General features: G+C 34.8%; 11 protein-coding genes and 1 long non-coding RNA gene across 32 annotated transcripts; 3 read left to right on the top strand and 9 right to left on the bottom strand.

Annotated features, from left to right (window-relative positions):
* Nucleotides 1-6,323: 6,323 nt before the first annotated feature.
* On the bottom strand, nt 6,324-7,172 carry LOC148788173 (uncharacterized). Its single transcript, XR_016065596.1, has 2 exons — nt 6,706-7,172; nt 6,324-6,535 (listed from the first exon to the last, which is right to left on the bottom strand). It is a non-coding gene; the product is annotated as an uncharacterized LOC148788173 (long non-coding RNA).
* A 1,979-nt stretch (nt 7,173-9,151) lies between these two features.
* LOC105162060 (ethylene-responsive transcription factor ERF043) lies at nt 9,152-10,293 on the bottom strand. Its single transcript, XM_011079964.3, has one exon. The coding sequence runs from the start codon at nt 10,163-10,165 to the stop codon at nt 9,359-9,361; it is 807 nt and encodes a 268-aa protein (XP_011078266.1). The 5' UTR covers nt 10,166-10,293; the 3' UTR covers nt 9,152-9,358.
* A 14,724-nt stretch (nt 10,294-25,017) lies between these two features.
* On the bottom strand, nt 25,018-35,132 carry LOC105162061 (uncharacterized). Of its 6 annotated transcripts, none has more exons than XM_011079967.3 (10): nt 34,664-35,132; nt 33,624-33,690; nt 33,221-33,377; nt 32,820-33,084; nt 32,512-32,616; nt 32,263-32,391; nt 30,356-30,405; nt 30,159-30,256; nt 29,740-30,024; nt 25,018-25,810 (listed from the first exon to the last, which is right to left on the bottom strand). In XM_011079967.3, the coding sequence occupies exons 3-10, from the start codon at nt 33,336-33,338 to the stop codon at nt 25,316-25,318; spliced, it is 1,545 nt and encodes a 514-aa protein (XP_011078269.2). In that variant the 5' UTR covers nt 33,339-33,377; nt 33,624-33,690; nt 34,664-35,132; the 3' UTR covers nt 25,018-25,315. The 6 variants fall into 6 exon arrangements, with proteins under 6 accessions (XP_011078269.2, XP_088736787.1, XP_011078267.2 ...); XM_088880661.1 differs by having other exon boundaries at nt 34,730-35,132; XM_011079965.3 differs by lacking the exon at nt 34,664-35,132 and adding an exon at nt 34,312-34,646.
* A 441-nt stretch (nt 35,133-35,573) lies between these two features.
* Nucleotides 35,574-53,668, top strand: LOC105162166 (protein CfxQ homolog). 6 transcript variants are annotated; one of them, XM_088880712.1, is made up of 8 exons: nt 35,581-35,809; nt 39,275-39,723; nt 51,546-51,656; nt 51,762-51,866; nt 52,133-52,243; nt 52,316-52,655; nt 52,740-52,879; nt 52,955-53,668. In XM_088880712.1, the coding sequence occupies exons 2-8, from the start codon at nt 39,598-39,600 to the stop codon at nt 53,501-53,503; spliced, it is 1,482 nt and encodes a 493-aa protein (XP_088736838.1). In that variant the 5' UTR covers nt 35,581-35,809; nt 39,275-39,597; the 3' UTR covers nt 53,504-53,668. The 6 variants fall into 6 exon arrangements, with proteins under 6 accessions (XP_088736837.1, XP_088736838.1, XP_020549398.1 ...); XM_020693739.2 differs by having other exon boundaries at nt 35,584-35,809; nt 51,762-51,860; XM_088880711.1 differs by having other exon boundaries at nt 35,574-35,809; nt 51,762-51,860; nt 52,316-52,879.
* Nucleotides 44,354-49,963, bottom strand: LOC148788172 (uncharacterized). The gene is made up of 3 exons (XM_088880692.1): nt 48,410-49,963; nt 47,786-48,328; nt 44,354-47,726 (listed from the first exon to the last, which is right to left on the bottom strand). Exons 1-3 carry the CDS (start codon nt 49,961-49,963, stop codon nt 45,153-45,155), a joined length of 4,671 nt encoding a protein of 1,556 aa, XP_088736818.1. The 3' UTR covers nt 44,354-45,152.
* Nucleotides 53,669-57,590: 3,922 nt separating the features above from the next.
* LOC105162062 (sugar transport protein 14) lies at nt 57,591-60,151 on the top strand. The gene is made up of 4 exons (XM_011079970.3): nt 57,591-57,932; nt 58,223-58,545; nt 58,641-59,270; nt 59,487-60,151. The coding sequence occupies exons 1-4, from the start codon at nt 57,791-57,793 to the stop codon at nt 59,970-59,972; spliced, it is 1,581 nt and encodes a 526-aa protein (XP_011078272.1). The 5' UTR covers nt 57,591-57,790; the 3' UTR covers nt 59,973-60,151.
* Nucleotides 60,152-61,463: 1,312 nt separating this feature from the next.
* Nucleotides 61,464-65,108, bottom strand: CAF1 (RNA-binding CRS1 / YhbY (CRM) domain-containing protein). Its single transcript, XM_011079971.3, has 5 exons — nt 64,170-65,108; nt 63,691-63,818; nt 62,988-63,213; nt 62,754-62,881; nt 61,464-62,632 (listed from the first exon to the last, which is right to left on the bottom strand). The coding sequence occupies exons 1-5, from the start codon at nt 64,975-64,977 to the stop codon at nt 61,673-61,675; spliced, it is 2,250 nt and encodes a 749-aa protein (XP_011078273.2). The 5' UTR covers nt 64,978-65,108; the 3' UTR covers nt 61,464-61,672.
* Nucleotides 65,109-66,407: 1,299 nt separating this feature from the next.
* Nucleotides 66,408-74,528, bottom strand: LOC105162064 (putative glycosyltransferase At3g07620). The gene is made up of 5 exons (XM_011079972.3): nt 74,404-74,528; nt 72,141-73,041; nt 71,925-72,055; nt 67,955-68,303; nt 66,408-67,534 (listed from the first exon to the last, which is right to left on the bottom strand). Exons 2-5 carry the CDS (start codon nt 72,921-72,923, stop codon nt 66,869-66,871), a joined length of 1,929 nt encoding a protein of 642 aa, XP_011078274.2. The 5' UTR covers nt 72,924-73,041; nt 74,404-74,528; the 3' UTR covers nt 66,408-66,868.
* A 10,051-nt stretch (nt 74,529-84,579) lies between these two features.
* LOC105162065 (protein phosphatase 2C and cyclic nucleotide-binding/kinase domain-containing protein) lies at nt 84,580-98,991 on the top strand. 8 transcript variants are annotated; one of them, XM_011079975.3, is made up of 17 exons: nt 84,675-84,732; nt 87,615-87,930; nt 88,330-89,547; nt 91,245-91,376; nt 91,488-91,718; nt 91,822-91,947; nt 93,711-93,773; nt 93,984-94,066; nt 94,483-94,714; nt 94,792-95,105; nt 95,283-95,370; nt 95,453-95,519; nt 95,755-96,032; nt 96,120-96,185; nt 96,295-96,425; nt 98,131-98,284; nt 98,364-98,991. In XM_011079975.3, the coding sequence occupies exons 3-17, from the start codon at nt 88,510-88,512 to the stop codon at nt 98,607-98,609; spliced, it is 3,249 nt and encodes a 1,082-aa protein (XP_011078277.2). In that variant the 5' UTR covers nt 84,675-84,732; nt 87,615-87,930; nt 88,330-88,509; the 3' UTR covers nt 98,610-98,991. The 8 variants fall into 8 exon arrangements, 7 of the variants coding, with proteins under 7 accessions (XP_011078275.2, XP_011078280.2, XP_011078283.2 ...); XM_011079977.3 differs by having other exon boundaries at nt 84,677-84,732; nt 87,603-87,930; nt 88,430-89,547; XM_011079974.3 differs by having other exon boundaries at nt 84,677-84,732; nt 87,603-87,930.
* Nucleotides 98,992-100,806: 1,815 nt separating this feature from the next.
* Nucleotides 100,807-106,236, bottom strand: NINJA (Putative interactor of JAZ). 3 transcript variants are annotated; one of them, XM_011079984.3, is made up of 3 exons: nt 105,902-106,236; nt 104,085-105,175; nt 100,807-101,488 (listed from the first exon to the last, which is right to left on the bottom strand). In XM_011079984.3, exons 2-3 carry the CDS (start codon nt 105,097-105,099, stop codon nt 100,998-101,000), a joined length of 1,506 nt encoding a protein of 501 aa, XP_011078286.2. In that variant the 5' UTR covers nt 105,100-105,175; nt 105,902-106,236; the 3' UTR covers nt 100,807-100,997. The 3 variants fall into 3 exon arrangements, with proteins under 3 accessions (XP_011078286.2, XP_020549572.2, XP_011078285.2); XM_020693913.2 differs by having other exon boundaries at nt 104,085-105,270; nt 106,011-106,236; XM_011079983.3 differs by having other exon boundaries at nt 106,011-106,235.
* Nucleotides 106,237-109,260: 3,024 nt separating this feature from the next.
* Nucleotides 109,261-111,953, bottom strand: LOC105162068 (kirola-like). Its single transcript, XM_088880798.1, has 2 exons — nt 111,715-111,953; nt 109,261-109,804 (listed from the first exon to the last, which is right to left on the bottom strand). Exons 1-2 carry the CDS (start codon nt 111,902-111,904, stop codon nt 109,539-109,541), a joined length of 456 nt encoding a protein of 151 aa, XP_088736924.1. The 5' UTR covers nt 111,905-111,953; the 3' UTR covers nt 109,261-109,538.
* Nucleotides 111,954-122,933: 10,980 nt separating this feature from the next.
* On the bottom strand, nt 122,934-127,218 carry LOC105162069 (kirola). Of its 2 annotated transcripts, none has more exons than XM_011079986.3 (2): nt 126,964-127,218; nt 122,934-123,421 (listed from the first exon to the last, which is right to left on the bottom strand). In XM_011079986.3, the coding sequence occupies exons 1-2, from the start codon at nt 127,151-127,153 to the stop codon at nt 123,156-123,158; spliced, it is 456 nt and encodes a 151-aa protein (XP_011078288.2). In that variant the 5' UTR covers nt 127,154-127,218; the 3' UTR covers nt 122,934-123,155. The 2 variants fall into 2 exon arrangements, with proteins under 2 accessions (XP_011078288.2, XP_011078289.2); XM_011079987.3 differs by lacking the exon at nt 122,934-123,421 and adding an exon at nt 125,102-125,655.
* Between the last annotated feature and the right edge of the window lie 5,686 nt (nt 127,219-132,904).

Below are 132,904 nucleotides of genomic sequence, written 5' to 3'. Positions count from 1 at the left end.
TCTTTTCTTTCTCTCTTTCTTTTTTGAAATGCAATGTGTGCTAATTTATATATTTTATTTTTATTATAAAATTTTTAAAAATTATTATTATATACATAGAGAGACAACGTCCCACAAGTTTGCATCAATGTAATTTACTGTATGATTTACATATTCATATTTTGGATAATCTACATATTAAATAATTATTTTGTTGAAATGATATGTATAAATAAGTGTATATATATATAATATTATAATGGAATTTCAATTTAAATAGAAGATCTAATTAAACCGCGCATAATAGGAGTTGCTTTCATCACACTATCAAAACTAAGTACAATTTTGTGACAAATTATTGTATATTTTAATTGATAATTTTGAAATAATATTTGAAACTTTCTAAGAATAAATAACTAAATTATTTATCATAATACCCAAAAAATTATCCATAATTAGACATCACCAACCAATGAAATAGTCTTGTTTAGATGTATGTGGTTAGTGTATCAATACGCATTGCCTTCCATCTCTAACACGTTGATTGTCTATTCTATCACATTTTGGTACGAGTTGCAATTAAAAATTAAAAAAAAAAATAAAACAAGTTATTCAATACTCAATGAAATTCCAAAAATCCATTTGAGTTCAATTCATTAAATTTAATAAATTAAATTTAAATAAAAATTATTCAAAAAGTTATATATTTAGTTTCAGTTCGACTCGATCGGTCAATAAAAAATAATTGTAAAACATAATTGAAAATAACAAATTATTCAAATTTAACCCGTATTTGATAATATTCAAGTTAAAATAAAATTGAAGTCTTAAATTTTAACAATAATTCAAATAAATTTAAATAATAATACATACGACTCGAATCGAATCGACATGTTGACGACCCTATATATAGTTGAGACACAAAGTTATATCTCTTCCCACTAATAATAATAGAGATCAAAATGCAAAATCATTGTCACTTTGTTATGGCCTCATGTGTTATTGCTTCTTTGAAATATGAACATTCCTTCCTCGAAAAGTACCTTTGAGGCCGCAAATCTTGAAAAAGGGATTCTCATTATTATGGCCATAAATTCCATCTCAAAAAGGGCTTGTAGGACCTATTTTATATTACTCCATGCATATATAATAAAAATGAATATATATATATATATATACACACATAAATATATCATAATTTAAAAAAGAAAATTCGGTAGAAAATTAAATATAAAGTATACCACAAAAAAAGAGAGTAAAAAGTGTAATATTATTATCTATTGTTCGTATTAAGTGACGATAAATTTTATTTTATTTGTCATAATATTGATTTTTACAACTTTGATAGTGACAATTATGTTGTTACAATTATCACTAGCGAGAATTAGTGAGGAAAATGTTGTACGTAAAATTATTGAAAATAATTAGTGACAAATATAAGGGATATTCTAGTGACGACGAGAATTATTTATTGTCACTATAGATGTGCTACTAGTTGATTTATAATGATAATTTTGTACATGATTTTTTTCGTCAATAATTAATGATCGTATTGAAAAAATATCGATCTATATTTTTAGGAATAACGTCAAGATTGTGAATCGATATTTTATCACTACGAGATATAAATATATATGTATATATATATATATATGTGTGTGTGTTTGTATGTATATACACACATAGTCACACGTAAATATGTATGTATATATGTCTATGTCTATGACAGGACTCTTCATGAAAGGCATCGATCGACCTACCACTTCGTGGTCAGACACCGGCACCTTCAGCCCCACTCGAAATATGCCGACAGTCTTCGTATACGAACTTGTCTTATAAAAAAGATGAATTCTTTTTGGATAAAACAAATAAAGGGGTGTTTGAAATTATTTTTATTTTTTAGTGGATATAAGTTTGTGAAAAAGTTATAAATTAAGTAGTAGTAAAAGTCGAAAGTATTTGAAAATAAAAATTTAAAATGAAAAAAAGTCGATATCAAAGTATTTGAAGAAATAGTTTAATACATATAATTTTACTGATACTGATACGTTGTATTAGTTAGTAGAGAGTTTCTATAATTTTTTTATTAAAGATCTAAACAGTTCAAAAATCAAGAACCGTAAAATAAAAACGTTATTTTCAGCTTATTTTTAGCAAAAAGCGGATAAACGATTAAAACTATATAAATGTACCAACTCCCGCTGTAGTTTCCAAATTCTCAACCCATTTAATTAATATTTGAGAATTTACAAGATGTTGAAAGTACTTGCTATTTTTTTTAAAAAAAAAATACAAAATCCAAAAATAAAATATTAGAGCTTATAAGTTCCGTTAGAAAAAAATAAGGAGTTTCTAATGTTTTCTAAAATTTTAACCTCTTTGATTTTTATAATAATAATTCCTAAATTTTCGTTACTGACATTTTACAAGCTCTCGTCTTATTTAATTAGAACATTTTCAAGAATTGGTTTTTGAAATAAGATGTTTTATTTTATAAGTCATAAGAGTATATATCTTGTAAGATAGTATATTTTTATAAAATGTTTTAAAATAAATTTAGTCAACACACACTGTTAGTGTCAATTTAAGTCATGAGTAGTGCACTTTTTTATTATTTATTTTTGGATATAATTAGTAGTTGAAGATACTTTATATATAATATAATAAATTATATATTTTCCATAAATATTTCATGATCAAATTTGAATTGCAACAGTTAATTAGGTGACACATATTCTCGTCCATAAAAGTTCCCTCTTTTTGTGTCTCCCCAAAAGTAAGGCCACCTTTGTGTTGCCAATTATGACCAATTTCCCCTATTGCGACTTCCTTTCTTTATGCGTGTAAAATTGAAATATAAAATTAAATTATTCGATACTCAATTTAAGATTAGTCCGCAAAAACTCGACTGAGCTTTGTTTTTTAAACTCCACAAATTAAGTTTCAAACTCGACTCAAACCTGTTCAGTTGATTAAAAAATAATAAAAATATATCACGTATTCATAAACTAACATTTGTTTCACTAGAAGAATTATGATTTTTCGCTACGGTTAATTACTATAGCCAGAAGAAGAAAATTGTAGCAAATATAAATCAAACATGGTTACGCAACGGTCATTAACCGTTGTTTGTGTGGGAGGTTTTATTGGTCACAATTCTATTTGTGTGGGAGATTTGATGGCGAGTGTTCAACAGTTGGTTATTCATCAGATTGGTTGCTTATATATGTACTAATTGTTGTTGCACGCAGTTTTTGTGAGCATATAAAAAACTATAATGTAAGATAACGGAAAAAAATTATAAAAAGACACAAAACATAATGAGGCGATGAAAAAGAAAGAGGTATTTGAGAAAAAAGAAATATGGGGTAAAGTAAGAAAGAAAGAAAAATTATAATTGTGGGTTTATTAAAAATATGGAAGCTAGTAAGAAAAAATAAAAAAAGAGAATGTGAGAGAGAAAAAATTTATTATAATAGGGTTTGTTAAAATTATGAAAGTTTTTAAGGCAAAACATACGGAAAAAAATGAGTGAGAAAAATGGAATGGTGGGTTGAGAGGAAAAAAATAATTTTTGAATAATTAAAAAAATATTAAAATTATTATTATGGGCAATTTTTTTTAAAGAAATGAAAGGGTAAAACGGGACAATTAAAAATTGATACGATTAATAGATTTTCTTTTGTAATAGTATAGCTTTGTAACTTCTTGTCCCATATGAAATAATTAATTAAGTTGTGCACTCAAGAGCTTGCACCTATGATGCATGGACACGGATACGGTGACACAAAAAATATAAAAAAATTAGACTACGGCATGCAGTGACAGGGCTATATATAATATATATTTTTATTATATATATTCTTAGTTTTTCATAAAATTAAAATATGCAATATGAAAAATATTAAGATAAATTATAAAATAAGTATGTCTTACATTTGAGTTTTTAATCGAATGTGGCTTAAAAAATATACATAATCAATTTATTTTAGAAAGAACGTAATGAAAAATTTCTAATAATTTAAATTAATTAAATTATCGTGAACATTTCTCAATTATGTAGTAATTTTATCACAATATTTTTAGTTTAAGAAGAGTGAATTAAATTTTTTTTTATTAAGCCTAAATTTTATTTTTCTTAAAGAAACCAAATTTTTTTTAAAATTATAAAAAAAAAAAAATCAAAACGTGTCAGACACGCCACCAAAACGTGTTGGTATGTCCAACGCCGTGTTCCTTTTTTGTTTTTAATTTTTGGACACTCCGATTTTTCATCCGAGCTGTGTCCGTGTCCAACACTGCATTGATCGATTTTTCGAAGTATTCGTGCGTTACAAAATTTCACGTATAGTATATTCTTTGGCACTTTGCATGTGTATCTAAGGAAATTAATATTCACTTAAAATATATATATTTCTACATTATAAAATGACCAGCTTAAAAAGTCATAGTAAAGTAATACTATTCACCACAACAAAACAGAAGCGATACAAAAGATTATATTTTGACTATAATTTTAACTATAGTCAAAATATTTGATATGAATTTTAATTATGGTTAATATTTTGACTTCACTTATAGATATAATGGCTAATAATTATTAACCATTAACGTATGTGTAATATTTTTTCTAGTGATTTTTTATTTGTTATTTTTATAATTATTTAATTCTTTTATAAAAAAATTGCAAGTAATTAATAATATTTTTTAACATTATCTTAAGTGGGTTTCTTAAGCATCTTAATAAAAAAAAGGACATTTTCGTAAGATTACAAACTTTTGGTGCAAAAGTTATGATTTTAAATAGTATATATTTTCAAAAAAGATGTCAGAAATTCTACATATCAAAAAATTCTAGTCCAAATCAGGTTCAATCAAACATAAATCAATTATATGATATATGTAATACACTTATCGTGTATTGATTTCTTCACTTATTGGGTAAAATTTTGAGTTGTTCATGAAGGAGGCTTTCGAAATATTATTCATTAAGTCTTGAGTGGTTTTACCGTATCCTAAATTAAAGTGAATTTGCAGTAACACTGCAGCAACTGTATAGCGAGATAATTTTACTCGAGGTTGCATTTGAAGTGATAGATTTAAAATTATGAATTCGAAACTCATAATAAAAATATGCTTTAAATTTATTTAGATAATATTAAATTCAAAAGATTTCAAATCCTTCAACTCTAGTTATAAATTATATTTTTTTGAATATTGATTTATTTCAAATTATTTATGTATGGATTCATTTGAGAAATCCTTCTCCAAATACTTCTTCCGAGTTCAAATTCATCAACCAAAAGTAGCTTTGTGTTGTGTTCGGATGAATGAATTCGAATTTAATGTAAGAATTTGAAAAAACTATTTCAAATAACTCTATATCGAAGAATTTAAAATATGCCGTTATTCAACAAAATATAATTTTAAACAACGGCTAATAAACGTTTCACAATTGTGGGTGATTAGTATCCGCTATACTTTTTTTCTTTTAACCCTGATAATTAACCATAGTAAGAATTATATTTTTTCTAGTGAAATAAGTACGACCCGAAAGTCATGGTAAATCATCATTATCATTCCACAATCATCCCATCTAATATGAAAACTTAAGTTTTAACCATAATTAATCAATACTTGTCATCTACAACTAGGGGTGGGCATCGAATTGGTTTTTTTGAGTTAGGATAGTTCGAGTCTGGTATCCGAAATTTCAGGTAGCTAAAATAGCTACCCAATCCCAACCCGAAGCTTCAGTAGCCGACAGTCAGATACATTAGATACTCAATTTTATTTTATTTTTACTAAGATACTTTCATATATTTTTTTTAATCATTTAATATATTAAAAAGAAGTAAAAAAATAAAAATTTTAATTTCAATAAATTTTACTAAACAATAAAAATTAAGTTAACCATTATAAACTAAACATATAAGAATAAAATTAAATATTAAACACTAATATTTGGGTTTATTGAATTTTTTTCACTTTCTTTTTGTAATATTTTAGGATTTGCAAAAATATAAATTGCAAAAGAAAGGAAAAAAATAAAATAATATTTCAAAACGATATTTTGTTAAAGAAGAAAGATTTGGACAAAAGGGGAAAGTCTTTTTTCTTTTAAAAAAAAAAATATCAGGTACTCACCTGACCCAGAAGTCGGGTATCGGGTAATTCGATATCTAAATTTTTTTAAAATAAATTCAAAAAATTATTCAAATATGATAGAATCAGGTTGGGATCCGAACTACCTGATCCGAATGCCCACCCCTATCTATAAGTAAAGAATTTATTATAATTTTTAATCATGATTAATATTTTGATCTAGCCTATTAAGACAACAGTCAACAACAATTGTAATCATCATTATTTACCATATATAAGTTAATGCAAGAATACAAAATCAAGTAAAATAAAATTTCAAAAGAGGGCACCGAGAGAGGGCAGGCCACGCGCGAAAGAGCGCGTGGGTATGAGAATGTAGACTCACTGAGACGAATGAATCTCCGTCTCTTAGCTGGACATAAGCTGTTCATTTATGCATCTGCCTCGTAAACTGTTTTCGGCATCATGTACACGGTATCATGTTTCCAAAAACACGATTTATGCAAATATCAGAAAATGAAAAATAGAGATGACGACTTCACGTGAGAATAATTCCAGTGATTCAGTAAGTAAGCGTAATATCAGTTACTAAGAAACGCGAAAGGCAGAGAGTAAAATCACCTGAATCGTATATAATCAGAATTTCAAAAGCAGTTCGATAATTGGTTTCCGCGGCAGAGTTCAGACTTCAGACTGCGCCAACGTATCCGTCTCTTTACTGTCCACGTACGCCAAATCATTGCACCATCCGTCGCTATTGTCCTCCCCGATTTGTCTCTCCAATATCTCTCTCTCTCCGTGGAGGGGATTCTTTCCCCGGGGTTAAATGCAGCAGGTTTCCTCATAAATAGATGTGGTGTAGTTGATAAGGTTGAACGTTGGTATATTAATGATGTTTGTTTAAATTATTATCAAAATGTTCGGTAAACCTCAAACTGTGCACATTTTCACATGGTTAGGACTTAATTTTTTACAATAATAGTCGGTTGTAATTATCATGTTCCAGTCGTTTAATGGGGTTAACCGTATGTTTTAACTTATGTGGTCAGACGAAATATTCTTACCCCAGTTCAGATTTGGTTGAAACAAATTAATCACATGGTAATGTATTCCATGTGATTGATCTCTTTTTTATATACATCAATCACACAATAAATGTATTACGTTTGTCGTATAATTAGTTTAGAACTGACCGAACTTAGTTTAGGTAAAAACTTCATGTGATTCGACCTTATTTTTTCACGATAGTAGGTTAGCTATAGTAACCTTGTCATAGTGTTTGGTGGAGCTAAATGTACGTCTTAACTTATGGGTTGATTTTCTTATATTAGGTTTTACTTTTCATGACAGTATATCGACTGTAGTGACCATGACCTCCACATATGTCAAATGTGCAAATTTTTTCTAAGAGATCTATGAAGATGTCATCCCTATACTTCTTAATTGTCTAGTAAAAATAAAATAAAATAAAATACAAGTTCCATGTAAAAGTACTAATAACTATAAGAAGAATGTGCATGCAGTCCTGAAGTAATAGACATTGAGCTTTTCTTCAAGGGGGCGTTTGGTTGGTAAAATTTGAATTTGAGGGAATGATTTGGAAAAATTATTTTGAATAACTCCATTCGAAAAGAATTTGACATCCATCAATGTTCAACAAAACAATAGTTCAAAACTAAACTTAAAGGATTTGAAATTCTTTAAAATTAAAATTATCTAAACAAACTTAAAGGATTTATAATTATTCTTATTATATTATTTGAAGTGATAAATTATTATTAATTGAAATAACTCGATTACAATAATTTCTATCAAATATCAATACCTAACAAAGACAAGTACAACAATCATACCCTGATCAACAATATTAGATAAATGAAATCTAAACAACACATACTATATGTCACAGGAGGCAACACCTACTATACAGTAGAACATTACATGCCTATAGTGGTGTTCAGACCTATAACCTCTAAAATCATGTGATCTTAGTTTCGTCAAATAAAATAAGTCTCTGGACTCAACGAATTTATTATTAAAGAGTCAAAATTCATATTTTCAAATCTTTCAATAAAAATGCAAACTAATAGTTTACGGAAAAATTCTTGCTCGAACCAGGTTCGACCGCTCTAAATTAATCATAGAGTAAGTGTATCACATTTGCTATGTGATTGATCATTTTTTTTAACTGTACACTAATCACAAGATAAGTATATTGCACTTGTCATATAATTGATTCAGGTTCGATCGAGCCGATCTAGTCTAGAACTTCCCTAATTTAGGAGCTAGCAATTGGCCTTCTTTATATTCAAAGAGTTTTACATTATTTGGTACTTCCAAATTAGGTAGAATGTAATTAGCCCTTTTTGGATTAGATGTGTGGTCAATTAAGTGAAAAAGAAAAATAAAATAACAAAGTAGAGAATGGGCTTTGAGAAAGAACTGAAAATTCCACCCCTTTAATAAGTTTTGCGTAAGAGAATGTGATGAGTGATTGGTATTATTTTTAAAAGAATTAAAAATTAGTAAAAAAAATCGTATTATTTATTTTCAGAAAGCAAAAATCATTATATATTGATAATATGTGATTGTATTTTTCTTTTTTTTGGGTATATAAATAATACATGAGCAGTATGATATATTTGGAGTCATTTTCAATCAATTCTCACAAAAAGATGGAACCAAACAAAGGGTTTCTTTTTTGTGGTTCAGGCGTTGTCCGTATAAATCATTAAATACAACGTTAAAATCAATTTAATAACTTCAATTAATATTCTGGACCAGAAAAAAAAAAAAAATTGCCCAATCAAGCAATGACATGTAAAATTTCATCGTATGTTAACGACATTATAATTTAATCTTAATAGTATAATCGAATATAACCTGCACTAAAATTTTACAAAGTAACATGTAATTCACTTGTTATGTGATTTAACGAGCATGATCAGACCCAATTAATTTACACTAATTGCTGATAATATCTCTTAATTAAACGAATCACCCATACATATATATATATAGATAGATAAAAAACCATAAGAGAAAGACAAAATTAGAAATGCAGAACTTGATATGCAAGGCAAGTATATTTCTCACCAAAAATTTAAGAAAAAGAGAGAGAGACCCTGCAACTAAAATCTAAAGCTTTGATCTTCTCATATTTGGAAAAAAAGAAAAAGAAAAAGCACAGACATCAAATAAGAATAAAAACAAAAATATTTAAAAAAAAAACACAACACACAGTCCAATTAATATAATTAAGGTCAAACTTTTTTCAGCAATGATGTTTCCATAACAGGGCTTCAAAATTGGTAGACATCAAGTCCTCAAGCACTATGCTTTCTTGCTCTTGGAAGGAAAAGCAGCAATCTTCTAAACTGTACAACCCCGGGTGACTGTAGTATTCTTCCCACGAGTAATCCTGCGCCAACGCGAAGTCCCCGTCCCGGCTCGGCTCCAGGGACTCGTAGCTCGTGTCCAGGCTCGGCAGCTCCACTATTTCGCCCAGCTCCTCCGCTGGCTCCGGCGACGCAATGCTCGAGACAAGTGATGATGACGAGGAGGAAGAGGATGACGTCAGGGACGGGGAGTCCCGCCGATGGTCGAGAACGTCGTCCATGAGGGCGGCCTTGGTGGCGGCGGCCTGGACGTCACGCGGGGAGCACGTGACGGGGCGGGGCAAGAGGTGGGATATCTCTGGGAAGTTGAGAATGGCGGAGCTGCCCTTGATGGCAAGCGCGGCGACGTCGTGGGCTCGGGCTGCCATTTCCGGGGTCGCGAAGGTTCCCAGCCAGATCCGGGACTTCTTCCGGGGCTCCCGGATTTCGGAGACCCATTTTCCCCATGCCCGCATTCTGACTCCTCTGTACACCAGATGCTTGCTGCAGCTACTGTTGTTACTATCGGTGACGTTCCTGCTTCGCTTCTTACCATCCACTTTCTCACTCCCCGACCCGGACTCGTTTTCTCTACTTCTCTTGGGCTGGGGTTTCGGGTTTGATCCTATCTGATCAGGCCCGAATGAGAAAGATGAGAAGGAAGGGCCGCTAGACTCGGTTTCCGAGTACGGCGGCTCAGCCATTGATGTTTCCCTGAAGTTTCAGTTTCACACACCTTGATCAATACTATATATCAGATATACGTATATATATATATATATATAAAGAGAGAGAGAGAGAGAGAGAGTAGAAATGATATGAGGAGGGATGGAGCAAAGGTTGAAGTGGTATTTATATGTGTGTTATCTTGGGTTGCGCGTGTGTATATATGCGTACATGGAGTGTGAGAAGAAGAAGAAGAAGAAAGACAAGTGATAAATGCGGCAGCAAACTCTTCGCACCCCACCGTCACCCACCCCTCAATCTCTTTCTTTTTTAATAATAATTTAATTTGATATTTTGGGTTGACATAGACAACAGTGCGAGAGCAGGCCCGTCTCTACCGACCGACCCTCCCTTCTGTGTTTTAACCCACTGCTTATCAATCACTTACCACATTATTCACACATAAAAAGTAGGGATAATTATACTCTTTCCCTCTTATATTTAGCGTAATTTTATAAAAAATAACTTCTAATTTAAAATTTTTATCTAATATCTTTAAAATTAATTTTTGTTTAATAAATAAATCATTTCATTAGTTAAAATTCACTGAATTTATTGAAATTAATAAAAAAAATGGAGAAAAACTTATATTTACTTACGATTGACTTATTATTAATTTATTATAGGTCAAATAAATTTTTTTATAATCAAATTATTCTCATACACATCTTCACATGTTAATGCATATGAGTAGATATATCTTGACCATTGTATGGGTAGTTTAGCTGAAAAAATTTTGTATCGACCTGCAATAAGTTATTTGTAAGTCAGTCGAAGGTCAGTATCAATTGTCATTCAATTTTTTTTATTTATATCAGTAAATTCAGTGAATTTTCACGATGAATGGACCTATTTGTTATACGGAGACAAACCTAAAAAATACTAGTTGGAATATTCCAAACCATCCGGAATTTACATGTAATTATACAAAACTTCAGAAAAAGGGATTGCAATTATCCCTAAAACGTATACATATTCAACCAATTAGTACACATTGCTCGTTACGACTGGCATGTAATAAATCACCTTTACGTTCTTGATATTAGCCTCAGTTCACCAACTAATTCTTGTGTATTTGCCGCCACCGGTTATGTTTCAATTATAGTTGTTTGATACTTAAATCAATAAGATCAGCATGATAATAGACTGATAGTACTAAATGGATAAAAGAATATACTTGATACGTGAAATTATGTATTTATTTAAATATATTATTGAATAACACAATCTAATGTGATTTGTTGATTAAAAAATATCAGGTGATTATGGGGAATTGATGATGTCACTTGTTCGTGTTCGGACTGAATCCACACAAATGAAAGGTGCGTAGATCTTTCGAATGCTGTGTTATTAAATTTAAACAAAGAAGAACTACAATTGGGATGGTTTTTTTATATCTGATCTGATCGGACCGGATGATTCAGACGATGTAATCGAAAACCGTTCAATGAACCGGTCTGGTTCTTAGTACAAAATTGAGAACAAAACCATTGGTGCTAGCCAAGAAAAATCGGTGAACCCTGTTGACCCGGTTCGCATCAAAAACTGGGGAAGAAAAAAAAAATACTCATTTTCTGAAGTAAATTTAATGTTTGGGTTAATTTATAGCCTTATTTTGAATTAAACTAATTATTTTTTTCTAATTATGTATTTTCGAAATTTAGAGTAATTAATTTTAAGTAAATAGTTTTTATTCAAAATATGAATCCTTCACTAGAAAAAAAATTATTATTAGCTATAAATATTAGTAGTTACGGTTAAAAATCAAGGTAAATATCTACTATTAACTACAGTTAAATAAAATCGATGAAAAAAATTAGTTTTTTCACTATGAAAAAATTATTTGTATGGTCGCAAAATTTTCCATGGCTTTAGCCATGACAAGTATTTTACTCACCCTCATAGAAACTACGGCCAACAACCGTTACGTGATTGTGATTTTATTTGCTACGATTATTTATTATTAAGTATGATAATTAACTGTAGTTAAATATTTCTTATAAAATTTGATTTGTTATAAATTATTCTTTTACGATATATAACTTAATAATTAAAATTCGATGACACGAATTATATTGAAAAAGTAAACAAGAGATTAGTAGTGCAGCCTATCGAAACTATTAATTTATATATATTATTTTGAAATGAATGTACTTATTATGTCGAATTGAAATATTTTTTATTTATTTAGAACTCTCATTAATTTTGCTCTACTCTTTTTATTTATACGTATAAATTAATATGATAAATTACAATTGTTTATCTTGAAATTCAGCATAATTACAAATATCTTCTTGTTATTTAAGAAGTTACAAACACCCTTCTGAGTTTAGCGTTTATTTAAACAAGGAGTCTATTTCGTTAGCCTCTATTAGGTTTTCATCCAATTTTAATGATGAATTGATCAAAATATCCTTTTGGGATATGAATTACAACATGATATATTTTTTTATTTTATGACTAATATGCCTTACGGATTATTTACTTTATTACCCAACCTCAATTTACAATTTTTTACAAAAATAATTTAACTAGGATAAAGTAGTAATTTCCACCTCACGATTTAGGAATTACATAATTATTTTTCTTTTTAGGAGGCATTCATAATTTCTCAACCAACAAAAATAATATCCGCATTATGACAAACCTTAAAGAAAGTAGCCATAATTTACATACATATACATACACATGTGTTCGGATTAAGCAACTTTTTATTTGACGTCGGTTCAACTGATCAGACCAATAACTCAATAGTCCAATAACTTGTCCGATTCTTAAAACATCGATTATTGGATATTCAATTAATAAATATCAACATTAATTCCTTCCATATCATAGAAAAGAAAATGGGCCAGCCATATATATTTATATATATATTTTTATAAAAAAAATCCCTTTCTCCAAAAAGAAAATATTATGAGGATGTTTTCGTTTATACACCTCCATACATCATTTTACTCAAACACACGACTTATGGCCCATTCCATTTCATCCTATCCAATCCCATTATGGTAAAGGTGTCGTTGCAATTAATCAACTTGAATTTATTAATATATATCTATATATATATATATATATACATATATGTAAAGAATAAAAAACTACAAAGAATTTATTGATCGAGTAATCAACATCACTAGAAGAAATATAATTTTTTTTACTATAATCAACTGACATGTTCAGAAGTAAAATAACTTTAGTCAATACTGATTAATCATGACTGCATAAAAATTATTATTCGTTGTTTCTGCAAAACGTATCCCAAAATATGATAAATGTTGATCAACTCAGCTTGTTCCACATCTAAGTTTTCGCATCAAGTTTTTTTTTTTTTTTTTCTTGACTATATAAATAATAGTATAAATTAATTGACACGTCTTGAAGTTAGGTCAAGATACACAAACGATCCCTATCTTCGTAAAATTACAAATACACCCTTTGAAGGTATAATTGTAATCACAATCACACACCCTATTTAAATACAAAACTTACACAAACACCCCTAAAAAAATATTAGATTAACACTCCTCAGAGGTTGCAACTCTAATTTTGTAAAATACAGAGTAGATTCCAATATAATATAATTAAATAATATTAATTTGTCATAATTTTTAAATTGTAACCAGACTCGAGAAAATAATCCATCTTACGTTTTATAATGTATGCATCATTTTTCATTTAAATTGTCGAATGAGAACTGCAGATGCTAACATAATAACATTAAATACAACCCGATTGAAGCTATTAATTTATTACAATTAAATTGTACCATTGTCAAAATGGAAAGAATCTTCAAATACAATCAGAGAGAGAGAGAGAGAGAGCATCGAAAGAAGGGCTTCAACTGCGTTATCATCATGTTCCATATGAACTATAAACATGATCAGACTTTAATACAGATGGTCCCATCCACACACACACACACACACATAATAAATAAATAAATATATATATATATATATATATATATATTAAATATTAAAAAAAAAAGAGAGAGAGAGTAGTAAATGCTGACCTTCATCAATGGTCCAATCCCAAGATAATATTTTCTTTGATTTAATCAATGCATGTCAAATAATTAATTTTAATTTAAATTATTGGGTTTGTTTCTAAGAAGCTGCATATTCTCTCCCTGGAGTTCTTAAATAAAATAAAGTAAAATTGTATTAATTAAATTAGCTGCGATGAATCGTAGGAGAGGGACAAAAATAACACATACCAAAAATGGATGGGTTCCCATTTAGGGCTTAGGAAATGATCATCCAACCACTGCTCATCATTAAAACTAGCCTTTCTCATCATTTAAAATAAGTATTTTATTACTTTATCTTAAAAATAATTAAAAAAGAGTATTTATAGTTTATAATTTTTGCTTTTTGAATTATTTAATTAAGCAGTGTTTGATTAAAAATTATAAGCAGCTCCCTAACTATCGATTTCTGCAGCTTGTTGGAGTAATTTTATAAGTATTAAAGTTGGTTTTTGAAATAGTTCGACTTCCGTTTTTCTTTTTTTTTTTAATTTTTAGACATTCCCAATTTGTATTATTGTTTTATGAAATTCTTTAAAATTCTTTTTTTTGGATAATTACACATTCGTTTCTTGAGATTTGTGTAATTGCACATAGACTTCATGTAGTTTAGAAAATTACACATAGCATCCCTGAGATGCATTTTCGTTTAATACATAAGTCCTTTTGTTAATCAAAATTTACTGAATTTTCTTGTATTAACAAAAAATATTGAATGAAAATTGATATTTATCATCAATTGACTTATTGTAGGTTAAACGATTTTTTTCGGACTAAACTACCCTTATAACGTTGACGATATACCTCCTCATACGCCATTAATGCGTGAAGACATATGTCCTAAGTCATAAGATTTATTTGACCTACAATAAATCAATAATAAGTCAATTTGGGGTAAAAATAATTTTTTTTTCCTATATTTTTAACATCAGCAAATTAGATGAATTATGACTAATAAATGAACTTATTTGTTAAACAAAAGAAAAAATCTCAAGAGCTCTAAATTTAATTTTTCAAATCACATAGAATTTACGTGTAATTATGCCCAACTTCATCGAAGAATAATATAATTTTTTTTTTTTAATTACAAAAAGAAAGGGTGTGAATTCAGATCTCCTTTAATTACCACATAAAACAATGTAGTCTCGAGCACTCGGGGTGTGTGCAACCCTTTCAAATGTAGTTGCCAACCTACGCCGATCACGCATTGACCCATACAGGTAACTTTCACACACATATGACTTCTTACATATTTATAATAAATTTAAGAATCTAAGTACTTACACAAGTCATAAAATAACATAACCTTGTACATAGAAGCGAGTGCTCAAAGTGAAACTTTATAAGTGAGGAACAATCTAGATATTATGTAGTTCTTAGGGGTTCCACATAAATAATTATGCTCGTGTGAAATTTCATTTTTGCCCCTTCTTTGAATTTTTTAGTTTTAACGCAACAATTGATCATTTTTAGATCAAGGGACGAGGGTATGAAAGGACAATCGAAGAAAGCAGCACCAAAATTGCAGTGAAGTCCTTCAAGCATGTGGTGGGAATCAATGGTGCAACAGAAAGTATGTACTTACTAATACGTCAATTTAATCAATATCTGACATCTATTTGCTCAAATAGAAGCCTATATAGACCCCTCATTTTGGAAATAAATAGAAGAGTTCGAAGAGAAAAGTTTAAGCTTCGGATTCGATACATAAATTATGTGTTCGATCTCTTTAATTACTTATGTTACGACAGTTTGGTCATATTGAAATTTGTAGAGAAGATCATGTAAAAACAATTAACAAAAACAATAATGAAAATTTCAGTAAAGCCCGTCAAACGTGTGGTCTGAATTAACGATGCAACAGGAAGCCCGCGTGAAATTGCATTTTTGCCCTCCATCAATCTCTTTACTTCTGAAATGACAATGTGGTCATATATGGACAGACGGACAACATCATACGAGGACAATTGAGGAAAGCAGCATAAAAAATGTTGAGATGCACACGAAAAACGTCAATCTCCCAGCATATTAATCCAAACAAAAACTTAAATAAACGCTTTCATTCGCAATTAAACAAATACCATATGCCGAAAAAAAAGAAAGAAAGAACTCGAGCTCAAACTCGAGACTTAACACCTACGAACCCAATACATTTCCACACTAGCTTAGCTAGTACGGCCGATTCGATTCGTTACATCAATCAAATTCTATATAAATATCTGGAATAATAATATATATGTAGGTAGCTAGACAAGCATATTGATTGTGAAGGTGCATTAATGGGGGAGTGTACTAGAGCCATTTCAGTCACAGAGATTGGAGTGAGGGTAGTAGGGTTTGTACCTTAGAAACAGTGGAATTGAAGTCATCAAAGCTCCAGCTAATGCCACCCAACATCCGTATATTTAAGGGTCCCAAATTCGGATTCAACTCGTTTTCGTGTACGGCCGCTTTTGTAAAAAAAAATTTCAACCCGTTTGTCGCCTTCTGTAAATTACAACACTTCACTTGCAGAGATTTTATATGTCGATGGGGGGGGGGGGGGGTTTATATATATATACTCACAGTAATATATATACATATATATTTTGTTAGATGTAGGACAGATTTCGTTTTTATATGTATATCCATATTTGGGGTCAATAACAATTTAGACATTTAATATTATAAATAACAAATTATTTCCTTAAAAAAAAGAGATAATTACACTTTCTTTTTTCGAAGTTTTGTGTAATTACATATAGACCCCCTGTAGTTTGAAAAATTACACTTAATACTCTTGAAGCTTACTTTCATTTAATAAATAAGTGTATTCGTTGGTTAAAATCCACTGAATTGTTGATATTAACAAAAAAAATTAAATAAAAAATATTGATATTTATTCTCGATTGACTGATTACTGACTTATTACAGGTCAAATATTTTTTCGGACTAAACTACTCTTATAAAGATGAAGATATATCTCTTCAAATGGATTAATGCCGGAAGATGCAAGTATGAGAATAGTTTGATCATAAAAGATTTATTTGACATGTAATAAGTCAATCAGGTGTTAATATAGATTTTTTTTTCTAACTTTTTTTTAATTAATATCAGCAATTTTAGTAAATTTTAACTAACGAGGGACTTATTTGACATATGGAAGCAAACTTTAGGGGTGTTAGATGTAATTTTCGAAACCACATGAGCCCTACCTGTAATTACACCAAACCTCAGGAGATGGGAGTGTAATTATCTAAAAAATAGCAATTTACCCCTATGTGCTTATTAAAATGAAGCAATTTACCTTCCTATCTAAGGAGGTAAATTGCTTTATTTTTAAAAAATATAGGAAGGTAAATTGCTGTATATTAGAAAATATAGAAAAATAAATTACTATTATTTTTATAAAAAAATAATTTACTCATTCACAATATTACAATATAGTTGCTTGTACTCCAATTTTGTGGTGAGTTCGTTCATTTCATGATGTTTGGTGAATCTAAGATATACCTACAATTGAATGATACACCAATTATAGTACTATTTTAGAAAAAAATTGTAATTTTGATATTATAAAGTATAGATAGCAGTATTTTTATCTTATATATTGGAATTTATTTTTATAATTAGATCATATGCATGCACTTAAACAAATTTTGCATATTAAAAACAAAAAATAATTGAGATGCCAATTTTACAGCAAATTACCATATGCATGACCCAAATAAATTGAGGACTCAAACCAAAATGTGGCTTTTCTGACCAAACTTTAGTTTTATCATTTCGAAAACAATTACAATTTTAATCTTATAAGTATGAGATAGTGGAATTTTTGGTCCTGATGGAATCCATTTTTTTACTAGAATTCTCAATTTATTTGGGTGACGAATGGTGTTTGCCGGCAAATGGCAGATTCCAGCCAACTTTTGTCTTAATGTATCAACACCAACTGCAAATACATTAGTGCATTTTTGAACTATGAAATTTAGTACAATAAGACAACAAATTAAATTAGCAAGAACATAAACATGATTTCTTCTTCATTCTGCAACATGTTGACCCCTTGCACTAATGCTATTGGGTATTTACACATTGAAATAATGTATTTATGATAGCTTATACTAAAATACTTTATCCTCTAATTAATTATCTTCATATGGTTGTCGTTTCTGTCCATGCATGGACAATTCGGTAATTTGATAGAACTGTCAGAATCGTATAGTTTTCTTTCTATTCTTGTTGATGGCGGAAACTCTATTATATCATTCGACAATTTTTTTCTTCTTTCTCAATCACTTGTTGATCATAAGTCTAGGAAAAATCATCCAGGTGGAATGAAATTCATCCTAAAATAATTTTTACCATTTAATTGTTTGGCCACATATACAAATTGAAGCAATATTGGACAGTGCACTTTATTTCTCTAGTCACTTTATCTTTGATATATAATTGGATTACGATAAAATTTTACTTACATTAAGTAGTGTTCTACTTTTTTTGTATGAACAATCAAGAAAAGTGGGAGTACAAAGCCAAATTTCACTAGAAAATTAAGTGTATATTACGATGACCTCTCTTGAGATTTGATATAATTATGAATACTCTTCATTGTCTGAAATATTATCAAGAACCTCCTGATTTTAACGACCATTTAACAATTAGCCCAATTCGTTAGGTTTCTTCCATTTTTTGTGGTGAATTGATCGAAATGTCTTATGGATTAAGAATTAAATTTTAATTATTTTTTTATGGACTAAGTGGATAATTTTTTTTTTTTATAATTTTTAAAATTATTCCGTCCACCCCATCTGATTTTTTCACAAATTTTAATGAAAAAAAATAGAATTATGCAGTAAGGGCAAAGTTTTATAATTTCATAACTCTATTCAAAGATTATATAATTTCATCAAACATTAGGGGGTATTTGTAATTTTTCAAACAATCACTAGAAAAAAAGACTATTGGCTACAATAATAGTTATGGTCTAAAAATCATGGTAAATACTTTTTATTGACTATGGTAAATAAAATCGATGCAAAAATATAGGTTTCCACAAAAAAAAAAAAAAATTATTTTCCACATAAAAATATCAAGCCATGACGAGAATTTTAACCACCCTCGTAGATACCACGGCCATCATAATCGTGGTTAATGACTATTTGCTATGACTATTTTATTATTAATCATGATAATTAGCAATAGTTCAATTTTGTATCTTTGGTAGTGAAGGAGGGATATTCATATAATGCCAAATCTCCTAAACAAACAAAAGAAATTCGGTGAAACTCTTTCAATGTCAAGTTTTCAATATTCGGTGAAATTCCAAACTAGTTTTTCAAGTATTTGGAATCAAAGTCAGTGAGAGATTGTGACTGTTCTGGTGCGATTTTAACAGAGCATTTGAAAGCAATTGGGATTAGAGGGGTATGTTGCTGAAAAGAATTTTGGACTAAGGTTAGTTATTGTTGTGTGGAATTTATCACTTATTTTTAAGGATTGGTAGTTGTTGTCTTTCGATGTTGTTTGATTGTTAATTAGATAAACTTTTGGTGTACTTTGTTGATTTGTTACTGAAATGAAAGGAAAATTTTCATTTTTGGTTCATAATTAGGTTCTATTTATTTTTTGTCTCAATAATTATGAGAATTTTACTTTAAGGATAATATCTTATATTTTATCTTACTTTTTTAGGTCTCACTGTTAAATAAGTGATGGATGTCCATCGAATGACCATATTCATTATGGAAACAATAGTATTTATTTGATCGAAGTCGGGTGGGGCTGTCTTTTGCTGTTTGTGGTCAAGCTATTATTCCTTTGCCTTCTACTGCGATCAATGCGTGTGTAATGGGCGTGTTTAGGGAAGTGTACGAGAGATACCCCTCTCGAATGGGGGCTTCTCATCTCGGAACTCTACTTTTGGATTCGTGGAAGAGCTGTCCTCTTTACGATCCTTCTTCTTCTGTCCCCGACTTTTCTTCTTAGAGGTTCGATTCTTCTCTTTTTTTCGGGCAGAATTTCTAGAATGAGAACCCAAGCTTGAGATGCATGAACTAAGAACAATGTGGGAGAAAATTGTCTGATATTTCAATCAAATGTATTTTCTTTTACACACTAGAAAAAGAATAATTTTTAGCTATAATTTTAATAGTTATGGACAAAAAATTGTGACAAATAATTTTTATTGGCCACAACTAAATAAAATCAATACAAAAATATAGATTTTTCACCAAGAAAATGTTATTTGTCATGGCTAAGAGCCATGGTAAAAATATTTGCTATAACTTTTAGCCGTAGCAAACATTTTATCCACCCTCGCAAATACCACGGCCAATAATCGTTGCATAACCGTGGTCAATGACTATTTGCTACAGTTATTTTATATTTAACCATGGCAATTAGCCATGGTTAATTATTGTATTTTTTGTAGTGACTTACCCTCTTATTTTACAGGAAATTCTAGTTGGAGGGTCGAATTTAAACTGATTATATAACAAATTTAATATACTTACCGTATGATTAATGTATAATTAAAAAAAAATAACAAATCACATGCGATCTTGTCTTACATGTTCCCATTGAAGTCATTACTCAGACAAAGTTTTTTCAATATAAATTGTGGATGTTAGAAGCTGATGTTAGTATAAACCGCATGGACTACAGACTTTAAATAGGACAAAAGATTTTCTCAATGTTTTAAAGTGAATATATTTATTCTTCACCCAAAAATCCAAAGGAATATATCATGGCACTGGCGAAGCCAGAAATTTGAGTTAGTCCTATCAAAATTTAATAATTATTGCAGATTTCACAAAAAAATTAAATTGCTATAATTCATCATGCCAAGTTACATATAACGATATAAATACTACTAATTCTTATACCTATTACTCCGACAATGAGGGGTGAATTAAAATTTACGAGTCAACACATTCTACCTTTGGGAAGAATTAGTAAACTTTTAAAGTTTCAGTTCTTGATCTGTTAGCCGGAATAGCCGGCCGGGAGCTCTGTTCTCAGTTTGCTGTTCAATGTCCATGAATCGAAGATTTCCAATCTCTCTCTGGACTTTACATCCGTTTCCAGATTAGTTACTTGGTTTTGAGCCTAGACCATCCGAAAAAGCTGCTTGATCCGCAGACGCTGTTAGACGTGGATCTGCTCCTGACTAAAGACTACTATCCAACAGGGAATATCTAAAAATCTTATAAAATAACTTCATTATTAATATCAACAAAATTCTCCCCCTCAAATCATAAGTCCTTCATCCATTCATCACCTATCTTATTACGCAGTTTGGTTTGATGATATTCATTGCTAAATAAGTACAGTATCCTCCAACTTTGAACTTGAATGGACTTTTTACTACTAATTAAACTTGTGAACTTCTTTTAATAATGAATCTCATCTATTATTTCTCAAGTATTATAGACGATCTTTGATAGGGACAATCAACCCGGGCCATTGCATTAATAATATTTTGATCTTTCCATTGTAAGGATTTAGATAATTTTATTTTTATGCCCAATACTCTTATCATCAAATGCAAGATAAAAACAAACTCATAATTTTCTATCTTCTCAATCAAGCCCGATGTCGTTCTTGTTTGTTCCGTAATATTTCCATCATCAGATATATGTTCTAATATATAGATGATGAGAACCCTAATGTGTATCACGTAGTTTGGCAAGAATCGTTTACTGACATTTGCTTTTTTCTGGAAAAATCTCACAATTTTCTAATTTCTCTACATTCTTCTCATGATAATTTTGACACGAAGCACCCACAACATTCACAATCACACTATGAAAGAGTCTCAAGCTAACATAGGAACGTAAATAATAATTCTTAAAATTAGAAAGATAAGTAGTTCAATTGCAAAACAAAATGCCTGAGAAATGGAAGGGCAGGAAGATGAAACGATAATGGTATAAACAGTGTTGTACAGAAGTAGTCACGTGCTGTATATAAATGAATATCCTGCTTAAAAGTTACAGCAGAGTGCAGGCATGACACGAGTAACTCAAACTCAAGGTACTCTTCCTCTTTTGGCTAAGTACAGTACTCTTTGCCACCACAAACTAATCCGACGTACTCTTTCTCAGCTGATGCAATAAATTGGAGCAAGATTCAGAGGCACATTATATATACGATTACTGCAACACACTGTCCATCCAATTGTCTAACGATTTGGGTATTTAATTTCTAGTGAATCTTTTTTTTTTTTTGGATAATTAATTTATAGTGAATCAAGTGCAATAAATTATGTTTACTACTTGACTGTAGAATTGTAAGAAATTGGTTTTGGTACAGTACTTTTCAGCATCTTAGTTTGAGAATAGCTTATGTTTATCTAATTTATTAAATTCAATTAAAAAAAATTATTTGGACAAATATATTTTCAAAATAGTACAGTATAAGTATTGTTGAATTCTTTAAAGAATTTATTAATATACTTTTGATTTGGTAAATATATGAGTATATAAAATTATGTGCAAGTATTCTAATAATTGATGTATGTTTTCTGTATTTTTACTAATTATGTGTTTCCAAAAGTACACTATTCCCCCTTTCGAAAATTCATTGATTATATCTGACCCTCTTTTATTAGGATCTGGACAAAAGAATATCAATGTTAGCAAAACCATTTACATAAGTTTTTAATTTTAACCCTCATTTTACTCTCCAATGTAATAATTTATACTTATAAGGAAAAAAATTGTAATGATGTTAATCTTACTCTATATGTATATTATATATATATATATATATATTATCTTTATTCTTTAATAAGTATGAAAATATAGATGGAACTATTAAATGAGGAGCAAAATTAAAAATTTATGTAGTTTTTTTTGCTTACGTCAATATATACTTTCAGTCCAAACCCTAATGAGGAGGTCAAGTATAAACGGAGAATTTTCTGAGAGAGTTTAAGTGTAATTTTTGGGGAAAGTGTAATTCTCTTTTTCAAAGAGAATCTAAATATAACTAACCTTAAAAATATTATAAAATCATATATTCATAAAATGATATCAAATTATTGTAGCATATGCTGTTTAACATTTTTTATAATTAATATTTAAAGTTATATATTTTTATTGAAAAAGAAAAAAACAAAGTTGAGCAGAGAGCTCGAGCATGAGCTCGGTGTCTGGTTGGTCGGACTCAAGCCCATTTGTAGCAAGCTCGTCAAGCTTGAGCTTGAAATTTTAGTCAAACTCGACTCGTGTGTACCTCTTAATCACGCCCCAAGTTCGAGGCGAACCAACCTTCACTATAAAAAATGGCCTATTAGTGACAGATTTTATGACGAAATTAGAGATGACCAGTCGTTCCTTTTTAAATTTTGGACGACATTACAAACAATTTTGTAACATAATAAAAGCTATATAAAAAGCCGAGTTGAAAATTATTTTTGGATGGAATTAAGACGGAGGATGACATCCATATGAATATTTGGAAGCTAACATGAGTCAGAAACTCCGTTCAGTGAAAGAAAAAATAAACTCTCGATTTCAGATGGATGTACGTATGATGTTGGGATGGTCTGTTTTAGTCCTACTATTACAATTTGGGATGACATTTAAGCCGCCTTTTAGACGAATTGACTTTTATTCTTTTTGGGACGATTTGAGTCCAGAATTCGTCCCGAAGACAATTTTTAAATTTTTCAAACAATTTTGTGATCGAAAATCCATCCGAAAAATTTTGATCCATTGTGAGCACTTGGAACAGATGATGTCGCAAATGTCATCCCTAAATTTTAATATATTTTTATTTGTTTTTTATTTTAAATATTTCTTTTAATATTCTACTAAGTTTAACACTAATTTACGATCAAAATAAATTATATATAATTAATTAAAACTAAGTTGGATACATTGTATTACTTACAATCATAAGAAATAAAAGATCCTGAGATTCCCAATCTAATGACTGGGGCCGATGGTAGTCGGAGGGCTCATGGTCTGTAGCATTCTTAGTTGGCTACTGCATCGAATCCTGTGTTTGGAATCAGAGGCCAAGGGTGGGCGTGCGCATGGCGGGGAACATTAGCGGGATGCCAATCTGTTGAAGATCACGCCAACACAAGTTTGGTTTCATCAAGTTGTGTTGGAACGTAGAGTTTGGTGGTAGGGCGGTAGTGGATGTCGATGGTCTGAGGTATGTGGTGGCCGGCGGCATCTGACAAGTATGCCTTAAACCCCATGCAGGACTCATCCTCGCTTCCTCCCACTAGCCGCCTAGACCCAAACCAACATGCATTGGATTTGTAGCAAATTTTTCTAGTTTGTTTATTTTTTTTGAGAATTTTTCTTTGAAATTTTGGTATTTATATAATCATTTAACATACTCAATTTTAGATTTTTAAATTTTTGATCAATTAATTTTTCTAATTCTCCTAATAATGGCTTGAAATTTAAACCCACAATATCTGGAGATGGTTGAATTGATGATCTAGCTATGGTTTCTTTATTTGTCCCATCAATTGGTGTTTTATTTGAATTGGCTTCTTGTTGCCAATCAACAACTTTACTAATTTTATTATAATTTTATAAAGTGCTCTCCTATAATATTTAAATATAGATTTGTATAATCTAATTTTTTCAATAATTCATGTATTTGAGCCATTAAAGTATCATATTCAATTAATTTTGAAAATGCTTTAAGATTAATTTCTATTTGGTTTAGGTTCATTTTAAAGGGTTGTTAAGGGAGGGCACAAACACTACTGAGTAGCCAATGCACATTAGTCATAAGTAAGTTCTCCCAAGGGAAAGTCTTGATACCGTGCCCACATGGCGCCCAAGATCATAACCAGTAACCTAAGGATAACAGATTTCCATCACCTAATAATAGTTTGGACACAAGTCTTGATACATGGCAACGAAGATCATAACCAGTAACCTAAGGACAAGAGATTTCCATCACCTAACAATAGTTTGGACGACGACGGTCTCATTTTCACTTTGAGATTCAATGACATTGACTTTTAACACAAAAATAATACTACGGTTGCATATTCCCGAGCATGAAGCAACATACTCATACTGCAGTTCCTTTCGCAATTTGCACGACAGCAACATCGTTACCAAAAACCATCCACACTTCTTCATGCCAATTTCGACCTTTTTTCTCCAAGTTCGACGAGCATGGTCAACAAGGCTTCACACATTTCACAGGCATCAGGCTCAGTGGGATCTTTCTTCCAAGAAGAGTATACCATCCAGGAATGGTCGAGTTTCTTGTCAGGCTTGACGACAACGGAACCTGGAACTTCAGCATCGCGACATGTCACAAGGCCATCGCTCTTCTCACCATACCGTAGTTGCAGGTGGAGTGCAGAGAGAGCCATGGCAGCAGAAACAGGAAATATAACAGGCACCTTTCGCGCTGCGAGGACAGCATCTTCCGCTTCCTCACTGAAAAATGGAGGAAGCCAGGGAAGTTCTGCGTGTGCGATGTGCGACATTGTTGCAATGACACCTGGGGCCACACTTGCTTCAGAATGGAAGGAGATGAGTGGAATATTATCAGGAAGTTTGTGGTTGCGGATGAACTCCTTCCGTTTCTCGTAGGTAAGGTCCTCCAGCGCCCTTATATCACCCTTCACAAGAGAATTACTGTTATTCACTCAGTAGATAACTTGATTGCAAGAATATTACAAAGCACTTCTGCCAAATCAGAGTTGAAGCGACAATCCCTTCAAATATATTATTCACAAATCATCTACAGTAATTTTTATTTCCTTAAAAAACAGTATTAAACACATTTTTAATCTACTCTGAATAATTTTCAACCATTATCAAATTATTTGGCATCTACAATAACTTTTTGTCCCCTTTGATAACAATACCAAACATATGATGCATTTTCAACAATTTTTTAAATCTCCAAAAATAAATGATGATACACACTTTAAAATTTCCAAAACCCAAATTCATTTTCTCAAACCTTTCAAAACCTATGTAAAACAACTCCAAACAAAGTGAATATAAAATGTGAGATAGAAAACCATCACTTAAACCAAATGTAAAGCAAATATATATATATATATGTATATGTATATGTATATATATTTACTGAACAAATATCGGGAGCCATCTTTTCAAGAGAACCGAGAAGCAGATCCAGTTGCAAGGTTATTTCTGAGATTTGAAAACTCTCAACAGTTTCTCAGCATCACTAAAGCATTTCTCATGCATCGCAAGGATGCAAACATGTCTATCTTCAAAGGTTAAGGAGAAAATTAAGATCTCAGTGCTCTCCAATTAGAGAGTAGTCCACCAGCGGATGAATAAGGCATAACTAGATCACATCACCCTCCACTTACAGATGGAGCTTTGATACTCCAATCTCACTTATCAGTTTAACGGCAAGAGCCTGCTTTGGTATGCTAATCTTCTCAATCACAACACAAACTGAACATTTATAAATCACACCAAAAATCAACAAAAATACCTCATTCATTGTTACCATTTTATGGAAAAATTCTCCTGGGAACTAAAATAAGAGAAAATCTAGCTTTAAGGAAATAGGAACCTCTAAAAATATAAAGAGTAAAATAACTTTTAAAGATTGAATCCTATAGTTATTATCATTAAATGACATTTGTATAGGAAAAAAACAAGATGATTTACATATTTGCAGAAAGATGACTTCTAAATGTATGACTTAATGCAAAGTGAAAAAAGAAGTGATAATTCACTGCAAATAGTTTGGCTGACTGAATGTGAAAATTTTAAATTATAAAAGAAAACCCAATAAAAAATTCTATGTATTAAAGAAATTATAGAATAATAGAATTTATAAGAAAATCAGTTCTATATAAAATTACATTGATGTCCATGCAATTGTACAATTAAGTCTACAAAAGTTTGAATATTACAATTGCCCCTCTTCAAAGTCCTTTTATTTTATAACTAGAGCCCTACAATGTATTTCTTCTCGTAAAATAATTAAAAATTTTAAATATTTAAAGAACTTTTGACCATGGACAAAGCTAAATTTCCGAATTCAAATTTGAGTTCATAATACCATACTTATATTTAAATATCAATTTATGCCATTATCTTTTCTCTTTCTAAATTTTCACTCACCTACATTATGTTTTTATTGTCAAAAGCAAGAAAGTTCAGTTAACTTCCAAAGTGGATTTTTTAAACAAAACTAATTGATTGTTTCACATAATTATCATAACCACGTAACAAATTCATTAATTTTTCAAAAAACAAGACAAAATGATGTCAAACTTAAAAAGCGATACATACAATTGGATTACTAAAAATTAAAAAAGAGGATTTAAGTAATTCAGAATATACTTATTAATTTATGGGATATGGTTTTAAAACTTTATCACAAGTTAAAAAAATTAAATTTTTAGTATAAATTAGATAAAGGGTAAATTACATTTTGCCATCCGAACTATACGCGTTTTTACACTCTGCCATAGAATTTATTTTTTGTGTCAACTTATCATCACAACTTTGTAAAATTTGCACTTTGCATACATGATCCTTTTTTTTTTTTGTTGATTTTTCTGTCAGAAAAACATCACATATTGTATATATGTGAAAAATATCACATCACATAATCCTTAAATATCACATATGCATTGCATGTGATGTTTTTCGATCAAAAACTTGGTTGAAAAATAGTTATAAATGACAAAGTACAAAATTTAGTAAAGTTAAGATGGTAAATTGACACAAAGAAAAAGTTTAGATGTCAAAGTGTAAAAACGGTCAAAGTTCGAGTGACAAAATGTAAATAAGCCTTAGATAAATTTCAAAAGAAACTGTATGAATAGAGTCAAATTTTAGAGACACTTTTATAAGTGTAGACTAGCAATTAGATTGAAATTTATTATTTTATTAAAATAATGATATTGGATGGTATCATAAAATGTTAAAATTATATGTCGGATGATAATAAATATTAGTGAAGGTATATGTGATTTAAAAATTTTAAGGGGGTGTATTTGCATTTAAATCAAACTTTACAGAAGGGATTAATTTCAATCACTTAACTTAGTCAACCAAAGGTGAAATTGGATTTTCATTCAATTTTTATGTTGATGTTAGCGAACGTCGGTGATACTGTTAAAGGTTGGGTCTATTTGGTAGATAACAAAAAATGATAAAAGTACTAGATCTAATTCCTAAAACTCAAGAGAATTTACGTATAACTAGACCAAATCTTAAGGGAAGGTGTATTAGCCCTAAAAATAAGCACAACATGCAAATAATTCAAACTAATCAAATAATTCGATGCATTCTTTGCACTAAAATCTTTAGCTAATTTAATTTTTATGAGATATAAATCATATACATTAATTAACAAATTCATTACTGCAATGCAATGTTGTATTCAGATGAATGATTATCAAAATGAAGACTCTGATCTATAAGAAAGACCTAAGGAGTTTATATCATAATATTCAGATAACAACTATTTTTCCTCAACAGTACTCGATAAATTAGAAAAGGTGGTATCCAATTGTACAAAGGAAACCATCACTGAACCAACATCATAACTAAATATTACAATTTTATGCAAGAAAAACTAAAAAATGTCCAAATTTGGAAAGTTTTCCATTTCCTCGTCTCCCTTATGGGATTCATATAAATAACAAAATCCCATTTAATTAAATTTGGGAATACGGATTGCAGATTTTAGATATGCCTTTTTAAAATGTGAAATGCATGTTTTAGAAGTAGAACCTGAATTTCGGATGCATCAAACAAGTACGAAGATAGTGTCTATTTTATATTCAAACTTCATATAACATTTTATATTTGCGCCTCTAATATACAAGAAGCTGCAGCAAAAATTACTGAAGCTTACTTTAAGATCGACACACTTATCAAATTTCAGGACTGACCACAATTTTTATAATCTGGTAATTTTCATGCATTCTTCATTTTTCTTTTTCTTTTTGTCGTAGATTGATAAGAATATGGACCAGGAGAACAAGATTTCAGTTTCTGAAATAAAAAATGAATTTATAGAGATGAGTGGATTTGGAGCAGTGTAGATTCCTATAACTTTTCATTTAATAAATTTTTAAGTTATGACATTTTTTCTCCCTCAAATATGTAAAAAGTTACCAGGCCTTCTATAATTGTCAGAATTTCTACTTCCTCAAGGTTAGTTTTTCCAGTTACTAATAATCTCATGAGATCATTTTCAAGGCTTTTAAGAAAAAAATACGATTACTTTAACTTGGGTTTCTTAGGTCAGCAAACATAATTTGGAATGTGATAATTACTTACTGAAAATACATTTGGTAATCTTGTTTCTATATAAAAAATGATCTAACTTCTTCTGCTCTGAGAGTATTTTGAGTTGTTGGTACTGTCACATAGCAAATTCAAGGACTACCATTCAACTACACCATTAATAAGTTAGTGAATCCCCACATATATACGCCTTGCCTATGTAACAGGCAAGGCAAGATCCTACAGTGGTCCCCAGATGACATTGCATAATTTACTCCAACACATCAATGATAATTTGAGCAACACAGAATGTTACCTTGATCAGTTTGCATATCAAAAACTCCATAATTCTCCGGGTTTCCTTGTCAGCGACCTGGCCTTCACGAAGAATATCAGATGCTATAGGTGTGCCACCATAAGGACTCTGCACTAGTGCCAATCCTGCAACTTTATCTCTCAACTCCTGTGAATAAATTGACAAAGCAGCAGCAGCATCAACTCCACCCTTGCTGTGACCTAGCAACATCACACGCTTGCCAGACCCCCAGTATAGCTCCTCTATATATTGCTTTAGTTCCCAAGCATTGTGTTCAACTGATGCCTTCAGAAGGTATCAAAAGAATTACAAGAAATTTATCATTTACTTCGTGAAAAAGTGAGGGTAGAAGCTAATAACATCAACAATTGGGGAGAGTTCAGTTCACAGATTAAGATAAATAAAGAAGTTTAAAGTACCTCACTGTGAATTTTAGCAATATGGCAGGCTAGACCCATCTTTGAGAAAAACCTCTTGGTGCTCACGAAGTACAAGGGGCCATGGTTGCTAAAAAGTCCTAATCAATTGGATTAGGAGGATAATGCATCAGAAGACAACATCTAAAGTCATGACATTTAAGTAAACTGGGAATGCAAGACAATGGAGCTTGTTAAACCTGGAATCAGCAGGTAAACAAATGAATCAGGGAGTTTGTGCAGCCCATTCCTGAAAGAAACACATAGAACTACATGAGTTCTGATTATGGTTATGCATACTTGAGAATGACAATCACAAAAAAATTTCATAAACCAAGTATAGATTGGAAAAACAAAATAGGATTCTATGCACAGAAAGAGACCTAAGTTTTTTAATTGTTTTTCCTAATTATTTCTACAGATTTTGGTAAAAGATACTGATGGTATAAATATATAAATTATTTCTACAAATCTGCTCTGTGCTTCCAAAAGGCACGCGTCGCACAGCCGTGGGCCATGGCTCCAAAGCACCTTTGTGCAATGGGACACCATGTGCCTTTAATAACTATGGACAACCTAAAGCATCTCATTGAGTTTTACAACAAATCATGTCGTTTCCTGTTATCTTTAAAGATTGTCTTTTCCAGACCTCTGTGACTCCATTCTTTCCATCCATTCTTCAAAGAATAAAATCAGAATCTCTGTCTACATTCTACCAGATTTAAAAACAGTTCAAGCTGAATTTTAGAGAGGAGTCCTCCCTAAGTCCATTTCTCCTGTTCATTCTTCTGAAAGGAATCTATGGCTGCAATCTACCATAGACTTGAAAGCTGCTTCACTTCAAATAGGAATGAACCTTATGGCCCATGTTTTTCTATCTAATGTATAAATTTTCAGTAATCATGTAGCATTATAATCCTCGCTTAACTTCTATGTGGAACACTGTACAAGGAAAACCTTCAAAATTGAATAAGAACCATTGACTGGTGAATTGATTAAGGCCTTATTTGGATAGACGGATCTCGATTTAATGAATGAATATGGATAAAGGATTATGAATCTGTATTCAAGAAATGTGAAATCCGTCATAATGCCACAAAAAATAGTTTAAAATAGACATTGATGGATTTGAAATCCTTTCTCATATTGAGTTATCCAAGCAAGATCAGACAATTTGATATTATGTATTTGAAATCCCTAAACTCTAAATTTATCAACCCAAAGACAATGTAAAAGCTTAGTTTCTAGGGAGGAGTCTAAGATTGCCTTTCACATGCACGCGACACTCTTTTGGTAAAACCCAACACATTACTTCTTTCTCATAATTGATGACATTTGAACCCGGAGCTTCTTCAGCTTGTCTTTGAAACCACTAAATGCTTAAACTTCTATTCAGTATATCTAATAAAAAATTTAAGTTAGAATCTTGAATTTGTTTCTAACTAGATATTCTGTTTCTCTTTTTCCTTCTCCCTATCTGTTGAGACCATAATGTTTCTTTCTATATCATGTACTGTTTTTCCTTTTTCTTTCTCCTGGTTTTGTGACCTAGATCTTCTATTTGTGGGACAAAGGTTCATTTCCTGCCATGTTGTACTTATACTCCAAAAAGTTTGGTAATGGTCATAGTTTCTGCGCTAATTTGGTTTTTGGTACAGATGTTCAACATTTTTTCATCAACAATGAATTTCGCATTTCAAAGTATGCGAAGCAGCAATCTGGCACCCAAAACCTTAGAAAATAAACTACTAGTACTGAAAAAATCTATACATGATCAACTCCTCAAGAAAGTTGGTTTATCATGACTACTATACTGATACAGTTTTTACTTTTAAGTGGCAAACCAATTGATAGGGCTCCAATGCCTCTGATCAGAAACACAATGCATCTGGGAGAAAAGCGAATAATTATAGCCAGGGAACTTGGCGGCATTTGAACAATTAACTTTCAGCACTAGCTTTATGAGTAATGTAGAAAAAGGAAAAAGGTTGTTTCGGTAATCAGCCTTTGGTGAAAATTCATTGAGATTTTAAGGGAACAGAATCAAATGTATTTGTGCATCATGATTAAATTGTTTTGAATTGCATAATCAATGGGCATCACTTACCTAATTTCTTGTAGCAGCTCCAGGAATCTAGCTGAACCATCCTCCACAGGGGCCATTCCAGGAGCACATTGTAACCACCCAATGTCATCAGAAGAACCATGCAAAGTTCTCAAAACTCGAGATACAACACTAAAAATTGCAGACGAAGGTTAAGAACACAGAAAAGTCAAATATTACTGAAGCAACTAAAAAATGCTTCTCTGCTTCTGTGAAAAGACAGTTCGAAAATAAAAGTATTATCTTTTCTACCTCTGTGTGCGAGCTTGAATACATCTCATATGATAACAAGAATATCTCCAAGTTGCCAATGCTGATCTCCAAGCAAATTCAAAACATAATATAGGGAGCACCAACCTACAAACCGTAGCGACCAACTGCAGTTCAATCGACTATTAATGATATAAACAAACAGGAAAACATAAAAGAATTACAATATGGGTAGATTCAGTATTAATTTTATCTCAGATATTGGTTCTGATTTCTGAAATTAAAGAATAGTCATAGTATTCATGCAGTGGCTTGAAACTTGAAAGAAAGCATTAGAGCAATAAGCTTACCCTTTAAAAATGAAGCGGACACCCCTACAGTAATTTCTATTTACAATTTCTAGTCGCGAATACAGGAACGACTGATCCTCAACATCTGAAGCTCCTTGTTCGTGAAAGCTAAAGGTTGTATCAGAGTTACAACATCTTGAAGAAGATGCATCCTCCATAGAAGAAAGTTTGTTATCATTGCAGGTTGGAGATGTTAAATGCTGACCACAAGAATTGATCTCTGATTCTTCTAACCATCTACTAACATCCCTTATCACAAGATCTTCTGCAACAACACAGCGTGCAAACAAAAAAGCACAAGGTATGAGCGAGAAATTAGACAAAACTATATGCAGTGTGCTGGAAAGGATATTGAGTGACATGTTACAGCATTTAGGCAGAGAGTGTAAAGAAAAACTCACCAAAAAATTCAATAACTCGACGAGTTATATAGGAAGCTAAGGTTAATAGACGAGAAAAGACATCTTCCATCTCCGAACAGGAAGAACAACAAATTGCAGAAAGATTATTTTCTGTCATGGCACGCAAAAAATGCTGACAAGTAGGCCTATATATATCCTGGATACAAAGTTTGAAATTAGACTGTGCTTAAGTTCATGATAGTAGCATACAAAAAGTGAAACAAGAACCACAAAAGAATACAAAGAGAGAAATGTACTTGAGATTATTGCTCTAACAAAAACTCAATTTGAAGCTTCCAGAATGGAAGGCAAGTAAATATATTGGAGATTAGGCTAAAAAGATATATCTGAAGACCCTATCTTGGAAAGAGGAAGCTGAAGTTTCCTATGATCTGGTACTTACCTATTGATGGGTGACGTATTGCTTCCAACTCCGGTAAACAACAATGTCCCATTTGCTCATTTACAACCTTCAGGCAATGAAATAAACATATAAATATGCCAACAAAAAAAAAAAGAGAGAACTACTAATTGAATGATTGAAGGTGATATATGCCAGTTCTCAGAGGACCATGGCTCAAAAAGTCTTCATTGTAAACAATTAACTGTAGAGCTTACTGAAAGAAGTAAACAATTAACTGTAGAGCTAATGGAAGGACGTAAACAATTAAATTTAAGTTTGTGAGAAGAATTGAACAAGTGCAACACTAAAATAGGCCTGAATCACTCAAGATTCACAGTAGAGCATGACATCTGATTGTAGTCCTAAAATTCAAACAGATTCATGCCAATGAAATCCAGCGGAGCATATGCTTCTAAACCAATAAACACAGGCAGACAACTTAAGCAAAGGAGAAGGGACTCAAGATTTTGGTTACCCACAAACATATGCAGATGAAGTAACATATGGGGACATAGGATCCTTGGATAGAAGGGCGTAGGTTTCTTGATTATATAAAAGAAATCGGATTTACAATTAGCAAGATCCAGCTATCTGATTATTTTCAAGTCCCACATTTCATCAAACAACAAAGATCAAGGCAACAAAAAAGTAATGAGACTAAGATTGACAAAATGGTAGAAATCAGTACCAGAGAAAGCAAGCCAAATCATATCAGAATGATGCAAAGACCACAAACCAATTCGCAGTTACAGTCTGGGAGAGAGTGGTTACTCAAAACTCTTGAGAAATGCAGTCAAATTGGATGGTTTTTGCCCCAAATCAGCAAGGCCCAGAATTGGCTGCCTGTTTACTAAAGCATATATAGAAAGAGAGAGACACACACACCACCACACATAAAAAAGAATAAAGAAAGCGGTAAGGCAATCTGGATGTCTCATTTCCAATAAAGAATGTAACTTTGCCCAAGAAATCCTAAAAATTACACCAAAAACATTCAGAATAAATGTGGGCTAGCACATTATTTACTTCAAAATACCCACCCAATTTAAGAAGTGGTTCAGTGAAAGAGGTAATTGAGAAAAGAAACACTGATCTTTTCCCAATACCTGTTACAATGGCCCACCACTCCTGAATTTAGAATTCAAACACGAAGGCAAATGGGCTCTTCCCAAATTCCGTGCTTTCAAAAAGCCCTCCAAAAGTTGAATCAATTGGCTTGCAAAAAAGCGCCAGAAATAGTGTAAGACAAGCAAAGGTGCGCAGTAACTGTAAAAAAGTGAAAGAGCACAGAATATAAGCCCCGAAAGCAGTGATTGTGTAAGGTAATTTCCAGACAACAGTTGGAAGTAAAGCACACGCGTCTGCACGCTGATGAGTGTTTGGGAAGTCAGCACACCAGCAGCAGAGGGTTGTAGATATGGACCCCAGATACATGGAATCAATTAGATTGCTTTGTTTGGAGGGAAGGCATCGTGGCCTCTTCAGGGTTCTTAGCCTCTTTCAGTCCATATTGATTCCTTGCACATTCATAGAAACGGTAATAACATAATTATATTAATATTTTAATAAATTAATTAATTAATATATCAATTTTATTAATATATTAATATAATAAATAATATTAAAATAAATTATAATAAATTCACATAAAGCGAGATAAATAAGATTGATTTAAATTGATTTTAAAATAAATTTGATGATTTATGTTGCGTTTTAATTTTTTACTGAATTATGATTCAAGAAATCTAAATTCAATAAGTTAAAGAAACAATCTTCTTTTTAAAGATAATATTTTAGTATATTATTTTACATCTCTAATTTTATCAAGTAGAATAATAAAATATAACTTAGAAGATATGTATGACGAATAAGCATAAACAATTATGCCGGACTTTAGGATAGGTGCCCTACTTCTCAAGCGGGCTGTCTATGCTTCAGTAGCAGGAAGAATTCCTTCCTTCAGGTAGTTTAGGAATGGTTCCTCTAATATGTACCAATATATAAGACAATTACGTTAGTTTTAAGAGGATTGTTATCGAGAGTTCCTACGGTAATAGTATAGGTGTTGTAGTCGGTTAAAGAGCTGGCCAGTCTAGCCAAGTAGTCAGCCTTGGTGCTTTCCGCACGTGGAATTTGATGGAGTTGGAAGCCTCTTCAGTTGGCTGTGAGCTTGTTATCTCCTGGAGGTATTCTTTCATTTTATCTTCCTTGACCTCATAGGTGCCTTCTAGTTAGTTTGTCACCAGTTGAAAGTTAGAGTAGGTGATTAGGTTCTTAGTTCTCGCATCTAGGGCTATCTTGATGCCTGCTATGAGAGCCTCGTACTCGATTTCGTTGTTTGAAGCTTTGAAGTCAAACCTTAGGGCATATTCCAGCTCGTCCCTTTCCAGGCTGGTGAAAACAACCTCGGCCCCACTACCAGTATGAGTGGAGTAGCCGTCTACATGTAGCAACCATTTCCTTTCATCTTCCTCAATGAGCTTGGCCTTTTTTATAAATTCAGCTAGTGCTTGGAACTTGATGAATGTTCTTGGTGGGTAGGACATAACATATTAGCTTAGCTCGACGACCCACTTAATCATTCTTCCTGAAGTTTTCAGCTTTATCCAAGGTTGCTCATAGTGGAGCATTAGTACGTACGATAATAGAATGTGATAAGAAATAAAGGTGTAGCTTACGCGCTCTTATTATTAAAGCAAAAGCTATTTTTTCCAATATTTCCCTCCATGGACGCAGATCTTTGCAAAGAACATTGGAGCTACTATTTTTGTTGCTACTCTACTCTGAAAGAAATACTTGTAAAATCAATAAATATATTCATTTAATGAGCAAATACTCCTTAACTCAAGACCGAAAAGAGCTTGTACATATTCTCTAGCATTTTTTGCTCTAGTTCCTTCGAAGTATCCATCTCAGATGAAGTGCATCTTGATAAGCCTTCTTAGTCAGTCTAATTGTGCTTTTTGAATCTCCGGCAAGGACACTGACTTTGGTGTCTTCTGGGATATTATCCCATCCGATCTTCACAAAACCTCAAGCTTAACTCCACTTGTTTTATGAAGTTTTTTTTGTCGAGTTCTAGGGTAGTTGCCACTATTTTTATGGTTGCAACACATTCATCTATCAGCTTCTTGATGTTACAGAAGTCGATAACGTCTAGATTGAATATGGCGCCGTATAGATGCACGGGCTGAAGCATGGTCCTTGCTTAAGGTGCACTTTCAGGCACTCTTCTCGGATTTCTTGTTGGATTTCTCTAAGTCTGGTTCCCACAAACATTGGTGTCACATTAGTGTGAAAATCTATATTTTCCCTCATCGGATGATCCTTTGGAGGATCATTAGAACTTGTACTTAGTGTTGGAATGATTTCATTGGTTTGAACGTTGACTAAGTTCACAATCCCAAGTTGGGAAAGGATTCAACCAATTCTACTCACATTACCTCCATTATTTTATGGATTTGATGGCTTCAATAATCAGATCGTCTCTTGTCTTTGGCTTTAGATTCTCTGTTGCTTTCCTTATGATGTAAAAGAGATACTGATCCAAGGGCATTCCTGATCCGTTCTTCTCTGGATTTGGATTTCTTAGGGCTCTCCCTCTGGTTTTTTTTCAGATCCATTCCACTTCTCTTTGCTAGTAATCTACCATGGACTTCGGTTGTATATATGTTCTTTATCGCGTTTCCTGGTAGCATCTTCTGGATCTAGTGAATTCTCCACCATTCTTCTGTTTCTCCTTAGTAAGAGGTACATGATCCGACTTTGTGGCCTTCTTTAGAATTCCTAGGACGAAATTCTTTTTCTGTTTTTCTGAAATCTGGAAATACTCATGGTTGTTACTCAAACCATCGTTCGATGTTTGGAGGTAATCTTCTTCCTTTTCTAGAATTTTCATAAAGAAATTCCATCTTTAATTTTTCAAAATTTGAAAGTATTCTCTATTGTAACTCGACCTCTCGTTCAGTTCCATTCTCTTAAAAGTCTCCTATGTTAGTGGATAAAATATCTAAAGGTAATATTAACACATATTTTCAATAAACCTAAGCTCTAATACTATTTCAAGCGATGAGACCAAATTTACAAAAGTCCAAACTTTTTGGGGCTGAAATGATATTTTCAAAAGTTAGAGCATGGTATAAAAAGTGTCAAATCAGAAACTAAGGTACTATAATTACAACTTTCGTAAACTATGGTATTAAATCTGTTCATTTTAAGAGGTATGGAACCTGAATCGCAAAATGGCCTATATTATGATACTAATTGTGCATTTATCCCTTTTTAGAGATAAAATAGAATAGTTTGAGATATGTCAAACTTGTATGTTTGGATCTATTTCCGATTGGGTAAAATATTATTTATCTCAAATCATGAATAGTTGCATATATAAATACACATATATATGGAAGCTGTTTATTATCTTTTATTTTTTATTGACTTAGTTATATTATATTATATAGTATTAATATATCATAGATATTAATAATTGAAAGCAAGATTCCACGCCACCTTTATATAAATATAAATATAGAAATTTTTATACGTGTATCTTGGTGTAAATACAGGCAATTTTTCAATGAATTACTTTTAAAATAACAATAATTCGTATGTAGTTATGTACGTGTAGTTATACAATTCTTGTGTTACATAACATACGCATGTGTATAAAATTCTACATGTATATATAGTTTTTATATATACTTTATATAATAATAATATTATTAAAATATATATAAATAATTGAATAATAAACTATTTTACCCTAGTTGCAACACATTTATTTGCTTCTCAAATTTATCAATCTCATAAAATATCATTATGGCTATGATTAAAATTAGGAACACAGCAAAATTAAAATAAATTTCTTATAGAATGTTTAAAACAAAATGTAACAAAAAGAAAACAAAATAGTTTAAAAATTTATGTAGTATAATTGAAGAAAAGTAAACAATAATACACGTTAATTACAATAAAGAATATAAAAAGTATTTTTTACCTGCACTTTCAAATATTTTAAAAGAATTGTACGTACACAAATAAGTTATAAAAAGATAAATGATCAAAATATCAAAACAAGAAAAGAATTTTGTAAACAAACTATCAGAGTACCCAAATATTCCGGATTCATGTAGTAAAAAAATAGCTCAAATTATAGAATATTTAAAACAAAAACATAATAGTTTTAAAGTTTTGTTGAATTTAAATAGAGGTGAACTTGGAAGAAAAGTTTTGTTGACTATTAAATTTTGTAAATAAGGATTCAAAGTTAATTAATTTTTCTATCAAAAGTATGTGAATATATCAAAGTAAATACTTGATAGAAATTATTCTGTTCTGGTAATACATATAAGCAAATACCATACAATTTACATAGAGTTTTTTAATTATTTATTTAGTAAAAAATAATTTTATCATTCATTTAATTCAATACTCAAAATAAAGGGCGTCTAAATGTACTAAATAACTTGAACAACACTGTTAATTTACTTTAACTATTCTCAATTCTTGCCCCCAACTTCCCAACACATCTTACACATTTTAAGTCGAAATCATCACTTGTTTGTTTTTCTTTTCTTTTCTCTTTAATCATCCTTTCAGCACTTAACGTTTTTCCTATCACCATAGTTTTCCTTTCTCTTCGTCACATGCAGCCAAGCCAACACAGCCAAAAGTCAACGTCAGCAGCTTCTAGCAATATGCCCACCAAACTCATGAAACCTTGTAAACAAGTGAAGTCAACGGGTGGAAATTGCCGGCTAGCTGCCCCATGTCGGGCTGTACGTGGAACTTTTCATCACCTTCATAGCCGTTAGATCATGATGTGGTATGATCTGACAGCATGAGTGGTTCTGACTCTGAAAAGAGAACTCGAGAATTTGCCAAAATTTATATCCCCAGAGAAAAAGAGAATAGATTTCTTCCTTTAATTTCTTCGTCGTTTAGCTTTATAGCAACGTCAGAGTGAAAGGAAAAGATGAGAATTCAGGACAAGAACTCAAAACCTGTCACCATTCATGCATGCGCTGAGACTGGAGATCTTATTGGCTTGCAGAGGCTGCTATGCCAGAACCCTTTTCTTCTCAACGAAAGAACCATTCTTGTAAGACCATACTTCTCTCTCTACATCTCTCTCTCTCTCTCTCTCTCTATATATATATATATATATATATATATATATATACGCACACAGAGATATATTTTTATGCTTTGCGTTATTCTTGCAACATTCTGTTCATTTATCTGTGCTGATTATAAAAGAGTTCGGAGGTTGTCAGAGAATTAACATGTCATCCCTCTCGCAAATTCTTTCCCAAAGTCATTGTGGACGCCTTGTCCAATCCCGGATCAACGGCCTGGATTAATGGGCTCTTTTCTTGATCTTTGAATAAAAAATGTGGTAGAACGCTCGAATGGTTAATTCAAGAGCATCCTAACATTGTGACCCGCATATCATCTTCACTTTCTTGCTTCAGTAGTTGGGATTTGATATAGAGACATTTTTTCAAGTTAATATTTCTTTTTCAGGTCTCTTAGATTAAAATCTGTCTTCTACAACAGAAATTTTTATTACCAGAACTTTGTTATGCACATGTTTCGGGGATGGGCTTCAGTATTGATACGCGCGTTGAAGTCTCCAGTACATATAATTCCGCTGCAGAGAAATTATAAATGAAGCATTACAAAGATATTCTTTGATATATAACTGTTTTAAAAACCAGATAAATTCTAATTGATAAGAAAGAATTTCAAAGGCAGAAGGAATTTTTGTGCATGCATTTTGCAGAAGAAGATCAACCATGTAACTGTATTGATCCGGGTCGAATTATTCGATCTCCTGAGACGATCTCACCGATGATCGACTAACTCTTCCGAAACAGGTTTTGGATCCCCTGAGAATAAAACACGAACCGTGAGCTCGTCGGGTATGTCCCCGACAATGACCCTCCGACGCTCAAGTTAGGTTGATCGAGAGAAATATATTCTATCTCAAAGTTCGATCTCAATTAATGTATAGCAGTTACCTCATTTATGGCGTATCGGGGTCTATTTATAATACACAGTTGTACGGCAAGTACTGGGCCACGTGGCCTCATCTTGTTGATTCACATTCTGATCGAATGGTCGTCATTGTCCGGGTCTTCTGTTGGTTCCCGCGACCCGGGTCGGGTCCTCCGCGACCCGCCCGTTACAAAACACGCGGATCCGGTCGCGGAAATGACCGTCATGCCCTTAATGAAGGGTCTTTCAGTCTTTTTGTAGGAGGATTATATGTATACCCATCATTACTCCCCCACTTTTTCAAAGTGCAAGTTCGTTGCCTTTGAGGAAGTCGAATCGTCGCGTCCGTCGATCGCACACACGTGGCAGAATCCCCTCGGTTAATCTCGGGCGCGTTTCCCCAGTGCGGTCCGCTTATAAATACACCATCCGTTTGAACATTCAACCTACCGCACGCATAAACTTCGAGCGACCAGGACTCCTGATTTCACGTTCGCATTCGATCTGCTACTTCCAGAGCCATCCTGCTTAAAGGTACGATGCCTCCTCGCTCTAGCTCGAATTCTAAGTCTCAACCTAGTTCTGAGTCTTCTTCGAACGGCTCCGAGACTGGGTCTGAGTCCTCTAGGTCTGGGTCTGGCTCATCTTCGGGTTCAGGGTCAGGGTCGGTGTCTAGGTCGGTGTCGGGGTCTTCCCATGGGTCGTATTCTGCCTCTCCTAAAAGAAATAAGAAATTCCCTGCTGAAAAACTCCATGACCAACAAGCTGGTCCTTTTGTGCTTGCTAAATTCCAAGACCGACTTGCCAAGAACCCTTGGGAGGCTGTAGTTAGCAAGGTTAGAACTCCCGTCCATAAGATTAGGGAGAAATACCATATACCCTCCGACTTTGAAGTTATCCTCCCTGCTACTTTCGATCGTATGAATCGTCCTCCCGAAGGTTTTTGCGCCTTTTCTATCAAACACCTCGATGCCGGATTACGATTTCCTTTGGCTCCTCCGGTGGCCGCGATTTTGAAGAAGCTAGGGCTATGTCCTATGCAGCTCTCTCCTAATTCTGTCACTCACATCGTTCTTTTTGTGGTGATGATGCAATTTTTAGACTTAGAACCCAGTTTTGACAATTTTTGGAGTTTTTATTCTTTCACCACTTCGAAGCGATCTGGTAGTCGAGGTTTTTTCTATCTCTCGGCCAAGCCTGATTGCGGGTACTTGAGCGCCCTGAAGTCGAACGTAGGGGCTTGGCTAGATCGCTATATTTTTGTTCGACCTCCTAGAGGTGTTTGGCCCTTTAGAAATGAGTGGACCAAGTATAAGCCTGCCCCCAAAATAGGTGGAGGGGGGCTGGAGGGCGATCAGATAAGGAGCTTAACACTCTATAAGTACGATCCCAAGAAGCTTCTCACTGAGAAGGTTTTGCAATTATCTGGGCTCTCTCCCGCCTCCCTTCATATTGACGAGTCCCTAGGTGATTCTCCTTTCGGTTTTATTGCTACCACTGCTGCTATGCCTACGCGTACTCACTTTTTTCCTCTGCAGATAGTATAATCATGAGCTCGCGCACAGCTTTGCGGAGGACCGCGTCTCAGAATAAAGCGAGGAAAGGGGGGGGAGATCGCAGGTCCATCGGATGCACCGAAAAAAGGGAAAGGGGTCGCGGGTTCTTCGGACCCTAACTTGCCTGCCCCCGTTCCTTCTAAAGCCTTGGCGGTTGTGGACCCGGTTGTTCAGACGCCCATCTCGGTCGACAGCGAGGGGACACCTTCAGCCCATGGTCACCTTGGCTACAACTCTTCAGAGCTAGAATTAAATTTGGACGAGGCCAGTGGTGACCAGGGGGTCGACCAGAGAAGCCAAGGTCCTACCGAGGACGAGTCTAAGAAGAGGAAACGATCTTCCCCGAAGAAAGGGCATGGTCCGAAATCCAAGCTGGGACCTAGTGACAAAGGCAAAGGCAAGGAGCCTGCAGAGCCTTCTCACCCCCCTCCTCCCAAATCGCAAGGCTCGCGCGTGTTAAGCAGGATGGCTAAGGAAGCGGCAGACAAGACGGGAGCTGAAGAAGATCGGGATAAGTTTTTGCGAGTGGCGCAGCTCGCTTCGTGCTGGGAAGAGAGCCGGGCGGCTCTTCGCGGTAACGTGCCGCCCCCGGAATGGGATGACATGTCGAGCTCGTCCCTTTATGGCGAAGCCGGAAACGACACTTTTGCCGTATATAATTCCTTCGTTTCCGTTCGCGATCAAGGGGCGTTAGTGCCTAACAGCCCCATTCGACTCGAGGAGTTCGCGGCTCACTCTTTAGTCCAGGTATGCCTTGGCTGATAGGTCAATCTTCCTTTAGTTCGATCTTCTTACCTCCTGTCTTCGACCTTGCAGGTCATGACCTTCGTCAGGAGCCTGAGTCTCAAATGCACCCATTACCGGAGGAGTTTCATTCAATCTGACCAGAAGGTGCAGAACCTCAAGGCTCGATTGGCCGAGCGAGATGAGGAAGAGCGTAAGCAGGAAGATAATCTCCTGGCACTGAGTGATGAGGTTCAAAAGCTGCGAGCCGAGCTCGATGCTTCCAAGAAGGATAAAGAGATCCTCCGTTCTGAGCATGAGGTGGCTCTGTCGGAAGCCAAGAAAGAGGCATTCGAGGCCGGACGTGAAGCTGGACTCGAGGAGGGCCGCAAGCGCGGGGTTGAGGAAGGTCAAGCCGGCCGCATTCTAGTCGAAGAACATCAGCGTATCTTGGCCGGCTCGAGGATGTCTACAGTTCGTGACTTTTTGAAGACCGATACTTTCACGACCGCACTCGAGATCAAGTCTGCGGACTCGTTCGCCAAGGGCTATGAGACCTGCTTGTCTCAGGTCGAAAAGCTTGGCGGATTTAGCGAGTCTTTTGACCGCAGCAAGTTAGACATCTCGCTCGATGGCGACCTCCAACCACTTCCCCCGGACCCTGAATTGCAAGATGATGAGTTTATGGTCCTCAGGGACGAGCTGGAGGCGGAAGCTGACGCCTGATCTATCCCGATCTGTTTTTGTAATAGGATCTGAGCTTACTAGCCAAAGTGTAAATCCTAGAGATTCTTAAGGACCCCATTCGTTGTGAACAGGATGGTGGGGTGGGAATTTTTGATGACCTCTGTATATGACACTTTGTTAAATGAAGATAAACTTTTGACAGCTCGCTTATTCTTCTATATTTGCGCATTGCATCTTTCAGTCGTTCTTCTTGCTGATTCGCATGACACATTTTTCTTGAAACGTATGTCTCAGAAGCATCTTTTCCTGTTTGCTTTTTGCTTGAGTGCATCTTTTTCAGATCGCATATTGGACGCGTCTTTTTCAGTTCGCGTTTTTGGTTGAGTGCGTCTTTTCCAGATCGCATACTGGACGCGTCTTTTTCAGTTCGCGTTTTTGGTTGAATGCGTCTTTTTCAGATCGCATACTGGACGCGTCTTTTTCAGTTCGCGCTTTTGTTGAATGCGTCTTTTTCAGATCGCATATTGGACGCGTCTTTTTCAGTTCGCGTTTTTGGTTGAGTGCGTCTTTTTCAGATCGCATACTGGACGCGTCTTTTTTAGTTCGCGTTTTTGGTTGAGTGCGTCACTTTCAGATCGCATATTGGACGCATCTTTTTCAGTTCGCGTTTTGCTTGGGTGCGTCTTTTCCAGATCGCATATTGGACGCGTCTTTTTCAGTTCGCGTTTTGCTTGGGTGCGTCTTTTTCGGATCGCATATTGGACGCGTCTTTTTCAGTTCGCGTTTTGCTTAGGCGTCTTTTTCAGATCGCATGTTGGACGCGTCTTTTTCAGTTCGCGCTTTGCTTCAAAAGCGAATAATGATAGTAATGTACGCACGAATGTAAGCACCAAACAAAGAAACTTTGATAAATCTCGTTGGGTAAATTACAGGAGTTGTAAATACTCAATAATACAATGTTTAACATAGACACGATTAGTTATCTACTAGACATCATCTTCCTAACTTGTTCGATCAGCCAATTGACGGCCTTTCACAGGCCCCTTGTTCGATCCTTCAGTTGATGGCCTTTCACAGGCTCCTTGTTCGAGTTGACGGCCTTTCACAGGCTCCTTGTTCGGTCCTTCAGTTGATGGCCTTTCACAGGCTCCTTGTTCGAGTTGATGGCCTTTCACAGGCTCCTTGTTCGAGTTGACGGCCTTTCACAGGCTCCTTGTTCGATCCTTCGGGTGGTGGCCTTTCACAGGCTCCTTATTCGAGTTGACGGCCTTTCACAGGCTCCTAGCTTCAGGCGTAGAACTTCTTCAAGTTTTGTATGTTCCAAGGGCGTGCTAGATCGCGACCCTGCATGTCTTGCAATCTGTATGTACCCTTCTTTCTGATCTCGATCACTTTGTAAGGGCCCTCCCAGGGCGGCTCCAGCTTTCCCACATGTTTTGACGCCTCCACCTTCTTCAGCACGAGGTCTCCCACCCGCAGCTGGCGGGGTCGAATTTTACGATCGTGGCTCTTCATCATTAGGCCCTGTTCAAAACCCAAAAATCTCTTAAATCCTTCATTTGCTTCAGAGTAGATTGTGTAAGTCCCTCCTAATCAAGTCAATCCTTTTACGCTCCAGTCTAAGCTCTGCAGCTTTCACATCCCTACACTTCTCTTCCAGCTCTTGTGCCTTCTCTCTGCCAATGAATAGAATTTTCTCCTTGATGATGTTGAAATATCCATCTTCATCCAAAGACGATGACAAGAATGGGTACGCAGAAGCAAACTCCTCTTTGCCAATCTTCCCCACTTGTTTTTGGTTCTTCACTATCTCTTTTTCTGCATCATGCTCTTTCCCAGCCCTTTTTCTCTTCTTTTGGGATCTGCTTCTGTCTCCCCTTTGTGGTGTCTCCTTTTCTTTTTCAGCATGTTTATCCCCAGCTTCGTTTTCATCTTCTCCCCACAGTGTCTTCGACACCTCAAACACAGCGGACTCATGGGCATCTGAGAAATCAAGGCAGCCCCCATTGGCGCGAGCTCTTTCAAAATTGTTTTCAAACTTCCCCTTGAGCCTACGAATCTTCTCAGACACCTGAGTTCTCGTAAACTGATGCGGAAGACTGTCCTTGATGAAGTTGTAAAACTCGGTCCACTTGTTGTTCCTCCCGTCAGCCCAGAAAATGGCGAGGCCTTTAAGCAGAGAAATTTCATCCTCTTCGGAGAATATTTTAGAGAAAGGGGTGTTCTTCTCGCTGGGTTTTGCGGCAGGCGCGATAATGAAATTGGACGCAGATGGGGAAAAGCATTTCGACTCGTCTTTTCGAGGTATGGGTACTTCTTCTTCACGCGGCAGATTCAACTTGGGCTTCTTCGGGAACACCGCTGCTGTGCATTCCTCTTCTTCGCTTTTGGAGTCTGGCTCAGAATCGGTCTCTTCGTCTGCCTCGTTCGCCTGAGGGTTCGCGACTGCCGTGAAGTGTTGTGCGATCTTGAGCTCCTTGCACCATTCCGTGATCTTCCTGCCTTGGAATTGCGTACCGTTATCGGATATCAGTATCCGGGGTATACCAAATCTGCATATGATGTTCCTCCAGATGAAGTTGATAACTTCCTTCTCGGATATTTTGGCCACCGCCTCCGCTTCGACCCACTTGGAGAAATATTCGACCGCTACGATGATGAACTTCTTCTGAGCTTGCGCGGGTGGGAAGGGGCCCACGATATCAATTCCCCACTGGTCGAATGGGCACGCTATCTTGATTGGTTCCATTGGGGTCGCGGGCTGATGTATTAAGGAAGCATACTTCTGACAGCTTTCGCATTTTCTCACTAAGTTCTTTGAGTCTTCGACTAGGGTGGGCCAGAAATATCCCTGTCGCATCACTTTCTGAGCCAGCGACCTCGCCCCGGAATGATTGCCACAGCTTCCTTCATGTATTTCCCGCATCACGTACATGGCCCTCTCTTCGTCCAAGCATTTCAAGAGAGGACCGTCCACCGTCCTCTTGTACAGCTGGCCCCCCAACAGTGTGAATCGAGCAGCCCGAAACTTGAGTCTTTTGGCTGCCACCGAGTCGCTAGGCAAGGTACCCTCCTCGAGGTAGCTTACGATTTCGTTCATCCAAGACCCTGTCGTCGAAACGACCTGGATTTCTGATCTACCTGCGAGGGCTGACTGCTCGCGTACTAGGGCTGTGATTTTGCGATCCCGAATTCCATCCATTGCCGCACCAAATTTTGACAGGGCATCCGCTTTGTCGTTTTCTGTTCGGGGAACTTGTGAAAGCGAACATCCACTAAACTTTCTCATCAATCGCTGCGCGATCTCTTTGTACTGTGTCATGGTTCTCTCTCTTGTCTCGTATGCTCCTTCGATTTGCATAGCGATCAGCTGTGAGTCGGTGAAAACCTCCAGATCGCGAGCGCCTGCCTCATACGCTAGCTCCAGCCCTAATACCAATGCCTCGTATTCCGCCTCATTGTTTGTTACCGGGAATGATAGTCGAGCAGCCACTTCTATCTCGACGCCCTCGGGTCCTTGGATCAATATGCCCGCTCCTCCGTTATTCGCGTTGGAAAACCCATCGACATGCAGCATCCATTTCGAACAAGGCTGTTCACGCGTTTCGGGTTGTTCCAGGTCGCTTATTAACTCCGTCACAAAATCCGCTAGCACCTGTGCTTTCTGGGCCGTTCTGGGTTGGTACTCAATGTCGTGCTGTCCCAATTCTACTGCCCATTTGATTAGTCTTCCTGATGCCTCGGGTCGCGACATCACGTGTTTGAGAGGATGGTTCGTCAATACCACCACCTTGTGCGACTGGAAGTATGGTCGCAGTTTTCGAGCTGTTACAATAAGGGCAAGGGCTAGTTTTTCCATCTCCGAATATCGGGATTCGGCTCCCTGGAGCATTTTGCTAACATAATACACCGGATTTTGATTACTGGCTTCCTCTCTCACCAGCACTGAGCTGACCGCATTTTCGGACACCCCTAGGTACAAGAATAAAGTCTCCCCTTCCTTCGGGTTTGCGAGCAGTGGAGGTTTTGTGAGGTATTTCTTCAACTCCTGTAAGGCCTGATCGCATTCCGGTGTCCACGCGAAATTTTTTTGGGCTTCCGCAAGATCTTGAAAAACGGAAAGCTTTTGTCGGCCGATCTAGATATAAACCTGCTCAAGGATGCGATCTTTCCCGTGAGCTTCTGCACTTCTTTGACCGAATTGGGTGATCTCAGACTCATTATAGCTTGAATTTTTTCTGGGTTCGCCTCTATCCCTCGCTCGCTGATCATGTACCCCAAAAACTTCCCACCTGTCACTCCAAAGGTGCATTTGTCCGGGTTGAGCTTCATTCCGTGCGACCTCATTATACTGAACGCCTGGGAGAGATCTTTGATGTGGTCTTGTGACCTCTTACTCTTGACCAGCATGTCGTCGATGTATACCTCCATGGTTTTTCCGAGCAGATCACCGAACATCTTGTTAACCAATCGTTGGTAGGTCGCACCCGCATTTTTCAGTCCGAACGGCATCATGTTATAGCAATAAATCCCCTTATCTGTGACGAAGGAGGTTTTGTCTCTATCTTCTTCCGCCAGTTGGATCTGGTGATATCCTTGGTATGCATCCATCATCGAAAAGAGTTCGAACCCAGCAGTCGAATCCACCATGGTATCGATCCGAGGTAGCGGATATGGGTCTTTAGGGCAGGCCTTGTTCAGATCCGTGAAATCCACACACATGCGCCATTTTCCTGAAGCCTTCGGGACAAGTACTACATTGGAAAGTCAATTCGTGTACTGGATTTCCGATATATATCCAGCTTTTAGTAGCTTACCGACCTCTTGCCTGATAGCATCATTTTTATCACTGCTGAAAGTTCTCTTCCTCTGCTGAATAGGTCGGACAGTGGGGTCGACATTCAGTCGGTGTATAATGACCTCTGGGTCGATCCCGGTGAAATCTGATGGGCTCCATGCGAACATGTCTGCGTTGTTCCGCAGGAAGTCGATCATGGCCATCTCTCCCTCATTCATGCTGGACCCTATCCTGGTCGTCTTGCTGGGATCCTCTGTTGTGAGCTGAATAGCCTTGTATTCCTCACTGGGTTTTAAGTGTTCAGCCTCATATGGTCGGGGCTCCGCGTCCTCCCTGACCTTCTGTTTCTTCGACCTCGGCTCCGCTTTTATCGACAAGTTATAGCATTTACGAGCCTCCTTTTGGTCGCACCACACTTCTCCGACTCCATATTCAGTGGGGAATTTCATCTTCATATGGTATGTGGAGATAACCGCCCGGAATGAATTCAACCCCGGCCGACCCAGTATGACATTGTACGTGAACGGGGTATCGACCACTAGGAATTTCACCATCAGCGTTTTCCTCTTCGGCTCTTCGCCCATGGACACTGGCAGCTCTATCGTCCCTAGCGAGGCCACTTCGCTTCCTCCAAATCCGACCAGCGGAGTTTTTACGGGTTCGAGCCTCGCGTTTTCCAACCCCATCCGATCCACGACATTTTTGAAAATTATGTCCGCCGAGCTCCCGCTGTCAATCAATACTTTATGGACGGTGAAGTTCGCGATATCAAGCTTGATGACCATGGGGTCGTTCTGTTCTCCACCGTCCTCCAACCTGTCTGAGCTATTAAATGAGATGGCCTCTTCGCCCTCCACCTTCAGCACGAATTCCTTCTGTCTCACCGATCCGGCTGTTCGGGCACATCTCTTCCGTGTTCGACTCGAATCTCCCGCAGTCGATCCTCCCGCAATTGTGTATATGATGCCTTTAGTGGGTGCGTTATTCCCGCCCACCGGGGGTCTATCGATCCTCGATGGGCCCGGGTTTCTGTCCCGGTCCGGGCTTCTCGATCTACTCCTCCTTCCTCCCCCTCCGATCTTACAATTTGGGGGCACGCGATCTCGGAAGTGCCCCTGTCGAACGAGCCTTTCGATCTCGTCTTTCAGCTGGTAGCACTCCTCTGTACTGTGTCCTCTCTCCCGATGGAAACGGCAATACTTGTTAGACGTTTTCTTGGTGGGGGTGTATCTCGTATGTCTAGGCCACTTCAGCACATCGGCATTCTCCACCATCATCAGAGCCTTTTCCCGAGACATGGCCAAGGGAGTGTAATTGTGATATTTTGGCACGTACTTGGGCTCCTTCCGTTTCTCCGTTTTTGGTTTGTCGCTTCCTCCTCCTCTTCCCTCATGAGGTCGTCGGGGAATGTACTCCCGCTCCCTTCGCTCCGAATCTTTCATCGCGTTCATCTCCTCTTCGTCAATATATTTTTGTGCTATCGCCATCAGTTGCTCGACATCGAAGGGCGGATCTCGTGCGAGGGCGGAGGCGAAAGAGCCCTTCCTCAGTCCGTGGATGAGAATACTCACGAGCATGTCAATCCTCAACTCTTGCACCTCCAGGGTTTCATTGTTGAATCAACCCATGAAATTTTTCAACGTCTCATCTTCTCTCTGTCGGATGTTGAACAGATGTGTAGCCGACCTCTTTTGTTTCTTTTTGCTCGCAAAATGGAAATTGAACTTTTGCACGAGCTGTTCGTAGGACTCGATGCTTCCTCGGGGTAGGTTCGTGAACCACTCTTGAGCTTTTCCCGTGAGTGTGGTCGCGAACAATTTAGCCATTATCGGGGCTGATTGTCCGTAAAGATTCATCACCATTTCAAAGGCGGCCACATGCTCCTGGGGGTCTCTCATCCCATCATATCTCCTCAGATCGGGTACCCTGAACCCCGGCTCGACGGTCTGAACGAGGATTTCATTACAGAAAGGGGAGTTCTTGTTCTGCGCGACGATCTCCCCCCGTTTCTTCAACTCGTCGATCTGCTTGTTTAGGCTGTGTATCTGTTTGCCCACGCTTTCCACTTCGGCCCTGGATATAACCGGCTCTCTTCTTTTTGCGCGTCCATGGCTGCTGGAGCCTGCATCGGATGATGCCGGTCGCTTACTGCGATGATCATGTTCCCCTTGAACTCTTGACTCTCTTATTGGCTCCACGTTTTCGAATAACTGTCTTCTAGCAGTTTCTTTGACCAGGGGGGTCGCTGTTCTCCTTTCATATTCTACTATGGCCTTTCGGCTTGCCTCGTCTATCATTCTTTGCAACTCATCCGGAGTGATTTGGATGGTTGCACCTGCTCCTCTCCTGGGTGTTTCTTCCTCGGCAGCATTTCTCCTCGATGAACCTTCCATAATGACAAAATTCTCAGAAGTTCCCACAGACGGCGCCAACTGATCTGGGTCGAATTATTCGATCTCCTGAGACGATCTCACCGATGATCGACTAACTCTTCCGAAACAGGTTTTGGATCCCCTGAGAATAAAACACGAACCGTGAGCTCGTCGGGTATGTCCCCGACAATGACCCTCCGACGCTCAAGTTAGGTTGATCGAGAGAAATATATTCTATCTCAAAGTTCGATCTCAATTAATGTATAGCAGTTACCTCATTTATGGCGTATCGGGGTCTATTTATAATACACAGTTGTACGGCAAGTACTGGGCCACGTGGCCTCATCTTGTTGATTCACATTCTGATCGAATGGTCGTCATTGTCCGGGTCTTCTGTTGGTTCCCGCGACCCGGGTCGGGTCCTCCGCGACCCGCCCATTACAAAACACGCGGATCCGGTCGCGGAAATGACCGTCATGCCCTTAATGAAGGGTCTTTCAGTCTTTTTGTAGGAGGATTATATGTATACCCATCATGTATATATGACCTTCTCTGCTTTCCAACTATGTCTAAAGTGGTACGTAAATGTTGATTTCTCGCTATCATGTTCAAGAACTAGGCCTTTTTATACCTAAAACAGTATCTTGAATTCGAGCAAGGTTTTTCCCGGTTCGTTTATATGTTTTTGCCTTGGCTTACAATGTGTATGTTACCGAAAGCTCATCAATGTGATTTTATTATTTTTCTTTTATAGTTTCACTATTGTATATGATATCTGGGAATGCAGACAGTACAGACACCATTACACATTTCGTCTGGTCAGAATAGAGTCGAGATAGTGAAGTATTTGCTTGACTGGAGAGGGCCAGGGGAATTGGAATTGGAAGCTCAAAATGTTGTATGTATGAGCATTCGTCATACTGAATTGCTATTTCTTCACTACTGGATTAGTCCACTTTTGTGTTTGCTTGTTGCATTACTACATTCTGTTTGCTCGTTGCAGTACGGTGAAACTCCGTTGCACGCTGCAGCGAAGAATGGTTGCAATGAAGTAGTGAGGATGCTTCTTGATTATGGCGCCTATGTTGAGGCCAGGACTAATGTGAATGTTATCTCTGTTCACCTTCTTTTTTCTATCTCAACATTTACTAGGTTAATTACATTTTATCTCCTTTAGAAACACTAATAGACTCAAAATCCCCAAACAAGGAAAAAAGAAGGCGACGTGACCCCTGAACTTTTTGAAAAGAAAAAGACTACCCTTTATTTATTCAGGAGGATGTTTTATCTAATGTTTTTATAGGGACCTATTGCAGTAAACCTCGTTTATGATATAAGTTGCTACTTGCTCATATTGTTTGAATCTTCTTGTAGAATTTGATGACCCCATTACATCTCGCTGTTGGTTTTGCACTGCGAACTGGAGATGACACGTCAGTGAAGACATTGTTAGAGTTCAATGCAGATTGCTCAGCTGAAGATGATGTATTGGCTTTCTGTTTGATTAACATCATTATCTCAGTCCTGTCATACTGACATTGAAGTTTTGATTCGCAGGAGGGCATGATGCCGTGCGATTATCTTCCGGAGGGACAAGAAAATGAAGAGTTGCATAGAGTCCTGTACGTCGAAGAACAGAGCGACTACAATACCACGGACCACTCTTCGACTGGATACCGAAGTGATGAAGAGTTGAGGAAGTCCGATGACGGAATAAAGGGAAAGATGGATGAGTTTGAGTATGAGTTATCAAAGATAGTGGGACTACATGAGCTCAAACAGCAACTCCGCAAGTGGGCTAAAGGAATGCTGTTGGATGAGAAACGTCGGAAGATGGGGTCGAATCTCGGGCCAAGAAAACCACCTCATATGGCATTCCTTGGAAATCCTGGGACAGGTAGATGGCCAAATAGCTCCGTTGTGTATTTTTTATGCTGTTGGATTTTAATTTTCACTGCATTTGTGAAAATTTTCTTCATAGGTAAGACAACCGTGGCACGAGTCTTAGGTAAACTACTCCATTCTGTCGGCGTCCTTTCTTCAGATACGGTAAAAGAAGTGCAAAGAACAGACTTGGTAGGGGAATATATAGGCCAAACAGGACCAAAGACTAGAAATAAGGTAATGCTGCATGATTCTTGAAATTCTATGTTTCTTTAGTCCATGCCTCTGATGAACATGTATCGATGCTTCCAGATTGAAGAGGCGATAGGGGGAATACTATTTGTTGATGAGGCGTACCGTTTGGCAATCGAGCAGAAGACAGGTTTTCCAGATTTCGGCGTGGAAGCGTTAGAAGAGATCATGTCTGTCCTGGAAGATGGAGATTTGGTAGTGATTTTTGCAGGCTACACTGAGCCCATGAAACGTGTGTTCTCTTCAAACGAAGGATTCTGCAGACGAGTGACGCATTTCTTCCAGTTTGATGATTTCTCATGCAAAGAGCTTGCGGAAATGCTGATGGTAAAGATGGGCAGGCAAGACGAGAAGAGCCGGCTGTGTGGATTTAAGCTGCATCCGTCGTGTACTTTTGATGTCGTTGTTGCACTGATAGAGAGGAACTCCACTGAAAAGCTGAGGAATAAAATGAACGGAGGTTTGGTGGATCATATGCTCAACAATGCAAGGGAAAATTTAGATTCAAGGCTGAGTTTCGACTCCAAAGGTGACGAACTATTGACAATCACATTACAGGATCTAGAGGCCGGACTTCAACTGTTATCCGAGCGAGTGAAGGTCGATTGAAATCGTTGTCAGTCTCCACATTCTCATATCGTAGATATATACTTATTTGTCAAATTTGCGATGGCCCTTTTCATGACGATGATCTACTTGGATGTTTTACACAACACTCGTGACATTACGGAACAGAATAAAGCTATTGGCATATGTTGCGATTCTTGGACGAGATCCAAAGGCATCGAGTTGGATTTTCTGTTGCAATTCTTATCCTACCTTCTTTAATAATTCATATATGCACGTCATGTTTATAAACACTACATTATCAACTTTATCTAAGGAAAGCGTGTTCATGTTGACGGAGAATCAAAACTCTACGTGTTCTATGATTGTAATGGATAGAATAGGGAGGCTCCGTTATTCATCTAAGTGATATATGAGGGAAAAGGTACAAAATAATTAGATTTTAATGTAGTTTTGGTCCTATATTTTTAGGGGTTTGGAAAATCTGTCATTTATCTTTCTAGCTTAGCAAACTAGTCCTATATCTTTTTGAACAGTCGCGATTTTGGTCCTTTATCCCAATTAACCCAAATTAATGCTCATTTTTCCCTTCTATTGAAAATCCTCTTCTAAATCCATACACATGTACTTAATATAGCCCAACATACTTACGTAATGAAATTAAAATTCCATAAATTCATACCTTATTTAGACCGCCTTGCTTTCGAGCATTCCAAGTCCTTAATTTTACGAACTTTCTCCCCCCACACAACCGTAGTTGATGGTTCGCAGAACTTGGCTCATTCAGTAACAAAACAGCACAATCCTATTTCATTTCCTACCTTAGGGTGTAGAAGATATTCAGAAACAAAGTCTTAATAGAATTTTGGAAGAACAAGTGGAACAGAAACCTTTCTTTATTGAAGGAAAATTTGAAATATTGCACAAATACTTCATTCTCTATAGGAAAAGACAATTGTTTAGCTTCTGATACAGAGGACTATTCTTGCTGGGGAAAACCCCCATAAAATTGAAAATTCAAAGCTACAAAGATTGAAAAACTCATAATATAATGCTTTGAAAAGTTGGAGAAAATTGCGATAATCCACATCTGCTTCATTGCTTCCTTATTTATAGGCGTCCGCGGACTTCAAACTTGGACTCCAAACTATTTTTGGATGACATCACTGCGTTCGTCATCATCGTGTCTTTTCCAGCTATTGGTCATAATGGCTTGTTAGCCATGTGATGACTAGCTGGCTTTCCTACTTTGCTGACTGTTGACCTTTGTTGTTTTTTACTGACAATCTTATTCTTGATTTTTTGCATTCTCCAATTTTTATTGTCTTATTCTTTTACTCTTGTCCTGATTTGGTTCAAATTTTTTTTTTGGTAACTCAAACCTTTGTCCCGAATAGAGGCTTCCTTTGTTTCTCGCAGCAAGGGCATACATGGTTATGTCATTGCCCAACATGCAACATGTTGCACGTCTTCATTTTTGTTGCTTCGGTAGCTGGTAGTTTATTTTCCTAGATCAACATCCTTTTCTTTTCAAATAAGTTTTTTGCAAACTCAATAATTTTTTTTGTCATGGAGTTTAACAGGAATGATCCATTCACTTTGTTTGAGAAAAATTTGAATGAATACTTGACTTTGTCCATCTCAATGAGACAGACCCATAATCTCCAAGTTCTTCTAATAGAGATATCGTCTTCACTAATAGCTTATACCAAGAGAGCTTCTCCTAAGGCAGCTTTAATTTTGTTAAAAAAGCTACTATATCTGGTTTCTACAGCTTGATGAAATGGAAGGTTAGATGAGACATCTTTCCTGCTGTTTCGCATAATTATAAATACCCCCTCGTTATTTGAAAAAATTACCAATACTCCCTTGATTTTAACTGGCGTATAATAATTAACCCAATTTGTTAGGTTTTCATCTATCTTTTGTAGTGAACAGACCAAAATGCCCTCGTGGATTAAAAATTATAGTTTTATTTATTTTTTTAATTTTTTTATGGATTAAATGGATAATATTTAAAAAAAATTCATCCATCCCGTTCGATCTTTCTATAAGTTTTTTATTTAAAAAAATAAAAAATACAACAAGGGCAAAGTTGATAATTTCATACCTTCGTATAAAAATTACATAATTTTATCAAACATTAGAGTAATTTTTTAAACAACGAGAAGGTGGTCATAATTATACAAAATGTGATAGGAGGTGGTTGTAATTTTTACCCTTTTATTGAAATGTGATGTTGATGGTACAATAAAAGGTCAAGAGTACACGTAGGATGACAACAAATGATAGTGAAAGTATTTGTAGTTTTAGATATTTTAGCGGATGTGTTAATTTGCTTTGAGATCAAACTTTGGGAAAAGTTTATGTAATTATCAAACAGTTGAATTAGTTACTTTAGGAGTAAAATTGAATTTTTATTCAGCATTTTGTTGCAATCAGCTTACTCCTTTAACCTTATCAAAAAAACCATTTAACATTATTAATAAGTAACAAGTGGTCTCACTATAAAAAAAAAAAAAAAAGAAAATGATCATTCTCTGCCCTTCAGACCACTATGTCTTAAAAATTATAAGAAATCAATATAAAAAACTCAAGCACTGACCACAATTAATCAACATTTGCCATAATTTTACAATTTGTCAAAATATTTGCCGCAATTTCTAGCTGTAGCAAATATTTTGATCTCTCTTGTAAAAACAACAAATAATAACCGTTGCGTAGTTGTGTTCAATCAATATCCGCCATAATTTTTTTTTATTTTTAATCATGGTATTTAAATATAATGAAACGCTTATATTTTTTTCTAGTGCATTTGTTAGATAATAACAAATGATAAGAGTACTAAATATAATTTTTAAATTTAAGGAAATCTGTATACAATTAGATCAAATCTCAAAACATGATGCTGTAATTATTTCAATACATATAGTGATCCATATAATATATAGCAATTAATTAATAACAAATTACATGACAAAGGTCTCATCCTTATCAATGATACAAAATTTACTTCACAAATTCGAACATTATTAATTTATTATCCACTATAATCTTGTTCATCCTTATCTACTCGAATTATAACTTTGATCTACTTCCTTTTATTCTTTTAAAAGTTTCATATTACAAGCCAACCCCATCTCTTTCCTATAAAAATATTTGATATTTTCGTAGAGAAGTCAAAGTTTTTAGTTGTTTAAAAAAAAAAAAAATTGACTAATTTATTGTATCAATATGTTGGTATTTAGGATATGATTGAACCTTTACATTTCAAACTTATCATGTTATTTAATACTACCTAATTACTTCATGGAAAACGACTACGGATTAAATTCTTGTGATTTAAGTAAACAGTTAGTCAAATTCGGCAGCCACCAATGGAGAATATTAAGTGGTACGAAGTCGAGGTTTAGCTAGACTTATATTATTTATATAGCAAGTATAATACACTTTCGGTATGATTGATAGATAATTTAAAAAAAGCGATGAATCACATGACAAATGTATTACACTTATTCTATAATTAGTTTAGTTCAATCAAATCTAATTTGTACAAAAAAAAATTCGAAAAAGTATATGAGAGGGATTTAGAGAAACTAATGACTTGGTATGGATCAATCAAGGACATCACAGTGTAAGATTATTTCTACTTAGTAATGGAAGCTCGAAAGCATCTGCGTAATTTAAACTTTTTTATTAATTAATATTAAAAAAAGGAATATAAAATAAATTATAACTTACTATGGTAGCAATGTAATCTTATATGTTTTTAGTTTTCGAAATTTTAGGACAAAATTTGCCAAAATTTTGAAAGTTGGGCGGAAATTGATGTCACTTTCCGGCCGATTTTCATCACTTCCAGCCAATTTTAGAAACGGCAAAAAAGATAAATATATAGGACTAATTGCAAACGTAGTAAGTTATAGAATAAAAATACCAAAATTATAGTTATAAGACTAAAAACTACAACTGAACTTGATATATATTATTGATAATATACTATTCATTTCAATTTATATACTATTACTTTCGTCAGTAATGATTGTAATATCTTAAACTAAAAATGGCAAAAAATTTAAATAAAAAGGTATACCCACTGATTCCTTTGACTCAAATTGCCGATCCAGAAGTCAATGAAGTCTTGTGAGGCTTATCCACTCAACTGATTTCAATGGAGTGAATCACCGAAGGGATACGTTTAAACACAAATATCATCATCTCTCTATTTAACTAAAAACTCTAAAAACCTTTTGTTCTCACTCAGTCTTTCCATCTATTCATGTTCTTGGGCCAAAAAAGGGAAGAAAGGGACAGTGAAAAACACTGAAAATGGCAGGCGGCGGAGTTATGGACCCAAAGAGTGGGGGAAGGGCTCATCTCTATGAGTACAGAATCACACCTTACTTCATTTTTGCCTGCATTGTTGGATCCTTGGGGGGTTCTTTGTTCGGTTATGATCTTGGTGTTTCTGGTGGGTGTTACTTGTTTTCGTCGGTTATTGTGCTGATTTTTTTAGTTTTTGATTGGATCTTTATTGGGTTTCATCTTTATTGGGTTTCTCAAAGTGTTGTCTTTTCTTGCCTGCCATCATTCAATCATTGGTTGTTTTGGGCTTTTTCTGCGTTAATGAATCTCTGTTATTGTTGAATAAGATGCATGGAAGAAAATTAGAGACAAATCAATAAAAGGGCTCTCATCTTTTTCAGTAATTCTTGAACGTAAATTATCAAGTTGACAAAGTTGAAATCTTGCTGATCACAGGAGGGGTAACCTCCATGGATGACTTCTTGGTGGAATTCTTTCCCAGTATCTATCAGAGAAAACAGGAACATCTCAAAGAAACAGATTACTGTAAATATGACAATCAGCTCCTAACGCTTTTTACCTCATCTCTGTACTTTGCTGCACTTGTTTCGACGTTTGGGGCGTCGTACGTGACCAGAAATAAAGGCCGTAGGGCTAGTATCATTTGTGGATCAATCAGTTTCTTTGCAGGAGCAATCCTCAATGCATCTGCAAAAAACATTGCAATGCTGATCATTGGAAGACTATTTCTTGGTGTTGGAATTGGATTCGGTAACCAAGTAAGCATATGTGTTCTCAAACATACTGCAATGGAGAAGAAATCATGTATATAGGTTTCGTTGAACTTATAAATATTTACTTGGCTTTCACACAGGCAGTCCCTTTGTATCTTTCAGAAATGGCGCCAGCGAAAATAAGGGGTGCCGTTAACCAGCTCTTTCAGCTGACGACATGCTTGGGGATCCTCATAGCGAACTTTGTGAATTATGGAGTGGAAAGAATTCATCCATGGGGCTGGAGATTGTCTCTTGGCCTGGCTGCAGTACCAGCTACTCTGATGTTCGTTGGTGGGCTTTTCCTTCCAGAGACCCCCAACAGTCTTGTGGAACAGGGAAGATTAGATGAAGGCAGACAGGTATTAGAGAAAGTAAGAGGCACCACTAAAGTGGAAGCTGAATTTCAGGACCTTATTGATGCAAGCAATGCAGCTAAGGCTATAAAGCATCCATTCAGGAATCTTTTGAGAAGGAAAAATCGACCCCAATTGGTCGTAGGAGCTATTGGGATCCCAGCTTTTCAACAGCTCACTGGGAATAACTCCATTCTTTTCTATGCGCCAGTCATATTTCAGAGCTTGGGGTTTGGCTCAGGCGCATCCCTATATTCATCAGCCATTACCAGTGCAGCCCTGGTCATGGCCACTCTCATATCTATGGCTTTGGTTGACAAGTTCGGTAGAAGAGCATTCTTTCTTGAAGCTGGCTGTGAATTGATATTCTGCTTCGTAAGTTTGCTTTCGTTTTACTTCATTAACCTACTTCGACATTCAATAAGATTTATACAGTTAAATGAAATAGGCCCACCTCTAAAAGTACAAACAGCACAATGCGACTCCCAACATGGGAGCCAACGAGCTTCTTTTTTAAAAGTTCAGAATTTACGCATCCGTTTTGGCTTAATTCAGTGTTATTTGACTACTAGTGTTTCCATGAATTTGCAGGTTGCAGTTGCCATTACTCTGGCACTGAAGTTCGGTGAAGGCAAAACGATACCTAAAGGGACGGGTATCTTTCTTGTGATCGTGATCTGCATATTCGTTCTGGCTTATGGGAGGTCTTGGGGCCCTTTGGGTTGGTTAGTCCCAAGTGAGCTCTTTCCCTTGGAGACACGGTCGGCTGGGCAGAGTGTGGTGGTCTGTGTCAACATGATCTTCACAGCACTGATTGCTCAGTGTTTCCTAGCAGCTCTATGTCACCTCAAATACGGGATCTTCTTACTGTTTGCGGGACTGATTTTCACCATGAGCTGCTTCATTTTCTTCCTCTTGCCCGAGACGAAGCAGGTCCCGATTGAGGAGATATATTTGCTGTGGGAAAATCACTGGTTCTGGAAGAGATACTGTGGACCTGATCAGGACTCTAAAGATTTCTGCAAGCCATCTTGCTGGAGCTGCTGCCCAAGTGTTGAAGTTCAATTGCAGTTGTGAAGATTGAAGAAGCAGAGTTTATACAGGGAGGAAGAAGCATACTCGTGCGACAGGGAATACGTCTTTAGCTCTGTGGTTAATACACATCTTTATTAGTCATTGACGCCTTTTGTATTGTTGTTAAGTTAAATCATAACAATTAAATTTATCAATTAAGTTAAATTCATATTTACTTTAAATATATTTCAATAGATTATATTTAATTATAGAATATATACTAATTAAATATCAAGATTATAAAATGCATATATAAAATAATATTAAAAAATATATCAAGTAAAAATTAAAATTAAAAATATTAAAAATATTTTTCGGGTTCTTTGTCACCTCTATGACTTCTTGTTGGCCATTGTCGCTCTGAATCTAGCAGACCCCTGTCACCCAAATCTCAGGGTGTCGCCCCCATTTTTACGGTTAGACATATGGTGATCATCCCTTTTGCGACGGGACGTCGTTGCTGCCATCCATACATTATAGAAACTTTTATTGTATGGTGTATATATACATTATATGTGTTTTAAATTATTTAAAATTTTGGACAGTTTACTTTTTAATTATTGAGAAACAGTGACTATTATAACTATGGTATAACAGATAATTCATAAAAACTTGAGCGCCGTTAAGCACAACTAATACAAAGAGAAGAGTGTGTATAGTATCAAAAAACACAAGAATTTTTTGCCTATAATTTTAACAAAGGGGGAATCTTTAGCTAATTTTGCATAATACATAAAGTTTTATATAATTTACGCTATTAATAAAACCAGTCCTTAAAGAATGTTGGAAGTACAAACTATTCTGGTAGTCAATAGGCAGAAAAAATTGTATATTTGGTCTTAGTAGGCAGGGAGAGGGGTAGACATGTGGTCCCCTGCTTTATGAGGTCAATAACTTAAATTTCAAATTTTAAAAATTGCAATACTTCTGATTTTTCATGCCTTACGAACATTAATGAATAAAAAAATTGCACATGACGAGCACATGATCAGCCATAATCACATAGCCAAGAAGACCAAAAGTAACATATTTTTCAAACATTGAGACTTAAAGTTGTTGATACCACAGAGCAAAGGACCACATGTGCGATATCCATTATCCAACGAGATCAAATATACAATTTGCCGAATAGACCACTTAAAGGACCTCTCATGTTCTTCATGCCCACTTCTCCATTCTTTCGTTATCCTTTCCTTTACTTGACAAAGTTTTATAGTTGAATGAAAATGCCCAAATGTTTATGCTTTTCGAAAATATGCACATTTTTTCATATATATATATATTTCGCACATCACACACGTATATAGAAAGTATAAGAACTATCAAGGAGCCATGTTCGAATCGAGCTCCCATAAAAATCATCAAAAGCCAAAATGCCCTGCAACTCGTTTGTAGTTCCAGAACTAGTTTGGGCCACTCCATTTTTGTAGTTCAAGAACAAGGTAGGGGCCAGTCTAGGTCTAACCCGAACCCAGCATCCCTGATTGTAGAGAATGATTGCAAGACGGATTGGATACCATCAATATACCATTCAATAACAACCATAACAGAAAACTATGTAGATTTCTAATCCTAAGGACAACGAGCAACAATCTTTGAGGAATAAATGCAACAGTAAGACGAAGATGCAAGAAACAGCCATGAAGCTCAGGAAAGAGTTACTGGAGACTCTCAATAACTTCACCCAATGTCATCCCATCACATCAAGCTAGTAACTTAGCAAGTTCATCTACTCTCAGGTTTCCCTGTGGAACTACATTGAGATAATCTGTTTTCATATCTTTTATGTTTCCTTTTCTAGAAATCTTTTTGTCATCCCTCCTGCCAGAAACTGTAATTTCTGCCCCTAAAACTGCTGAAGCTTCTTCTGGCACTGAATCATCACATCCTTGTTCATTGTTTTTCTGAATGACTAACTGTTTAGGCCGGTGATTAAAAACAGGCCCATCTGGGGCACTCTTTGCAAAAGCAACTGCCTTTTTGAAAACAATGTCAGCATCTAAGCTATGATCATCTAAGACCAATGCCATCCCACTTTCTACAGCTTGCTTCCTAAGAAGTAAAATTCCCTCAGTCCAAGGCGTATTCAAACTCACCAGCTCGTCAGCGTTTCCAGGATTAGTTAACTGCTCCTGAGGCTGTGGAACTACAGATGAGAACTCCGACACAGTTGCAGTGGATTCGTTGTTTTCCTGTCTCAGTTGTGATTCGACTAAACAATTTGAAACTATTTCACTTTCAACAGTTTGATTGAATGTCTCTGAATTATTAACTGTGAAAACCCTAGAAACAGGAGATTCCCCAGAGCCATCGACAGTCTCCGCAGTCAAGACTACATGAGAAGCTGTAACGGATACATCAGTGACTTCTGACACAATATCCTCTACCCCAACTTCATCCAATTCAGTGTTTCCATGTGACTCATTGCTGCATGTGGGATATAAGCTTGTTCCAAGATTACTCGAGTTTACATCCATGAGCGCTAAGCTTTGAACACTTGGTGATGATGATGCTAACAGTTCTTTATCTACATCATCAGCTTTAACTTCCTGCAATCCCTTCGGACTCTCATCAGTTTCCACTAGAGAGGACTTCCAATCTCTTCCTCTCCATATGAGTATGTGTTCACATTCAAACGACAATAGCACACATGGAATAAGATCCTGCAGTTGGAAGAACTAAATAATATCATAAAGCTGATCACACATTTTTTTTCATTTCCTATTAATTCATAAACCTGATTCCCCCCAAAGCTATGCATACATCTTAGTTGGACAAAGATACCTTGAGTTTGGCACCTATTTTTTTGTAGTCGCTTGCATTTAATCCTTGGCAATTGATCCGCACTAATTCACAGGCTTCAAATGCCTCCCTAACATTTTTCACAAGATCACAGTAAACACCATTTTTTGCTGCAAAATACACGCATGCATATATCAGCAGATTTTAGAGCAATTCTCAACAGCATCTAGTTCCACTGAACACATAAGAATAATTTGGGTAAATACCATCACATACCAAGCTTGCATATTGGTATTAGATCATGCCCCTTTTTCCGCATTTCACTTGCTTCTTCTAAAGTCAAACCCTCAGGAACTCGTTGAATCAGTCTTGGGTACACCGGGGCGACAGGTTTCCATAACATGAGAGGAAAGCGAGGCCGAAATTTATAGTTATAGTTTCTCCCACGGAAAAGGTAAACGACGCCACCTCTTCTGTATATAATCTTCCCTCCAGTTTTTTCCTGTTTGTGTGATTCATAAGAATACCATCTCAAACAAATAGCTCAGAATGATGGACTAATACATGCCACAGCAATTTTGAATGCACTAATTCATGGTTTAATTGGAAGACAAATATATAAATGGTTCTTATTGTCATATCTTGTCTACCTGCAAATTCAGAGACACTATGCATCATCTCATAGTGATTATGTTCTGCACAACATACCAGGAATTATTTACCATTTTCTGTCACATATAGGATGTTCAGTCCATACGAAATGCGGGCATCGATAATATTCTATTTGTGAGGAGATGGTTAACCATGATCTTTTCTTGGATTTTAAGAATATTTGTGGCAAATTGATTGTAAGTTAAAACCATTTTTGGGTATGTACTGCTGCATTTGCTTGGATTTGAAACAATATATCCAACAATAATATCAGAAAAGAAAGCTATCAAAGTCTTCCTTTGAAGAAGAGCAAGTTGAACATACCAACCTCCAATTGTTGGCACACATTGTCCATATCTACAGTGCATACTCCTTTGCATTTTATCTTGATCACCCTTCGTCGCTTCCAATGAGCATGTATATTGTCCAGCATGTTGTGTGTTAGGCCATCCCTTCCTGAAGAGGAATGACAGAATGGTATAAGTACAATGTCTAGACAAATGTATACATTTTCTTCTGTATCGCTTATGAGAAATGAGTTCTCAAGACAAAAGATTTATCATACAATTAACCAAATCAAGACTTTGGGAATTGGGAAAAACTATAAAACCAAAATTCATATTAAATCATATAAAGCCATAGGAACATAGGCGTCCAAACTAAGCAATATGAGCAGATAGTCGCATTGATCGTCATTTCGACAAATTAAATATGCTTGAATATATATAATTAAAACACATTCGATCATCAATGAGTTATTGCTACTCGACAACAACAAACATACACAAATCTAACACAACAGTTTACCCATGTTCAATTGTCTTTTCGACTTTTTACACCCTTCAATGAGTTCCACGATTTCCTCCTTAATCAGCGGCGCCCCAAGAACCTCCTCCCTGGACCTGACGTACTTCGGTCCAGAACCAGGAAGAAACGGCCCAGGCGCCTGTACAGGCTTCACACCCTTTTTATGAGGCGGTGGCAGCTGAAACGAATCAAATTCTGGTAGCTTCTTCTTGCTCGGCGGCAGCGGCTTCCGCCCCAGCCATGGCTTCGCCATTGTGCCAGGTCCGAAAGGGGATACCAGCGGCTCCCGCAGCTTCACCGGCTTCACCTTAGGCGTCTCAGTGTAACTGTACTGGTAAACAAACGGCGCCTCCGGAATTTCATACGAAACCCCATTCTCATCTATCCTGAAATTGGGGCCAACAAGATTTTGGCTTTCATTCTCATTCAAGGGAATTTTCCGGGACTTTGAGAAGGGCTTGAAGGCAGGGTGGAGGGCATCGCGGGAAGGGTGCTTCGGGGATTTAGAATACTTGGAAGCTTTTCCCGGGATTGAAGGAGAGGAAGGCGCAGAAGGGGTGCCGGTGGATTTGAAGGTCGTGGGGTGAGGAGGTGCAGGGTTGTAATTATGTGCGATGGTAAGGGCGGAGTCGAAACGTTTCTCGAAGCGGATTTGGTCCTCAAGTTCTTTCTGGGTGCGCTCATGGCGAATGAATTTTTGGGCGTTGGCGTTGTTCCACCGGGAGAAACGAATTTCGGTGGTGGGGCGCTGGGGTTGAGGGCGTAGGTGAGGCGGCGCAAATACTGGGAACTGGGTTTGTAATGCCATTATTTTGACTAATGAAGCAAGAATTCCATGAAACACAATGGAAGCTCTCAACTAATAGAGACTTCAGAATTTAGCTTTGGTTGAACGACACTCTCCGGACTGTAAGGGTGGGAATTGGACCCGGATCCGGACCCGAACCCGAACCCAGCACAGTCCGTCCCATACCCGTCCTAGTTTGGGTCCAAAAAATTGAAGACATAAGGAGGGGTAGCGGGTCTCAGGTCCTTAAAAGACCCGTTTCCAAACCTGCCTAGTGCCTTGTATAATAATTTCATATATATGTATAAAATTTTATTTTATTTTATCTTGATAGAATAAATATTAAGACCCTTTTTTCTTTTTTGAATTAGGCCTCGTATTCAGACTAATTAATTAAATTATTTATTTTTATTTTGCTCGCTTGTGTTTAATGATAAAAGCCCGCTACTGCTAGTGAGTAGTTCGTAATCACTGTCTACATGGGTTCCAGTTATTAATTTTTGTTTGTCTATTTCGTTTGTAATTTTTCTGTGTCTATTACGAATTTATCACTAATATTCATATTAATAACAAATATAGCACCAGTATTTATGCATCTGGAGGGGAGAAAATGCATTTTACACTATTATTAATTTTGTTATAAAATATATATCTAATATTATTATATCATATATGTATATATTATTATAAATTAGTAAATATTATTTTTGATGAATATGATAAAAATGACATAGATATAAAAAGTGTACATATAAATTAAATATTTTTCAATTTTTAATTTTGTAATGTGACCATGTGATATGATATTTTGGTCTTATTATGGGGTGATGTTGTCAATTACATATTTTATTTTATATAACAACTATAAGAAAAAAAAAATAAAACTATCACACAATAATTATTCAATAATTCATACAAGGTAAATAAGATATTAAATTATTATTTTACCAAATATTTCAACATTAATCATAAAGTTATCAAATCCTCCTTAATCCCATCAAAAAAAAGTAAAAGAGGATAATAGTTGTACTTGTTTATTCTAAGGTATTTATTCAACAATTAATTAATTAAACAAAATTGTCTCACAAAATAAAAAATCGAGAAACTTTATTGTGTTCCTCAAAATGAAAAATAAAAGAATCTCTGCGTTATTTTCTATGTTTTATTATTTTTTAATTATAAAGTAATATTTTTATTTTTATTTAAGAATTGTTAAGTATTAATTAATATAAATTGATGGTTTGAATCTCATCAATAATGTCTACTATTTATATTTGATCGTTTAAATATATTGTCCAGATTTTATCAACACAATTTCACATATCACAGGGGCCGTTTGGAATGTTTCCTATTAAAAAATCAACAAAAGAGTAGGCAAGAGGATTGAAGCTACATTTTAAAGATTAGACGATTTTGGAGTAGACAATATAAATTTTGTTAGGGAGCATAAGTTAAATAAAGCATCCTTGTTATTGAGGTACAAACGAACAGAAATAAATAGGCGCAGGCCTGCCCGGTTTCCATGCAATCAAGATTTGCATCTCATAGTTGATATTTGTCAGTAACTAGTGAGATCTTCGACCCGATGTACAACATTTTCATATAGAAAACAGCACAATACACAAGTGGAATGATTCTTGATGCACTCGCTGAAAGGGACTACCTCAGTTTTAATGATGGAAGAAGAGCGTCTCAACATTATCGATGGCCCTTACTCCTGACGACCTGTCAGCACCAAGTGAAACTACCTGCAACTTGACCATGGCAATATATGTCCACAGATGATCATGGACTGAAGAACTTTGTGGTTTCATCTTCTAGGACGATTCGATTTCTTTGGCAGGCAGATTGTTTACGTTCAAAAGTTCTGAGGGCCAAAGAATTCCACTTCTCTTTCCTCATCTTCTAAGATTTAGCTGGAGACTTGGAACACTCTGTTGTACCAAACTGAATGAAGGATCATGTGGAACAAGTCATACTTCTCGGGAATTTTGTGCCAAAGGAAATACTGCCGAACTATTTTTAGTCTGCTCTGCATCATCATGTATCTGTCTTGGGGTACCGACAGGAGTATGTTTCTCAGATTTGGTATATCATCCTCCAAGATGAACAAAGCAAAGGATTCCCAATTGAAAACTTCGAAGAGTGGTGGCACATAATTATCAGATATAACTACTGGAACACATCCATAATAGATTGATTCCACTACTCTGGGAGTGTGGACTTCATAGCCTTTGGCACAAATGCAGTATTTACTGCTTTTCATAAACTCCCTGTATCTTGCCTTACCTTCAATGTCACGAGGCATAGGCCCAATGATTTTCATATCGGGTTCTTTGTTGTGCCAATGTTGCAGTAGTAGTGGACGAACATAACCATGCAGCCCTCCAGCAAAGAAAGCTAGAATGGGTCTATTTGAAGGAAGATTTCCTCCAATATCCTTCAAAGGGTTCTCTGCAGAGCGGACATAGGTCACCGGCAGAGAAACATCTTTGCCTATTCTGAAGCCTCTGGCAATGTTGGAGTTGCAGAGGACTCTTATGCTACTTCCAAAAATATTCCTAGTAAACCGAGGGGCCTGTTAAATTCGATTCCCAATAAGATTAAAAGACTCATTAAACAAGTGAAATGGCATATTGATTAAGATTCAGGCTCATGCTGTGTTATGTACATCACCTACTGTTCTCCACTTAGAAACAAAAACAGCAACAGAATAAAATGACAAAAAATTGCAGTTTTTTTGGTCCGTATCACTAAACTAAGAGAACCAAAGAAACAAATACCCCCAGAAACCCCTGTTTTCCTGCCTGCAAATAACAGAAAATGAAAAACATGCAATTATAGGGGTTTAATTATCTACTGCCCATATAGTTGAGGTTCAAAGATGAACAAATCTTAATAGAATCCTAGAAAAATCCTGATATCATGTAAGACCAATAAAAATAGGACCCAGAATTTAGTTAAACCTGAATATTAACAAGGAAGATAAAAGTCTTACCCAGTCATGACAAGCAACAAGAAAGTGATCTGCTCCCCCTCTTTTCTTCCAGAAATGATACTTAGATGCAATTATATCAACATAATTCTTCAAATGATTTTCCATATTCTTTTGACTGACAAAACCAGACGCATTAAGTGCATGTCTAAGTTTTACCGAACTAAACGGTAAATAAAACAAATGAGCCTTTTTGGGATCCTTCACGACAAATTGTTTATTTCTCTCCATCAATTTCATGAACCATCCTTCAGAAGCGTAAATGCCTCTCATATATGGTAGGTGGAAAATTGGTTTTTCCCCTTCCCGGTAAACGTAAACTTTAAGTGTGCTTTCCATAAGTTCATAACTCCTGTCATGAAGAAGCAAACAGGACATGAATGTTTCACTCCAGCAATGAAGAGGACTACCCATATCAAGAAAGATTTGGTATCCTTAAACAAAGCATTTGTAAAAAGATAATTTCTGGGAAAAAAATTAATATACAGAGAAATCAAAAGACAAGAAGTGGTGAGATGAATTCTTAATCTGGTTTGAACGGGCAGTTGAGATAACAAATGTCCCATATCTATTGCCAAGGGAAAAGTAGCCTAGCTCATTGGAGAGTTAAGGTTGTTGCCTATGCTTTAATTCAAGACAAGTCAACCCAGCCTGTCAAGTTCTCTTAACCTTATACCCAATGGATATGGAAGATGTCACATTGAGCAAATCCTGAAGAAGAAAAATTGTTGGTTTATTAAACAAGGAAAGCAACACTGAAGCAAAAAGGAGAGAAGTTCATGCATTACATAGCACAGTCAAGCATTGCTCCTTCTCTATTTGCTACTTATTGCTAAAGTATGTCTATGTTTAGAAGGAAGCTTATTGCACCCATTATCACCCGTTATCGGTAACTGTTAAGTGTTGAAATGTAATGAGCGTGCAGACTGCGGTTACGAGAACAGCCTGACTGGATTTGATTTTTGAATTTGGGATGACATAATCGATAGAAAGACCGTGTCGCGTTCGCACAAGGTCATCCTCAAATCTACTTACAAGCTTTTGCCCCTTGCAAAACTTGATAAGTGGGGGAACTTTTGATCTGGGAATATCTCATCTAGGGATTGAGAGACCTTCCTAGTAAAGAACTTTCTCGATGTGGAGCATCTTATTGAGGTTTCTAGAGACCTTCTCGGTAAAAACCTAGACCAAGTATCGAGGGTCAAAGCCCTATTATGTACGAACCACTGCAGCCCTTAGATCGACTTTACATCAAGGGTGCACGTGAAATCATATAATTAGTCATTTACCCACAGATATCGGCCCTTGCCAGTCAAGTACACTTTTTTTTCTACCCTTTGGCTCTATACTCTCTATAAACCAACTCCAATAACTAACTTGAGCGTCGGAGCGCCATTGCCATAAACAAACCAACGTGGTTCCAACAATGTGTCTGTTTTGTAGGCTGTGCTCAGGAGTTTACCCTTGTGTTTGGAGTAGCACATATTTAAACCCATCACTGAAAAGTACCTCATGTTGTTTTTTGGAACAAAAAAAACTCACCCTCCTAAATGTCTATTATCAAGTCCAATCCTGAAAATTTCCGGTGATAATGGCTTAGTTCAACAAAAAAACTGGAGGATGGAGGGGAGAGAGTTGTCACATAATGCCTTCAGAGAATCATGGAAGTGATAGCTTGAAAATCTTTATAGACGTGATAGTCAAATCAAGTCTCCACAAAATTTGCTCAGGAGCTAGAAACAGAGAGGAGAACTAGAGACAACATAAACAAAACAGCCTTGATGGGAGAATTTTTGTTTGTTTGTATAGCTTCCTAGCTGATACTGTCTCTTTCGGTAGTCATTGAGGAATTCTTTTTATCATTACCCTGCTGAATCTACTTGGAAGTTATAAATGGGGACTGCTTCCCTGAAGCTTATTCTCTTTCTGTGCAGCTCCTAGCTTGATTTTCGGGATTGCAGTGCCAAAAGTACAAATAAGGTTTGTTGAAGATTGAGTTGACCATAAAAAAAGATTGGTTGAAGGAGAGTAGGGGGTCGGTAAGGAGGAGAAGCCGTGCAACATATGGATTATAGGTAAAGGCAACTTCAGTGTCTTATATCATTTTTTAAACTAAAATAAAAAGAATGTAACTGCAGCAAGTACAGTTTTCAGTTAATTTTAGGGTTCCATGCCAAATCCCCGCGTAGGCACAGGCGGTGTTCTCTACAAAAACAAATAAATTAATAAACAAAATTACATAAACTTCGAATTTTACCCCTCATTCAGCATTTCCCTAGTAATATTTCTATAATTGTAAGAGTGTTAAATGTAATATATAAAAAATCAAAAGGGTGTAATTGTAATACAATATTGTTTCCAAATTATAGCCATGTGATAAAAAGTAGTGGTTGATGAATGGAAAAATTAGTCATTTTTTGTGCTTTTTTTCATTATTCCATAGAAAGTACCATATATTACTTTGTCAACACGTTAACAATTAGACATAAAAAAAAATTGCTAATATTACTAAATTTAAGGTCAATGTGCAATGAAGACACAAAATGTCTGTGAAGGAACAAAAAACAATGTTAACTTCACCCCATATAAGGAAAGTAAAAGGAAATAAAAAAAACAAAAATTATTAGTTTTTCCATTCACCAACGACTACTTTTTTGTCCCATAATTATAATTCGGAAATAATATTTTGTTACAATTACACCTTTTTTACTATATATATATTACATTGAACCTGTAAAAAGTAATAAAACAATACCAGAGGAATGCACAATATGAGGGGTAAAACTGGATTTCATGTATATTTTTTTTAACTGACGTCGACATCTTCCGTCCAAACCATACGAAGGGAGAAAAGGGTAAACGGAGAATCTTTGGAGGTGGTGTAAGTGTAATTTTGAAAGTTGTTTGGGGGAAATTGTAGCATTTTCATAGGGAGTCTAAGTGTAATTAACCCTAAATTTTATTTTGGCTTCTAAATCAGAAAGATTTATGATTTTAAATGTATTCTCAGCTGCTATGTAGTTTACTTGCTCAAAGACTATAGTTGCCAGTCAACAAGTATAAATATAATTATGTAAATTCAGAGTACATTAACTTCCAGACTGAGTAAAGGGAGTACAGGGTTCTAGCATGAGGTCAGGGTTTAATACTTGGAAGAGGTTTTTCACAAATCTCAGTGAAAATGACAGGTGAAGTCACCTGGTTTCAGGGAAAAATTGTTGATACTATTTGATTAGTATCCCTCCTTAGCTTTTTAGTTGCTAGCTAGTAAATGTTTGGTAATCCAACAAGAGGAGCTATATTTCCTCATTTAGATAAAGGTAACCAGTTAAGTTTGTGATAGTCACAAAAATGCCAAGCTGGTGGAATGATTCGTCATCAACCATTGCGTAGGAACTTGATTCATTGGCACACGGAATCGAAAGTGCCATAAATTCGAATTTAAAAGGAAGGTCAGTTTCAAGTTTTTAGCTACTATAAACAAGATGGAAGATGGTGGCTGGAATATCCCATTCCAGTGAAATTAGTGTTACAAATATTACAATTTTATACATGGTTATTTAGATTGAATTTTTCATTCAAGATGTAAAGTATAATCTCAAAGACGAGCTTACTCATTAACTCAAACTGGACCTGCTAAATGCAAATGTAGAACTATTAGCACATGTAACATGCCATTGCACGAAAAGTTAGTCCATGAAACTAATGAAATCAAGTTAGTATAACTAATGTTCAATATGGACTATAGTGAATATTCTCATGGAAAGATGGCTTGGAAAGCCTACACCGATAGGCAGTTCCTTACTAAACATACTTCTCAACAAGTAATCTTGATAAGGTTGTCATTTGCATTTGAAGCCCATTCTTCCTATTAATATGCACAATCTGCCCACGATGGAGCTTCCAAGAAAGCCTAACAGTACAACACAAGGAGCAAATACTAAGAATACAAATTTGAGTTGCATTGGCTTACCTTTTGAACATAGAATAATTCCGGAAAAGCGAAGAATGAACTTCTGAGATATTCCTTTGTAGGGGAGCATTTTCAATTTGAAATTTGGCATCTTCTAGCTCCTGATCCCTTAGAGAAGACCACCGTGGCCTCTAAACACATTAGATGAAGAAGTTAAAGATCTAATGCACATGTAAGCCCTTCAGGAAAGTTGTTACTGCAAATGTGAACATATACCTTTGATTTAATCACAACGTAATTACTTAGTAATAACGAATTCATATGGGTGATTGACATAGCTTGTTCCACCCTCTTTCTCGATGAAGGATTACCAGACCTCAAAGAGGTATCGGTTGAGAAAAGTGAGCCATTTTGCACTTGGTCAGTGTTTTTGAACTTTGGTGGATTATTACATGCCAAAGACAAGTTGGTTGGCACAGGAAGAACTGATTTTCCTGAGCCTAACTTGTGGTCCAAGGTAAGAACACTAGTTTGCTTGCTAATAGTCAGTTGTTGATTACAAGCACTTCCTTCTGGGCTGCAGCCACCAGCGAAATCTGTTCGTGATCTCTCTCTCCGCTCATCATATCCCAACTCAAGGCAATGTTTTCCAGCAGAGATATTGATCATACCTCTAAATGGTCCTTTTGTTGTGCTTCTGTTCAAGTTCACATGCCCTTCTCTCTGAAATATGGATCCTTGGTACAAAATTTTCTCCTCCGTCTCAAGTTCAGCATGTTTCTGTCTCATATCATCTGATGAAAAAGCATCATCTCTATCACCCTTACCATCATGAGTAGTATCGGAATCAGCCAATTTAGAGTTGTTGGAGAAGGCTTTGCTACCAGTGACCAAAGAAACTAATCCATCATTTGCATGTGAGAGAATTAACGAATAGTTCCCATATGGGTTTGTTAGTAAGTGCAGGAGCGACAGAAAAGCAGTTAAGATGGCAACAAAAGATACTAAGCGCTTGACATTGACATCACGTAGCCTTAGAAAAATAACTCCATTATCCATGCTACATATTAGAAAGTATCAGATGATTTATCTTGCCGTATTTGAGCGGCTGCTGGAACTCCATTAACCAAGTACATGCCAATCATGGATTCTCATCCAGTGCTTAAGAAGGGAACTTCTGCAAAAAGGCAAAAGATGAAAATCTCTGTTTCCCAGTTTAATCAACATCATAAGAAACAAACAGATGCACACATGTAGATGCGTCATGACTTAAGAATTACATTAGAAATTACAAATGCTGAGTTTATTTCACACTCTAAAACGACACATGGTTTCACTTTGAGATACTGTTCAAAAGACACTTTTTGGCTATTCAAGGCAAAGTAGTTTAGAAAGTAGAAACATCCTGTGCATGATATGCTTTCCACAACATCTTTTTCCTTATGCCCCACTGTCGAGGCATATAACTCAACAAGCAAAAGAAAGAGTACCTTAGTCAAGATAATAAAACAAAACTTGAGGGATAGGACTTATTAATGCGCACAATTCAGTTGTTTATCATCTTTTTATTTAAATTTTCCGGACAAAGTTAACAAAATCATTGGTCTTCATCTCTCATACTTGGCATACTGCATTTAGTTAATGCAAAATGAATTCCAGTTCACAGTGACCCTCATATTGACACGCAGCACTCAGACAAGAAACCATGTGCAATGAATTTCTTTGGACATGTATCTCAGAATACCATAGGCCACAACCTCCTTTTCTTTTTACCTTCTTCTGATAAAATTACATCTTTTTGGCATGTCAAGAGAATTTTCAGCTAACCTTTGTTTACTTAATCGGGTTTACAATTAGAATCACAAATTTTATACTCCCCTTACTCCAAGATAGATGCGCAAACAAGATTTCCACAAACATTGAGATGAAAATAAACACATAAAAATTAAAAAAAATTAAAAAAAAAAAAGAAGCAATAAACTACTTTGCTTTGACTTCCCCTAAAGCTCAATCATAAGAGACAAAGCACCAAACAGACAATCCCTCTTATAAATGGTGGGAGCAACAAATAGACGGACTCCCACAAATGGCCCCAGAATTGTGCATCTATGGTAACTGGTAAACAGAGCATCTAAATAACACTTCAGGATGCTGAAAAGAACTAATTAGATCAACTTTTGATGAACTCAAAATTTCTCTCCACTTTCTAAAGTCCTTCATATCCAACATCAATTTTATTGAAGACGCAAACTATCACTGATTTGTAGCAAACTCACCAAATTCCAAGAGAAAATCTTTTAAAAATTTTATTTTCCTTAATGTAAAGGGCATTCAGAAAAGGTACAAATCAAATTATCACTTCACCAAAAAAACAATAGCATATCCAAGATTTTCTACCAAGCAATCTAATGAACATATTACAAGAACAATCGAACTCCTTCCCAATTAACCTTCACAATTCTATGCAATCCTGTAGCATTGTACTTCCAAGACAAGAATTGATGAGAACATTAAAAATGGAGAAGAAAATTAAGCTTACCTAATCTCCATGAGCGCGGGCAGAAGAGATGAGTTAACTACGTTTCTCACTGCCAAGCAAGCAAGCAAGCAACTAAGCATCAACAGTGAGGGGACAAACCGACAGACTGAAGACACTGTATTAAGACCACTCCACATATATATATATATTGCATTTATCACTTTATAAGTAAAAAAATGTACAGAAAAATATCAATTTATGGACAAAATTAAAATTTTTTTTTTTTTTTTTTTTGGTTAGCGATAGCATTTTCGTATAAATCTAACGGAAGGATATTAAGTATAAAGAAAGAATTTTCAAAGAGGATGTAAGTATAATTTCAAAATTTTAAAAAATATATATATAATTTTATATTTCATAGGGACTCTATGCGTAATTAACCCTTTATTAAATGTCAAAGGGGTCTTAATATATAGGAAGTTTTTTAAACTTTTTCTAATACTATAAGAGTAAATTTATTTAACTAAATATTATAATTACATCAGGTAAATAATAATTTACCCTCATGTGATTTTGCAAATGAGCAAATTACTCCCCTATGAAAATAAAATAGCAATTCATCTCCCTATGTTTTTTAAAATGAAGCAATTTACCTCTCTATCTAAGGATGTAAATTGTTTTATTTTAAAAAATATAGGGAGATAAATTGTTGTATTATAAAAAATATAGGGAGGTAAATTATTATTTCTTTTTCATACAGGATAATTACTCATTTACAATATTATAATGAAGTTGCTTGTATTTTTCCCTAATTACATCCTTACCTCAAACGCAAATATAGATATATTCCAGGAGTTAATTTCAATAATATCTTTTACTACATTTTTGAAACATTCTGATTTAAGAAAATGATTTGGAACAGGCATTTTACAAAATTCCATATTGTGTATGTTTTAGTATAACAATGGATATTTGGAGTATATTGTGGAAGCGCACTATATGGCTATCAAGATTATTGTTTAGTACCGGAATAAGGATTAAAGAAATGTTCTTGATGACCGACAATGGAGAGTTGATTCTGGAAAGCTACGATTGTACTAGCTTTCAGTTATATGTGAATGATTCTTAGTCGTACATTCAGACTTAATGGTGATGTGGTGGCTTGAATAGGTCCTAAGCAGGATATACAATGGATTTTACAATGGAAGTCGAATGTATGGCGACTTTAAAAGTTTCTCAATAAGTGGTTTTAGATGAATAAACACATCCAATAGTTGGGGTTGGTGTTTAGCATGGCTGAGCCAATAGCGATTTTGCAACATAACAATTAGGTTGTGGTACAAGTTTAAAACGCCGTAATCTCATCACAAATTCAAGAAAAATTCTTAGACACCACCCTCTGCTTGGCACAATGGTAAAAAGAGGTAACATGCTGTTAGATTGCATTACTTTGGCAGAAGTATGGTACATCCATGAGAACGAGCATGTATTGCAGATTACTCATGCTCAGAGAGATATGAGGGACATGGGTGATGGACTCTAGGTCAAATAGGAGATTGTTAGAATACATAACCAAAAAGCTAATTGGATTGGCGGTTTAAAAAATATTTAGCAATATTTATTAAAGTAATATTGTCTTGATGAATAGAGTAATTCTTCATTCTTGGTATATGTATTTGTTATGTTTATTGGTTATGTTAAACGACGATTTAATATCAAAATAAATGTACACAGACAACTGGATAACCCGTGTAGTTAGGCTGCGCATTAGATGGAAGCTATGAGACCAACTTCTAAGTGCTGGTCTGAAACGTTCCAAGTTGAAAACCTCGGGAGTGAGCATCGAGAGTTTTATAGAGACTTGCACTAAGTATTGCATTTATTGCATGAGTATTATGTTTTATCAAAAACAGACGTAAGTCATTTATGCACCCAGAAATGGACAAGCACGAGGGTTAAACACAGTTAGATAGAAAGATAAACCTACTCAAACACTAACAAGCAATGCAATGAGGAAGTTTCCCATACCTGTGGGGCAAGTAAAACACTCTGGACGGAGCGTCCTACATGAATCAAGGCTTGTGGGTGTTCATGTCAACATTCACCTAGTCTCTATCATGGACTGTTGCAAGACGGTAGCACCCATGGTGACAGGCATTTATGATGAATGGTTAATAAAAAATAATTAGTTAAATTAGATTTAATTAATAAATTGTGTCAGACACAAGCCTAAGTCTAGTTATGAGTGAGCTTAAAGAACCACATACACATCACTATGGAAGTGATAGAATTAGTATGAGATTAATTTTGGAGCAAATGAATTGATTTAATTGGATTAAATTAATTCGAGTATATAAATGATTGGATCATTTTTTGAAAAATTTATTTGTTGGATGACCCAAAAATTAATTAATTGAATTAATTAAATTTAAGTTTAGCAACTTTAAATTTATTTGATTAATTTATTGAGTTTGATTTAATTAATTAAAATTTATTTAATTGGGTAAAATAAATTATTGGACTTAATTGGGGTGAAATTAATTATATTAATTTAATGCCTATGAACTTTGTTTTGGGCTTGATTTAATTTAATTAAATTGAGCTCGATCCATGACTTGAGATCCATACCCAAGGAACAAATGCAAGTCTTCTTAGTTTTTAATTTACTGCTTTTTCAATGGTAATAGTAGGTCTTTTATTCGCAAACTTCAAGGCCCGGAACTGATCCCACAAGCCCGAACTTTGGCTGTATAAGTCCATGACTATTATCCCACCAACCTAGTTCGGATTATTAATTCGGCCCGGCCCACTAAAGACCCATAAAATGCAAATTTACAAGTATATATATAACTTCAATTGTCAGTTTCATGATCATATTCTCCTAATTTGTCTTACTATTGAGGGTTGAATAATAAATTAAATTGTTTGAACACTTATATAATATATATATATATATATAATATAAAAGATATATGATTTGATAATGGACAATGCTTTTTTTTATCTCTAAAAAATACAATATTAAACATACAATATTTATATATATATAAATATATATAAAAGAGATATGATTTGACAATGAATAGTGATTTTTGTCATCCAAATCCCAACATCAAACCTACACAACTTATTTTTAAAATATTTTAAATTACCTCAAAATACAAATCCAAACACACCGTTTATCTCTAATACACACTTACTTATCTCTATTTTTCTCCCTCTGTCTCCAAAACACCAAAACAAAACACTCAAAATACAAATCCAAACACTAGAATAATATTTTATCCATTTAAATTAATATGTTTTTTTTTTAAAATGTCAAATCTAATTGACATAAGTAAACAAACTATTTGCTGAAATAATATAATCATAGTCAATTTATCTATACTAAATTATTAAGTAAGAGCACCATTTTCGATATTTCAATAAAAATTAATTTTCCATTTATTTTTAAAATTTAAATTAATCAAGTATACTTAACTCTACTCACCATGATTTTTCATAAACCGCCTTTCTGTAGTTATGTTTTTTTCCTCATGTATCTTTTGATTTCTTTAACATTAAGATCAAAAGTCTGGATTCGAGTCTTACGAATATAAGTATATATAATCTATTTTTAGTAAATATTTTATTTATTTTTTTATATTATTTAAATATATTAATTAATTTAAAAATATTAATATATTACATAAATATTTAAATATAGATATAAATATATAATTCGATAACGAATCGGGTCTTATCGAAAAAATATCCAAAGGAGAGTCAAATCAAAGCGACCCACATGAGTTGGCGCTAACTGCTAAGTGGTTGTTTACAATGTTCCAGAGACAGTGAGCGTAGCAGGACAGACAGGTGTGCTGCGCCTCATCCCATCATCCCCATGTGATTTCCTTCATCTCCATCACCACTGGGCTTTTTGATGATCAGGACATTGCATCCTCACCACCACAACATATGGAAGACCATGCTTTTCTCCTACACATGCTCTGTTTCACTCTCGTCATCTTCGTCATGTAAAATGAGCATATACTCTGTGTAAAAAAAATTCCTTATTAAATAATTCAAATAGGGGTAATTTGCTTCTTTTTTTAAAATATAGAGAATAATTTACTATTTTATTTTTTATAGGGATTTTTTTGCGCATTTATCATATTACGGGGTAAATTGCATTCTCCCCTCTAATTTTATGATCGGCAAAATTACCTTTACGTCGTTAGTATTTTTGGTTTTATAATTTTTTTCATTTAATTTTGAAAATCTTATATTTGGTCAATTTTTTGATAAAAAATTAGTTATGTTTTCCTCTATCATGTATATGATATATTTATACACTTTTATTCAATTAATTGTTTAATATTTATTACGATTACTGTAGTTGACTAACGGTGTATTTATTTGTGAATTTATAAGAACAGAAATCAAGTTTACGACGTATACTAACATCTCTACACACAAATACTCTTTCATGCATACAATGTATACGAGTTTTTTTTTGTTGGTTTTATATCATGCATTAAGGGAAAATAATTATGTATATGGTAACAATAAAAAAAAGAAAACAGTAACAATAAATAATTAAGTGGTAATATTAAAATTACTACTAATTATACATTAAGCAACAGAAGATTTTGTTTTGCCAATATAATCATTGTCATAATTTTAATATTGAAAATATTATTTACTTAAAAGTTGTGACTAGCAATAGTTAGTAACAAAATAATTATATATGTGTATATATATATTGTCCTATAGTAACAAAATAATTAGTAACAATTAAATACTAGCTAGTTGGATGTGGCATATGTACTCGATGTATATGCACAAAAAAATTATAATAATTAAATATCATTTAATAAAAATTATAGAAAAATAATAATATGAAAATAATTATGATAAAAAATAAGTAATTTTAAAAGAGAATAATTGAAGTAGGAGAAAGAGGAAAAAATATTAATTAAACTTAAATAACTATTCAAAAAGACAGTTTTTATCATTTGTAGATAGTGGGAGAAATGTGAAAGTTAGTAAATAAAAAAGAAAAAATAGATAAAAAAATAAAAAAGTGTATTTTATTATCAGTTTGTAAAATGTTAGGAGCGCGACTTTTCCTATTTAACGGGGAGGCCTAAATAGTTATTTATATTAGATATAGGATGAATATATAGAGATTGGAGTGTGGCAATTTCTTGAAAGAATATGGGTTTGGACTTTTTGCCAATATGTAAGAAATCATAATCTACACTAGATTTTTCAAATCATTTTCCAATGGTGTTTTTTTTTTTTATTATTATTAATAGCAGTAGATAATAGACGATTAAGGAAATGACGTGCACATGTTGCCTTAACCCAAAATTTTTTACCCTACCTAGCATCAGATAGAACACATTAAATTTTCTCCGACAAAATCTGATCAGTATATTTTGTAATTCCATTTTGTTGTGGTATAGGCTTAATAGCAAAGTGTTTGATTATGCCGTTATCTTACCAAACCTTCTCAGATGGTTAACTTTTTTACTCTCCACTATTGTCTGTGTAGACACATCTGATCATTTGTTTGTTTGAGTTTCCATCATCTTTTTTCATCTGGGTAATGCTCCGAACACTTCATTCGTTTTCATCATGAACACCCATACTCTTCCATGAATAATCATCAACACAGGTGATAATAGTGTTAATCTCTATACACCAGAGTGAACATAATTAAAAATTCCTTAAGTATTCTAAATTTGCAGGATTGTACTCCTTTCAATAATCTTTGATACATGAGTGAGTTTAAAAATCTTTTACTTGAATGTCCCAAGTGTATATGGCATAGCTTGATCCCTTTTGAATCCCAATCACATTGGTTATTGTTACAGCAGTTTCAGTAATTATATAATTCAAATAGTGGTATAGATTTTTGTTATTTGAATTCCCTTTATCACCATATGTGCACCATAAATGATCATCATTACACAATCTTTTGCTCTCTTTTTACACCTTGTTAAGGTTAAGTTAATCCATCTTGATTTTTCGAGCATACTGAACCAGTTTCATATGTAGTAAGAGGGATATTATTTTACTGTGTAGACAATTCCACATTTTAACTCTTTTAAAGTCAAAAAATTTAATGACTATATACTGAATTCAATATTTAAATGTCAAAAGCACCAATTGACGAAATAGCTAGTGAGAAATTTTAGTACTCACAACACTCAACCACATGTAATTCTGCTATCGTCTTCCCTTATATTTTTTAATTTTGAGCAATCTTTCTTGCAATGGCCTATTCCATGACAAAAGGTATACTCATTTTTTGTTGGCTTATGCTTTGACTTGGATCTCCCTTTTTTTCCTTTAGCAAGACTTTGAGAACAACTCTGATAGCAAAAGCTTCTACCTCTCCATTTGTGTTTTTCTGTTTGTCTTTCTTTCTTAGCTCATAAACATACAGAGTAGCAAATACTTCATTAAGAGATAAAGCATCCCTCAGCAGAAAAAAGTGGTCTCAAAAACCTTAAACTCCTCAGGAAGTGACCCCAACAACAATATAGCCAAATTTTCATCTTTGAAAGTCTCATCTATATTCATCAAATCTGTTACTAACGTATTAAAACTGGTAATATGTTCATTCATTATGGTACTTGAGACATAAGTGAAGCGAAGCAACCTCATCTTCATGTGGAGCTTATTTTGTCTCATTTTCTTCAGAATCTTTTCTTCTAATGTCGTTCACAATTTATGAGCACAAGTTTCTCAGAGAATGCATGCGGCTTCTCCCAGGAAAGACATGAGCGAATTGTATCACATGCCAATCGATTAATAGACTTCCAATCTTTTTACTCAATGTCATCTGGTTCTATTTCTTCTATGGCAATGTCTAAACCTCGTTGAAATAAAAGGTTTAGAACTTCACCTTGCCACATACCGAAATGACCCGTACCATCAAAAGTTTCCACTTCAAATCTCGATTTTTCCACCACAGTTCTCGCCCTAAAGGATGATGTAGCTATTATAGACAAAGTAGATTTCAAGTATTTTATTGTGGACAACAATTTTTATTGTTTACAATTTTAAGTATTTTTCGATAACTCACAGCAAATGCCAAATAATCCAAAAAACTCTTTTAATGTAAAAGATCAAATTCTAAGAAAAACCGTAAACATCAATTGCCAATTGTTGTCATACCAAAATTAATACCACTTTTTCAATAACTATTAAAAAATTAAGTAGCAAAATATAAAATACGAAAATCACATAATTGAAAAGTACAAAAAAAAATGGAACCGGATTCAATCAATTAAACCTACGTCCTATAACACCACCAAATCTGTACTTCACTGACAAACAACAAATAAAACATTAGAAAAGAAAAGACGAACACAAAAATGCCAAAGAAAGGTGGCAATCTACGCTATTTTGGCATGACTGAACAAAGTCTTAATAGCCTATTATATGGACTAAATCCTTTTTCATTTCCCGATGTGGGATATGAGCAATTTCCGACAACATCACCAGCAAATTAAACATTGACGGATCAGCAGTGGGTAAATCTGATGAAAGCAGACAGGCAGTGGTGGAATAACCTGTATGAATTGTATGATGTATGAATTGCTTTCCATCCTTTTCTACTTAGTACTTTTTTTCCTATTACCTATATTGTTACAAATGATAATTCTATTTTTATATTAATTTCTAGTTTAATGTAATTTACCTTTTATGATATTACAAATAAAGAAATTATCCCCTTATAAAAAATAATATTAATTTACTGTCTTGTGTTTTTTAAAATGAAACAATTTATCTCCATATTTGAAAATTTTGATACTTTACTGCTTGTTGGAAGTGCCCTGACTAAGATAGAGGGCTACGTCTTGGTAGATCTACGGCTAAGGGAAGTTAAGGATCCTCAACTCCACTAGAGGGTAGGGCCGCTAAGGGTTGTTGAGATTGGTTGGGGTTTTGCTCTTGGGTTTGGCTGACTTTGGGTTGAGAGACTCTGTTATTCATCTCCTCCTGTCCCTGCTCATCCCCCTTGAGAGTTGAGGACAATTCTCGACTTCAACGAGTAGGAGGGGCCCGGTTCATGGGTGATGAGTTGCAAATTGAGCTATCGCGTAGGTAACCGCTCGGTGGACACATTATGGATCAGTGCTAGTCAGGCTTCTTGCGTTAATTGTATCATTTTTTCTTTAGGTGGAACACCTAAAGTGGGCTATTCTCTTTGGAGTGGAGGTTGTGCTGCTCAGGGGGAGGTAGGTCACCCTCTGCGGTGGGGTTTGTTCATGTGGTTTCGACACGGTTTTACCTATTACCAAAATATTATTCTCAAGTTTTAAATGTAGCTAGTGTTTTGCTCTCACACGTAGAAATAATACTAATAACTATTGTATAATTATGATTTATCATTATTTACTATAATATTTTATTATTAATCAAAATAATTAATTATAATAAAAAATCATATTTCTTACTATGATACGAATATTGACCTGCGGATATGATAAAAAAAATTTGATTTAATTCCTGAAAAAATCTTTGTGAATGAAAGGAGTGGTAGTGGAATTACTACTTTTGTTGAATGGAAAGGGATAGGATTAGGTGCCGACCAAACACTGCATAATTGAATGGTACAGAGATGAGTACAAAGTATGGGACTAAGATGTGCACAATTCCTATAAAGCAACACACTCCAATAATTCTTGTTTTCGGCATTCAGCTACAATAATAGGTATCAAATGGAAGCCCACAAACCTCATCAAAATAATACTTTAAACTCCATACTTGCATCTTTACACACACACACACACACACACACACACAAACATATGAATAATTTAAAAATATTTAATTTCTTGGGTTCATTCTGCACTAAAATAATATTGTCTGCATTTGTAGGTGAAAAGGTTTAATACACATATTATACACTATTTTGTTTTATATTGATACGAGCAAGTATTTCATATTAATTGCAAGTGAGGAGTATGAGGGGTTTATAAGTTTGAATGTCTTATCCACCTTTTCAGGACAAAAATGTTAAACTCATATAAATAGATAATACATTGCAGAATAGGGGATCGATTGAGTCGCAAGTCGCGTCAAATATTAGACAAATAACACCATTTTAATAACAAAATCAAATTTATTTATTTATATTAATTATTATATCAAAATTATTTTTAAATATTAGCTTGATACCTACAAAATAGAAATAATAATCTTAATACTTTATGATACTTAGTTGTTAAAAATAAATATTTCAAAGTTGTATCTTAATAATAAATATAATATAAAATAAAATCCACATAATTTAAAAAAAATACAAGTACAATGCTCATTAAAATAATATAAAAATAAGTTAAATTTGACTCCAAATAACTATTTTACGTTCATATTTTATTACCTACAAAAAAAAAATATGAATTACTTTCTTCATTATAAATGACAACAACTTAGAACAAATGTCATCCTCGCATGCAGAAATAACGTCTAACAACCATTGCATAGTCATGATTAATTAGTATTCGTCACGATTTTTCAATTTCGACTATAATATAAACGTTAACAAAGGGTCATATTTGTTGGGGTGTTGGTACAAACATCAGTCCATATGCATCTCATTCACTTTGCTATCACTCACACTGTTTTTTTTTAAATAATTATTACTATAACTTTTAGAAAGAGGTCCACAATCTAAACCTAAAATACACCGAATCAAACTGAATTATGATGAGTTGGAAGTGTAGATGAACTTGGGTCAGAAGGGACCATTTTCGTCACTGTATCCTAACTTCTACTCGTGGAGGTTGTTTTCGTGTGGGTTGTACATTTATGGCTCCACTTCTACTTACTAGAAATTATATGGAATAATTATTGCATTTAAATGCGTAGAAATAGACCTTTTCTTTTCTTTAATATTTGTCATTTTTAAAAAAAAAAAAAGAAAAAAAAATTGTGGAAGAACCAAAGTACGGAATTAATAGGGACACAGCCATTCTCAGCCGCTTGATTTGTCTCATCAAAATGTGATTTGATAGGAGAAAGCCAACTCACTGGCAAAAACTTTTTTTTTTTTTAAATGCTGAAGAAATTTTAAATTAATTGATAAATAAATTATAGATTGAAATTCGAATATATTAATATTCGAAGGGATTAAATTGAAATTTATAAAATTTTAGAGTAAATTATATAAACTAAAAAAATTAGGAAAGATAATTGAAATTTTAATATATTTTTTTTTGAAAAAATGAAATGAGAGTGGATGAGGCTCCAGTGAGCTATCACCCTATCTCCACTTATATATATAGGTACATATCAAAGCAATCATGCATCCACATACCCACAATTATTCACACCCACACACCAACAATTTATCACACAGACACACTCGGGGAAGACGAGAAACAGGTAAGAGAAATTTTGATTTGATTTATTATTAATTTTTGTAATTGTGTTATGTTATTTGATTTAACGTTTAATTGAAAATTTTTACGAGTTTGATTATTTATAGATTTGTAATTGTGTAAATATTTAATTTGAATTCGGGTTATTATAGTCAGTTAGTTAAGTTATTTAATTACTTCAATAAGTTTAGTCGTTGTTATAATTGATTTATTCAATTTAATCGGATCTGTTAATTAAATACTTAATTATATGTGCAGGTGTTTAACTAATTGTTGTAGTAGTGAGAGATTTATGGAAAATTTACAAATATATTATAACATTATATTAGAGAAATAATAAAAGTTTTATTTGAGATTGTATTATCCAATTTGCTTGCTTTATGTCAGTCCAAATTTAGTGATTCTTACGTTTATAAAAATTTTAAAATTTTATAATTTTTGTATAAGCTAAATCATTCATTTCAGTGGGTAACTTCTATTGTCCTGTTTCTACATGGAGTATAGGGTACCGAGATACTCCGTGTAGTGGGAATATCCTGTATTGGTAGGTGAACATTGGGGTGGTGTTAGACCATGTTTGTTATGACGTCTTGTACTTATATTGCTGCACACTGAGGTGGTGTGGGGATGTCACATTTGACGGGTATCATGTGCTATATATTATATGATAGTGATTGTATGATGATGGCCGACAAAATGATATGTTGCAGCTAGACTAATTAAGTCGGGGCCTAAGAAATAAAACAATAGTTTTGTGTCTATGATATTGTGGTTGATGCGTGACTCCGGTGTTGGTTTTTGCATGATATGATTACTTCGTGATTTTGTGAAAATTGCATAACCAATATTGGTTGATTAGTGCCATTGCATGAACTTGGTCTTCTCTGTATGTATTCCTCTGTAGGCTAATTAGCTATACTTACTGAGTTAACAACTCATTTCTTGCCACGTCTTTTTTGGAGGTCAGAGTGACTCGACGAATTAAATTATAAGTCGATTATCAATATTAATAGGTGGGTCAGCAGTGATATCTTGAGTTGGCATCCCTAGCTACATACACTATAAGAAAATTGTCAAATAGCAACGAAAAAAAATTATTGTCGAGATAATTAGTTAGTAAAAAACTCTCGTTGCTAATCTATAGTATCTAATACAAGAAATTTAATTGCTAATGAATTTAGCAAGAGAAATGAACTTGCTACAAATTTACCAACGAACTATTTTAAAAGATATACTAAATAATATAGATTAGCAACGAAAATTTTAATTGCTACTTAGCTCGAAATGATTTTAGCATCAATTTTTTCGTAGCTATTGATCATTTTTCTTGTAGTAATAATTGCATATATGTTAAACTTTTAGTGGATTTGTATTTTAAATTTTACAATAACTAGGAACTGCTATGCTAATGTTGAGGATTATGTACAAAATTTTGATGACGTATGTCATTCTCTGATGTCTACATAATAAATCGAGTAAATTAAGATTCATTTTATTTGGTTAAATATGAATTTTTTATGAGATAAAATGTAATTACGAACGGGTGTTATGAACACTTTTTTTCTTCATTTTCTTTAAAAAAATTGGTAAGCTACATAATTTTCGTGCTATCGAGATTCAGAGGGTGTTTGACTAAGTTTATTTAAAATATTTTATAAGCTATACATTTTAAGCGATGGTTTTGAAATTTATAAGCTATTAGATTTTGTTTTTAAAAATAAAGTTTTGAAGTGCTCGATTGGATAAAAAAAAATTATAGAACTTATCAGATGTTAATAATGATAATTTCGTATTCATAAAGTCAAATTTAAAGAATTTTGTTAAAATTTTGAAAATAAGTCGCGATCTCCTCACTGTTCTCTAAAAGGAGTTTAATTAATAATAGGCTTTTGACATCTTAGCTCTTGATCTTACGATCTCTTTATTTAAAAAATTTACCAGATAGACATTTAAAGATAACCCTATTCGGTAGACATTTAAAAATTTACCAGATAATTTTTTGACACCCTTAATTGGTAAAATTGGAGTTCACGTGTCTACTTTAATCATAATTTTTTATAATAATAATTGCTTGTTAATTATAAAATATTTGATATTAATAATTAATATAGTCACTGTTCATCATATATAATAATTAATATACTGGCATTAATTCAACTGCATTTATTATAATAAAAATAAATTATAATGAGCTCTTTTGAGATTTGTCTCAATTTATTTTTTTTAATTTTTAATATTTATTACATTATTCAATATATGAAAGTATAAAAATTAATTAGATATAAGTAATTTTATGCATAAAAAAATAAATATTCCTCTAAAACTAAACTAACAAATAATAACATGTGATGCAGTGTACAACTTGACCGGTATCTATAATATAAACTATTGTCTGGTTTATATGGAGTGCTATAACATGTGATATAGTGTCCAAAGTTTGATTTGTAGCACTCCAATCGAAGCACTTTAACTTATTATGCGAAACACTGTAACATTTTATAAGATTTGACCTTTTATTTATTTAAATATTTTATAAAGTTTTATTTTTAGAATAAAAATTCAATGTATTTAAAATTTTAAATTATTTTATAAGATATTAAAGCTTATAAGATATTTGAAATAAGCTTAGCCAAACACCTTCTTAGTTGGAGTTTCATATGTTTGTTTTAAAAAAAAAATTTATTACAAAAAGGTCGTGAGATTTGTCACAAACTGGTCGTGTGCAATAAATGTGAAATATGTGTCGAAATTAATATGAAATTCAAATTTAATCAAACGTAACTAGAAATATTATATTTTTATTAAATAATTATTTGGTGTTTTTGTCCTCACAAATAAATATTATATTCATTTGATCAAATTGATCTCAATTAGAATTTTGTTTAGCACACTCAAAATGACGCAAGTTGTGTGCGGTGTGCTGAGACGGGCTGGCGGCGGGTCCAGCGATATCATCTAGCGCTAGCACAGTCAGTAACCAAATTAATGGCGGCTCGTGCGGAATAAGCGCATCCGAAAAGCCAGCAATAGATAAAGAGAATGGCCCCAACCCCCCAACTTTCCGTTCCACACACATGCACTGCTACGTTTCCACTCTACATCTAACACTCTCTTCATCCTAATAGCTACCATTACATACTCCGGTTCTCTTCGTCTGTGCTCTACGTCCATTGCTCAGTAAAATCCCACTTAAGTTTGGAATGTATGTGTCCGATTGCTCTCTGAACTGAACATTTGGCTTTCGCATATTAGAGTTTGTTTGATTATGCTTTTGAGACGTGTGTTTCCGCTGTTGTTTGTGTGATTTCTGTTGGTGTGTGAAGATTGTTTGTTGTTGTTTATGGTGTAAATGGTTTGAGTTGGTACCTAACTTCTTGTGTGGAATATTGGATCGAAAAAATTTGGTGGAAGTTTGAATGCTGTTCATTCTATTAGTATCAGCTATCAGTCATGAACGTTGATCTTTTAGAATTTTGTGGTGTGGATCTTTTATTTTTTGTGGTTTGTGTGATGGGAATTTTATTTAGATCTCTGTGCAAGATACGTTTATAGATAGTGGAAATTTAATTGGTTGCTCCACTTACTTTTTTCCCTGATTTAGGTTGTAATCAAGTTTGAATTTCAACTGGACTAAAGAAAAAGCTGGTTTAATGCATTCGTTGCAATTCTTGGATTGAGGATTTGTAGTGTTTCTGTGACAGAGCATAGTTATTGGGAAACCTAATGCACCACTCTTTGGCAATTTGGAGATCTGGGTTGGTCTTGTTCTGGCGTTCAAGTGATGGGTTGTGTTTATTCCAAGACATGTATTGGTGAGTTATGTGCTCCCCGAAATGTTAAAGTGAACGAAAGTGGAGATGCCAAAACAGCTACAAGTGAGATTGCAGTCTTCTCACCTGCCAAGTCTGACAGCGAGGAAGGGGAAAATGGAGATCAATTGTATCAATTGAGTTCTATTACTGATCCTGAAGTGGGTATTACTAGATTGTCTAGGGTGTCAGCTCAGTTTTTACCTCCTGATGGCTCGAAGGTTGTGAAAGTTCCATCAGAGAGTTATGAATTACGGTACTCTTTTCTATCTCAGAGAGGTTACTACCCTGATGCCCTTGATAAGGCCAACCAAGATAGTTTCTGCATTCACACTCCATTTGGAACAAGTCTGGACGATCATTTCTTTGGGGTTTTTGATGGCCATGGTGAATTTGGAGCTCAATGCTCGCAGTTTGTGAAACAGAAGTTATGTGAGAATTTGTTGCGACATAATCGGTTTCACATAGATGCAGTTGAAGCATGTCATGTTGCTTTCTTGACAACAAATGCGCAATTGCATGCTGATGAGCTAGATGATAGCATGAGCGGAACAACTGCAATTACAGTGCTGGTTCGGGGTAGGACACTTTATGTTGCCAATTCAGGAGATTCTAGGGCTGTTTTAGCTGAGAAAAGAGGGCAGGATATTGTAGCTGTTGACCTGTCAATTGATCAAACACCTTTTCGGCCTGATGAACTTGAACGGGTGAAGCTCTGTGGAGCAAGAGTTCTCACATTGGATCAAATTGAAGGGCTAAAGAATCCAGATGTGCAATGCTGGGGCACTGAAGAAAGCGATGATGGTGATCCGCCGAGACTGTGGGTGCAAAATGGTATGTATCCTGGTACAGCTTTCACAAGAAGCATTGGCGATTCTATTGCTGAGTCTATAGGGGTTGTTGCAAACCCGGAAATTGTTGTTCTGGAGCTGACGCAGAATCATCCTTTCTTTGTGATTGCAAGTGATGGTGTCTTTGAGTTTCTTTCCAGCCAAACTGTGGTGGACATGGTAATTCGTCTTTCCACATATTGCTACTGTGATTCACTTCAAACAATATATCATGATATTATTCAATCTACATGGGTAAAATGAGAGCTAGTCAGTTAATATATTTGCTTCCACTTCCTCCTTCAGACGCGGTCGGAAATAGTGTTTTGAAGTTACAACCTAAATCATCACTTTTGCTCTTCGACAAGCACGGTCAAATGCTAGAAGGCCATGACTCTTTATCTAAAAGTTGATAATGGATTTTTTATTTTTTGAGTAAGTTGCAGTCAGGAAAAGTGAAATAATTGAAAATCAAATTAGAAAGAGGAACATAAAAGAAAACAATATGACTCATGAAACAATTCATATGAATACAGGTTAAACTAATGAAACAGCCTAACAACTAAAGATATCTACTGTAGTGAGGCATCTTTTTAAACTTCAAAAAACTTTGTGTTTCACCACGAATTTTGGAATTCCAATCCTTTGAAGTTAGGCGCTATATGACTAATTTTATGGAGAACCTGATGAGTGGTAAGACATTAACATCAAAATAAAGTAATAATGTATCTTGACTAGGCTGAATGATGGGCTCTCCAGTGCCTTGTCCAAGTGCTTTGACAGGCTTGCTGTTGTTGTTTGAAGTAAAAGTATGAAGTAATAATCATGCTTTATATTCTGAGGTAAACCAAAGGCGCCAAATACCCTTTGGGTTTTGAGTTTCAATAGTGTACATATTCTTGGGTTAACTGACAATTTACCACTTTTAATGTACGTTTCACTTGTTTTAGATGCCAGCAACACTAGTTCTATAGTCAGTATAGACTTCTTGTTAGTAATTAGGGCAAGATTAGAATTTTGCTGGAGCATGTAGCACATAAAAGTAAAGTTTGAGTTACTTCAGATAGTTATGCCCTCAAAATTGTGCGGCAGTTTTATGTTGAATTTCCTTGGTCCGAAGCCATCTTTTAACCATAAAAGCATAAACTAAAAGAACTTAATGTAATCATGGAAATACAATAGAGAGAGAAGAGAATAAACTTCTTAATCAAAAGTATTTATATATTTCTTCAATCTATCTCATGGAATTAGCAGTGGAACAGGGTGGGGTTTAGGTATGGATAGTGCATCATCCTGTTCTACCAAAACAGGAAGAATTCAATATCCAAAAGACGTTCTAATTTTTTCTTATTTGAAGGGTTTATTATGATATGAGTTTCTTTACAAATCTGTATAGATATCAAGTCTACATCAGTTTCCTCTTCTACTAATATTTTGCCCATTTTCTTCTCTACTTTTGACTGGGGAAAAGCCGCAATAGCAAAGAAAGAATAATCTAAATGGTGAAACTAGTAAAATTGCAAGGAAAATATAGACAATAATATTTTTAATATAAATATCATGGGGAGGAAGATTCGTTTTCCCTCTCTCTGAAAGGTCAATTGGAATAGCATTCCAATCCATTTCAATCAGTTGTCAAATTAGAGGGGAGCCAAAACTATGTTGCCAAATATTTCCTGTTGCCCCTATTCTATGCTCATATGGTTTTGACGAGAATAGCCAAGATAAGAAATGGCTTATTGTTGATTATAAGGGTAAGATCATCTTAAGAAGTAATTTATTATCAATTATTTGAATTTTCTCTTATTAGCACTGTCACCGATCTTGCATCCTCTCAATCGACCATTGACGCTCCTTTTGTGCCATTCATTTTTCAGGTTGCAAGATATAAGGACCCACGTGATGCTTGTGCTGCAATTGTTGCTGAATCATACCGTCTCTGGCTACAATATGAAACTCGTACTGATGACATTACTGTGATAGTTGTGCATCTAAATGGGTTAAATGATGTAAGTGATTTTATATGCTCATTTTCACATGTAATTTTTATGTGTTTGATTTTATTTTTTTCCCCTTATTCCTTCAAATACTTAAATTAGTGGTTTCATCTACAATGATAGGCTGCATTTGGTCAGTCAGAAAATTTTGATGCAGTTTTAAGACCCCCTTTACCCCAAGTGATTGAAGTATCAGGATCAGAGTCTCCATCTCTTCCAAACTGGAGATCTAGACATAATCGTGCAAGGAATGATTTATCTCGTGCACGACTCCGTGCAATTGAAAGTTCTCTTGAGAATGGGCAAGCTTGGGTTCCTTCATCTCCAGCCAATAGAAAGACATGGGAAGAAGAAGTAAACACCTCTCATTAATTCTCATTTTTTCGTTTTCTAAATAGTCATCTTCCTAAACTACATACCAATTGATCCCTGTTGATATATAATCAAAACCTGGCAGGCTCAAATTGAACGGGCCTTGCGCGATCATTTTCTTTTCAGAAAGCTTACTGATTCTCAGTGTCATGTTTTGTTGGACTGCATGCAAAGAGTTGAGGTCCAAGCAGGAGACATAGTAGTAAAACAGGTAAAAAATTATCTAATTTCTGATCATCGGCTGCTAGAATACAATCTTTTTCAGTTATGTCTCAAATGCTTTAGAATGTGTTGACTGGCTGTAGCAAACAATGAGGTTCGGCGTATAGACTGCTTGTCATTGGGAAAGATAATCTTTTCCAGATTGTTTCACATACACTTTCTGAAAGATGAAAATGTAATTTGAATAATGCATCATCAGTAGCTTGCATTATGATGGTTACATAAGCTTACATCATCATAAATAAGATATAATATACATAGTGCACCACTTGAAAAAGTACTACTTAATAGATGTGACACAGTTATAACTTCAGTAAAATTTTGAACTTGGTCGAAGGATGTTGTGCTGGTATCACATGGGTAAGACAATGAATTAAACTTTTGCCTGATGTGTGTCTTGGTTTCCACACAACCAGTTAGCCAAAACTTTCACGCACACTCAAGCCCTCATATTTGATATAGTATGAAACTTAGTTTTCAAGCCAATAATGCACACACAGAACATGCAAAATTGCATAAGCATAAGAGATCATTACAGTTTAAAGGACAACTCAATCTTACATTAGTCGCCAAACACAGTACAATGAAATCTGTCTAAGGGTTGCACACAACACTCATACATGCAACTTGGCCATGAACGTGTTTAGAGCAATATAGAATTGTAGAGGACATCTCCAATTGCTGGGAATTATTAGCCAATGACTTGGCAACATTTGTCTAGCAAAGGACACCAGCATTTCCCAAGTGCCTGCGGTTGCCTTGAGGGAGATAGGCACAATCGGTATCACATGCACTGCATAGGCCACAAGGGTTTCCACACAACTACAACACCTTGCTCATCATCAATTTGCCTTCCACCTACCAATATGATCGTGCAAGCTGGGGATCAGCAAGTTCCCTTTTGAGCTGGTCCATCTTCCAGCCAACTACTGCAAGCAGGATGCTTACTGCATATGTGGAATCCTACTATTCGCACATATCCTATTGTTTTCACATTTGGTGCTGCTTGTACGTGGGTATCCTGCCTTCCGCACATGAATGTTGCCTGCTTGTGCTCCCTGGATTTGTGCATTTGGCACTACCTGCAATGTTACATACAAAGCCCACACTACGTGCGCAACAAGCTTGGGTAACCAAGAGTCATGCACCACATCTCAACGGGTCCATAACATCTGGCTGAACCCTTGCATGGCCAATCATCACTATAACTGACGAATTATCTGCCTTAATCATGTTCAACACTACGAAAATGTGACAGATAATCCTGTGCTGACACTCCATGTGCCCTGGTACGCAAGCCTACCTGCCAACAAGTAATGGCCCTCTAAAAGGATGATAGATGAACTTAATGCAAAATTGTTATTGAACTGAACTCAGAATTGGAGCTATATTTCACGTCTATGAATGTAGCAACTAGCATATGTTTAAAGATAAACACTAAAAGATGGTCCATGGGTACTTTCCAGGACAGGCCCTTATTTGCATGTGGAAACATTTAACTTTAACGTCACTAAGAAATTATTTTTGTGGACATCTAGCCTTGCAAGTCACTCCTTTGAACTTAGATCTTCAATAAATTGGGCTCAAGGAATCTCTGCTCAATGGTGACATTTGCTTCCATTTTCCGTATGCTTATCTTTCATAATTTGGCAGTTATATATTCGGTTTTGGTACTATGTTTCCAGGTCTTAGAGGATGCCTGGCATATATAAATATTTCTACTGGTATAATTTATTTTTATGGATTTTTCAGGGTGGAGAAGGTGACTGTTTTTATGTTGTTGGGAACGGGGAGTTCGAGGTCTTGGCAACTCAGGTGGTTTTGATTTTTACAGTATATTAGACTTCCCTATCTCAAGAGAAACTTGTTTTTAGTTGAAACACTGAAGCACTTAAATGTTTATTTTATTAGACTTTTCCCCACTTCTAAAGAAACTAGTTTTAAGTTGAAAAAATTGAAGTTTTATTCTAATTATATTTCCTCAATATGTTTTGTAAAGTCTCTCACTATGAGCTTATGTGCCAGGAAGAAAAAGATGGAGAAGTGCCCAGGGTACTACAACGATATACTGCTGAAAAGTTATCTTCCTTTGGCGAGTTAGCACTGATGTGAGATATCCTACCTTTTCCTGTTTCAGAATGTACATTTTTAATTTCTTTTTATTTTTTAATAATTTGCTTAGCTCAAATGTTGAATTGTAATGACTGGATTTATATATTGATACATGTCTGAACTTGATATCATAAAATGAATTGAAATAACAAAGCTACTTCTATATGGAACATGACACTCAAATTTCTGTAAATATTAGGATAGTAAGGACTTGATAAGGTAAGGATGAAAGTAGTCATTTAGTTGGGAATTTTCCCTTTACTTTTTCTCGGCAGATTAGTTTTTGAGTTACGACAGTTGTTATTAACTCATGTTTTATGGCTATTGATGTCCAACATTCATTTGTTTTATGCATATACTTGACTTAATTTCATCAACTATCTTTTCAAATTCTCAACTTGTTAAACTATAGGTATAACAAGCCACTCCAAGCTTCTGTTCGAGCTGTGACCAATGGAACTCTCTGGGAACTTAAAAGAGAAGATTTTAGAGGAATTCTCATGTCTGAGTTTTCTAATTTATCCTCATTGAAGTTACTTCGATCAGTTGATCTTCTTTCAAGGTTGACAATCTTACAACTGAGTCATATTGCAGATTCGCTATCAGAAGTGTCTTTCATTGATGGACAGAAAATAATTGATAAGGTATACTTGGTTTATATATTTGAATGAATGTGCTTTTTAGTTGATTTTGTCTTATTCTCTGTTATCCACCTTTGCAGAATGAGAACCTCCAGGGTTTGTACGTCATACAGAAGGGAGTCGTAAAAATTACCTGTGACTTAGATTCTATTAAAAATGTTAATGCATCAAGTCTCATGTCTGAAGTTGAGAAGCAGGATGATAATACGTCTAGCAAGAGCTTTTCAGTGGAAAAGACTAAGGGTGGCTATTTTGGAGAATGGACACTTCTTGGTGAGCGTATCTCTGCCTTTAGTGCCATTGCTGTGGGCGATGTGATCTGCTCCGTCCTAACAAAGGAGAAGCTTGATTCAGTTGTAGGCCCTCTGGCAAAGCTTGCACAAGATGACCATAAGTATGTCCAGGTTTCTGCTTGCCAAAACCTAGTCAGCTTATGTCTAATATGTTTCTGTAGATAACATCTAAATCTCAATAGATACACGGGCCCCTTCAGCTTTTGATCTCCATGTATATTTATGTATGTATCTCAATAATCCTTGACTAAAGTGTGTTTTCCTGTTTATTTTCTTAGGTCAAAGAACTGTCCTACCAGCTTACCCACAGAATCTATAGAAGATTTTGATGCTTCAACTATTAAGAAGATTCAGCTTACTGATTTGGTAAGAGACAGATATTCTTATTTCAAACTTAATCTCTAATGACCTTTAAGAGAGAAAATAATTGTACAGTATTTTTTCCAAGGAGTGGAGAACTTGTTTGTATTCCACTGACTGCAGTGAGATTATCCTTGTACGTCTTATAGATTCAGGTTTGTTCTTTCAACTATTTTATGCATAACATCTACATAAATTTACTAGTTGTTTTTTTTTTTTTTTTTGTGTGTGTGTTCAGTGTATCAGTGAAGACTTCCCACTATTCCTCTTTCTCTACTAGTTTACTTATGTCTGATTTACCCTATACAGAATGCTAAGATTCAGAGGAAGAACTTTTATACGAATGCACTTAAGTCATTCATTTCGTTTTTCTTTTTTCTCTATCTGCAGAAACTTTGCTTAGTCTAAAGAGATTTTCAAAGCAGAAGGTTAAAAGACTTGGGAAAGAAGCATTAGTACTGAAGGAGAAGAACCTGTTTAAGTCCATAAGCCACTCTGCTTTTGTGCCACGAGTTATATGTACTTGTGCTGATCAATCATATGCTGGCTTACTTCTGGACACACGTATTGCTTGCTCTATGACATCAGTAATTCATAGTGCACTGGATGAAGCATCTGCACAATTTTGTGCTGCCTGCATTGTTATTGCCTTAGAAGGTTTGCACAAGGTAGCTTAAATCCATGATCAAATTCATTTTCTATATGCTAATAATTATTTCATAAAGTTTTTGCTGTTTTTGGAATCAACAATTTAGAGTGGCATTCTTTATCGAGGTGTGTCCCCTGATGTTCTAGTGTTTGATCGGACAGGATATATACAGGTTAGATGATATTTTCTGTTCCTAGATCCAGTAATATTTGTTTCTTTTGTTAGAAATGGTAGCTTGGATATACATGGAAGTTATAAATGAGTTCCTTAATTCATTGTAGCTAGTCGACTTCAGATTTGGGAAGAAATTATCCGGTGATTGTTCTGAGAGAACATACACTATATGCGGTACAACTGATTCATTGGCTCCTGAAATCATCCAAGGAAAAGGCCATGGCTTCCCTGCTGACTGGTATGTCCATTAGATTCAGATGGTCAACTACACATTTTAGTAAACATAGCTAAGTGATTTCGTTAGTGATATGATAATGTTGGTTTGTCTTTTTCCTCGTCCAAGTCTTTTTCTATTTCATTGTTCTTTGTTATCTTGAGCAACCAAAAACCCCTTTTCACATGTATTATCCTGCTCCTAATTAACCTCTAACAACCAAAATTGCTGAAGGCTTTTCGAACCATGTGATTTCTTTTTATGTTGCACACAATATTTTTGCGTTTGAAAATCAAAACACATGAAAAGTATAACAAAACAAAAGGATTAAATGCAACTTACCCCCCTCTGATGTGTGAAATGAGCAAATAAACCACTGTGAAAAAAGAATTAGCAAATTACCTTCTGTGTTCCAAAAATTAAAACAAATTACCCCTCTATTAATGGTTTATTTTTCACAGGGTCTTTTGCTCATTTCTCATATCATAGGGGGGTAAATTGCATTTTTCTCCAAAATAAAATATACATAATTTGATAAATAAGTTGTGTACAATCCCTATTGAATCTACGATTCTTCTATTAAAAAATAACAAACTTCGATTTTGACAATTTGAAAGTGAAATCTCCACTTGATCTCATTTGAACTTGAATTTGACTTTTTATAAACTTAATTTGATGACTTAACGCCCTAATCCTAAATAAAACATTATAGTCTTGATTTAGAGTTGGGGAGTTGAAGGTGAGTCGCTGCTTAAATCTCCTTGAAGGTTAACTGTGAATACTTATAATGTTGATTTGAGGCATACTGTTGTAATTTCGAATTAAAGGCTATAACTCGGTACACAGTTTTTCGATGAATTCTTGATCTCTGCCTTAACGCCTTTTGAATATTCTTGAGTTGGATAAACTTCAAGAGCTCTTCTTGAGACCTTCTCGAGCTTTTATCTTTGGCGTGTCAAAATGAATTTCAAGGACCATTCTATATAAGTGTTTTAAAGAGGATGGTCTTACTTTACTTAAACACATTTGGTATCGTCTCTTTTTGGTTTGATCTAAAAAGAGAAATACATCAAATATTTGTCATGATATGAGTGGCTCGTTTGATATTCCCTTAAATTTGTATTATTTAGAGAGATAAATTTCCATTATTAGTCTTGGTGTGATTGGCACACATATGAGTGTTCCATGTGGCACAACTTGATTGGCCTGATTGCCAGTCTGCAAAAAAACATAATTCAATTTACTATTGCATTTGACGCTTGTCTGCATTTGATTTATTATAAAATACGTATTAGAAGATCAATTAGATTAACTATACTTGGAGTTATATTTGCTACTTCCAACATATTTAAATATTAGAATGAATAATATAAACATTATAATATTAGAATATTACAAACATATTAGAATGTTGGCCTTTTCTTTTTCTATGAGAGGCATTATCATATGTTCAACTACATGAATTTTAGGTTTTCTATCTCTTAAAGAGAGTTTTTCTCAAAACATTGTGCCCCCTACTATTGCCTCCTTATGGATGTTTATAGTATTTTACTTTCCTGATTTTGGTATTCTTTATCTATACTTCAAGACCACTTTGGTATTCATGAACTTGGATGGATGCAATGATATTCTTTCACTTGGCTAATGGCTGATTTTTGTTTCTCATGCAATGTCTCATTTAAGATATTCGCAACCCCATATTTTTGCCTCAGTTGCTCTAGTTGTGCAGGTGGGCTTTGGGAGCTTTGATCTATTTCATGCTACAAGCTGAAATGCCTTTCGGATCTTGGAGAGAAAGTGAGCTCACTTTCGCTAGAATAGTGAAAGGTCAGCTAACTCTCCCACAACATTTTAGCATTGAAGCTGTTGATCTCATTACCAAGGTTCAAAGCATCAACTTATTTTCTTATTTTTTGAAGTAAAAGCACAATGATATGGAACCTAACATGTCATGTTATTCAGTTGCTTGAAGTAGATGAAAGTGCTAGACTTGGAAGCCAAGGCATAGACTCCGTTAAAGCCCATCCGTGGTTTGATGGTATTGATTGGAAAGGATTAGCAGAACGTGCGGTTCCTGTCCCTCATGATATTATCTCGCGCATAAAAGTACACATGGATAGCCATTCGGCGGATATAGTAACTTCAACACATTCCCCAGTTCGGGATATTGAAGAACTTAACACCCCAGAATGGCTTGAGGATTGGTAGAAGAGCACTTCATAATTTTGTGTTTTTCTCTCTTTTGTGGAGTTTTTTCAGCTCAGCATTTTTGCTTGTTGGTTTGCTGGAAAGTTTGGGATAAAGAGGCAAGCTTCCGGATTACAGCTCAATGATAGCCATGGAGAAAATTTATCTGTCGTTTGCTACACTTGGTAAATGCTCCCCTACTACATTTTGACTATGTAAATAGTTAATATCTAGATGAATGAGCACTCTGTTTATATTTGCTTTCTGCACCTCTTCAAATGAGTTGGATTTCTTGATAAATAGTTAAATAGGGCATGCTGCTGTTTATGGAAATTCTTAGTTTGTATATCCTAGGTATTTGTGATTGCACTTTTGGGTAAATGGAATTGAAAACTATCCATAATGTTTTGTGGTTATTTTCTACATCTTTTGGATATTTAAACCTTGTGCCCTTGTTACCCAATAAGGTCTACTTTAATTGGAGAAATTAATGCCCCATGATATTAAGATTATGCGTTTGACTCCCACATATGTGTGGATGTTGTTTCTACTTTTAGTAATTAATGATTGGTTATACATACTTGATGTTGATTATTGATATATTAATTGATATAATTGTTAATGTTAATTTTATTTCACATCTCTATCTATTTATTCAAGTGGGTTGTCCTCATCATTGATTCTTTGTCTAAATTGCTTATATATATCTTCCAAAAGTTGGGAAAACTATAAATTTTGTCATGTAACTATAGGAAAGTGGCGCATTTGGTCCTCTTGATTTTGACTTTACAATTGAAGATTATCATTTTTTTTAGAAAAAAAAAAACCTCATTTAGTACATATCTTGGTAGAAAATACTTAATTTTACAAGCATTATCTACTTTTAATTCTACTACAACTTTCTACTTTTAATTCTAATTCTGCTACAACTTTCAATTTATTTACGAATCACTTCTTTAAAAATAGGAATTTTTATAAACACTCATTGTACATGGTCAGATGCTTTTAAAGCATTAATGCTTTAACACTCTATACGATACGGAAACCAGTTTGGCCTTAGATCAAAGCACCACCACACACAATATGCAATGCTAATTTCCTCAAGATGCATATGGAAGAAGTGACAGGAAAGGGATTCTCTCTGACCCATCCCAAACAAAGAAATTGAATGCCAGAAGCGTGCAGGGACAATGCACGCTTTATTAGTGCAAAAAGTATTTAGGGGAAATGGTAGCACATGGAATTGTGTTCCCCTCGTACTCTAGTAGTGTTGGATTATAACGATTTCATATATATATATATATATATATATATATCATATATGAAATCATGAAATTGACCACCGCCACAACCCTCAACATTAGCAGACTGAAAAGATCTCATAGCCATAAGACTGAAGTTGTCCGTCCTCACCAACTATGGACAAACTAAGCCAGCAAATGTTGGCTCATGAGCTAGTTTTATAGGATCTGATTGGGTTGTAATCGAGCTAGGTGGTATTAAACTTCATATATACTACTGAACGGGAAACATCAAATTTCATACACTCAATGAATCAAAACCCAAACAAGCCCGTTTCATTTCCAGTTCTAGAAGACACGACGGGAACTATTTATGTTATATTCAACATCAAAGACATGAAAGCTAGTACTTATGTTATATTCGACATCAAAGACATGAAAAAGCAATGATTACATTCAACCTCTAAGGCAACATGAAGCAAGTAGAGGCAATGAGGTTATTTTAACATCATAGACATGAAAGCAACATGCGTCCATGGCAGAGACTGACACTATTTCAGTGGTAATGTGAATGTTTGTACACACTAAGTGCCCTTTGCTTTTTCTCATTAAAATTTGAATGTTGAGCTCCAATTCCCAAATAAACCAAATAGAAGATATTAAAGCACCAAATCTACAGCAAAAAAACAGCACCAGTGTCACTGTATCTTTTATTTTCTCCTATGACTAACAGGACACCTGTGTTCTGCACAGAGTAAAAACTCCAGACCTCTCATAAACACAGACTTGTATAAACAGAAATTGTCGCACGCAACAAGCGAGGATGTTCCATTGTATACCCAATAAAGTACAAATTCCAAAATACCAGCCCATGTCTGAAGCCAGATTAATCTTCGTAGCAATTCTCATCTAGTTAAGCAACCAAACCAATCATGTAAAATACACATAGAGGGGTATACCTACTAAAGCAGAAATGATGGACAAAAGAACACGCTGATAAATTATTAAGACACTTCTTGAAAAGTTACAACAACATAATTAAGAATGCATGACATAAATATACAATAGATGCAAAGCATACATATATGAAGGCTTCTCAATTGCATGAGATGCCAAAGTTTATTGACCAAAGCAAAATTGTAAAACCTGAACTTCTTGATTCCCAAGATCAGCTTTGAGCTGAGGCTGCAGGATTGCTACTTGGGATTGAAGCTAAACCAGCACCAGCAGCATCTGGAGTGCTGTTTTCTTCACCAGCATGACGTACAAATTCCTCAGGAGACATGTGAGAACCATGGCAAGCACAAACGATCCTTATCTGAGTCGGGCTATACCTGTACGTTACACCAGATATCGTCCTGCCATTGGGACCTGGGCCTGTTGTAGAAACCCATGGTAGATTCGGATAGGAACCACAACCTCCAAATTTGAGGTCGGCCGCAATACCAGGTCTTATAGCTGGAAATTCAGAAGGAGTTGATTCGGCTCTAGGCTGATCAGATGCATCTTTTCCCTGATGAATTGCATTGCTTCCTTTCAAATCACCCTCTGTGTGAGAAGAGGAGCCTTCTTCAGCAACTTGCTGCTTTCCGCAACTTTTTCCATGTTCTGCAGCCCTCCCATCATATTGTGTAGATTCAGGTGACTTATGTGGAATCACTGCCATGTTTTCCAAATAAACAGAGTAAGCATCAGGAACCTCAGTTGCCATCTATACTGACGAGTGAAAGATACTGATGATTCATAATTAGTTAAACCCAGAGGAAATATATAGAACTCGATCAGGTCAAAAGTAGTAGTGCAGTTTGTTACTGAATAACCATGAAAAACAGAATATTTTTCGGTGAGGCTGTTGCACATGCATGTTCTATACATTCATGATACATATATATACCTATATGTATATAATATAAAACAAACCACTCTTAGAAACAGGAAAAGATGCACATTACTACATCAGGTTTTCAATATGGTCATCTAAAGGAATCTTGATGTGCGAAAACAAAAAATTAGGCCATGCATTATTATATTCTTTCAACTAAGAAAACCAGCCTGCAGCATGGGTAACTCCATAATCCAAAAACATACATGATAGCTGGATACTTAATCAACATTCAAATGCACCAGGGTGCATTATTCTATTGATATAGCATGATGTTGTGCTGTTACAACAAGCAAGAATCACCTACTCACAGAGATTCTTATTCAAGGAACAACTAAAGAAATAAACCGAAAAGTATTTTTTAATAGATTAAGTCAAAAATTAAATTTTGTATTTAAATTAAAATTTATTATTTTAATAAAATGTTATTACACAAGAAAAGAACATGATGTCAATCAAAAAATAGTCTTTCAAACAGAGATCATTTAAATTAACTATACAAATTTTAGTAAATTATGAGCAAAAGCAAAGAATCAGAGGACAATAAATAACAAATAAATATTAAATATAACAATAAGAAATCCTTTTAAAATATTAATCTCATTTTGGTGTATAGAAAATTAAAATGATAACTTCATCTTAGTGTATGAGAAACTTTTAATCAAAAATTTTAATTAATATAAAGTATAATTCTATTTTAAAATTCTCTTAAATAAAAATTAGTAACTTAAAATTCTCTTTAAATAAAAAATTAAAATAGATAAGAATATATATGTTTGAATTACTAATAATATTATTAGAACTTCAACTATTAAATCATAAATTAGCAACTAATCTCTTTTAATATGACTTTTTTTAAATTAAAAAGTATGTTATTATCATATTTCGAGTTAAATTATAAATGGTTTAATAAATAAAAATATATATGTTCTAGATAAAAGTAAATTTAATAAAAATTTCTTCAAAGTTTCTTAAACATGAAACTCACAAGCACCCTTTCTCATATTTCGTAATTATAGATAAACCCCATAAGAGCAGTGTAGTCCATAAAAAAATATGAAATAGTAAAGAACAGATCAACAACGCAACATGTTCGATGCAATTTTTGGCTGGCTTATGTATTTTTCGGGCTGCAAATTACGGGCAGAGGAGACAGTGTAAGGTGTATGACGGTTTTGGTGGGTATATGTATAACTTTTCAAAATTGAGGGGCAGTTGGCATAATTTCGCCATATTTCAGGGGGTGTCAGGACATTGTAGATTTGGATTTTAACCTGCTCCAGATGACACGCAATAGAGTGTAAAAGTTTTTACAAACTTTAATGCTTGAGAACTCAGAAAGAGATGGGGAGAGAGAAGAGGGACAGGGAGAGGAAGAGGTAGAGACAGGGACCGGGAAGGTGGATCCTTGAGTCAACATTAAATGCATCAAGAGGCATTTTTCTGTAGAAATCATGAATCTGCTTTTGTATTCGTCATGACAAGGAAGAGACACTTTATTATAAAGACTCTTATTGAAGAAACTAAAGAAATTACTTTCTCAAATACTTCACATAAGGCTGAAGTCTAAATGTTCACTAACATAAAGAGAAAATTAACCAATATTCACACAACGATAAGAGGAAATGAGAAGTCTCAACAATAAAGATTGTAACTGGAAAGACTAGAATGAGACGGGAAGTGTCAATGCACTCTGCTAGTCTCTTTAGGCAGTTTTGCACGTCCCTTGATTTCTAAAATGAAGGCTAACTCATAATGACAAAGAAACTTGCACATTGTCATAAAAAATGGAATAAAGTGTAGATAGTGTGAGAATGAAGATGTTGATAAGCATATAGCTTCTGACTTTTGGCACCAGCTGATGTGCTCATTTAATTTCATAACATTAAATTCTTAGTTCTGACTACATAATGTGATTCTCTATTGATACCGAGAAGATCTGTGTTTCACAAAAGTCTTCCCATATAGTGGATGTGCCTCTCAAATTAAAAAAGATCAGGTCGAAGAAAATACATAATGTCATCAAGGTAGTTTTTCATTCAGATGTAGTTTATTAATCCATAAGCCAGCCAAGTGATGATAAGGAAAATGTATTCACTGGTAAGGCAGCAAATTAGTCTCTAAAGATTCATGGTGCAAATAGCAGTGCAATACAACAAGCGGGGAGCAAATACTGAATTGCTGACATATGCAAGTTATGTCCTCATACCAACTACCAGTCTACTACTCATTGCTGACCATGCACTAACAAATGCTGGTTGAACATTTATGCCCCTCATGCTCTTGAGCAAAGCCCTTTTAGCATGTTCCATAATTTACTGCAAGGAATAAACTAGAGGAAGAGAGAAAATGTAGAAAGAATTAAAGAAAAACCTTGATTCAGCTTCCGGCTGTCATTGTGAGTGTCTGGGTTTACTGAATTCCTTCCAGAGTATGGGTGAATTTGCTGATGATGAGAAACAATGCCCTGAGGATTATCCCTGTCTAGCTGTGGAAGCTGGACAGCAGTGTAACCAAACATTAATGGGATATTAGCCGGCATCACTGGCTGGATACCTGGTCTATCACCATTTTGGGCATTAATTGAATGCATCATGCTGGGTAGTGGATAGCTAGGAAGACAAGGTGTACCACTAGGGTTAGAATCCTTAACAGGTTGTGAGTAAGACATGTTCATATTCACTGCCTGAGCTGGGAATGAAACACCATAGTGCATCGGCATGCTCATCACATTAAGATCCTTTTCTGATGAAATGGTAAATCTCTTCTGTCCTAAAATTTCTGCACCACTTGAATCGCCAAATGCATGAGACTCCTTTTGAGACCTGGATAGGCTACCACTTGATACAAATCGTTTTGAAACATCATCATGCTGAGAAATGTGCCTTGAAGTTGAACCATCCACTTCGGAATCTGCTACGTCCTCATTTTCTGCAGTTGATCCCTCATCTGTGGTTATGGAAATGTGGGATACCTTGGCCTTATCAGTCAAATCGGGATGATTGGTTTCTCTCTCATGCTTCTTTTGCTGGTTAGTCTCAACAAACAAGTTCTTGCGCTTTTCACCAACACCAGATCTCCTTTCTTCTTCAACTTCAGTGGACCTGCTATCATTTGTCAACCATATTCCTCCAGTGTTTGAGTTCTTAGAAGTTTCCAAATCCACAGCAGCTTTAGGAAAGTTGTTATAAAAGTTATCTTCTACTTTCAAGGGATGCTGTTGGGTTCCACCTTCTAGAAAGTTTTTGAACTCGTTGATCAATTTGCTACCTCTATCATCTTCATCCGATCTAACATCAGATGTGCTGCCATATTTACCTTTCTGTGAGGAACTATTTCCACCACAAGGTAAACCCAGACTCAGATCAAGACCTTTCTCATCCTCCATTTTTATGGAACCAAAAGTTCTAACAAATGCTCACGCATTCCAACCTTCAACCTCTCCTTCAGCAGTGTACTGATGCCTAGCAAAAAACAATCAGAAGGTTCATTGAGCAACCATCTGAATAATACAATCCACCTTACATCGGAACATAGAGCAAAAACCATGCCGCAACATCTAAATCCCAGAGAAAAAGGAAAAAGCATAATTATCACTTATAAGAAAGTAAATAAGCTTATAAGGAAAAGCACCATTCAATAAACAGCATATTAGATTCCCTCCTAGTTTACAAATTTCATGAAATCATAGTCAGTGACTCACTAAAAATAGCAACTAAATTTATTACTATTCTCCTTATTCACACAAGTGGCTGAAACATTTAATAAAAGTTGAAAAATGAATAGCATTTCACAACCAAATCCATGATGAAATAAAAACGAATCTTAATCAGTCTCAACAACACAATCTCATGATATTAATTGAGCAATAGAACTCATCAAGACTAACCTTATTTAACTCGAAGAATAACACTCCCACCTCGTTATGACATATTATAGAACAAATATCTTGCTAAATTACTACTCAAAAAAATTCATTGTTAGCTAAATCTACACCCCAAACAAAACCAATTCAAATAGTCCCCAGATTAGCAGCATCTAAGAATTAATTAACACAACCAAGTAATACTTTCATATTTAAGATCAGACAGAGCTCTATACTTCTCACGAACTAAGCAAAACAACGAAAAAGAAACCCACAAAAGAAACGATGACGAAAGAAACACAGCCCCCTCCAATTCCAATCATACCTGAAACAAACTGCAACCCACAAGCTTAAACACGCAGAAAAAACGAAAAGAACCTCAAATTTAGGGGGAAAACACTGAAATTACAGAACCCAGATAAATTTCGCATCACCTGATGGTGGAGCTGATTAAAGATAAAAGCACGAGCGAATTAGGGGTATTCTGTAGCGTGGGAAGAAAGAATTGAGCCGCGAGCAAGCACAAGGCGAATAAGAAAGACCTGAAATTTTGTTTCAATTTATATATATATTTTCAGTGGCCTTAATTTTGCACGTGTTTCTATTTTTCTACTGTTTTCGGTGCTCGCTTTTTAGGTGGAGGAGACTGTGGCTGAGAGTCAGTGAAGTAACAGTCTAAGACTCCGTCATCTGTTGCACAATTTTTTCCCACCGAAAAATCGCCATTTTTTGGTATTAACAGAAAACCTTTTTCAATATTTATCATTCATTCATTTTCCATTTATCCCACACCTTAAATTCTTAAGGCATTCTTTATTTATAATTGTTCGTTTGATTCTTCGATTGAGCTGCTCAAATTTGAATAAGTTAATATTAAAATTTATAAAAAAAGGGGGCGTGAGAAGTTAGATGGGTGGGTGGGAAGTTAACAAATAAATTAATATGACATACCAAAATAATTGAGACATCTATTGATCCATTTTCAATTATATATAATTAGTAATGTGTGGCACACCCTATGTGTGTGCAATTTTTACAAATATTATTTAAATGAAATATTTATAAAATACTTATTATTTGATAAACTATATACAAAATAATAAGTTAACTTTAAATTTGTAAAAAAAAATAGTGACAAAGAAAGATGAAAGAAATATTTAAAAAAAAAGAAATAACTATAAAAAGATAATGGGGTGTGGTTTAAAAAAGTATGTAAAAATATATATTAAGATAATAAATTAATATAAATATTTTGATTTACTATAAAAATTGACAAATAAAGATAATTGATACGTGCGAAAATAGCACATGTGCAATGGGTATGGATTATCATACAAAGTTTGGACCAAAGTGTATACGGCTCTGGGGAGAGGACCTGCAAAAAGAACATTAGCACTCCAACCCCCAAGTTAGTATTAGATTTAAGATAGAATAAAGTCAAATAGTAAATAGATTTGATTGAAAATAGAGGTATGGTGAATAAAATTGATGCAAAATGCAAGAACATGTGATAATATTTTTGTAAAGTGCTTAAAAGATAACTTAGAGAGTGAAGAAGTTGTCCTCCGCATGGAAGGACCAAACTTGTATTTATAGGGGGAGAGCCCCAATCTACAGGGGGTCTATCCTGTTTTCAAGAATCTCGCGGAAGTTGGTTGGGATGGTTGGATGAGGGATGAATCATCCTTATTCATGGCTGGATATGTCTTAATAGATGCCTTCTTCAACTTGGGAGACCACATATCTGCGAGGAGTCCCTCCTTGCTAACGTAGGACTCCTTGAGCTAACGTGATACGAGGTGACTGTAGACACTTAGGCCGACTAGATGCCACGATGGTGCGTGAGCTGCCATGTATGTATGTCTTTTGGGTTGAACGTCTTGTTGGACTTTAATCATGATCTAAGCCATAGGGTGTCTTGGTCTCCTCCCTTCTTCATGGGCTTCTAGGGGTTGTCTACTTAGATTGTGGGCTAAGCTATCCCAAACAATCATGTCATTCAGTGCTGGGCCACCTCAGCCACACACATCAATTATAAATAATGTAAAAGAACTAAAAGAATTATATAAAAAATTTAGCCACTAAAAGGTAGTTATGGAAAATCATGATAAATGGAGAAGTTAAAAAATTATTAATTAATCATACCAAAATTAAGTGAGACATTAAAAAAGCGCTCTCACTTTATATATTGTATAAATTAGATATTGATCGAATCGATATATTGATCAAATTGTATTTCATTTATTAAAATATTAATATAATTCTACCATTTTTATTTTTTTAAAAAAATATTTTTTGGCCACATTGTCTTTGGAGACGATATAAGGTGCACTACCATCGTCCCACTCTATGGCCACTTTGTTTAACTCTACTCGTCTATGGATAAGAAAGAAAGATAAGAGCCCTCTTCTTTGTCTTCCCTCATGATATCACAACATGTCTATGGATAAAAGCATTTTTTTTTTTTTTTTTTTGGGTAAATTGCAATCTATCAATCGGTATTAAAAAACATAGGCAAATAACGCCCTCATAAAAAATAAAATAATAATTTATCCTTCTGTATTTTTCAAAATTTAACAACTTACCCCCTACATTTAAAAAATGAAGCAATTTACCTGCTTAGGTAGGGAGGTAAATTGCTTTAATTTTCAAAACATAGGGGGATAAATTACTATTTATTTTTTATAGAAAAATAATTTGCTCATTTTCAATATCACAAGAGGAGAAATTACTATTCACCCATTTTTTTTATAGCTCGATTGGGTGTTGCTATTGGGATTAGTTGTTTGTGGACTGGGCCTATCAATTTAGGAGCCATAAAATCTTGGGCTAGGGTCCATGAGACCTCAGATTCTTCTTGGGCCATATCAGTGACTATAGTTTTAATTTAATGAAAGCAATTTACTTGATTGAATTTTACTGTTTTTTCTAACTTACAGTTTTAATTTATTACTTGGTTGGATTCTTGACGTAAGAATGATGTTAGTTTTGGGATTTGAATATAATTTTTAGTTTTATATTTAATTATGAAATTGTGTGTTCAGACGTTATAATCATTTTTTTTAAAATTAATTATTTCAAAATTAATTTTCTCATAATCAATTATACTACTGTGGGCTAAATTTAGACCTAAAAGACAATTAGACGCATCTTGAATATTTAACTTATCTTTATTTTTCTTAACATTATAAGTATAAGATATAAAATCAAATATTTTAAAAATACTAAAAAGCAATATCTTTATTTTTTTCTCTCTCTATCAAAACAAAACAAAAAAATCACATTAAGAAATACAATTAAACAAGATATTATGTAGAATCTTAAGTTAAAAATGAAAAAAAAATTAAATAAACACCTCGATATCACATGCATTAACAAGCGGTATAGTTGGGAAACCGTTCCTCGAGGCCTAAAGTTGGCGACGGGTTGCTAAACCCTAGGAGAACTCTCGTGCAAAAGGTAAAACTACTTATTAAGGGAGGACTCTCGTACTAAAAAAAAAAAAATTCAACAACAATTTAAGGTTTTAAGTCTTTTGTCACTATTTTTTTTTAGTGACATAGTTTCAAATTATTGTGACTTAATATTTTTAATGACAAATTTTTAAATTGTCACTTATATTATATTTTTTTGTAGTGACTAAAAATTATTTAATTTTGAATATCGTAACAATAGAATCGGACAAATAACAAAACCTTTGAACAATATAATCAACTAAAGAGTGGTTTAAATTCACATTACAAATATCACACCTAAATAAAATAGAGGAATAGGTACTGTCAGATCACTCAAATCACAATGACGAACAAGTACATATTCCTTATTTCTAGCACCAGCAGACCTATATGCATGCTGATATTATTCCATTTCCTCTTTTTCTTTATTTCATTTTAATAGGCGGAACAATAGAAATATATATATTAGCGAATTTGAAAACCCATCATATGCGCAACAATCATCCCTTATCCGAAGATATGAGCCTCAACGTCTTTAGTGAACTCGATGGTCCAATTTAAGATGGAAAGCGGATGTGGATTATCGGGATTGATCAGCTCGTAGTCTATGGTCCAAGTGATAAAGTCGACTCCACCTTTGGTCTCGACGTGGACAGTTAAGACCATATTCTTGTACAACTCTAGGAGATCGCCTTCAAGCATCTTAAATTTGATTTGCTTTTTGGTTTCGTCGATGTCATGAAGTAATTGTTTTGCAGTTTGCGCTTTCCCATCTATATATATGCATATATAATCAATGGAAAAATGCAAGAGTACATATATGTAGTACCAAAACTAACACCATGTACTTCTTGAAAGTTGAATAGTGTTTGACTGAGTTTATAAATTTTTTAAAACATCATAAAATATTACAGAGTGTACGGTAAATGGTTTTTTTAAATTTTTTTTTATAAGATTGGAAAATAAAATGGAAGGTGTTTGTAAAGCCTTTTTTTGAGAAAAAGTAAGGTGTTTTTTTGAATTTATTTTTAAATTTTGAATAATTTTTAAATAAATTAATAAATTGTCATTATTAATAATATCTTAATAAACTTTTTCAGCTTGTTTCATCTTACAAAAATGTATGAAACTATTAGCCAAACGGCCTCTAATTAAGGTTGTTTTTTTTATATAAAATATAGATATACTATGGGGGTTTTGATACCGTTTTAATATCTATACTATAGCGGTTGTAATTTTAAAATTACCCTTCAACCTATAAGATAATTAACTTATTTAATTTTTTAAATTTTACATTAACTTAACTATTCAATTAATATATTTTATGTATTTTATTTTTATTTATAATATATTTCAAAGTGTACAAATTATTTATTACGTATACACTTAGAAACAATTTGAAAAGAATAAATTATAATTATAAATTATAATAAGTATGGAGAAGTAAGGTGAGACAGAAATGTGGAATAGTGGGTAGTTAAGAAAAAAAATATAATTGTGAAATTATTAAAAAATATTGAAATTACTAATCTGATCAAATTTTTCTAAAGAGAAGAAACGAAATGAAGGATAAATTTGATTATTCAAAAATTGGTACAACAAAAAATTTTCTTTTATAATAGTATAGATATATAATTAATATTACACATATATTTATAATTAAATTTAATATAAGAATATATGAAAAAATATACCATTTAAATCTATACTGTTAACTTGAATTAAGTAAAATCTAAAATATTTATTTGTTAGTCAAATTTGGACCTTAGATTAAAATAAAATCGAATAGTTTTTTGATATACGATTTAAAATTTAAAAAAAATGATAAAAAACAGTAGAAACATACGAAATTGTGTAAGGGCGTGTTTTTCTTCATTTTAAAAAAGACCAGGAGTAAATTATTTCTTTTTTTTATGGGGTAAATTGCTCATTTATAACATAGGTGGATAAATTGTATTTTACCCATAATTATTAACTACAATTATACCATGACCATTGAAGACTGTTTACACAAAGAAGGCCAAATTATTGATTCTAACTAAAAATTTTAAATTTTTTTTTTGGTAATAATTAAAAATCATGACAAAGAGCTTTGGCAATAACTAAAACCCTTTAAAATATGGAATAACTGTATGGAATAACTAAAGATTTTACTTTATTATTTTTTTAAATCATGTTCAATGGCATAACACATTCATATTTCCTCCTGATAACTCCTTGTCAGTCTAGTTTAAAATTTTACGTCATTTCATTCTCCAAAATCTTAAATTTCAATTTCTCGATAAAACTTCCAAGTTTAAAGTAAAAATGACTATAAATGTTTTGAGTTCAATGCAATTTACCTCTATATAATATTGTAAATTAGCAAATTACTCTCTATGAAAAAATAATAGCAATTTATCCCCTTATATTTTTTAAAATAAAACAATTTACCATCCTGTCTAAGGAGGTAAATGGAAAACGCAGTATGGTAAATTGCTGTATTTTAAAAAAATATAGAGAGGTAAATTATTATTTTTTTTATAAGAGAGTAATTTGCTTATTTGTAATCTTACAAGGGCATTGATTACATTTTTCCATAAACTTTTACGTCATTTCTTTCTTAAAAAGCTTAAACCACAAGCAATTCAATAACAATCAATTTCCCACTCCATGCCAGAGTTTAAAAAAGCTATAAGCTTACCAAGAGTGTAGTTCCACTGAATGACTGATCCATCAGTCCCATAGCTGCCCTGATGCAGATTACAAGCCTGGATTTTTCCAGGGGTGACATTGGCCAAGTGTTGAGGCTTCTTAGCTAAGAGCTGATGAAACACGTCGCCCCCAGCCTTGAACGCTACCTGGGCAATAAGCTTACAGGGAAATTCAGCCATCGATTTCTGATATATATGTTAATATTCTTATTTGAAACTCAAAAGCAGATAGTTGATGAGATGAACCTGTGTGCACTAGTTTATATAGTTGAGCCACACAGCAAGTTGCAATATCTTCCTTCATTAATTTTAGTCTTGCTGTCGAGTTTACTAAATGATCGTGATTGAAAAAATTGCATTTGTCGTCCCACCGGATAAGGAGTCTATTTTTTGTCCTTGCTTTATAAATATGAAAAAAAATGGTCCCAAAATTGAATTTTTCCGACACATTTTGATAGAGTGGAAGGAATAGAAATTGAAAAGTAATGGAACACGTCTCCCGAGAAACTTGAATTTTAAGTAAAAATATTTTATTACTATATAAATCTCTTACCAGAGTTACAAACTATTTAAAATAAAGAGTCTTAATCTAGGTAAAATAGAACTGAAACGGGCTAAATTTTGAGCCCGAAATCGGCCAGGAAATATCCTAATGACCATATCAATAATTTGCTGAAAATTGAACTTTTGGTCCCCTATGTTATAGTCTTTCACAATTTAGTCACGTTGGTTATTGTTTTCTCACATTGTATCTCATAAGTTGAAAATTTTCTTATCATTAGTCCTCAAGTACATTTTTATCCAATCATATGATGCTTGAAATGATCGCGATGATAGGTGGCCCCTCCCAATAATAGAGATGAGAGGTTGGGTTCTCCTCCCAAAGACAACCGAAACGATATATAAATTACGTTGTAACTCTTTTTGAATCAAAAGCCGATGGCTGTTTGAAACTCTACCGTCAAACTACAAAATTAAGACATGCTAGATCTTTACCTTCCTGTCTATCCAAATGCTCTCAAAATATATTTGCCTCTTATTCTACATTACTTTTAGTCCTACACCTCAAATTTTATAAAAAAGAATAGATGGGACAATCATGTATCTTGCACATGGACGTTATTTTTTTTTATGAAAATTGGCACTTGAGACTAAATATGTCACAAATTCAATTTTCGAACCAAAAGTGTAGATCCCCATATTATGTGGGATGAAGAATATTGGGGTTATTAGTATCTATTTTTCTACAATATCATGTTATTTTTTATCATATCATACCAATATAAAGATCTTATTATGTCAAACACCATTATATCTTACAAGATGTGAAAATTTTTATAAACTATGATACAGTTAACCAAAACTTTAAATGGGTTTTATTATTTATGGTCAAAATATTTACCGTAGATTTTAGTTGTTATTAATATTTTGAATTTGTTTGCAAAAACAATGGATACTAACAGTCGTGCGTCAATGATTAATTAGCATTTACCGTAATTTTTATTTTTAAATATGATAATTAATTATAAAAAAATCGTAATGAGAATTATGCAGTTCAAAAACATCAACGTTATTATTATTTTTTTTCTGAAATAAAATTTGATATGATGGTGGCTGAGACAACTTAAATTTGAACACAAGGTCTATTAATATTATTATTGTTTGAATAAATTGCAACGGATTTCCCTAAATTTTGACATAATTACCAATATTCAATCGTTATTTGAAAAATTATAAATACCACATAAAATTAAAAATACATTAGCAGATACTCCTCCCTTATGATCACAACTTATTGCAGGAGATATTTATCAGAGTATTTATAATTTCAGATGAGTATTTTTAATTTTTTAAAAAATAAAAAATATTTTTAATTAAAACAAAGTTCAGAAAAACACATTATAATTACCTTTTATTATTTGTAACAATATCGAACGTTATGGGATTTACATACTAGTTATGTACCTACCTCACAAAATTTTGGACGAGAGTTGAAAATATATAAATTAAATAATTTTCGACTTTTCTTTTACAGTATAGAGAGGTTGAGAGTTAGTAGTTTATATTAACGATTAATAAAGAGGATAGTAATGACAAGCAAATTTCCATCATGATTTATGATAATTTCAAGAAAATCTACATGCATTTATGGTTATTTATAACTGGGCCAAATTAACATTATGGAGGTGTAATTGCTTGTAATTTACTTTACAAAATTTTTGACCGGATTGGAAAACATATAAATTAAATAATTTTTTACTTTTCTTTTAGAGTAGAGGTTGAGGGTTAATTAATTAGTAGTTTATATTGTAATAAGAATCCTATTTAGGTAAAAATCGATAAAATCCCTATGTAATCCTATATACAAGAAAACAGGATTTCAGAAAGCCTTTAAATCAATTTCTAAAGACAATTAGAACGGAACTTTGCATCAGTAAATCTGTAGCTAAATGTCCAATAATTGATTCTGTAGTTGTTTTCCGTCTCTGACAACAGGGTGTTTCCGTCTCTAAATCCGATACCTCCTCCCTACTCTCTCCATTTGCACAACAACGACCAAGAGAATTTTCATCTTTTCTCCATTAATGTGCAACCAAAAGTCCGCCATCATTTAGAAATTCAAGAATTGTGCCATAGTTGTAAGGAGTACCACCTTGCCTGCCTTGTGAAAGAATTTTCAACTATATCCATGAAACTTGCTTCATACACAATCTTGTAGCAATGTGAACATCGTCTTTTCTGACGGACCAAGAATAGAGGGTAATCCTAGGAATTTCGCATGTTGGCTAGAACATCAAATATTTCCTCAAGTATGTCATGTGTTGTGTTTCAGCTTAGTAAGACAGCGGTTAATCATTTGCCTGGATGCTGCATCATATAGGTTTCGAGGATACCTAAAATTTGATGGCTGCTTGGATCATGGCCTAGCAATAGATGAATGTATTATCGGAAAACAATAGATGAGTTATTTGAGAGGCCCTTTGAAAATTTGCAACTCTATTTATCGGCTTTGTCGCTTCACATTGTTTAGAAGGGTACAAAGGACTCGTGTACACAAGAAGAAGAGAAAGGATGATAAAGGATCTCCTTGACAAGGCCTCCACTTGGAGATTAAAAAGAAAAAGCCAAAATTGCATCCATTTAAGATGAAGGAATATTGATGTGGTTGAGGTTTTTTTGCTAAGGAATAAATCGCGATTTTACCACGACGGACTTTTACACCAGGTGAAATATTGTTTCCGCAAAAATGTGTAATAATCAAGAAGGAGGGGTCTTGTCAATGAATAGTAACTTGGCATTAAAAAATTAGTATTTTGGTATTTATAGTGGTATTGGCAATTATACGGTGTGCTAGGTTGTATTTGCTTATGATGTGTCTCTTACCTGTCCAATTACTATTTTACCCTTACCATTTTATATGTATTTTTTTATTAATGTATATCATACAGCCCCCCATTCTCGGACGGAATACGCACCTGCTGGGTGAATATTTTGTGCGAGAGTAAACACCAAAGAAGGCTAAGTACAAGTAATAAATGGGAGTGGGTGGGTGGTTGAGGGCTATTAATTGTCTCCCTTCACATACTTACTCTTTTTTCCTGCATTTTCCTTCATTTCATTTGCCTCCCTATCTCCAAACCTCTCCACATGGCTAGCAAAGGTAACTTCCTTAGTTAAATTTTATCTTTTCATTTGGTGCACTTGCTTGTTTGTTGCTTCTTCGATTGAGATGTGGAGTGGAGAGGGTGAATGCCAGAGTAGTCGACGGGTGACGACACGCCCGGAGGAAGGGAGGGCAAGGCGAAGGTGGGGGGAGGGGCACGCCCCGCCGCTTGGTCGAGGCGCGGCCTCGCGGAGGGGGGGCGAGTTCCCGCCTCCAGCTCGAGGCCGTGCCTCGGGCTGGGAGGAGGGTCAAGGCCGTGCCTCGAGCTGGGAGGAGGGGACCCCCCTCCTAGCTCGAGGCTGCGCCCCGAGCTGGGAGGAGGGGCCTCCCCTCCAGCCCGAGGCCGTGCCTCGGGCTGGGGGGAGGCGACCCCCCTCCCAGCTCGAGGCCGCGCCTCGAGCTGGGGAGGCGAGGCCTCCCCTCCAGCCCGAGGCCGCGCCTCGGGCTGGGAGGAGGGAATCCCCCTCCCAGCTCGAGGCCGTGCCTCGAGCTGGGAGGAGGCGACCCCCCTCCCAGCCCGAGGCCGCGCCGTTCGATGCTATGTCATCACATTGTTCGCTACGCCTAAACTTCATCGAGTTCAACTCAAAATCAGACAGATCCTCTAAATCCTCACCTGAGTCAAAAGAAGGACACTTAGGCAAGCTCATAATCGCAGCAATATGTTCAGGAGAGTAGCCTTCTAAATATGGAGGAAGATCATCCCAAACTTTTTTAGCAGGAGTGACAAAATCCGAAAATCCTCCTCTACCAAGGCCAACCTGAAGAGAGAAAGGTGATTTTTCGGTTTCGGATGGCTACCATCGAACTTGCTAGTTTAGCAAGTTGGTCAGCTACGGCGTTTTCCGTCCTCGCCACCTGAATAACAGAGGCTTCTTCAAACTTTTCAAGTAAATTTTTTGCTTTCTATGAATACTTAGCCATCTTTTCATCACGGGTCTCGAACAAGCCTTGAATTTGGTTGACCACCAACTGTGAGTCGCTATAAATGACAATCTTCCTTGCTCCTGCGGCTAAAGCCAACTCACCTCCTGCTAAGAGCGCCTCGTATTCCGCTTCATTGTTAGATGAGGGATATTCCAGTTTTATCGCATACTCAAACTTATCCCCTTCGGGACTCTCCAACACTATTCCAGCCCCGCTCCCCGTCAATGTTGATGATCTATCGACATGTAGACTCCAAGAAGGCGTAGAGATACCTGCCTCATCATATGCCAACTCTACAATGAAGTCAGCTAGCGTCTGTGCCTTAATGGCCGGTCTTGGCTGGAATTCGACACCAAACTCACTTAGCTCAACAGCCCACTTGACCATTCATCCGGAGACCTCTGGACTTGCAAACACTTGCTTTAGGGGGTGATTTGTCAGTACCACTACTTGGTGCGACTGAAAATACGGCCTCAGTTTTCTGGCTGCTGTGATCAAAGAGAGGGCTAGTTTTTCGATTTGGGAGTACCTGGATTCGGCCCCTTGCAGCATCCTGCTGACATAGTACACGGGGTGGTGCTCTCTGTTTTCCTATCGTACCAAGACCGAGCTAACTGCCCCACTAAAAATACCGCCCATCATCAGAAAAGTCAGACACTTCTGCCACGCGGCGGACGGTCCATAAAGCGTGGAAACTCTCTAATGTTATTGGAAGCCCCAATTCTAATAGACGACGTCGCCAACCCTCAAAACATATAAACGAATTCGGCGTAAGTTGGCTAACACAAATACCGAAACTTCGGATCACCTTGACAAGTAAAGGGTGGGGAGGAATAGAAAATCCGTTATCAAAATAAGATGTATAAATGGTGAAACAACCAGATGGAGGATCCCTGATCCTTCTACCCCGAGAAGGAAGAATGAACTTATGTGCAGAGGGTACCCTATAAGTCACGCGAACGCCGGTGAACTGCTCTCTAGTCAAAACGCTGTCGCAACTACCAATATCTACCGTGCGACACCGCGGAATACGATAACTGGGAGCGCTCGAACGCCCATCTCTATCAACTCCCAACGCCACAACCACACTCGGCCCTGCAGACAACTCGATAACTTCGGCCTCCTCACTTTCGCTCTCAACCTCCTCCCCCTCACTCTCGGTCTCCTCATCTTCGCTGATGACCTCATCGTCAGTCTCACATCGCTCGGAACCAGCCGCGCCGTCCGATGCTATGTCATCACATTGTTCGCTACGCCTAAACTCCGTCGAGTTCAACTCAAAATCAGACAGATCCTCTAAATCCTCACCTGAGTCAAAAGAAGGACACTTAGGCAAGCTCATAATCGCAGCAATATGTTCAGGAGAGTAGCCTTCTAAATATGGAGGAAGATCATCCCAAACTTTTTCAGCAGGAGTGACAAAATCCGAAAATCCTCCTCTACCAAGGCCAACCTGAAGAGAGAAAGGTGATTTTTCGGTTTCGGATGGCTGCCATCGAACTTGCTAGTTTAGCAAGTTGGTCAGCTACGGCGTTTTCCGTCCTCGCCACCTGAATAACAGAGGCTTCTTCAAACTTTTCAAGTAAATTTTTTGCTTTCTATGAATACTTAGCCATCTTTTCATCACGGGTCTCGAACAAGCCTTGAATTTGGTTGACCACCAACTGTGAGTCGCTATAAATGACAATCTTCCTTGCTCCTGCGGCTAAAGCCAACTCACCTCCTGCTAAGAGCGCCTCGTATTCCGCTTCATTGTTAGATGAGGGATATTCCAGTTTTATCGCATACTCAAACTTATCCCCTTCGGGACTCTCCAACACTATTCCAGCCCCGCTCCCCGTCAATGTTGATGATCCATCGACATGTAGACTCCAAGAAGGCGTAGAGATACCTGCCTCATCATATGCCAACTCTACAATGAAGTCAGCTAGCGTCTGTGCCTTAATGGCCGGTCTTGGCTGGAATTCGACACCAAACTCACTTAGCTCAACAGCCCACTTGACCATTCATCCGGAGACCTCTGGACTTGCAAGCACTTGCTTTAGGGGGTGATTTGTCAGTACCACTACTTGGTGCGACTGAAAATACGGCCTCAGTTTTCTGGCTGCTGTGATCAAAGAGAGGGCTAGTTTTTCGATTTGGGAGTACCTGGATTCGGCCCCTTGCAGCATCCTGCTGACATAGTACACGGGGTGGTGCTCTCTGTTTTCCTATCGTACCAAGACCGAGCTAACTGCCCCACTAAAAATACCGCCCATCATCAGAAGAGTCAGACACTTCTGCCACGCGGCGGACGGTCCATAAAGCGTGGAAACTCTCTAATGTTATTGGAAGCCCCAATTCTAATAGACGACGTCGCCAACCCTCAAAACATATAAACGAATTCGGCGTAAGTTGGCTAACACAAATACCGAAACTTCGGATCACCTTAACAAGTAAAGGGTGGGGAGGAATAGAAAATCCGTTATCAAAATAAGATGTATAAACGGTGAAACAACCAGATGGAGGATCCCTGATCCTTCTACCCCGAGAAGGAAGAATGAACTTATGTGCAGAGGGTACCCTATAAGTCACGCGAAGGCCGGTGAGCTGCTCTCTAGTCAAAACGCTGTCGCAACTACCAATATCTACCGTGCGACACCGCGGAATACGATAACTGGGAGCGCTCGAACGCCCATCTCTATCAACTCCCAACGCCACAACCACACTCGGCCCTGCAGACAACTCGGTAACTTCGGCCTCCTCACTTTCGCTCTCAACCTCCTCCCCCTCACTCTCGGTCTCCTCATCTTCGCTGATGACCTCATCGTCAGTCTCACATCGCTCGGAACCAGCCGCGCCGTCCGATGCTATGTCATCACATTGTTCGCTACGCCTAAACTCCGTCGAGTTCAACTCAAAATCAGACAGATCCTCTAAATCCTCACCTGAGTCAAAAGAAGGACACTTAGGCAAGCTCATAATCGCAGCAATATGTTCAGGAGAGTAGCCTTCTAAATATGGAGGAAGATCATCCCAAACTTTTTCAGCAGGAGTGACAAAATCCGAAAATCCTCCTCTACCAAGGCCAACCGAAACACCCAGGGAGGAGCCCTCATCACACCAGCTCGTGGCTCATCGGGTCGGAGGGGGAACAACCCCCCCCCCCAACCCGAAGCCCGACCCCGAGCCGGAGGGGACGCCCCCAGCCCCCAGCTCGAGGCGCGGCCTCGGGCTGGGAGGGGGGTCGCCTCCCCCCAGCTCGAGGCACGGCCTCGGGCTGGAGGGGAGGCCCCGCCTCCCCAGCTCAGGGCGCGGCCTCGAGCTGAGAGGGGGGTCCCCTCCTCCCCAGCTCGGGGCGCGGCCTCGAGCTGAGTGGGGGGTCCCTTCCTCCCAGCCCGAGACACTGCCTCGGGCTGGAGGGGAGGCCCCGCCTCTCCAGCTCGAGGCGCGGCCTCGAGCTGAGAGGAGGGTCCCCTCCTCCCAGCTCAAGGCACGGCCTCGAGCTGGGAGGGGGGTCTCCTCCTCCCAGCCCGAGGCACGGCCTCGAGCTGGAGGCGGGAACTCGCCCCCCCTCCGCGAGGCCGCGCCTCGACCAAGCGGCGGGGCGTGCCCCTCCCCCCACCTTCGCCTTGCCCTCCCTTCCTTCGGGCGTGTCGTCACCCGTCGACTACTCTCGCATTCACCCTCTCTACTCCACATCTCAATCGAAGAAGCAACAAACAAGCAAGTGCACCAAATGAAAAGATAAGCAAAAATTTAACTAAGGAAGTTACCTTTGCTTGCCATGTGGAGAGGTTTGGAGATAGGGAGGCAAATGAAATGAAGGAAAATGCAAGAAAAAAGAGTAAGTATGTGAAGGGAGACAATTAATAGCCCTCAACCACCCACCCACTCCCATTTATTACTTGTACTTAGCCTTCTTTGGTGTTTACTCTCGCACAAAATATTCACCCAGCAGGTGCGTATTCCGTCCGAGAGTGGGGGGCTGTATGATATACATTAATAAAAAAATACATATAAAATGGTAAGGGTAAAATAGTAATTGGACAGGTAAGAGACACATCATAAGCAAATACAAGCTAGCACACCGTATAGTTGCCAATACCACTATAAATACCAAAATACTAATTTTTTAATGCCAAGTTACTATTCATTGACAAGACCCCTCCTTCTTGATTATTACACATTTTTGCGGAAACAATATTTCACCTGGTGTAAAAGTCCGTCGTGGTAAAATCACGATTTATTCCTTAGCAAAAAAACCTCAACCACATCAAATATGTAACTGTAGATACACTCAACATATCTAACTTAATTTTAACCACTCATGAAAACCAAACGTTTGCAAAGAATTTTTTCTAGGAAAGGACACTCCACTTTGTCATACACCTTAATAAGTTTACCAACATATATCCACTATTCTCTATTGTTTGGGTTCAACTTCAGGGTCGAATGCAACTCGAGAATCAGAGGACTTGAAGGTTCATACCTCGGATTTTCCAAGTATGATTTTGGCTTCCACTCGATTAGTGAGAAATAATTACCTATTGTGGAGTAGATAAGTGAGGAGTAGCACTGACTGCAAAGATGAAACTATCGTTTATTAATGGAACGTATCCGAAACCTACTGAAAATTCTGAGGAGTGTAAACAGTGGATTAGAACCGATAGTACGGTTATGTCTTGGATTCAGAACTCAATCTCCAAATATATTGCAAAGGTTTTTTTCTTATGCAAAATCAGCAAGAAGTTTGTGGCTACAGTTAGAATCAAGGTTGATCAAGCTAATGGACAAATGATTTACAATTGACAAAGAGAGATAGCTTCGATTTCTTAAGGAAATATGAATGTTATGTCTTATTTCACAAAATTACAATGCTATGGGATGAGTTAGAATGTGTAGATTCCACTCCAGATTGTTTATGCTCTTCTCAGCAATCTGTAGCAGCGAAACCTGCGTCTACGCAATTAATGCATTTCTTAATGGGATTAAATGATTCCTTTGATGGGTGATGGATCTACTTCCTTCAATGGACAAGGCGTATTCATTGGTTTTCAGAATTGAAAGCCAAAGATAGGGTAGTGCTACCTTAAAAGTGATTAATAATAATGTTGCTATGATGGTGAAGGTTACTGAGTTTTAGAGAGAGACTAGAAACAAGGCATTTCAGCAAAGGAAACAATATGCTGGGAAATGAAATCTATACTGTGTTCGTTGTGCAAAAACAGGTCACTCTAAAGAAACTTGTTTTGAATTGCATGGCTATCCAGATTGGTTCAAGGATATGACTGAAAAAAAGGAAGAAATCTGGAAATGATGCACGAGCTCTGACTGTAGTGTCTTTTACTACTTCAATACCACAACAAGAGGTAACGAATACTCAATCCATTTCTATTATGATGAGTGTGTTGTTGCAGATAATGAAAGGGAAGACACAAGCAGAGCAGGCGCATGCACATTTTGCCAAGATGGGTGAGTTTGCAGGTACATATTTGAACTCTGCATCTGAAATTTTGGGTCCAAACTCCTGAATAGTGGACAGTGGGGCTACGGCTCATCTGTGTTCAAACACGAATCTATTCCACAATTTCAGACTATACAATGTTGATTCTTCAATATTTCTTCCTAATGGAACGAAGAAACACGTCACACACAGTGGTTTTGTTATTCTATCATCAAGAATTACACTCACTCCGGTTTTATATGTTCCCAGTCTCCAATGCAATTTGCTTTCTGTGAACAGATTGAGTGCGTCATCCCAACTTTTATTTGTGTTTTCACATGATCATTGTACCCTGTAGGACCAGAGGACTAGAAGAATTCTAGCTGTGGGGAAGTTACTTGGGAAGCTATATGTGTTGGATGATTCCTCTTTTAGTTCATAAACAATAAAGCCAATATTCTATGAACATGTTGCTTATATACTTGAATAAGTGATGCTGGTTTGTGGCACAAGAGGTTGGGACATACACGATTTCCTGTTTTGAAACATGCAAATGTAATCACTGACAACAGATATGAGTTGAGTGTTTGTAGTGTGTGTCCTTTAACTAAACAGCTGAGGCTGCCGTTTTTTTCCAGTGAAACAAATTCAAGTAATATTTTGGATTTGATACATGTGGACATTTGGGGTCCTTACAATCAGTTTTCTATCACAGCTTGTACTTATATGTTAACTGTGGTAGACGATTATAGTAGAGCTACATGGACGTTTCTCATGAAACATAAGTCCCAAACTGTGCCTTTCTTGGAAAATTTCTAACAGATGGTACTCACACAATTTGATAAGAAGATTAAGACAGAATTGATAACGGGCTGGAACTTTGGAGTGATAAATGTCAATGCTTCTTCCAGAAACATGGAATATTGCATCATAAAATGTGTGTTTATTCTCCTCAACAAAATGGAGTGGTTGTGAGGAAACACAATCATCTCTTACAAATAGCACGAGCTTTGATATTTCAATCTCGCCTTCCTTCTCATTTTTGGACAGATGCTATACGCATACATAGTCAACAGACTCCCTACATTAGTATTATGCTGGAAGAGTACTTATGAAGTATTATTTCATAAACCAGTTGATTACACTTTGAACATTAAACATCACATAGGGATAAAATGCATTTAACCCCTAAATAAAATAGGAGAATAGGTATTATCATATCACTCAAATCACAATGACGAACAAGTACATATTCCTTATTTCTAGCACCCATAAAACCTACATGCATGCTGTTTTATTCTGTTTCCTCTCTTTCACTATTTCATTTCAATACATAGACGAACACAAATACATACATACACATATATATATATATTGGTGAATTTGAAACCCCATCATATATGCAACAATCATCCTTATCCGAAGATATGAGCCTCGATATCTTTAATCAATTCGATCAAGAAGTTTAAGAGTGAGAGTGGGTGTGGATTATCGGGATTGATTTGCTCGTAGTCCATGGTCCAAGTGATGAAGTCGACTCCACCTTTGGTCTCAACGTGGGCAGTTATCACCATATTCTTGTACAATTCTACTGGATCGCCTTCAAGCATCTTAAATTTGATTTGCTTTTTGGTTTCGTCAATGTCATGAAGTATTTGTTTTGCAGTTTGCGCTTTTCCATCTACATATATATAGTCAATGAGAAAAATGCAAGCATATACGTAGTGCGAAAACTAATATTGATAAATAGTAAATGGAGAAGTTATGAAAAACTTGTATAAAAAAAATAACCACTCAAAGGTACTTATGAAAAACCATGATAAATGGAAAAGTTAAGAAATAATTAATTAATCATACTGAAATTAAGTGAGACATTAAAAAAGTACTCTCACTGTATATATAGTATAAATATAGATATTGATCGAATCAATATATTGATGTATTGTATTTTATTTATTAAAATATTAATATAATCCTACCATTTTTATTTTTTTAAAAAAATAATTTTTGGCCACATTGTCTTTGGAGACAATAAAGGTGCACTACCATCACCCCACTCTATGGCCACTTTGTTTAACTCTACACGTCTATGGATAAGAAAGAAAGATAAGAGCCCTCTTCTTTTTTTTTTTTTTTTTTTTTGGGTAAATTGTAGTCTATCAATTTGTGTTAGAAAAAATAGGCAAATAACACCCTCATAAAAAATAAAATAATAATTTATTCCTCTGTATTTTTTAAAATTTAGCAACTTACCCTCCTATATTTTAAAAAATGAAGCAATTTACCTGCTTAAGTAGGGAGGTAAATTGCTTTAATTTTCAAAACACAGGGAGGTAAACTATTATTTATTTTATAGGAGAATAATTTGCTCATATTCAATATCACATGAGGGAAAATTACTATTCACCCATTTTCTTTTTATAGCTCGGTTGGGTGTTGCTGTTGGGATTAGTTGTTTGTGGACTGGGCCTATCAATTTAGGAGCCATAAAATCATGGGCTAGGGTCCATGAGACCTCAATTCTTCTTGGGCCATATCCGTGACTATAGTTTTGCTTTCATGAAAGCAATTTACTTGTTTGAATTTTACTGTTTTTTCTAACTTACAGTTTTAATTTATTACTTGGTTGGATTCTTGACGTAAGAATGATGTTAGTTTTGGGATTTGAATATAATTTTTAGTTTTATATTTAATTATGAAATTGTGTGTTCAGACGTTATAATTATTTTTTTTAAAAATTAATTATTTCAAAATTAATTTTCTCATAATCAATTATACCACTGTGGGCTAAATTTGGACCTAAAAGACAATTAGACGCATCATGAATATTTAACTTATCTTTATTTTTCTTAACATTATAAGTATAAGATACAAAATCAAATATTTTAAAAATACTAAAAAGCAATATCTTTATTTATTTTTTTTCTGTCTCTATCAAAACAAAAAAAAAATCACATTAAGAAATACAACTAAACAAGATATTATGTAGAATCTTAAGTTAAAAATGAAAAAAAAAAAAAACTAAATAAACACCTCGATATCACATGCATTAAAACCGTTCCTGGAGGCCCAAAGTTGGCGACGAGTAGCTAAACCCTAGGATAACTCTCGTGCAAAAGGTAAAGCTACTTATTAAAAGGAAGGACTCTCGTACTAAAAAAAAAAAATATTCCAGAACAATTTAAGGTTTTAAGTCTTTTGTCACTATTTTTTCTTTTAGTGACAAAGTTTCAAATTATTGTGGCTTAATATTTTTAATGACAAATTTTTAAATTGTCACTTATATCATATTTTTTTTTAGTGACTGAAAATCATTTAATTTTTAATATCGTAACAATAGAATGGGAGAAATAACAAAACCTTTGAACAATATAATCAACTAAAGAGTGGTTTAAATTCACATTACAAATATCATACCTAAATAAAATAGAGGAATAGGTACTGTCAGATCACTCAAATCACATTGACAAACAAGTACATATTCCTTATTTCTAGCACCAGCAGACCTATATTCTAGCACCAGCAGACCTATATGCATGCTGATATTATTCCATTTCCTCTTTTTCTTTATTTCATTTTAATAGGCGGAACAATAGAAATATATATATTAGAGAATTTGAAACCCCATCATATGCGCAACAATCATCCCTTATCCTAAGATATGAGCCTCGATCTCTTTAGTGAACTCGATGGTCCAATTTAAGGTGGAAAGGGGGTGTGGATTATCGGGATTGATCAGCTCGTAGTCTATGGTCCAAGTGATGAAGTCGACTCCACCTTTGGTCTCGACGTGGACAGTGAAGACCATGTTCTTGTACAACTCTAGGAGATCGCCTTCAAGCATCTTAAATTTGATTTGCTTTTTGGTTTCGTCGATATCATGAAGTAATTGTTTTGCAATTAAAGCTTTCCCATCTATATATATATATCGTCAATAGAAAAATGCGAGAGTACATATATGTAGTACGAAAACTAACACCCATGTACTTCTCGAAAGTTGGATGGTGTTTGGCTTAGTTTATAAACCTTTTAAAACACTATAAAATATTACAGAATGTATGATAATTTTTATTTAAAAAAAAATTATAAGATTAGAAAATAAAATGGAAGGAATTTGTAAAGTCTTTTTTTGAAAAAAAGTAAGGTGTTCTTTTTGAATTTATTTTTAAATAAATTATTATATTGTCATTATTAATAATATCTTAATAAACTCTTTCAGCTTGTTTCTTCTTACAAAAATGTATGAAACTATTAGCCAAACGGCCTCTAATTAAGGTTGTGTTTTTTTATATAAAATATAGATATACTATAGCGGTTTTGATACCGTTTTAATTCTATACTACGGTGGTTGTAATTTTAAAATTGCTCTTCAATATATAAAATAATTAACTTATTCAATTTTTCAAGTTTTATATTAATTTAACTGTCCAATTAATATATTTTACTTTAATTTATAATATATTTCAAAGTATACAAAATTATTTATTACGTATACAGGTAGAAACAATTTGAAAAGAATAAATTATAATAAATATGGAGAAGTAAGGTGAGATAGAAATGTGGAATAGTGGGTAGTTAAGAAAAAAAATATAATTGTGAAATTATTAAAAAATATTGAAATTACTAATCTGGATCAAATTTTTCTAAAGAGAAGAAATGAAATGAAGGATAAATTTGGTTATTAAAAAATTGCTACAACAAAAGATTTTCTTTTATAATAGTACATATATATAATTAATATTAGACACATATATTTATAATTAAATTTAATATAAGAATATATGATAAAAATATGCAATTTAAATCTATACTGTTAACTTGAATTAAGTAAAATCTAAACTATTTATCTGTTAGTCAAATTTGGACCTTAGATTAACATAAAATCGATAGTTTTTTGATATACGATTTAAAATTTAAAAAAAATGATAAAAAACAATTGAAACACACAAAATTTTTAAAATGAAACAATTTACCGCCCTGTCTAAGGAGGTAAATGGAAAACACAGTGTGGTAAATTGCTGTATTTTAAAAAATATAGAGAGGTAAATTATTATTTTTTTTTATAAGAGAGTAATTTGCTTATTTGTAATCTCACAAGCGGATTGATTACATTTTTCCATAAACTTTTAAGTCATTTCTTTCTTAAAAAGCTTAAACCACAAGCAATTCAATAACAATCAATTTCCCACTCCATGTCAAAGTTTAAAAAAGCTATAAGCTTACCAAGAGTGTAGTTCCACTGAATGACTGATCCATTAGTCCCATAGTTGCCCTGATGCAGATTACAAGCCTGGATTTTTCCAGGGGTGACATTGGCCAAGTGTTGAGGCTTCTTAGCTAAGAGCTGATGAAACACGTCGCCCCCAGCCTTGAACGCTACCTGGGCAATAAGCTTACAGGGAAATTCAGCCATCGATTTCTGATATATATGTTAATATTCTTATTTGAAACTCAAAAGCAGATAGTTGATGAGATGAACCTGTGTGCACTAGTTTATATAGTTGAGCCTCACAGCAAGTTTCAATATCTTCCTTCATTAATTTTAGTCTTGCTGTCCAGTTTACTAAATGATCGTGATTGAAAAAATTGCAGTTTGGGTCCATAGGATAAGGATACTATATTTTTGGTCCTTGCTCTATGCATGTCTAAATATGGTCCCATAATTGAATTTTTCCGACACATTCTGATAGAGTGGAAGCAATAGAAATTGAAAAATAAAGGAACAGGCCGTCTCTGAGAACTTGAATTTTAAGTAAATGAATTTTATTACTGCATGACTCTCTTAACAGAGTTAGCAACTATTTAAAATGAAGAGTTTTAATCGAGGCAAAACAGAACTGGAAGGGACTAAACTGGTTTAAAAGCCCATAAAATCGGCTGAAGAATATCCTGACACCCGATCAATAATTTGAAAAAAAATTATATTTTTAATCCCATATATTATATCTTTTTTAAATTTAGTCCCATTTGTGATGGGTTACTCATTACATCCCATAAGTTGAAAATTTTCTTAACATTAGTCTTTATTTACAATTTTCATCTAATAATTAATGAAAAATGTACGGAAAATGCTAACGAATCTGTTAGTCATTGGGCGAAAATTGCATTTCAAGACTAAAATTGAGAAATTTTTTAACTTATGATGTAATATGAGAAAATCGTAACAAATGAGATTAAATTGAAAAAAGCCCTAACACATGAGACCAAAAAAAGCATTTTTTCTAATAATCTAGAGAAAATATCAGGCCCAAACAATAATTATATAGAAAATCAGAAAATTAACTAAAAAGTCGAGTGGAAAATAAAAGAACATAAAGAAATTATGCCCATAAGATGGTCGAAAATGATCGCGTGAAAGGTAGCCCCTCCCAATAATAGTAACGAGGGGTTGGATTCTCCTCTTAAAAACAACCAAAACAATATGTAGATTATGCCGTAGCTTTTTTCGAATAAAAAGTCATGACTGTTTGAAATTCCACCATCAGATTACAAAGTTAAAATATGTTAGATCTTTGACTTTCATCTATCCAAATGCTTCCAATATATGTTTGCCTCTTTGTCTATATCAAATGTTGCCAAAAAAAAATAGACAGAACAATCACGTATCTTGCACGTGGACATTATTTTTTGATTAAAATTGGCTCTTAAGATTAAATATGTCAAAAATTCAATTTTCGAACCAAAAGTATAACCCCCGTATTATGTGGGATGAAAAATATTGGGATAATCACTATCTATTTTTCTATCATATCATATTATTTTTGGTGATCCTACCAATATAAAGATTTTATTATACCAAACATCATAACATACTACAAGATGTGAAAAATCTTATAAATTTTAATATTTTATTTTATCTAAACATTTTAAACGCTTTTTTTTTTTAAAAATAAAATCCAACATTCTTATAATATAATACTCTTAAAATATCTAATAAGATGTTTTAAATAAATGTAGCCAAATACCATTTTAATTTAATCCAATTTGATGCAGTATACATCACTACGGTTTAAAAAACAATAATAATTCAATTAACCAGTATTTTAAATGGGTTATACTACCTAAGATCAAAATATTTACCGTAGTTTGTAGTTACTAATTTTTTGACTTTGTTTGTAAAAAGTGGTTGCTAGTTATTTTGCAATAATAATTGATGTCTTTGGCATAATTTTTTATTTTTAAATATGATAATAAATTATTTCAGAAAAATTATATTAATTCAATCGATATATAACAACATTATCAATATAGTTTTTTTTTTCCCCAATCAAAGAGGATCTACATAATTAATAGGATCCGTACCCCAAAGATGGGGTGGTGTGTTGCAGGAGCCGTGGAACTTATGGAATGTGATACTGATATTGGTAGGAATTTTGATTTTTAGACAGAAATTGAGGGGTAAAATTTATATTCCCACATTATACTTAAAATATTTAAATTAGTTCTTGTGATAAAAAACCTACTACATAACCCTTTATACAATTTAAAAACTTTACCTCCTCTACTCTAAAATTGTGTTTCACACGCATCAAATGAGAATGAGTATATATTTTTTTGCCCCTGAATGACCAAATCATTATTTTTAAATTATATATATTTAAAAAATATAATATAAAAAATATTAATTTAAGTTATATGTATATAAATGTAAAGAAACTTAAAAAAATATAAAATAGAAAAATGGAGATAACTTGATGACAGACAGGAGATTGGTGGTGGATGGGGTGTCAAAATGCTCATCGTCAGACGGGCTTTCTAACGATGGTAGAGTTGAGTGGAGAGCATCTCCTAACGCTACTAGGGCTATATCTTCCCCAAACGTCTTATTTAAAGTAATTCCTGTGTTCATATATATAAATTTGCACATAATCATCTAATCAATTCGCATACGTAATCCTAACACGTCATAGCAGGTATTATCAACCCACAATATTATATATATATATACATATCAAACACCACAAGGTGATTCATCACAAGTAAACCGTACGCTTATATTCTCCTCTGTATAAACAAAATGTGATTTGTACTCTAACTGACTAAAAGGAGAAAACTGCATACTGGTCCGACCTGCTTGAGTATAGTGCGTAGACCTATTCTTCAACAGTCAGACACCTCAAAGTCTACTCCTGAAATAAAACGTCAGCAGGGGGATGAGCCTGTCAATAAATAAGTAAATAACCAGCCTTATCTATATATACATATCAAACACAGCCCAAATAAGATAAACAGGCAACACACATGGAATACAATCAATTTAATTCCAAAATAATCAGCTTTATTACACCACATGACTATCTCATAATAAGACAATCAACCAAACTCCATTTTTTCTAGTTTGCTTACCAGAAGGTGATATTGTATTTTTCCCATCAACTCAATCTCACCGTTATATAAATTCAAGTGAATCCCCTTGACAGCCGGCTTATCAATCTCGTTGCGCACATAGCTCGTTCATATCGCATATAGCTCTTCATTTCGCACATAACTCTTTCATTTCGCACATAACTTTTTCATTTCACACATAGCTTTTTTCATATCATGTTTTCGCCTTATAGGCTTTTCAACACATCAAGGAGTATTCACACTACAATTATATTCAATTTCTACTACTCCCGCCTTTTCACATATCACCATTCTTGTAAGCAACTAGTAACGTAAAGCAATATATTAACTTATTCTCATTCCAAACATCCACAACAAACATAATATACTTTCATCTCCTCATTCTACGTACACAATATCGTTAATCAATCAAATCATTTCATCACTCATATACTTTCAGATAAATCAATGTCATCATGAACTACAAATTCATATAACAGTAAAACCATAAATAAAGGGGACATATATAGATAATACTTATTATTTACTTACCTCGACCTTACAACGCTTTTATCTATCCAATAGGTAGTGGTTCAGTCTTTTCATTTTATCCCTGTATCCTATAATGAGTTATACCACACACAATTAATATATCGAGAATATCGTAATTTCTTTTAAATATAATATTGAATATTATTTGTACAATTTCTAATAATTCTAATATTTCATTTCTATCAAAATACAAATTTTCATTTTTCCTCTTTATTAACATACCATTTTTTAAATATAATTTTCGAAATATTTCTATAAATTTTCTATCAATTTCTCGCTATTATATAATTTAATTGAACAATAATACATAGGATTGCGTATCTGGTTAATAATTCCGATGGGAATGTATAAATTAGCTATAGTAATATTCAAATCTAATAAATTTAATAATCTAATTAACCAACGATATTATTTTTGTATTCAATTTGATATTTAATTCGACACTATTTTAAATAGTCAAACTCATAAAATATTCCAGTTAAATAGTATACCGCTTAGTATATACGACATTTAATAGACGGACTAATTAAATAATATAATTATATAAATTAATAAAAATTAAAGTAAAAATCTTACCTTTGCCGCGCGGTTAGTGAAGCAGAAAAAGGAAATTGCAATTGAAAGGTTTGTGTATGTGATTGAACTCACATATCTACATATATGTAGAAGTGGGGCGGTGGGTGATGCCCACCCCCAAAATCCTTTTCTTCCTTTCTTTTTTTTCTTTTCTTTTCTCTTTCTTGCACATATATGTTATATTATTTACTAATGTATATATATATCATTTACATATATATATATATTATTTAGTAATATATACATTATATATATATATGATATTATTATTACTTTATTAATTTAATTAGACTTTTCTTAAAATATCAATTACGTCCTTCCTAATTTGTTAATTAATATAATTTGCTCTCAAATATTATAACGAGCTCCAATTTAACCCATTCAAGATTTATTATATTCTAATTATGGCCCATGATTTATGTACTAATTAACTAAATTTCATAAAAAATTATCAATTAATCCCCCATTTATATATTATAATATTTAGGACGTCACAGAGGTGGTCGATGGCGGAGGAAAAAACGATAGAAGATGGGGACGTGGGTTAGGATTTTTTGAGGAAAAAAAAATAATATTTGCCAATGGATTGGAGATTTTCGGTGGGTGAGGTATCAAAATATGTGCCGTTATAAGAGCTTTCCAACGGTGTGAAGATTGTGTTGAGAGGTGGTCGGACGGTGGAGAAAAAAATAATAGAAGATGGGGGGCGCGGGTTTGGATTTTTTTGACCAAAAAATGGAGATAACTCGCCAACATATGGAGATTTGGAGTATCAAAATCCTCGCCGTTGGATGGGCTTTCTAACGGTAGTAAGCTCACTTCAAGAGGTGGTTGGACGATAGAGATATAGGAGGAGATAAAAACTAGATTTAGAGTATACATACAAATATATTACATATCTATATATATAGAAATATATAATTATCTATATATTAGAATAATATATTTTAATTTTTTATATGTGTGATTAAATTCGAGCCACAACTTTAGATCACATTAAATATCGGCCATTGATGTGAAAAGGGTACTTTTATCATTTCAACATCAAATTCATGTTTAAATACACTAGGGGACAATGTGTACCTTTTAAAATTATACTGAGATTATATTGTATTTTGTTTATCACAGGTGTCTATTTGAATATTTTGAGTATCACAGGAGGTAATATGAATTTTACCCAAACAAATTGAGTAATGAGAACGATGCAGTTCAAAAACATCAGAAATTACAAATTTTCCTTCTAAAATTGCAAATCCTTAACAAATACACCCTTATAATGGCTCATTGTAGGAAAATATTTGTTAGACTATTTGTAACTTTTGGAACAATGAAAAGTATTTGTAATTAAGGCAAAGTTCAGAAAAGCCGATTATAATTTGTAATCAAGTCAAAACTGAGAAAAACGCATTATAATTTATCCGTATTTCTTTATAATTATGTCAACATTATGGGGTCAACGTACTTGTCATGCTACCTACCTTACAAGATTCTGGACCAGAGTTGAAAATATATAAACTAAATAATTTTCAACTTTTCTTTACCGTAAGGTTGAGAGTTTGTAGTTATTATTTACGATTAATAAAGAGGATAGTAATGACAAGCAAACTTCCTTCACAATTTATCTATAACTTCAAGAAAATCTACATGCATTTATAGTTATTTATAGCTGGGCCAAATATTATGGGGGTGTAATTTCTTGTAATTTTACTTT

The sequence above is a fragment of the Sesamum indicum genome, linkage group LG5, assembly GCF_026168435.1.
Source record: "Sesamum indicum cultivar Baizhima isolate 11 linkage group LG5, ASM2616843v1, whole genome shotgun sequence".
NCBI lineage: Eukaryota > Viridiplantae > Streptophyta > Magnoliopsida > Lamiales > Pedaliaceae > Sesamum > Sesamum indicum.
Note: the sequence above shows the minus strand (reverse complement) of the source record. Positions and strands in the feature narration are given on the sequence as shown.

Coding starts and splice junctions, on each gene's coding strand:
- LOC105162069 (XM_011079986.3), bottom strand. CDS start 127,153: ATGGCTGAATTTCCCTGTAAGCTTATTGCCCAGGTAGCGTTCAAGGCT. Junction 123,422..126,963: donor TCAGTGGAACTACACTCTTG/GTAAGCTTATAG, acceptor ATATATATGTAG/ATGGAAAAGCGCAAACTGCA.
- LOC105162064 (XM_011079972.3), bottom strand. CDS start 72,923: ATGGATAATGGAGTTATTTTTCTAAGGCTACGTGATGTCAATGTCAAG. Junction 68,304..71,924: donor AATTATTCTATGTTCAAAAG/GTAAGCCAATGC, acceptor TCTTCATGACAG/GAGTTATGAACTTATGGAAA. Junction 67,535..67,954: donor TTGTTGCTTGTCATGACTGG/GTAAGACTTTTA, acceptor CGAATTTAACAG/GCCCCTCGGTTTACTAGGAA.
- LOC105162061 (XM_011079967.3), bottom strand. CDS start 33,338: ATGACAGAAAATAATCTTTCTGCAATTTGTTGTTCTTCCTGTTCGGAG. Junction 30,257..30,355: donor TGTTTACCTGCTGATTCCAG/GTTTAACAAGCT, acceptor CCAATTGATTAG/GACTTTTTAGCAACCATGGC. Junction 25,811..29,739: donor TGATATGCAAACTGATCAAG/GTAACATTCTGT, acceptor TCTCTTGTGAAG/GGTGATATAAGGGCGCTGGA.
- LOC105162166 (XM_088880711.1), top strand. CDS start 39,598: ATGAGAATTCAGGACAAGAACTCAAAACCTGTCACCATTCATGCATGC. Junction 39,724..51,545: donor TCAACGAAAGAACCATTCTT/GTAAGACCATAC, acceptor CTGGGAATGCAG/ACAGTACAGACACCATTACA. Junction 51,657..51,761: donor AATTGGAAGCTCAAAATGTT/GTATGTATGAGC, acceptor TGCTCGTTGCAG/TACGGTGAAACTCCGTTGCA.
- LOC105162065 (XM_011079973.3), top strand. CDS start 88,510: ATGGGTTGTGTTTATTCCAAGACATGTATTGGTGAGTTATGTGCTCCC. Junction 89,548..91,244: donor GCCAAACTGTGGTGGACATG/GTAATTCGTCTT, acceptor TTCATTTTTCAG/GTTGCAAGATATAAGGACCC. Junction 91,719..91,821: donor GAAAGACATGGGAAGAAGAA/GTAAACACCTCT, acceptor AAAACCTGGCAG/GCTCAAATTGAACGGGCCTT.
- CAF1 (XM_011079971.3), bottom strand. CDS start 64,977: ATGGCATTACAAACCCAGTTCCCAGTATTTGCGCCGCCTCACCTACGC. Junction 63,819..64,169: donor GAAAAGACAATTGAACATGG/GTAAACTGTTGT, acceptor ATTCCTCTTCAG/GAAGGGATGGCCTAACACAC. Junction 63,214..63,690: donor ATGTGTGCCAACAATTGGAG/GTTGGTATGTTC, acceptor TCACACAAACAG/GAAAAAACTGGAGGGAAGAT.
- LOC148788172 (XM_088880692.1), bottom strand. CDS start 49,963: ATGCTCGTGAGTATTCTCATCCACGGACTGAGGAAGGGCTCTTTCGCC. Junction 48,329..48,409: donor ATGATGCTATCAGGCAAGAG/GTCGGTAAGCTA, acceptor CTTGTCCCGAAG/GCTTCAGGAAAATGGCGCAT. Junction 47,727..47,785: donor GTCTGAGATCACCCAATTCG/GTCAAAGAAGTG, acceptor GTTTATATCTAG/ATCGGCCGACAAAAGCTTTC.
- LOC105162060 (XM_011079964.3), bottom strand. CDS start 10,165: ATGGCTGAGCCGCCGTACTCGGAAACCGAGTCTAGCGGCCCTTCCTTC.
- LOC105162062 (XM_011079970.3), top strand. CDS start 57,791: ATGGCAGGCGGCGGAGTTATGGACCCAAAGAGTGGGGGAAGGGCTCAT. Junction 57,933..58,222: donor TTATGATCTTGGTGTTTCTG/GTGGGTGTTACT, acceptor TGCTGATCACAG/GAGGGGTAACCTCCATGGAT. Junction 58,546..58,640: donor GAATTGGATTCGGTAACCAA/GTAAGCATATGT, acceptor GCTTTCACACAG/GCAGTCCCTTTGTATCTTTC.
- NINJA (XM_011079984.3), bottom strand. CDS start 105,099: ATGGAGGATGAGAAAGGTCTTGATCTGAGTCTGGGTTTACCTTGTGGT. Junction 101,489..104,084: donor CAGCCGGAAGCTGAATCAAG/GTTTTTCTTTAA, acceptor AAAACATGGCAG/TGATTCCACATAAGTCACCT.
- LOC105162068 (XM_088880798.1), bottom strand. CDS start 111,904: ATGGCTGAATTTCCCTGTAAGCTTATTGCCCAGGTAGCGTTCAAGGCT. Junction 109,805..111,714: donor TCAGTGGAACTACACTCTTG/GTAAGCTTATAG, acceptor GCATATATATAG/ATGGGAAAGCGCAAACTGCA.